Raw genomic sequence first — 144179 nt, 5'->3', positions numbered from 1 at the left:
TCTCCGAAATTTCCCTATTCTTATTTTTTCTGCCAACTCTTTTTGGTTAAAAGCAGTGAACGGCGGCCTTAAGAAAAAAAATAAATAAATAAAATTCTGTATAGAGATCATACAATTAGTTATAGTGGTCTCCTGAAGACCAACGAGGACATTATAGGCTTTATAGTTCCCCCACCCCAAACAGTGAAAGTGTCACCTTTGCTGATCGCAGTGATGACTTTCCTAGGCAGAGATGCCTTTCAGCCAATATATCAGAGTATTCTTTTTCCAGCTAAATGGTGACATTCTATGGACAGCCCCTTTAATGAAGTGCAGTACAAACCAGACTAAAAAAAAATAATAATTAAAAAAAATAAATATATGGATTCTCCACTTAAAGAGAAGGCGATACTTACGACAGGGCGCACAGTTCATACAGCAGACAGCCCAGGGACCAGATATCAGACTTCTCATTGTAGGACATTCTGTTCATCTGCTCCTAGATGACACAAGGTCAAGGAACCAAAGTCAATGCCGGCACCGAGAAATGGCTCCTACTGCTCATTTAGAATAAGGAGAGCGGGAAACTGATTTAAAGAACAGGAATTGGAGAGTGTTGTACTATGACCAGAGTTAGAGGGCCTTTCCAGCCTAACTGTACTGATCACTCATCCCAAGATTAGCTCAATATCAGATTATGGGGGGTCCGACAGCCACAACCTCTAGTACTGAACGGGACTGGACAGCTCTGTACAGTGTTGTGGCTTTTTCTGGATTCTGCAGCTCAGTGCTTGCTTACTTTAATAGCAAATAAGCTGCAGTAACGGCCATGACCCACTATGTGGCGCTGTCCATCAGCTGATCGTGCGGGTGCATAGTATGAACCCCCCCTAATCTGATATGGACAACTTTAGAAAAAAAAATTGCAAAATTCACCCCACGGATGTGACCTTTCATGGCAAATGATGGCAAAATCTGCACGGAAACGGATTTAAAAATCCATAAATTAAAGCTTCCGAATGGACATTCCCAGCACTGGAAGAGATCTGCAGGATATCAACCAGCCGTGTATTGGATTCTGCTGCTAAGATCATGGACGTGCGGCAATCTCACCAGACAATCGCTCGACTGTCAATGACGAGCACGCATCTGACGTAAGCGTTCCCGATACTCACAGGGGACATGTAATATGGAGTGCCAACAAACGTTTTGGCAAAACTGGTATCATGGTGCAATATCCTGGCCAAGCCAAAGTCGCCAAGTTTGACGTTCTTCTTGGCATCGAGGAATATGTTGGCAGGTTTCAGGTCCCTGTGGAGAACGGTATGGCCGCCGTCGCTCCGTTTGTGGCAGTCTTTTAGGGCCAAAGCAACCTGGGCGAATACCCGGAGTATGAAGTCTTCTTCCAAGTATTGCCTGAGGGGAGCAATGAAGGCAAGAAGGTGAGATGGAGAAAGGGAGGACAATGCCGGGTATCGCAGGGCAGAACAGGCCGAGCACATTCAGTGAAAGGTTTAGGGAAGAATCCCCTCCCGATCTATAACCTGCAGAGCAGACGTCTGCTCCCTTTACCGTGTAGGATCTACCTCCCGCCCATAGTGCGGAGACGGCACCTACCTCTCCTTGGTGCACTTGGCGATCAGGCTGGCCAGGTCTCCCCCCTCGCAGTACTCCATCACGATGTACAGCGTCGTACTGCTGCGCTCGATTATACGGTCGTAGTAGCGCACAATGTTGGGGTGTTTCAGTTCCCGTAACAAGTTCACTTCGGACACCAGCATCTGCTTCTCGGACTCGCTCATGGCGCCATAGTCCAGCTCCTTCCACACAAGCACCTGCAGGATGGATGACGATTACTATTGTTATACGGTGGGTATGGAAAGTATTCAGACCCCTTTACATTTTTCACTCTGTTTCATTGCAGCCATTTGGTAAATTCAAAAAAGTTCATATTTTTCTCATTACTGTACACTCTGCACCCCACCTAGACTGAAGAAAACAGAAATGTAGATATTTTTGCAAATTAAAAAAGAAAAACTGAAATATCACATGGTCATAAGTATTCAGACCCTTTGCTCAGACACTCATATTTAGGTCACATGCTGTCCATTTCCTTGTGATCCTCCTTGAGATGGTTCTACTCCTTCATTGGAGGCCAGCTGTGTGTAATTAAACTGGTAGGACTTGATTTGGAAAGGTACACACCTGTCTATATAAGACCTCACAGCTCACAGTGCATGTCAGACCAAATGAGAATCATGAGGTCAAAGGAACTGGCCAAGGAGCTCAGAGACAGAATTGTGGCAAGGCACAGATCTGACCAAGGTTACAACAGAATTTCTGCAGTACTCAAGGTTCCTAAGAGCACAGTGGCCTCCATAATCCTTAAATGGGAGAAGTTTGGGACCACCAGAAGTCTTCCTAGACCTGGCCGTCCTGCCAAACTGAGCAATCATGGGAGTGGAGAAGAGCCTTGGTGAGAGGTAAAGAAGAACCCCAAGATCACTGTGGTTGAGCTCCAGAGATGCAGTAGGGAGATGGGAGAAAGTTCCACAAAGTCAACTATCACTGCAGCCTCCACCAGTCAGGCCTTTATGGCAGAGTGGCCCAACGGAAGCCTCTCCTCAGTGCAAGACATATGAAAGCCGCATAGAGTTTGCTAAAAAACACAAGAAGGACTCTCAGACTATGAGAAATGAGATTCTCTGGTCTGATGAGATGAAGATAGACCTTTTTGGTGATAATTCTAAGCGATGTGTGGAGAAAACCAGGCACTGCTCATCATCTGCCCAATACAATCCCAACAGTGAAACATGGTGGTGGCAGCATCATGCTATGTGGGTGTTTCAGCTGCAGGGACAGGACGACTGGTTGTCATTGAAGGAAACATGAATGCGGCCAAGTACAGAGATATCCTGGATGAAAACCTCTTCCAGAGTGCTCTGGACCTCAGACTTGGCCGAAGGTTCACCGTCCAACAAGACAATGACCCTAAGCACACAGCTAATATAACAAAGGAGCGGCTTCAGAACAACTCTGTGCCCGTTCTTGACTGGCCCAGCCAGAGCCCTGACCTAAACCCAATTGAGCATCTCCAGAGAGACCTGAAAATGGCTGTCCACCAACGTTCACCATCCAACCTGACGGAACTGGAGAGGATCTGCAATGAAGAATGGCAGAGGATCCCCAAATCCAGGGGTGAAAAACTTGTTGCATCATTCCCAAGACTCATGGCTGCACTAGCTCAAAAGGTGCCTCTACTAAATACTGAGCAAAGGGTCTGAATACTTTCCATACCCACTTTAGGCTACGTTCACATTTGTGTTGTGCGCCGCAGCGTCGGCGCCGCAGCGCACAACGCAAACAAAACCGCGGCAAAACGCACGCTAAAACGCTGCGTTTTGCGCCGCATGCGTCGTTTTTGGCCGCAAGTTGGACGCAAAAAAAATGCAACTTGATGCGTTTCTTGCGTCCAACGCTTGCGGCCATGCGGCGCAAAACGCAGCACAACGCATGTCCATGCGCCCCCATGTTAAATATAGGGGCGCATGACGCATGCGGTGCCGCTGCGGCGCTGACCGCAAATGTGAACGTAGCCTTATGTGGCACCAGGGCCGGTACTGGTCACATTATTACGCCACTAACCGCGATGGCAGCAATGAATGAAGCCGGCCCCGATCGCTGCCATTTAACAGTTTAGATACCACTATCAAACAGATGATTTTACTGATGGCACAAAAATGAAAAGCCTGTTAGTCTGAAAGGGGTTAAGTGAGAACAGCCACCAGGTGGGTTGCTATCGGTAACTAACCCCTGCCTGGTATCTCAGCCTCCAGCACTGACTGTACAGGAGCAGCTCAATGATAAAAAAGGAAGGCAGCCGACAGCACATCAATAGTGGGATGCACGCACCAGTCCAACGACCCAATTGGAAATAAATGCTTGATAAAGACCTTTTAAGGTCGAAACGTTGCATTATGGCAGAATAAAGATATTGGATTTTTTTTTTTTTTTATCACCTGGACTGGATGCTGTTCCTGTTCCTTTGTGTACAGGAGCAGCTGTCACTCAGGATGTGCAGGTGGTCAGACACTGCTCTAGCGCCCCCTGGTGTCTCGGCCTCCAGCACTGACTGTACAGGAACAGTCACTCAGGATGTGCAGGTGGTCAGACACTGCTCTAGCGCCCCCTGGTGTCTCGGCCTCCAGCACTGACTGTACAGGAACAGTCACTCAGGATGTGCAGGTGGTCAGACACTGCTCTAGCGCCCCCTGGTGTCTCGGCCTCCAGCACTGACTGTACAGGAGCTGTCACTCAGGATGTGCAGGTGGTCAGACACTGCTCTAGCGCCCCCTGGTGTCTCAGCCTCCAGCACTGACTGTACAGGAGCTGTCACTCAGGATGTGCAGGTGGTCAGACACTGCTCTAGCGCCCCCTGGTGTCTCAGCCTCCAGCACTGACTGTACAGGAGCTGTCACTCAGGATGTGCAGGTGGTCAGACACTGCTCTAGCGCCCCCTGGTGTCTCAGCCTCCAGCACTGACTGTACAGGAGCTGTCACTCAGGATGTGCAGGTGGTCAGACACTGCTCTAGCGCCCCCTGGTGTCAGCACCCTGCCTAGCACCGTGTCCGCAGCCCTCGCTCTACCTTGCCGTCGGCTTTCCTGCGGATCTTCTGACACTTCCCGTAGGAGCCGGAGCCTATGGTGTACAGCACCTCGTAGTCCTCCACCCTGGACGGCATGCTGGAGCCAGCCCCGCCGCACGGTCACCGCTCAGGAGCCGGTTCTGTCTGACGCAGCAAATCCCCACACACAACCCCAGAAACGGTTTAAACGTCGTGCCTGCCCAGTGTCCTGCGCGCTCATTGGTTATGGACTTAAGCTAATTGTCTGCTGATTGGCTAACGGCTCTTGACATCTCACTTGCTGATTGGTCGCTGAAATAAACACAGACTTGACACCGCCCAGGTTCAGTTACAAGAAGTGGGCGGGGCTTATAGAGCTGGTTGCCTAGAGACAGACGCGGCGCCAATCTAGAGCGGGCGCTTGTCGGGGGTAAAAAGATGGGCTTAGGTCACGTGACAACGGGAGCTCCGCTGCACCGTCACAGCGCCACCTGCAGCTCAGCACGAGTACAGCGGGCTGGAAAACTAAGTCCTCAGCAGAATTGGGCGATTTTTCGTTTTTTATTTTCTCCTCTTAGAGCCGAGCACTTGGTTTTTTTTTTCTGGGACAAGTTGCAGTTTTGAATTACATCATTCACTTTACCATATAAAAAAAAAAAAGAAAAGAAGGAAAAATTTGCAAATCAGTGAAAAAATAAGTGACATTTTTTCAATTTTGTTTTTAACTCGTGATTCTGGTCAGTGCGATTATGGTGATACCAAATATAGACAAATAGAAATAATGTGTGACCGCTCCTTCCCTGTACTAGGCCCCTCCTCTTACTGTTGGATCGCCCCATCTAGGGCAGTGGGGTACTTGGTACCGGGTCCTTCGGATCTCGGGGGGAAGTCACGGTGGCTGACCCGGTCCGTGGCCCTGGGACGTCCGTGTGAAAGGGGGGAAAGGTCTTTAAAGGGGTAATGTTCGTGACGCCACCTGTGGTATTCGGTCAGGGTGACCGACGCTGCTTTAAGGGGTCCGCTGGGGTGATGTTATGGCAGCTAGATGGTATACCTTCCCACATGTGAAGTGTGTCCCCAAGGCTTCCCAGTGTATAGATGGTGGATGGTGAGAGGCGCAGAGAAGAACGAGGACACAAGGTTGCAGTCTCTTTACCTTTTACTGAAGTCTTCAGCATCCACAGTCCAGAGCACCGGATCACAGGACAGGCAGAGTCCGGCCGGTTTGGAGGCAAATCCAGAGTCCCCTTATCCAGGTGGAAATCAGTAGCCTTCCTCTAGCGCCTGGGTGTTGTAGTACCTTATTGCTGAGCCTCTCATAAGGTCCTCACAACTGTTGTAGATGTTATGTCTCTCTGTCCCCCAGATGGATAGGACAAACCCGTATGACCGGTGGCCTGAGGCTTTTAACAGGGACTCTAGCATGCCCCGGCCTCTCGTGGTTGCCACCTTGCCTCCTGGGTATGGAGCGGATCAGTATGGTGAAATTAGCTGTCCTGTCGGTCTCTGGAGCAAGGCATAAAGGACTGTTTCTCCCTCGGTGTTCCGGCTACAGGATCCTGCGCCGCAGAAGGAGGAAGCCTGTGTAGGGCAGAACTCCTTCTGGTATCCACTCCTTTTGCTATGACTGTTCGTGTCCTTTCTTAGGAACTGCCGCATGTGGGGCAGGCACAGCTCCGTGGCCTTCTGTCTGGGCCTCTGACAGGATCCCACCCCTGTCAGGGACCAACTACCTGAGCCGAAGCTCAGCCACCAACTGCCTAACTTCCTCTCCAGGCCACCAGTTTTACCTAAGTGTGAAGAGTGCCCTAATAAATAGGAGCATAGCTCCTCCTGGTGGACTGGAGTATGAAATGTGTTGTATGCATGTGGTACCTGGTAAAGAGATCTCCTTTATTGCCTCCAAACGTAACATCACTCCCCCCTAAAGGAGAATGATATTACTGCAACGACCAGGATCCTGGGGCGCTGCACTGTCGGGGGGCTCAGTTCTAGGCCCCTCCTCTTACTGTAAGGGGGCTCAGTACTGGGCCTCTCCTCTTACTGTGGGGTCCTAAGGGCTCGGTACTAGGCCCCTCCTCTTACTGTGGGGTCCTTAGGGCTTGGTACTAGGCCCCTCCTCTTATAATGGGGTCCTTAGGGGTCGGTACTAGGCCCACTCCTCTTACTGTTGGGCGTCTTCAGGGCTTGGAACTAGGCCACCTCCTCTTACTGTCGGTGGTCCTCAGAGCTCAGTAGTAGGCCCACTCTTACTACTGTTGGGGGGCTCGGTACTAGGCCACCACCTCTTACTGCCGAGAGTCCTCTGGGCTCGGTACTAGGCTACCTTCTCTTACTGTTGGGGTCCTCAGGGCTCGGTACTAGGCCTCTCCTCTTACTGTCGTGGTCCTTAGGGCTCAGTACTAAGCCCTCTCTGTCAGGGGGCTCACTACTAGGCCCATTCCTCTTACTGTCAGGGTCGTTAGGGCTCGGTACTAGGCCACCTTCTCTTACTGTCTGGGGTCCTCGGGGCTCGGTACTAGGCCCTCTCCTCTTACTGTTGGGGGTCCTCAGGGCTTGGTACTAGGCCCCTCCTCTTACTGTCGGGGGTCTTCGGGGCTCAGTACTAAGTCCGCTCCTTTTACTGTCGGGGGGCTCGGTACTAGGCCACCTCCTTTTACTGCTGGGGGTCCTCTGGGCTCAGTACTAGCATACCTCCCAACTTTTGAAGATGGGAAAGAGGGGCAAATTTTAGGTCACGCCTCTGACCACACCCATTCATAATTAGTCACACCCATATCCACATCCCAACCACACCCATTTAGCACTGCTGATCACACTGTTTCATATACAATAATTAAACAAAAAAATATGGCCACACAGTTCCCCTTACCGTATAATGGCCTCACATGATACTCCATACTGTATAATGGCCACACATGATGCTCCATATTGTATAATGACCGCACATGATGCTCCATATTGTATAATGACCGCACATGATGCTCCATATTGTATAATGACCACACATGATGCTCCATACTGTATAATGGCCACACATGATGTTCCATACTGCATAATGACCGCACATGATGCTCCATACTGTATAACGACCGCACATGATGCTCCATACTGTATAACGGCCACACATGATGTTCCATACTGTATAACGACCGCACATGATGCTCCATACTGTATAACGACCGCACATGATGCTCCATACTGTATAATGGCCACACATGATGTTCCATACTGTATAACGACCGCACATGATGCTCCATACTGTATAATGACCGCACATGATGCTCCATATTGTATAATGACCACACATGATGCTCAATGTTATGACCTGGTGGTTAAGGAGCAACACTGATATGACCAGGTGGTTAAAACGAAACATGGGACAAGCTCTGAGGAGGTGGTAACTTTACTGACCGCAAACCCTACTCCTAACACCAACACTAAAAATAGACGTGGGACGTTCCTGACTCTCCCTAGACGCCTCATCACGGCCTAAGAACTAACTACCCCTAGAGATGATAAAAAAAGGGGAACAGCACAGGTATACTTATATTAGGGTGCAAGGCCCCCAGACAACCAGTCCACCGATCATCCAAGTTCAAATATAATCAAAGAAAGAGGCAGCACTCCATATTCCAAAGTGAAAAAATGTGCAGGATTTAATCACATCTCAAGGCGACGTTTCAGCTCGCAATGAGCTTTTCTCAAAACTAAAAATCCACGCAGAGTTTACAAAAATGATCTCCACACCGACTCACGGTGTGGAGAGGCAAATCTGCTTCCCCAGAGGTTCCAGCTAGCCTGAATATATCATAATGACAAGCTGGACAAAAAGAAACACAACATGAGCTGAGCAATAAAGTCCAAAGCAGATGGACTAACAAGAACTAGCAAGAACTTAACTTTTGCTGAAATGGACTGGCCATGAGAAATATCCCAGGAGAAAACTGAATCCACCCTGAAACATTGACAGCTGGCATGAACTGAAGGCCAGAGCCAAGTTAAATAGCAATGCTAAGAGAAACGATAAGTGAAGGCAGCTGCTACAGCAAAACTCAAGGAGCAGCAATACCACTTGAACCCACCAGAGGGAGCCCAAGAATGGAATTCACAACAGTACCCCCCCCTTAAGGAGGGGTCACCGAACCCTCACCAGAGCCCCCAGGCCGATCAGGACGAGCCAAATGAAAAGCACGAACCAAATCGGCAGCATGGACATCGGAGGCAACAACCCAAGAATTATCCTCCTGGCCATAACCCTTCCACTTGACCAGGTACTGAAGCTTCCGCCTCGAAAAACGAGAATCCAAAATCTTCTCCACCACATATTCCAACTCCCCCTCAACCAACACCAGAGCAGGAGGATCAACGGAGGGAACCATGGGCGCCACATATCTCCGCAACAAAGATCTATGGAACACATTATGAATGGAAAAAGAAGCTGGAAGGGCCAAACGAAAAGACACCGGATTGATAATTTCAGAAATCTTATAAGGACCAATGAAGCGAGGCTTGAACTTAGGGGAAGAAACCTTCATAGGAACATGACGAGAAAACAACCAGACCAAATCCCCAACACGAAGCTGGGAACCAACACACCGACAGCGGTTAGCAAAACGTTGAGCCTTTTCCTGAGACAACGTTAAATTGTCCACCACATGAGTCCAAATCTGCTGCAACCTGTCCACCACAGAATCCACACCAGGACAGTCAGAAGGCTCAACCTGCCCCGAAGAAAAACGAGGATGAAAACCAAAGTTACAAAAGAAAGGCGAAACCAAGGTAGCAGAACTAGCCCGACTATTAAGGGCAAACTTGGCCGACGGCAAGAAAGCCACCCAATCATCCTGATCAGCAGACACAAAGCATCTCAAGTAGGTTTCCAAGGTCTGATTGGTTCACTCCGTTTGACCGTTTGTCTGAGGATGAAATGCTGAAGAAAAAGACAAATCAATGCCCATTCTAGCACAAAAGGACCGCCAAAACCTAGAAACAAACTGGGAACCTCTGTCAGACACAATATTCTCCGGAATGCCATGCAAACGAACCACATGCTGAAAAAATAATGGAACCAAATCAGAGGAGGAAGGCAACTTAGGCAACGGTACCAAATGGACCATCTTAGAAAACCGGTCACAAACCACCCAGATGACAGATATCTTCTGAGAAACAGGAAGATCAGAAAAAAAATCCATGGAAATATGCGTCCAGGGCCTCTCAGGGATAGGCAAGGGCAAAAGCAACCCACTGGCACGGGAACAGCAAGGCTTGGCCCGAGCACAAGTCCCACAGGACTGCACAAAAGAACGCACATCCCGCGACAAGGAAGGCCACCAAAAGGACCTAGCAACCAAATCTCTGGTACCAAAAATCCCAGGATGACCAGCCAACACTGAGCAATGAACCTCAGAAATTACCTTGCTAGTCCATCTATCTGGAACAAACAGCTTCCCCACTGGACAGCGGTCAGGTTTATCCGCCTGAAACTCCCGAAGCACCCGCCGCAAATCAGGGGAGATGGCAGAAAGAATCACCCCTCCTTGAGAATACCAGCCGGCTCAAGGACTCCCGGAGAATCAGGCAAAAAACTCCTAGAAAGGGCATCAGCCTTCACATTCTTAGATCCCGGAAGATACGAGACCACAAAATCAAAACAGGAGAAAAACAGAGACCATCGAGCCTGTCTAGGATTCAACCGCTTGGCAGACTCGAGGTAAATCAAATTCTTATGATCGGTCAAGACCACCACGCGATGCTTGGCTCCCTCAAGCCAATGTCGCCACTCCTCAAATGCCCACTTCATAGCCAACAATTCCCGATTGCCGACATCATAATTACGCTCAGCAGGCGAAAACTTTCTAGACAAGAAAGCACATGGTTTCATCACAGAGCCATCAGAACCTCTCTGAGACAAAACATCCCCTGCCCCAATCTCAGAAGCGTCAACCTCAACCTGAAAAGGGAGAGAAACATCTTGCTGACGCAACACAGGGGCAGAAGTAAAACGACGTTTAAGCTCCTGAAAGGCCTCAACAGCCGCAGAGGACCAATTCACCACATCAGTGCCTTTCTTCGTCAAATCGGTCAGAGGCTTAACCACGCTGGAAAAATTAGCAATGAAGCGGCGATAAAAATTAGCAAAGCCCAAAAATTTCTGAAGGCTCTTCACAGACGTGGATTGAGTCCAATCACGAATGGCCTGGACCTTAACAGGGTCCATTTCAATAGCCGAGGGAGAAAAAATGAAACCCAAAAAAGAAACCTTCTGAACTCCAAAGAGGCACTTAGACCCCTTCACAAACAACGCATTAGCACGAAGGACCTGAAAAACCATCCTGACCTGCTTCACATGAGACTCCCAGTCATCAGAAAAAAACAAAATATCATCCAAATATACAATCATGAATTTATCCAGATAATTCTGGAAAATATCATGCATAAAGGACTGAAACACAGATGGGGCATTAGAGAGCCCGAATGGCATCACAAGGTATTCAAAATGGCCTTCGGGTGTATTAAATGCTGTTTTCCATTCATCACCCTGTTTAATGCGAACAAGATTATACGCCCCTCGAAGGTCAATCTTGGTAAACCAACTAGCCCCCTTAATCCGAGCAAACAAATCAGAGAGCAAAGGTAAAGGGTACTGGAATTTGACCGTAATCTTATTGAGAAGGCGATAATCTATACAGGGTCTCAAGGAGCCATCCTTCTTGGCAACAAAAAAGAATCCCGCTCCCAACGGTGACGAAGACGGGCGAATGTGCCCCTTCTCCAAAGACTCCTTTACATAACTCCGCATGGCGGCATGCTCTGGCACAGACAGATTGAAAAGTCGGCCCTTAGGGAACTTACAGCCAGGAATCAAATTAATAGCACAATCACAGTCCCTATGAGGAGGTAGGGAACTGGACTTGGGCTCATCAAATATATCCTGGAAATCCGACAAAAACTCAGGAATTTCAGAAGAAGGGGAGGAGGAAATCGACATTAAAGGAACATCACTATGTACCCCTTGACAACCCCAACTAGTCACAGACATAGATTTTCAATCCAGCACTGGATTATGCACCTGTAACCATGGAAAACCCAGCACAACAACATCATGCAAATTATGCAACACCAAAAAGCGAATATTTTCCTGATGTGCTGGAGCCATGTACATGGTTAACTGTGTCCAGTACTGAGGTTTATTCTTGGCCAATGGCGTAGCATCAATCCCCCTTAAGGGAATAGGGCTCTTCAAAGGCTCCAAGGAAAAACCACAACGTTTGGAAAATTCTAAGTCCATTAAGTTCAGGGCAGCTCCTGTATCCACAAATGCCATAACAGAAAAGGACGACAAAGAGCAAATCAGAGTAATAGACAAGAGAAATTTAGGCTGTACAGTACTAATGGTAACAGACCTAGCGACCCTCTCAGTACGCTTCGGACAGTCAGAAATAGCATGAGTAGAGTTACCACAGTAAAAACACAGCCCATTCTGATGTCTGAATTTCTGCCGTTCTGCTCTAGTCAAAATCCTATTACATTGCATAGGCTCAGGACTCTGCTCAGAGGACACTGCCATATGGTGCACCACCTTGCGCTCGCGCAAGCGTCGATCAATCTGAATGGCCAAAGACATTGATTCGTTCAAACCTGCAGGCGTGGGGAACCCCACCATAACATCTTTAAGGACTTCAGAAAGACCCTTTCTGAAAATCGCTGCCAGGGCATACTCATTCCATTTTGTGAGCACAGACCACTTTCTAAATTTCTGGCAATACACTTCTGCTGCTTCCTGACCCTGACACAGAGCCAGCAAGGTCTTTTCTGCCTGATCCACAGAATTAGGTTCGTCATACAGCAATCCAAGCGCCTGAAAAAATGCGTCTACATTGAGTAATGCAGGATTTCCTGGCTCAAGGGAGAATGCCCAGTCCTGCGGGTCTCCACGCAGCAGAGAAATGACAATCTTCACCTGCTGAATGGGGTCACCAGAGGAACGGGGTCTCAGAGCTAAAAACAATCTGCAGTTATTCTTAAAGTTCAAAAATTTAGATCTATCCCCGGCAAACAAATCAGGAATAGGGATTCTAGGCTCTAAAACCGGAGTCTGGACAACATAATCTTGGATACTCTGTACCCTTGCAGCGAGTTGATCCACCCGCAAGGACAGACCCTGAACCTCCATGTCAGCACCAGAATCCTGAACCACCCAAAGATTAAGGGGAAAAAAAAGACAAAACAAACTGCAAAGAAAAAAAAAAAATGACTCAGAACTTTCTTTTCCCTCTTTTGAGATGCATTCAACACATTGCGGGCCAGCTGTACTGTTATGACCTGGTGGTTAAGGAGCAACACTGATATGACCTGGTGGTTAAAACGAAACATGGGACAAGCTCTGAGAAGGTGGTAACTTTACTGACCGCAAACCCTACTCCTAACACCAACACTAGAAATAGCCGTGGGACGTTCCTGACTCTCCCTAGACGCCTCGTCACGGCCTAAGAACTAACTACCCCAGAGATGGAAACAGAAAACTATCTTGCCTCAGAGAAATTCCCAAAAGGAAAGATAGCCCCCCACATATATTGACTGTGAGAGGAGAGGGAAATAACATACGCAGACTGAAATCAGAATTTAGCAAAGGAGGCCACTTCTAGCTAAATAGAAAGGATAGGACAGAGCACCATGCGGTCAGTATTAAAACACTAGAAAATATCCACCACAGAAAATACAAAATCTCCACATCTAACTAAAGACGTGGAGGGTATATCTGCATCTCCAGATATACCAGCTTGGCTGAACAAATCCTTATACAGACCAAGCTGGACAAAACAAAACATGGAAAATAACTTGAATGATCAGGCCCACAGCATGTGGACTGCAAAAAACAAAGCCAGAACTTATCTTTGTTGAAATGAACAGCAAGCAAGAGAGACCAGGCAGGGAAGTGAATCCTCCAGGAAACAATGGACAACTGGCACTAACTAAAGGGTCAAGCAAGACTAAATAGCCCAGTCAGAATTGCAATAAGTGGACACACCTGATGAATGCTGCAATCCAAAGACAGCAGCGCTACCACTTATAACCACCGGAGGGAGCCCAAGAGCAGAATTCACAACAGTACCCCCCCCTTGAGGAGGGGTCACCGAACCCTCACCAGAGCCCCCAGGCCATTCAGGACGAGCCAAATGAAAGGCCCGAACCAAATCGTCAGCATGAACATCGGACGCAACAACCCAAGAATTATCCTCCTGGCCATAACCCTTCCATTTGACAAGTTACTGAAGCCTCCGCCTCGAAAAACGAGAATCCAAAATCTTCTCAACCACATACTCCAACTCCCAATCAACCAACACTGGGGCAGGAGGATCAACAGAGGGAACAACAGGCACCACATATTTCCGCAACAAAGATCTATGAAAAACATTATGGATGGAAAAAGAGGCCGGAAGGGCCAAACGAAAAGACACCGGATTGACAATCTCAGAAATCCTATAAGGACCAATAAACCGAGGCTTGAACTTAGGGGAAGAAACCTTCATAGGAACATGACGGGAAGACAACCAGACCAAATCCCCAACCCGAAGCCGGGAACCAACACACCGACGACGGTTAGCAAAACGCTGAGCCTCCTCCTGAGACAACACCAAACTGTCCACAACATGAGCCCAAATCTGCTGCAACCTGTCAACCACAGAGTCCACCCCAGGACAATCAGAAGGCTCAACCTGCCCTGAAGAAAAACGAGGATGAAAACCAAAATTACAAAAGAAGGGTGAAACCAAGGTAGCAGAACTAGCCCGATTATTAAGGGCAAACTCGGCCAATGGCAAGAAAGCCACCCAATCGTCCTGATCAGCAGACACAAAGCATCTCAAATAAGTTTCCAAAGTCTGATTAGTTCGCTCGGTTTGGCCATTTGTCTGAGGATGAAACGCGGAAGAAAAAGACAAATCAATGCCCAGTCTAGCACAAAAGGCTCGCCAAAACCTAGAAACAAACTGAGAACCTCTGTCGGACACAATATTCTCCGGAATGCCATGCAAACGAACCACATGCTGAAAAAACAACGGAACCAAATCAGAAGAGGAAGGCAATTTAGGCAAAGGTACCAAATGAACCATCTTAGGCTACGTTCACATTTGCGGTCGGCGCCGCAGCGTCGGGCGCCGCAGCGTCGCCGCATGCATCATGCGCCCCTATATTTAACATGGGGGCGCATGGACATGCGTCGCTCTTGCGTTTAGCGCCGCAGGCGTCCCTGCGGCGCCCGCGTCCGGGCGCAGAGGACGCAGCAAGTTGCATTTTTGCTGCGTCCAAAATCAATTAAAAAAAGGACGCATGCGGCGCAAAACGCAGCGTTGTGCATGCGTTTTGCTGCGTTTTTGTTTGCGTTGTGCGTTGCGGCGCCGACGCTGCGGCGCACAACGCAAATGTGAACGTAGCCATAGAAAACCGGTTACAAACAACCCAGATAACCGACATCCTCTGGGAAACCGGAAGATCTGAAATAAAATCCATAGAAATATGCGTCCAAGGCAAAGCAAAAGCAACCCATTGGCACGGGAAGAGCAAGGCTTAGCCCGAGCACAGGTCCCACAGGACTGCACAAAAGAACGCACATCCCGTGACAAAGAAGGCCACCAAAAGGACCTACCAACCAAATCTCTGGTACCAAAAATCCCAGGATGGCCAGCCAACACAGAACAATGAACCTCAGAAATCACTCTACTAGTCCATTTATCAGGAACAAACAGTTTCCCCACTGGACAGCCATCAGGTTTATCAGCCTGAAATTCCTGAAGAGCCCGTCGTAATTCCTTCAGAATGCCGCCCGGCTCAAGGACCCCAGGAGAATCAGGCAAAAAGCTCCTAGAGAGGGCATCCACCTTAACATTCTTAGAACCCGGAAGGTACGAGACCACAAAATCAAAACGGGAGAAAAACAGGGACCATCGGGCCTGTCTAGGATTTAGCCGTTTGGCAGACTCAAGGTAAATCAGATTCTTATGATCAGTCAAGACCACAATACGGTGCTTGGCCCCCTCAAGCCAATGACGCCACTCCTCAAATGCCCACTTCATAGCCAACAACTCACGATTGCCGACATCATAATTGCGTTCCGCAGGCGAAAACTTTCGAGAAAAGAAGGCACACGGTTTCAACAAGGAACCATCAGAATTCCTCTGAGACAAAACGGCCCCTGCCCCAATCTCAGAAGCGTCAACCTCAACCTGAAAAGGAAGAGAAACTTCCGGCTGACGCAACACAGGGGCAGAAGTAAATCGGCGTTTAAGCTCCTGAAAGGCAGAAACAGCCGCAGAGGACCAATTCGCCACATCAGCGCCCTTCTTCGTCAAATCGGTCAGGGGTTTAACCACACTGGAGAAGTTGGCAATGAAACGGCGATAAAAATTAGCAAAGCCCAAAAATTTCTGAAGGCTCTTCACAGAAGTGGGCTGGATCCAATCATGAATGGCCTGAACCTTAACCGGATCCATTTCTATAGATGAGGGAGAAAAAATGAAGCCCAAAAAAGAAACCTTCTGTACTCCAAAGAGGCACTTAGACCCCTTCACGAACAAAGCATTATCACGGAGGATCTGAAATACCATCCTGACTTGTTTCACATGAGACTCCCAATCATCTGAAAAAATCAAAATATCATCCAAATATACAATCATGAATTTATCAAGATAATTCCGAAATACATCATACATGAAGGACTGAAACACAGATGGGGCATTAGAGAGCCCGAATGGCATCACAAGGTATTCAAAATGGCCTTCGGGCGTATTAACCGCAGTTTTCCATTCGTCACCCTGCTTAATACGAACAAGATTATATGCCCCTCGAAGGTCAATCTTAGTAAACCAACTAGCCCCCTTAAGCCTAGCAAACAAATCAGAAAGCAAAGGCAAAGGGTATTGGAATTTGACCGTGATTTTATTCAAGAGGCGATAATCAATACAGGGTCTCAAGGAGCCATCCTTCTTGGCAACAAAAAAAAAACCTGCTCCCAATGGTGAAGAAGATGGCCGAATATGCCCCTTCTCCAAAGATTCCTTTACATAACTCCGCATAGCGGTATGTTTGGAACAGACAGGTTAAAAAGTCGGCCCTTAGGGAACTTACAACCTGGAATCAAGTCGATAGCTGTTGTGAATTCTGTTTTTGGCTCCCTCTGGTGGCTACTGGTGGTACTGGTTGACTTTGGTCTTGTGTTTCCAGTGCACCTGTTTTCATCAGGAAATTGGGAGTTTCCTATTTAGTCTGGCTTCTCAGTCACTCTAGTGCCGGCAATCAATGTTACCAGAGCATCTCTGTTGCTTGCTACCTGCTCCAAGTCTGCAATTCAGCTAAGTTGAAATCTTTGGCTTTTTGTGTTTGTTTTGTCCAGCATGCATTTATATTTCTCGTGCTGCTGGAAGCTCTAGTGATCTGAAATTACTACTCCGGTGTCATGAGTTGATAACGGAGTTAAGGTGGTTTCAGGATGGCTGCTTAGGGTTTTGAGGTAACCGCGAAGTCCTCTTTTGTATTTTCATCTATCTAGTCAGAGGGCCTCACTTTGCTGAATCTATATTCATACTGCGTTTGTGTTTTCCTCTTACCTAACCGTTATTACATGTGGGGGGCTACTATAACTTTTGGGGTTTCCCTGGAGGCAAGCCAGGTCTGTGTATTCCTCTTATAGGGGTAGTTAGCTCTCCGGCTGGCGCGAGGTGTCTAGGGATACAACGTAGGCACACCCCCTGGCTACTATTAGTTGCGTGTTAGGTTCAGCATCGCGGTTACCTGAGATACCATCTTCCTAGAGCTAGTCCGTTTTTGCCCATGTCCCTGCCATTGGGAATCATGACAGTATTGCCGGCCCTAATGTATTAAAGGTATTGGCTAAAGAAGGAGAGAAAAAAAGAAGTTTCTGACCCTTTTCTTTTTTTTTTTTTTACTCAGAGGTTCTGTCTAGCCATAATTGCAATCTGCTGTTTTTTTGTTTTGTTTTTTTTTCTCTCCTCTTAACCCCTGAATGGCTCAGATCTCTGCTGTTGAGAAATGGATATCCAGAGTTTAGCTTCTAATCTTAATACTCTTGCCTCTAAGGTTCAAAATATCCAAGACTATGTGATACATGCTCCTATGTCTGAACCCAAGATCCCTATACCTGAGTTATTTTCTGGAGATAGATCTCGCTTTTTGAATTTTAAGCACAATTGTAAATTGTATCTTTCTCTGAGATCTCGTTCCGCTGGAGACCCCGCTCAGCAGGTTAAAATTGTTATTGCCTTGTTGCGGGGTGACCCCCAGAATTGGGCATTTGCATTGGCACCAGGGGATCCTGCGCTGCTCAATGTGGATGCGTTTTTTCTGGCACTGGGGTTGCTCTATGAGGAACCTAATTTGGAGATTCAGGCTGAAAAGGCCTTGCTAGCCCTCTCTCAAGGGCATGATGAAGCTGAAATATATTGTCAAAAATTTCGAAAATGGTCTGTGCTTACTCAGTGGAATGAGTGCGCCCTGGCGGCGAATTTCAGAGAAGGTCTCTCTGACGCCGTTAAAGATGTCATGCTGGGGTTTCCTACGCCCACAGGTCTGAATGAATCCATGACTATGGCTATTCACATTGATCGGCGTTTGCGGGAGCGCAAACCTGTGCACCATTTGGCGGTGTCTTCTGAGCAGGCACCGGAGATTATGCAATGTGATAGAATTCTGTCCAGAAGTGAACGGCAGAATTATAGGCGTAAAAATGGGTTGTGCTTCTACTGTGGTGATTCTGCTCATGTTATATCAGCATGCGCAAAACGCACAAAAAAGGTTGATGTCTTTTGCAATTGGCACTTTACAGTCTAAGTTTATTTTGTCTGTAACTTTGATTTGTTCATTATCAACTATTACTGTGGATGCCTATGTGGATTCTGGCGCTTCCTTGAGTCTTATGGATTGGTCCTTTGCCAGACGTTGTGGGTTTAGCCTAGAGCCTTTGGAAGTTCCTATCCCTCTGAAGGGTATCGACTCCACACCTTTGGCTAGGAATAAACCACAGTTCTGGACACAAGTGACTATGTGTATGACTCCTGACCATCGGGAGGTGATTCGCTTCCTTGTGTTGCATAACTTGCATGATGTCTTAGTGCTTGGATTGCCATGGTTGCAAACTCATAATCCAGTCCTTGACTGGAAAACAATGTCTGTGTTAAGCTGGGGATGTCAGGGGGCTCATGGGGAAGTACCTTTGGTTTCCATTGCTTCATCTACTCCCTCTGAAATTCCGGCATTTTTGTCTGATTATGGTGATGTTTTTGAGGAGCCTAAACTTAGTTCTCTCCCCCCTCACCGGGATTGCGATTGTGCTATAGACTTGATTCCGGGCAGCAAGTTTCCCAAGGGTCGTTTGTTCAATCTATCTGTGCCTGAGCATGCTGCTATGCGGGAGTATATTAAGGAGTCCTTGGAAAAGGGACATATCCGTCCATCCTCATCCCCTTTAGGAGCAGGTTTTTTTTTCGTGGGTAAAAAAGATGGCTCCCTGAGGCCCTGTATTGATTATCGCCTGTTGAGTAAGATTACAATCAAATACCAGTATCCTTTGCCACTATTGACTGATTTATTTGCTCGTATTAAAGGGGCAAAGTGGTTCTCTAAGGTTGATCTTCGGGGTGCGTATAATTTGGTGCGGATCAAGCAGGGAGATGAGTGGAAAACTGCATTTAATACGCCCGAGGGCCATTTTGAGTATTTGGTAATGCCTTTTGGTCTTTCTAATGCTCCTTCAGTCTTTCAGTCCTTTATGCACGATATTTTCCGTAAATATCTGGATAAATTTATGATTGTGTATTTGGATGATATTTTGATTTTTTCGGATGACTGGGAGTCGCATGTTCAACAGGTTAGGAAGGTTTTTCAGGTTTTGCGGTCCAATTCTCTGTTTGTAAAGGGTTCAAAGTGTATCTTTGGGGTTCAGAAGATCTCCTTTTTGGGGTATATTTTTTCCCCTTCTTCTGTTGAGATGGATCCTGTCAAGGTTCGGGCTATTTGTGATTGGACGCAGCCTACTTCCCTGAAGAGTCTTCAGAAGTTCTTGGGCTTTGCTAATTTCTATCGTCGATTTATAACTGGGTTTTCAAGTGTTGCTAAACCTCTGACTGATTTGACTAAGAAGGGTGCTGATGTTGCCAATTGGTCCTCTGCGGCTGTGGAGGCCTTTCGGGAGCTTAAGCGCCGCTTTTCTTCTGCCCCTGTGTTGCGCCAGCCTGATGTTTCGCTCCCTTTTCAGGTTGAGGTTGATGCTTCCGAGATTGGAGCGGGGGCGGTTTTGTCGCAGAAAAGTCCTGATTGCTCAGTGATGAGACCATGTGCATTTTTCTCTCGAAAGTTTTCGCCCGCCGAGCGAAATTATGATGTCGGTAATCGGGAGCTCTTGGCTATGAAGTGGGCATTTGAGGAGTGGCGTCATTGGCTTGAGGGTGCTAGACATGAGGTGGTGGTCTTGACTGATCACAAGAATCTGATTTACCTTGAGTCCGCCAGGCGTCTGAATCCTAGACAGGCGCGCTGGTCATTGTTTTTCTCTCGGTTTAATTTTGTGGTTTCATACTTGCCGGGCTCGAAAAATGTGAAGGCAGATGCTCTTTCTAGGAGTTTTGAGCCTGACTCCTCTGGTGATTCTGAGCCTACGGGTATCCTTAAGGATGGAGTGATTTTGTCTGCTGTCTCCCCAGACTTGCGACGTGCTTTGCAGGAGTTTCAGACTGATAGGCCTGATCGTTGTCCGTCTGGGAGATTGTTTGTTCCAGATGAGTGGACCAGTAGAGTCATCTCAGAGGTTCATTCTTCTGTGTTGGCGGGCCACCCTGGAATTTTTGGTACCAGAGATTTGGTGGCCAGGTCCTTCTGGTGGCCTTCCCGGTCTCGGGATGTGCGTACCTTTGTACAGTCTTGTGATGTTTGTGCTCGGGCCAAGCCTTGCTGTTCTCGGGCTAGTGGATTGTTGTTGTCCTTGCCTATTCCGAAGAGGCCGTGGACGCACATCTCTATGGACTTTATCTCGGATCTCCCGGTTTCTCAGAAAATGTCCGTCATTTGGGTGGTGTGTGACCGTTTTTCTAAGATGGTTCATTTGGTACCCTTGCCCAAATTGCCTTCTTCATCGGAGTTGGTTCCTTTATTTTTTCAGAATGTGGTTCGCTTACATGGTATCCCGGAAAACATCGTGTCTGACAGAGGATCTCAATTTGTGTCTAGGTTCTGGCGAGCGTTCTGTGCCAGGATGGGCATTGATTTGTCTTTTTCATCTGCGTTCCATCCTCAGACTAATGGCCAGACGGAGCGAACTAATCAGACCTTGGAGACGTATTTGAGGTGTTTTGTGTCTGCTGATCAGGATGATTGGGTCGCCTTTTTGCCGTTGGCAGAGTTTGCCCTCAATAATCGGGCCAGTTCTGCTACTCTGGTTTCTCCTTTCTTTTGCAATTCAGGGTTTCACCCTCGTTTTTAGTCTGGTCAGGTGGAGTCTTCGGATTGTCCTGGAGTGGATTCTGTGGTGGATAGACTGCACCGGATTTGGAGTCATGTGGTGGACAATTTGAAGTTGTCTCAGGAGAAGACTCAGCAGTTTGCTAATCGTCATCGTCGTGTGGGTCATCATCTCCGTGTTGGAGACTTGGTGTGGTTGTCTTCTCGTTTTGTCCCTATGAAGGTCTCTTCTCCTAAGTTCAAACCTCGGTTCATAGGTCCTTATAGGATTTTGGAGATTCTTAATCCTGTATCTTTTCGTTTGGACCTTCCAGCATCTTTCACCATTCATAATGTTTTCCATAGGTCGTTGTTGCGGAGGTACGAGGTACCGGTTGTTCCTTCTGTTGAGCCTCCTGCTCCTGTGCTGGTGGAGGGTGAATTGGAGTATGTTGTGGAGAAGATTTTGGACTCTCGTATTTCCAGACGGAGACTTCAATATCTGGTTAAATGGAAGGGATACGGTCAGGAGGATAATTCTTGGGTGACTGCCTCTGATGTTCATGCCTCTGATTTGGTTCGCGCCTTTCATAGGGCGCATCCATATCGCCCTGGTGGTTCTCATGAGGGTTCGGTGCCCCCTCCTTAAGGGGGGGGGTACTGTTGTGAATTCTGTTTTTGGCTCCCTCTGGTGGCTACTGGTGGTACTGGTTGACTTTGGTCTTGTGTTTCCAGTGCACCTGTTTTCATCAGGAAATTGGGAGTTTCCTATTTAGTCTGGCTTCTCAGTCACTCTAGTGCCGGCAATCAATGTTACCAGAGCATCTCTGTTGCTTGCTACCTGCTCCAAGTCTGCAATTCAGCTAAGTTGAAATCTTTGGCTTTTTGTGTTTGTTTTGTCCAGCATGCATTTATATTTCTCGTGCTGCTGGAAGCTCTAGTGATCTGAAATTACTACTCCGGTGTCATGAGTTGATAACGGAGTTAAGGTGGTTTCAGGATGGCTGCTTAGGGTTTTGAGGTAACCGCGAAGTCCTCTTTTGTATTTTCATCTATCTAGTCAGAGGGCCTCACTTTGCTGAATCTATATTCATACTGCGTTTGTGTTTTCCTCTTACCTAACCGTTATTACATGTGGGGGGCTACTATAACTTTTGGGGTTTCCCTGGAGGCAAGCCAGGTCTGTGTATTCCTCTTATAGGGGTAGTTAGCTCTCCGGCTGGCGCGAGGTGTCTAGGGATACAACGTAGGCACACCCCCTGGCTACTATTAGTTGCGTGTTAGGTTCAGCATCGCGGTTACCTGAGATACCATCTTCCTAGAGCTAGTCCGTTTTTGCCCATGTCCCTGCCATTGGGAATCATGACAGATAGCACAATCATAGTCTCTATGCGGTGGAAGGGAACTGGACTTGGGCTCATCAAATACATCCTGGAAATCTGACAAAAACTCAGGAATTTCAGAAGAGGGGGAGGAGGTAATTGACATCAAAGGAACGTCACCATGAACCCCCTGACAACCCCAACTAGTCACAGACATAGATTTCCAATCTAATACCGGATTATGCACCTGTAACCATGGGAAACCCAGCACAATAGCATCATGCAAATTATGCAACACCAGAAAACGACAATCTTCCTGATGAGCTGGCGCCATACACATGGTCAGCTGTGTCCAAAACTGAGGTTTATTTTTAGCCAGCGGTGTAGCATCAATGCCCCTCAAAGGAATAGGACTCTGCAAAGGCTGCAAAGGGAACCCACAACGTCTGGCAAATTCTAAGTCCATTAAGTTTAAAGCGGCGCCTGAATCCACAAATGCCATGACAGAAAATGACGATAATGAGCAGATCAGGGCACAGATAACAGAAATTTAGGTTGTACAGTACTGATGGTAACAGAACTAGCGATTCTCTTAGTACGCTTAGGGCAATCAGAAATAACATGAGCAGAATCACTGCAGTAAAAACACAACCTATTCTGACGTCTGAATCCTAGTCGTTCAGCTCTAGACACAATCCTATCACACTGCATATGCTCAGGACTCCGCTCGGAAGACAACGCCACAGCGCGCACAACTCTGCGCTCGCGCAAGCGCCGATCAATCTGAATGGCCAGAGACATAGAATCACTCAGACCAGCAGGCGTGGGAAACCCCACCATAACATCTTTAACAGATTCCGAAAGACCCTTTCTGAAAATTGCAGCCAAGGCATCCTCATTCCATTTAGTCAGCACAGACCATTTTCTAAATTTCTGGCAATATAATTCTGCTGCTTCTTGACCCTGAGACAGGGCCAACAAGGTCTTCTCAGCATGGTCCACTGAATTAGGTTCATCATACAATAACCCAACGCTTGAAAAAAGGTGTCTACATTAAGCAAAGCAGGATTTCCAGCTTCCAGGGAGAACACCCAATCCTGAGGGTCACTGCGCAGCAGAGAGATGACTATTTTAACCTGCTGGATGGGATCACCAGAGGAACGGGGTTTCAGAGCTAAAAACAGTTTACAGTTATTTTTAAAGCTCAAAAATTTGGACCTGTCCACAAAAAACAAATCAGGAGTTGGAATTCTAGGCTCTAAAACCGGAGCCTGAACAATATAATTGGAAATACCCTGTACTCTAGCAGCAAGCTGGTCCACACGAGAAGCCAATCCCTGAACATCCATACCAGCGCCAAACTCCTGAACCACCCAGAGGTAAAGAGGAAAGAAAAGGCACAACAGACTACAGAGAAAAAAAAAAATGGCTCAGCACTTTCCTTTCCTTCTTCTGAGATGCAATTAACTCATTGTTGGCCAGTTGTACTGTTATGATCTGGTGGCCTAGGCGCAGCATGAGACGTACTCTGGAGAAGGTGGTACCTGTACTGACCGCAGACCCTGAACTTAACACCGCAACTAGAAGTAGCCGTGGAATGTACCTAACACTCCCTGGACATCTCGACACAGCCGGAGGACTAATTACCCCTAGAGATAGAAAAGGGAAAACTATCTTGCCTCAGAGAAAATCCCCAAAGGATAGACAGCCCCCCACAAATATTGACTGTGAGAGGAGAGGGAAATAACATACGCAGACTGAAATCAGAATTTAGCAAAGGAGGCCACTTCTAGCTAAATAGAAAGGATAGGACAGAGCACCATGCGGTCAGTATTAAAACACTAGAAAATATCCACCACAGAAAATACAAAATCTCCACATCTAACTAAAGACGTGGAGGGTATATCTGCATCTCCAGAGATACCAGCTTGGCTGAACAAATCCTTATACAGACCAAGCTGGACAAAACAAAACATGTAAAATAACTTGAATGATCAGGCCCACAGCATGTGGACTGCACAAAACAAAGCCAGAACTTATCTTTGTTGAAATGAACAGCAAGCAAGAGAGACCAGGCAGGGAAGTGAATCCTCCAGGAAACAATGGACAACTGGCACTGACTAAAGGGTCAAGCAAGACTAAATAGCCCAGTCAGAATTGCAATAAGTGGACACACCTGATGAATGCTGCGATCCAAAGACAGCAGCGCTACCACTTATAACCACCGGAGGGAGCCCAAGAGCAGAATTCACAACATTAACCCCTGTATTACTATAAAATAACAGTAATTGTCTCTGTTTTCTTTAACATCATGTCCCCATTCTACCTAAAACTGAATCTGTCAAAAACTGAACTCCTTGTGTTTCCTGCCTCCACTAACCTACCTATGCCTGACATTGTCATTTCCATGTGTGGTTCTACCATAACTCCCGAGCAGCATGCCTGCTGTCGTGGGATTATATTTGACACAGAACTTTCTTTTATTCCCAGTATCCGATCACTTGCTTGTGTCACCTGCACCTTAAAAACCATCTCCAGATTTCTTACCTTTGAAACTGCAAAAACTTTTAGTGAGGTTCTTATTCTTTCTCCTCTCGAATACTGTAACTCACTTCTGATCAGTCTCCCTCTAAGAAAACTTTCTCCAGGTCCAATTGTTATACGATGCCTCTACCCTGTGCCAGTCATTGCACTGGTTACCCATCCGCTAGAGAATACAATACAGACTTCTCTCTCTCACCATAAAGCGCTCCTCGGTTCTGCTCCACACTAAATCTCCTCCCTCATCTCTGTCTACCAGCCTATCCGTGACATCCGTTTTGGTAATGACTAGAGATTAGCGAATTTGATCGGGTCAGGGCTTGTTCGGCAAGCTTGCCGAGTAAGCTGCAGAGGGAACCTGGCTTCCTGGATCGAACCGGCTGATCAGCTGTTTGGCTCCGCAGCTGCATGTATCGCGGCTGTGTGACAGTCACAACACATGCATGGGGAGCCCAACAAACAGGCTCTCCATGCATGTGTCATGCCCATCGCACAGCTGCGATACATGCAGCTGCGGAGCGGATCAGCTGGAACGATCCAGGAAGCCAGGTTCTCTCTGCAGCTTATTCGGTATAGCTTGCCGAACAAGCCCTGACTCGATCAAATTCGCTCATCTCTAGTAATGACCCAAAGCTAACATCCTCTATAATCCAATCCTCTCACTTCCGTATCCAATACTTCTCTTGCGCTGCGCCAGTTTTCTGGAATGCACTACCCCTGAATGATCCAATTTATACTTAGCCCTCACATTTTTTTAGCGTGCCTTAAAACACATCTTTCGACCGGCCTATCACCTCAACCAATCTAAATCTTCTCTGTTCCTCCTCCTACATTTTCCTCAGTATCTGGTCCCTCCAATTCATCTGTTTCCACATCCTTCACGCCCCAATAGCCCTTGGTGACTGTTCTTAGGGCTCAGTCAGACAGCCGTATAGCATGGACGAAGATCACATCACAGTGCACGGACTGGCTGGCTGCTCTCCTGACCCGAGCGTGACAGCTGTATAGAAACACATGGCGCGGTCATGCTTAGATCAGGATAGCCGCCGGCCAGTCCATGCACTGTGATGTGATCATCATCCGTGTTATTGTTAGTCTGCGAGCATGGACCTTACCCTTCCTTGTAACTATTGACCTATGTGTTACTTTCTGATGTCTTTATTGTCTGTACATGTCCCTGCTTAACTGTAAAGTGCTGCTGTTGGCACTATAGAAATAAATTATTACTACTATTGTATTTCAGTGTAAAAAAAATAATTCAGAAACTTATAAAAAAAAAAACACAAATTTGTGCAACCTTTTTTGATACCCTTTTTCATTTCTTGTGTGCCAAGCTGGCGTTTTTCTAGATAATATTTTGGGGTACATTTGACATTTTGATCACTATGGAATATTTTTTGCAAGAAACACTGTGGTTTTGGCTTTTCAATTTTTTATTTACACAGTTTGGTTAATTATTTCCATACATGGGATATCGTGTTTTATTTTTTAAATTTTCTTTATTTTTTTCTTTACTGTTTTTTATTATTATTATTTTTCAATTAATTTTCCCTGTAGTTTTTAGCACCTCCTAGGAGACTGGAACCGCAATCAGTATATAGTGTGACTGTTGGCGGGGCTTCATCGGAGGACTAAGATGGCAATGACAGGGGCATATAGGATGCTGCAGGCTGACATGGCAACCTGCAATCACAGGTTTTGTTCCATTTAACCAAAACTGCAATTCAAGATTTTTTGTCTTCCAGTGATCGCTGAGCAGCAAAACGAACACATTCACTTCATTCTTTCTGTGACCCGGTATGATTATCCTTACACCTAATTTATATAAATGTTGTTTTACAGATTTTACTTAAACTAACTTAAAAAATATATACTTTTCTTATTTTTTTTCGTGTTCGAAAAATATGTTCCGAATCCCCGCAGCTGTCTGTACCTGTCTGTTAGGCAATCTCTGCATTTGTTGCATCTGTCACAGCAGTGAGACATGCAGCTGCGAGGACTCAAACATTTTTGGAGCACGACGAAGACACTCGGCTAGCACCAGAGCATGCCGAGATAACACCTTTTCCCAGCACGTTCGCTCATCCACTAGTTGTCGTGCATTAATATGTTGGTTTTATCAACAATGATTATCAAATAACGAGCCAAAGGGGGAGCAAAGAATATCTGTTTCTAGGTTGGTCCTGCGCATCTGACCTCCTTCGTGAGGACTTGGTGCAGGTTGTTATATTGCAGATATTTGCATTCGCTTTCTTCATTCCCTTTGCCTTGCAAATACGGAGCAGCTCGGATTGTGTCCCAACTATTGTGACCGATGAAATAATAATGGTCTGTAACTGAATGATCCATTTTAGAGTCTGGGATCTGAATGATTTTAGGTTTCTGGACTGGGATACGAACGCCTTTGGTTTGGGGTCTTAGGACAAGGTGCCCATTCTGGGGTCTCAATCACTTTACAGGGTTCTTGTCTGAGATCTGTATGACTTTATGGGTTTGGGGTCTTAATGATTTTCGGTGCCTATTCTGAGATTTGCATAAATGTAAACATTTGACATCTGGATGACTTTAGGGGGCCAATATTCCACAAGGTTTCACAGGTTTAACCTGCCAAGATGTCCTGATGTTTGGATGCAGCCTACTAGTTTGGTAACCTTTATCAGTAAGCTAACCAGGTAGGAATACTAGCAACCTGACAAGCCGTATAATGGCCAAATAAAGTTAATAGAAGAATGCCAACGTTTGTACTGGGCAAATGTGGCAGATCTGGGGCATGAAGAGACACTGTGCCAGGCACTGATCACTACCACTCATTCTTGTTAATGACATTTAGGGGCTTTGTCTGCATTACTGACCAATTCTGCTTAAAATATTAGTGCAGCAGCTGAAAGATGAATTGTGTTCCTTCCCTTTGGAATGTGAAGATGTCCAGCAGTGCCATCAGCTCAGAACTGGCAGCCACCAGTGGGACGCACACCTGTCACCTACTGTTCGGAGAAGTCCAACCAGAAGAGGTTTTTGTGGAAGAATTGGAGCCATAATCCCAGACCTTCCACATGGAAACAAGCGACTCCACTGAGCAGGAAAACATAGGAACTGGGGTGTAGAAAAATGGCAGCAGGCGCTCCGGCCTGAGGAGCCCATGTGTGAAACCTTTGGCCATAACAGAAGGCAGTTTCTGGATCTAGGAGTAATGCTGTTTTGAAGACAAAGGGCGGTCACCAAATATTATGCCTAAAACGCTTACACAGTACTCCATAGGTCTACAAAAAACTATTGTAATTTGCAGCACCTCTACTGTGGACCGCTTTTTCATTCCTGGATTCCTCAATCCACTTGACAAATCCAGCTCTGCATTGCGGAGTACGCTGCTATACTCTGTACTGCACTTAGAATACCCAGGGATGTAGCAGAGCTGGGTTTGTTACACTATACTGGGGCCAGTTCTGCCGGACTTGTGACAAACCCAGCCGTTATCTGTCCATGATGCGAAACAACTGCTCTTCCAGATCAAAGGCTTGGAGGATTCCCCTCACCAGCCGAGACCTAAGGCTATGTGCACACATTGCGGATTTGGCTGCGGATTGGCAGCAGTTTTCCATGCGGTTTACAGTGCCATGTAAACCTATGGAAAACAAAATCCGCTGTGCACGTGCTGCGGAAAATACTGCGCGGAAAGACTGCGTTGTATTTTCTGCAGCATGTCAATTCTTTGTGCGGATTCCGCAGCGTTCTACACCTGTTCCTTAATAGGAATCCGCAGGTGAAATCCGCACAAAAACCACAGTAAATCCGCGGGTAATCCGCAGACCGTTTTACCTGCGGATTTTTCAGAATCTGCATGAAAAAAACCGCACACGAATCTGCAACGTGTGCACATACCCCAACAGTGCGGATGAAGACTTTACTCCACATGCACAGAGGACGAGTGAGACAGACAAGAGAGATGAGCGGTATGGAGGCGGTCAATCAGGGCAGGGTTACCGCATACAGGCCGGGTTGTTCTATGAAAGTGACAACCTGCCGCACTAGATCAAGATAAATTTGCATATTACAATCAAAGGCAATAAGTTATTTTTGAAGACCATCTTTAAAAAAAAAAATAAAATCTGTACAGTATGTTTGAATGGGGCCATGGGCTGTTATGGGACGTGTTCTGACATAACGTGCAGAATCCGGACAGGTTGTTATTTTACGGAACTCGATAACTTTCATCTGGCTCATTGCAGTTACTCCGAGTATCCTGTAGATGGCAGTAGTGACTGTCCCGTAAATGGTCACATAAGGGGCTGCACAGACCCCTGAGGAGACATATGTCCCACCTCGCCTTTAGGGTGAGCAAAGCTTAAACAGTCCACAAAAAATCCTTCCCCCCCTTTTTAACCTAAGAAGCCGTTGTCATATCCCCCAACCCTTCATTGTGAGATGACCGATGCAGAACACATCGGATGTGCAGGGGCGGAAATACCAATGGTGGAACCTGGGCCCAAAATGTATGGGGGCCACATCCACCCCAAACGGAACAGGTGGACTGCAAAGGGCCATATCCTTATGGAATGCCGTCTGTCCTACTGCCACCTGTCAGATCAGCGCCACGTTTTACTACCCAAAAATGTCCGTGGCAGAGGCACGGGGAGCGCTGTGCAAAATCCGATCTACGCCTCCCCATAGGTGGGAGATGGACCAGCGGGATGGAGTCCGCACCATATTTATACCACAAATCGGCATGAAATACGTGGATGCTACTTCCCATATTACAGCCAACGTAAATAAATCTGACGCCAGTGTGTAGGATGGAAGCAGCGGCCACAATCTGGGCAAGAGAAAATCCAACCCTGGTGGTCAGCGGTCTGTGCACCTGCCGTGGAGCCCTGAGCCTCCTACCTGCCAGAGTCCCCATCGCCTCCCCTGACTTGTAGGCCATTGTTGTGAGGGGACAGACATGACACCACTATAGACTGACCAATCCAAAAAGGAGCCGAGGGTCCCATCCGCGCCTTCCGCCAACCACAGACCACTGACTTGGCAGCTGTGCTGGGTCCTGCGAATAAACTCGCTCATCTCTGCAGTTTTATTTACATTTCGAGGGTGCTTCACGTTCCCATTCATACCGGTATACAATTCCCATGTTTAGTGGCTTGTGCTCCGTACCCCGGATGTAGCACCAAGACCCCCGCTGACTTTTCCGGCGCGATACATCAGGTTGATAATTGGATGCATCGCTCAGCATTTTGGTAAAGTTGGAAAACTGCAGAAAACAGCTCTAAAAGCAGGCGAGTATCATTGGGGACGAAAAAACTAAAATCATAAATGAGGACCCCCCCCACACACACACTCCAGGCCAAGGTTACAGGCAAGGAGCCGTCCGCTCGTGTCCACAGGGCCATGGTCATCTTCAGGTTAATAATTACAGTCGGGCATCCGGGAGAACTTTGGACAGTAACGTGGAAAGATGCGTTTTGTTTATTTTTTTTGGTTTCACCCCACTCCCCTTTTGGTATATAACATTAGGCCCTGGTCTCTCGCGCCCCCCCTTCTTGGTGTATAAATTTTGGCCCTGGCCTTACTCTCCCCCCCCCCTTTGGTGTATAACATTTTGACCCTGCCCTTGCACCACCCCCATTGGTGTATAATATTCAGGGCACCCCCTTCCTTCTTGGTGGATAACCTTCATCCATGTCCTCGCCCCACCCCCACCCCGATAGATCACTCCTGGCCCCCCACTATTCCATCTGCCTTTACTAACATGTGACAGTGACTGGTGGTTAAAAAAATGGTACATGGACATAATCGAAGAGAATATCGATCTAGTTGTAAAAAATAAATTAATAACAAAATTATTATATTATATATAATTTTTTTTTTTTAATTTTATTTATTTTGCAAAAAGGCATACTGGATCGCAACAGAGGGTTGGTGTGAAATATATTTCCTTTCATCTACGAGGCAAAAATAAAAATAAAAATACAAAAACAAATAATAACCATGACTTTGGAGTTTAGTTTTTGTTTTATAATAAACTACTTGTATTTTTTTTTTTTGTCACAACGTACAATGTGAAACCAGCTGTCGGCAGCCCTGTACAGCGTCGTTCTAGTCACGTCATTGTATAGATTTCAGCCACAAGATATGCAGGTACAAACGCAATAAAAATCAAATGTAAAACAGAAAAATAAAAAATAATAAAGTTAACGATGACCTCACCACTGTATGATGACATCACTAATAATATAATATATATATATATATATATATATATATATATACATATATATATATACATATACACATATATATATACATATACAGGTCCTTCTCAAAAAATTAGCATATAGTGTTAAATTTCATTATTTACCATAATGTAATGATTACAATTAAACTTTCATATATTATAGATTCATTATCCACCAACTGAAATTTGTCAGGTCTTTTATTGTTTTAATACTGATGATTTTGGCCTACAACTCCTGATAACCCAAAAAACCTGTCTCAATAAATTAGCATATTTCAACCGTCCAATCAAATAAAAGTGTTTTTTAATAACAAACAAAAAAACCATCAAATAATAATGTTCAGTTATGCACTCAATACTTGGTCGGGAATCCTTTGGCAGAAATGACTGCTTCAATGCGGCGTGGCATGGAGGCAATCAGCCTGTGACACTGCTGAGATGTTATGGAGGCCCAGGATGCTTCAATAGCGGCCTTAAGCTCATCCAGAGTGTTGGGTCTTGCGTCTCTCAACTTTCTCTTCACAATATCCCACAGATTCCCTATGGGGTTCAGGTCAGGAGAGTTGGCAGGCCAATTGAGCACAGTAATACCATGGTCAGTAAACCATTTACCAGTGGTTTTGGCACTGTGAGCAGGTGCCAGGTCGTGCTGAAAAATGAAATCTTCATCTCCATAAAGCATTTCAGCCGATGGAAGCATGAAGTGCTCCAAAATCTCCTGATAGCTAGCTGCATTGACCCTGCCCTTGATGAAACACAGTGGACCAACACCAGCAGCTGACATGGCACCCCACACCATCACTGACTGTGGGTACTTGACACTGGACTTCAGGCATTTTGGCATTTCCTTCTCCCCAGTCTTCCTCCAGACTCTGGCACCTTGATTTCCGAATGACATGCAAAATTTGCTTTCATCAGAAAAAAGTACTTGGGACCACTTAGCAACAGTCCAGTGCTGCTTCTCTGTAGCCCAGGTCAGGCGCTTCTGCCGCTGTTTATGGTTCAAAAGTGGCTTTACCTGGGGAATGCGGCACCTGTAGCCCATTTCCTGCACACGCCTGTGCACGGTGGCTCTGGATGTTTCCACACCAGACTCAGTCCACTGCTTCCTCAGGTTCCCCAAGGTCTGGAATCGGTCCTTCTCCACAATCTTCCTCAGGGTCCGGTCACCTCTTCTCGTTGTACAGCGTTTTCTGCCACATTGTTTCCTTCCAACAGACTTACCATTGAGGTGCCTTGATACAGCACTCTGGGAACAGCCTATTTGTTGAGAAATTTCTTTCTGGGTCTTACCCTCTTGCTTGAGGGTGTCAATGATGGCCTTCTTGACATCTGTCAGGTCGCTAGTCTTACCCATGATGGGGGTTTTGAGTAATGAACCAGGCAGGGAGTTTTTAAAAGCCTCAGGTATCTTTTGCATGTGTTTAGAGTTAATTAGTTGATTCAGAAGATTAGGGTAATAGGTCGTTTAGAGAACCTTTTCTTGATATGCTAATTTATTGAGACAGGTTTTTTGGGTTATCAGGAGTTGTATGCCAAAATCATCAGTATTAAAACAATAAAAGACCTGACAAATTTCAGTTGGTGGATAATGAATCTATAATATATGAAAGTTTAATTGTAATCATTACATTATGGTAAATAATGAAATTTAACACTATATGCTAATTTTTTGAGAAGGACCTGTATATTAGGAATTACATAACAATACTTCTGGAAAAAACTTAGTGATGGGATTTTATAAAAGTGGTACCTGGCATCTTTTCATCTTGTTACACACACACAATGCGTGTATCATCACCTAGGACAGAAAACAAAAGCCCACACACACAAATACCGCCAGGGTCGTTGTTTATAGACTCTTTTAATGATAGAAATAGTATTGGGGAGGTTTGGAGAAAATTACAAATATTTGGCAGGCTTTTCATTTGGCAGATCGCAACCTGAAAATGCAATTGCTGCTGAAAGTGAAGCTCCGCGCCGGCTGGAAAGTCAGTAACGTGGACATTTTTTTATTTTTTTTTTTCCCAATACTTTTTTTTTTTTGCTCGCTTTCACTACTTTGAACAGAGTGACAAATTCAGTCGCTGCCTGGAGACCGTCAACAAGCAGTCCGGTTACTGCTGACGGATCTCATACAAGGGAGTTCTTGTAATAAAAGTTGTGTGGGTCAAAGTGACCTACATGAAGGGTGGGGGATCACATCGACAGCGCTGCAGCCAATCGGTGAGCTCAGCAGCTGCGAGCAGCTTGTGCCGTCTATTTAGGCAGGGCTGCTGAGCTCAGCGATTGGCTGCAGCGCTGTCGATTTGATGTCAGAGCTACAGACAATAACACACCGGGAACAGTGGCAAAGACTCGGCTATTTAAAAAAAAAATAAACTACAGGAGAGGAAGTTTACCCAAAGTGGGAAAATCCCTTTAAACCTTAAGTTATCTGATGTAAAAGCGGATATTCTAAGGTGAAAAGTCAGACGGCTCTTTAGACTCTGGCGGATCATTTGGATCTGTAGATTACATGAGCATTGATTTTTTTTTTAAGTAAGCACCATGTAATGCTTCATTTCCCCTGTGGTGGCGCTGTAGGGAAACCTAACACTTGATCCTAAATTCCAGTGCCGATCACATCTGATCATCATTGGCTCCAGCAAAAAAACCAAACAAACCTGGGAGTTCAGTTACTTTGTCTTGAGAACAACCTTATTTTTGCTAAAAGGGTCCCCCCAAAAATAAGACAGCCCCTCTGTAGCCCATAAAATGTAAGAACATCCATGACAATTCAACCCATTGCCCCATTAATAACCAGTGTAGAAATGCTGGGTATCCATATTCACTAGTCAGCAGCAGCGAGCATAAAAATCTAAAAAAAAAAAAAAAATATATTGTAATTTAATTTTTTATTTTATTTTTCAACTGTTGACTATTCAGCCAGAAATCTTAAAACGGGGGAGCTTCACTTTAAACAGTGGCAGACATATTATTAGCTTTTTTTTTTTTTTTTTAAGAGTACAGATTTTATTTCCTATACACCAGAGAAATCATCGGCAGCATAGATGCAGACACCTTGTGAAACAAAACAACGTGGAAACTTCCACTCTGTTTTCCCTTCAAAAAGTACCTTATCGCTGTCAGAGCTCCAATGTACGTAGGTTTCACCCCCCTCCCTTCCAAAAAAATGGCCTCTTCTGTGTGTAGATGAAAGGTAAAGCGGAAAAAAAAAGAAAAAAAAAAAGAAAAAGAAAAAAAGAGGTGTGTTGACAATTTAAAGGGACACCGAGACTAAAAAGTAAGAAAACAAAAACATAGGAAAAAAAAAAAAAATTTCGTAAACCCCCTTTAAGTGTCCCTTTAAATTGGCTCAAACACATCATTTGGAACAGCGAGCGAGTTTTTCTTTTGCAATTTACAAACTGACTAATGCGGCTTTGGTCCCACGTGTTTCATGTTTTACACCGACAGTGCTTTATTTAGAGAAGCAAACTGCAACACAAAAATCATTAAAAAATAGCAATAAATAAGCTCGGTTTTTAAATCTGGAAGAAATTAGATATTCCTATATTATTCCTAATCAGTGCAAACAAAGCATGGCAAAGAAATTTTAAAGAAAAAAAAAATAATTTTTTTTTCTATTTTTGTTTTTTGTAAAATAATTATAAAAAAAATATATATATTAGACCAAAAACGACAACAAAAAAAAATTCATGATGGCCATGACATTAACTCATTCAGTGCACAATTCCATATATAAACAAACGTACGGTATTTACTTCTTTCTTCCATGAGCATAAATTCTTTTAGGACACGTACAGAAATTTTGATTAGTTTTTTTTTTTCTTCTCCAAAATTGAGCATTGTATTTTGAAATGTTCTATGGACCACTTGGAAAGAAGTGTAAACAGTTCTGTAATATTGACCCGTTGCTGAGCAAGCACAGACATCTCACACTCATGGAATCAGTGGAATCCCGGGATCCTCTAGGGCGGGGCTTACCCAGACAAAAAATAAAAATCCAAAATGTGATAAAATGTCAATCCTATAAAAGTATTCTAGCCACTTATAAAAGACTATAAAAGATAGCCAGTTTTATGATTAATATATTATGATTTAAAGGGAATGTCCACCTTTTAACAACATCCAGTCCAAATAAAAACTCTAGCTATAGGGTAGTAATAATCTGGTCTCAAAAATAAAGTAAAAAAAAAAATCTAAAAATTAAAAGTTGCTACTTAAGTGTAGAAACCATACTGTAGGAGTAACTATATTTAGAGGAAAGCCTTTGCAATGTGCAGGTCAGGAGCACATAAACAGATTTTAGGTATCTTCCCCTTTAAGGAATGATGAAAAGACTGATATTGTGTTGTGTGGAGAACCCGATGGCGAGGGCCGGGCAGCACATGTCAGCCGTCAGGGTCATTTAAAATGTAATGCTTCTTGATGGCTGTCAGTATCCAACATTTAGACATGAGCTGTGTGTGGAACTGTGTGGTTACCCGTTGGGGGCGTGGCCCAAGACTCTGACACCGTCCAATTAGAGCTGGCAGAGTGACTCTGGACGGCCCACGCAGAGCTGTAATACATTTTGCTCCAGAATGGTCACTTACTGGGGAATACAAATATTTATTAAAACAGAAAAGTCATGAAGGAGGCGACATATCTAATTTAAATCTATATCTATGAGAGATTTGGAGCTAGCCCATTGTGAATAATCACATATTCAGCATTTACAGACTTCTGGCCATATTTATACTGGTGATAGGTGAACCTCCACTATTAGATCTTACCGAATTCCAACTATTATATTGGAAAGACACTCGCCTGGAGTTGCCAGCAAGGACGATATAATAAGACTTTTGCCTCAATGCAACCCCGAGAGTAGATCGGCAGGATTCTCCATGCGACAATTAGACAGTGTCATGAGTCCCTATCCTTAGGGGCTGTATAGTGGCCAGGTACTGCACATCCACCACATGTTCAAATCAGTACGGGGCGGATGTGCGTTACCCAGCTGCTCTACAGTCGACACAGCTGTGCTGCTCTGTAACTGAGCAGTTTCTGTCCTTACTGAGTTTTCAGCAGGCTCCTTATCAGAAGAGGCAGGATTACAGTGAAAATAAAACACCTCTATTCACAGAGATCAGCTCTCTTCATAATGACCTTTGCACACGCTTATTAGATGCCTCAATATATAAGCGTCTGAGTCAGTTGCTGCTAATGTATATGTGAATTTCCTGAAAGAACAGGAAACTGGAAAACGTACAATGGGGCCACTGCAGAATCTAATTCTGTTTTTTTTTTGCTTGTTTTTTTTTTTTTAGGGGGATTGCGGGGGGAAGGTATTAATTTAAAAAAAAAAAAAAAAAAACCTGGAATCTTGAAGAAAGAACAAAACACTATTTACCTGCAGTTATATAGGGTTAATCTGCAGGAGATAACGTTACCGCATGTGTGGCTACCAGAGAAAAAAAATTAACATGTCTCCTGCCAGGAGCCGCCAGCTTTCAGTCATGGCAGCCTCCACGGACGACTCCAGTCACCGCTTCCTATATTATGAGTGGTGGCTGTAAGCATAACATGGTACTATGATTGAGAGCCAACTCTGCAGCACATCTGTGCAAAGCGTGCTGTCTATTAAAGTGCTGGTGTGTGTTTACAGCCGCCGCTCACAGTATAGGAAGCGATGACTGGAGCTGTCCATGGACGCTGCCATGACTGAAAGCCGGCGGCTCGTAGCAGAAGACAAGTTAATTTTCTCCCAGTAGCCGCACTTTCTGTAACGTGGCTGGGCAGCATTGCAATGTTCTTTACTTAAATATTAACCCCGTATATGAAGTTAAATTGCATTTTCTAAGGTGATATAGTTTAAAGGGAACCTATGTAATTTTTTGATGACACATTCCCTTTAAAAGGAGTTGTCCAAGACTTAGATACTGATGGCTGATCATTAGGAAACGTCATCAATATCAGTTGGTTGGGGGTCCAATACCCGACACCCCTAAAGATCAGTTATCAGCTCCTGCTGTGACCGGATGTGCGCAGCGAGAGCCAAACAGCACAGCTTCATACACGATTGTGCTCAGCTCCTTTTCACTTTAATAGCAGATGAGCTGCAGTACCCACTTATGGCCACTACACTGTGCGGCGCTGTGGTGTTAACAGGATAGGTCATCGTCATGCAAGGTCTGAACACGCCCTTTTTTAAAGGAACAGCACGACTTCTCACAGAGTTCTTATTCCTCATTTAAATTATCCCAGCTTACTCAGGTGGCTTTATTAGCAGTTTATTAAAAAACGTAAATCGTTTCCTCCCTTTCGGGATATTTTTTTTTTTTCTTGCTCGTTTATATGGCATTAGTGCTGGTTTTTACATCTATAAACCCGCAGTTATACAAAATATAAAAATCAGAGAAAAATTAATAAAAGCAAAATTATCCCCATTACCTTCTATCAGACGGCTTATCACATCGCATCGTCGCATTAAACCGTATGTTTGGGACACCGTTTACTCGGACTCTCGGTGAAAACATCCGGCTGATGTGTGAAAAGCCGCAGTCAACACAAATCAATGGATTTATGTAGAAAGCTTCTGAGATTACACCTGCAGCAACGTGACGGCACGAGGGAAGCCGACCTCAGCGCCAGGGACGGACGACTTTCCGATAAAATACGTAGATCAGGTCCAGAGGACGAATACTATGCAAACACTATTTATATAGGGATGTTATATTATTGCATCTCTTCCCTCTCTACACATGTACAGGAAGAGACGTCACACCTATTTCCATTGTTCCTGAAGTGCTTAAAGGGAAACTGTCGCCACCCAAAAAAAAAAAAACCCACTATATACTGATAAAGTGGGGATTTCCAAGTAAGTGGACTTTAAATCATGTATAGGCTGCCTTAATAGAGCAGCGGCTAAAGGGAGAAAATGAAGTTATATCCTCCCTGCAGCTGCTCGCTTCAAGTCAACGGAGCGGGGCAGGGGTGAATGTGCCGTGGAACGGGGGAGGAACAGCCATGTTCACAGAATAATGAGCGGTAACAGTTATCGCCCCCGATGACTGGAAGAGAGCGGCTACAGGGAGGATATTAATCTATTTTCTCCCTGTAGCTGCTGTTCCAGGTTGTCTGATAGACATGGTTTAAATGCTACTCAGCTGCAGATTAACCCTGTATCTGCATTGATACATTGCATCATTCAAACTGTGGATAAGACACCCCTTCTAATGATTATGGGGGTGGGGTGGTGTCCGGGCATTTACCAACTAAACATTTCTCAGCTATTCAGTAGGGAATTCAGGATTTGTAGATGGAAAATACCCATTAACAGGTACTAGCTAATCAGTGGGAATGTCTTACTCCACCCGACCTGATATTATCAATAGTGATGAGCGAGTGTACTTGTTGCTCGGGTGGTCTCCGAGTATTTGTTAGTGTTCGGAGATTTAGTTTTCATCACCTCAGCTGAATGATTTACAGCTACTAGACAGCTTGATTACATGTGGGGATTCCCTAGCAACCAGGCAACCCCCACATGTACTCAGGCTGGCTAGTAGCTGTAAATCATCCAGCTGAGGCGATGAAAACCATCTCCGAGCAGTCATAAATACTCGGAGACCACCCGAGCGTGCTCTGGAAAACCCGAGCAACGAGTACACTCGCTCATCACTAATTATCAACCCTCCTCAGTCCCACTTAAAGGGGATGGCACATCAGAAAATGGCTTCTGGTTTAAATAGGTTGCTATGTTTTATGTATTAAAAAAAAAAATAGATTTTTTTATTTTCTTTCATGAGCAGCAATAGACTAACTCGGACCTTATTTGTATTCATAGAACAGATATCGGAGCATAGACCATTGTACAGGAGGAGGAGGAGGTGAGCTGTGACATCACCTATTGTGAATGGTGGATCCTGTGTTATCTACTGTATATAGAGGTGTTATCAGTCATTGTACAGGAGGAGGAGGTGAGCTGTGACATCACCTATTGTGAATGGTGGATCCTGTGTTATCTACTGTATATAGAGGTGTTATCAGTCATTGTACAGGAGGAGGAGGAGGTGAGCTGTGACATTGTGAATGGTGGGTCCTGTATTATCTACTGTATATAGACGTGATATCAGTCATTGTACAGGAGGAGGAGGTGAGCTGTGACATCACCTATTGTGAATGGTGGATCCTGTGTTATCTACTGTATATAGACGTGATATCAGTCATTGTACAGGAGGAGGAGGTGAGCTGTGACATTGTGAATGGTGGGTCCTGTATTATCTACTGTATATAGACGTGATATCAGTCATTGTACAGGAGGAGGAGGTGAGCTGTGACATCACCTATTGTGAATAGTGCATACTGTGCTCCCAACATTACTGATCATCTATCCACAACATATGTGATATCTCTGATTGGTCATGCTTTGACCTCTGGGACCCTTAGTGGCTTCGTATTCATCAGTCTCCCATTTATTCTCTATGGGACTGCCAGAAAACACTGAGTGCCCTTTTAAAAGGGTGGTCTGGACACCCGCCGATCAGCCAGCCATCACCTACACTGTGGATAAGTGATAACTTGTTTTGGAGAGCCCCCGTTATACATCCTCTAGTTTTTGGCTGCAGAACACATTTCTCTTTCACTCTGTGGAGGATCTCACACATAATATTACAGTCTGGCCTTTTCCATGATCATGATGATGATGATCTTGAGCTATACAATAAATCAAGATAAGGGACTCGTCAAGAGCTTCTAGGGGGTCATGTCCTTGGAAGTGTCCTTTTACTTTTTTTTTTTTCCTTTAAAAAGAGGTTGGCCGATTTAGAAAGGCCACTTCAATTAGGATTCTGACAAATCAGCCACAGTCTCCCTTTCTCTGGAAAATTGCATAATATGGGCAGCCCACTGATTTCAATAGGTATCATGTAATGCTTTCTTCCCCCTGTGGGGGCGCTGCAGAAAAATGAACCGCTTGTTGTTGAATTTTACCAACCAGTACAGCAAAATCAAAACAACCTTCCTATTAATTAAATAAAAAAAAAAAAAAAAAAAAAAAAAAAAAAAAAACACAGAAAAGTGGACAAACCCTTTAAAAGTTCACAAAAAAAAAACGGAACTATATAAACCAGCCACGGTAATAAATCACATGTTTTATAAATCGAGAGACCGATCATTGCCTCATTTCCCTCCATTCGCACTAGATAATACTCGAGCCACGTAGAGGTGCACACCCGCCATCCTGCTACCCGCAAGTGCCAAAATATTGCTGAACCAGGCGCAATGTGTGGCGGCATCACAACTACTGCAGAGAACAGTCACATGAAATCACAGATTTGCAAAAAAAGAAGAAAAAAAAAAAAAAGTTTTTTTCTTATTCCGGCTATTCAGTGGATCAACATTTTTCAACTGGTAAAACGGGGCAAAAATGGGAATTCTATCAGGGCTCGGTCAGTTAACGTGTTCGTCGACCCCATGTCGCTCCATTTGACATGAAAGGTTTTCGTATTGATGTACAAAACGATTCCTGATGTGCGGGGTTAATTGGCAGCACAGAATAAAAAGTCTCATGTGGACAGATAACAGAGAGCAACGCCTGGCGTCATCACGTGTAGGAGTCAGATATGACTAGAGTTCGCGTCAGATGCATCTCGGCTGTAATTTGTTTTTTTTAACTGATGACATCACAATGATGACGTACAAAAAGGATGACCACATCGTAGAGGATGAGCTAAAGTGCATCTAGGACCCCAATACTTCCCGCTATGGCATACTGTATATCACCGTCCGGTTTGGAAGCTCCAGTTCCCGGCATGCCCTGAAGGCTGCAGGTTGCCAGGGCATGCTGAGGCATGGAGTTTCGCAACACTGGAGGACATTCTCGTAGCTTTAGACGGATTTTGCAAAAAATACCATAGTATGGCTTGAACTCTACCATTGAAGCCTTGACCTTGATGGCCAACATGAAAAACCTATCAGACCATTATCCTCCACTGAAGTCATACTGAAAAGCCCACGTGCCCATCGTCCTCACCGGTCGTTCATCATAGGCCAGCTACCCTAAGCAATCTGGAAGAACCATATTCTGCAAAGTCCGTAGGGTGCCGGCCTCCGGAGCGACCGTCGATAGTGACTGACTAATAAAAGTAAAAAAATGATTGACCTCTCCTATGGGTGTGCACTCCAAAGACGGGCTTGACCATATCACTTGGGCATTACCGTGCTTAGTCGTAAGAGCAGCCGTCGAAAACTCAGCTTCACGGGCTTCCGTGTGGCATCATTCAACCTTCGATAGAAAAAGTTGACTATGGTGTAGAATGGGAGACATCTGCGCCATGACACTGCCCTAAAACATGTAGGAGATCAACAGAAATTGAGCCGACGCGATTTGGGATTGAAGGAAAGAATATTGGTCTATGGTCAGAGTCACCCCTGGGTTGGCAAATACAACACACTTCTCCGGGCCGCCTTCCTCCCTGCATGTCAGATATATAGGCCGCACCATGGAAACACAACGAGGACGCTAATGAAATGAGACATTGCGTCTGACAGACTCGACAAATGATCAGATGTGTATCTTGAAAAAAAAAAAAAAAAGTTTCAGCACTTATTGGGAACAAAGAAAACAAAACAAAAAAAAAAAAACAAACAAAACAAACAGAAGTGTAACCGTGTTGTAAAAAGTGCAATCAAAGAAGGAAAAAAAATACTACATTGATAAAATCCACATATAAAAATGGTGCATACTTTAAAAAAAAAATAAAAAAATAAAAAAAATCAACTTTACAGGTGAACGGACAATTCTCCGAAGGGTCGCGTAATCTTGGTGAACTGGCGGCAAATGTAGAACGACCGCCCCGGTCTTGGGATACATGTAACATCATGGAGAACGGGACGGGAGCGAGGACAAGTTTCAGGAGACTGCCGTCACGACATGTTCCTTAGGTGATGGGGCCAAAAGCAAAAACGTGACAGTGAATTTCACAGTCTTTTTTGGGGGTTGGTGGGGATGGGGGAAAGATAAGGGGATGAGTTTCACCCTAAGACTTGGCGTTCGAAGACCAAGCCCTCGCCAGCTCACGTGTCCTTTTTTCTTTTGGATGCATCCGGTCACGATAAACCTTTCCTCACTGAAAGACCGACAACAAACTCTTGTCCGTTTGCATTAAGCAGGTCACCGACAATGGATCCAGTAAATCATGAGTTAAAAACGGCACCCAAGGAGCGTAAAAGAAAAAAAAAAGAAAAAAAAAAAAGAAAAGAAGTCGGCTATTTTCTTGACTGTGGTGTTCTTCACATTCACACAGATAACATGATGCTCTTACGCAAGAGCTTGAAATTTCCTACATTTAAAGTCTTCAGGTCCCAATGAGATTTTAAAATAGGCATTGATAAAAATAGTGGAGAACGCAGTACCACATGTACCCTGACAAAAACGCCAGCGACTGTACAAGGAAGAGCCAGATGTTGTTTAGGGTCATCTCTCTCGGCGCCGCTTTCTTCTGTCCCGGCAGGGGAGGAAAAGCACCTGGAAAAGAAAACAAAAGCATGGAAGACAATAGAAAATTTGGAGAAATTGTATTCATGGGGCTGTCGAGAGTCGAATGAACGTAATGGTCACGGTCATTATAGCAATCTGATGACCAATAAAAAACATACAGATGCCGAAGTGCTAGACCTATCCCAAACAAAAGGTGTCAGACAGAAAAAATCACTCCAAGCGCTACCAGGCAGCGGAGACATGACAGGAAGTGGGGTGGTGCCTGAGCTCGCTACAGGGAGTGGGGTGGTGCCTGAGCTCGCTACAGGGAGTGGGGTGGTGCCTGAGCTCGCTACAGGGAGTGGGGTGGTGCCTGAGCTCGCTACAGGAAGTGGGGTGGTGCCTGAGCTCGCTACAGGGAGTGGGGTGGTGCCTGAGCTCGCTACAGGGAGTGGGGTGGTGCCTGAGCTCGCTACAGGGAGTGGGGTGGTGCCTGAGCTCGCTACAGGAAGTGGGGTGGTGCCTGAGCTCGCTACAGGGAGTGGGGTGGTGCCTGAGCTCGCTACAGGAAGTGGGGTGGTGCCTGAGCTCCCTACAGGGAGTGGGGTGGTGCCTGAGCTCGCTACAGGGAGTGGGGTGGTGCCTGAGCTCGCTACAGGGAGTGGGGTGGTGCCTGAGCTCGCTACAGGGAGTGGGGTGGTGCCTGAGCTCGCTACAGGGAGTGGGTGGTGCCTGAGCTCGCTACAGGGAGTGGGGTGGTGCCTGAGCTCGCTACAGGGAGTGGGGTGGTGCCTGAGCTCGCTACAGGGAGTGGGGTGGTGCCTGAGCTCGCTACAGGGAGTGGGGTGGTGCCTGAGCTCGCTACAGGGAGTGGGGTGGTGCCTGAGCTCGCTACAGGGAGTGGGGTGGTGCCTGAGCTCGCTACAGGGAGTGGGGTGGTGCCTGAGCTCGCTACAGGGAGTGGGGTGGTGCCTGAGCTCGCTACAGGGAGTGGGGTGGTGCCTGAGCTCGCTACAGGGAGTGGGGTGGTGCCTGAGCTCGCTACAGGGAGTGGGGTGGTGTCTGAGCTCGCTACAGGGAGTGGGGTGGTGCCTGAGCTCGCTACAGGGAGTGGGGTGATGTCTAAGCTCGCTACAGGGAGTGGGGTGGTGTCTGAGCTCGCTACAGGGAGTGGGGTGGTGCCTGAGCTCGCTACAGGGAGTGGGGTGGTGCCTGAGCTCGCTACAGGGAGTGGATATTTCTGAGCCCCTCTATAGGAAGTGGGTTTTTCCTCTCTTTACAGGAAGTGGGTCTCTGTATATATCTGCTTGTACTCATCTGTCTGTCTGCATACAGAAATAAAAGCGGTGCGGACACGTAAACAGTTGGACAATGGCAGGAGCAATATAAGCTGATAAGAGAAAGTAAGAGTTCCAGTTCTTATAGTGCTGACAGAATACTGATGAAAAGGAACCGCCTACGCAAAATGAGTGTATGGCAAGTTGCAGAACATGAGAATTGGGACAGTTCCTTGGAATATTAGACCAGTGTATGGACCAAAATCAGTTTCATCATTCAGGGACTGCAGACAGCAAAACCCATGCCAAGTAAGAATACATGTAGGCTTTAGTTTTCAAATTTTTTTTGTAAAGGCACGGAGCGCTGTAAAAAAAAAATAAAAAATAAAATAAAATATTACATATACACACACACACATAAATATATATATATATATATATACACACACACAGACAGACAGACTGAAAAATTGGAACAGCACTATGCTCACCAATGGGTGCCAGGCCTCCTAGGCAAGACGGTCCACTCATCCACCCAAGTAGTATGCCAAAACAAGGAAAAAAAGGCAGCACTCCAGTTCTTTTAAAGATGAAAAAACTTGTGACGTTTATTCAGACCCACATCTCTATACTTCGGCTCAGTGTGAGCTGAAGAATAGAGATGTGGGTCTGAACAAACGTCACAAGTTTTTTCATCTTTAAAAGAACTGGAGTGCTACCTTTTTTTCCTTGTTTTGAGAGAGATATATATAGATATATATATATATATATATATATATATATATATATATATATATATATATATATATATATATATATATATATATATATATACACACACACACATACACTAGATGGCAGCCCGATTCTAAAGAATCGGGAGTCTAGAATCCATATATACTTTATTTATTCAAATGTAAGAATAATACAATTAATAAATAATAGTAAGAAAGAACAAAAAATGGCTGCACTCACCAGCTCTTGACAATTCTTGTTATTTAAGGTACAGTTACACAGGATCCATGAACATGCTTATGAGGGGAGTGATGAAAGACATCAGACAACAACTTTGCGTGTTGTGGCAAATGCCACAACAACGGTTCTTTGCTTAAGAACAATAATGTAAATAATAAATAATATGTATCAATAACTATGTATATTGGTATGTTCTATGACATTTTAAAATATTTAATTATTATGTGGAAAAGCTCTTAGTACCCATACTGGCGCATACTTCTGTGCCCATCAGGTATTTTCACAGTAAAATTCACAGGCGGGGCCCCTCGGCCTCCGATTTGGTGGGCGGGGCCCCTCGGCCTCCGATTTGGTGGGCGGGGCCCCTCGGCCTCCGATTTGGTGGGCGGGGCCCCTCGGCCTCCGATTTGGTGGGCGGGGCCCCTCGGCCTCCGATTTGGTGGGCGGGGCCCCTCGGCCTCCGATTTGGTGGGCGGGGCCCCTCGGCCTCCGATTTGGTGGGCGGGGCCCCTCGGCCTCCGATTTGGTGGGCGGGGCCCCTCGGCCTCCGATTTGGTGGGCGGGGCCCCTCGGCCTCCGATTTGGTGGGCGGGGCCCCTCGGCCTCCGATTTGGTGGGCGGGGCCCCTCGGCCTCCGATTTGGTGTGTGCTCTGCCTGGGGCCCCCATGTTCTGCCTGGGGCCCCTGTGCTCTGCCTGGGACCACTGTGCTCTGCCTGGGGCCCCATATGCTGCCTGGGGCCCCTGTGCTCTGCCTGGGTGTAGGACACTGGTGACGTCACTTATCTCCGGACATTAGCTCCGGACAAAGCCATGGAAGTTGGCACAAATTGCAGGAAGTAGTATTCTAGGCAATTATATATTAGAGATATATATATATATACACTCACCGGCCACTTTATTAGGTACACCTGTCCAACTTCTTGTTAACACTTAATTTCTAATCAGCCAATCACATGGCGGCAACTCCGTGCATTTAGGCATGTAGACATGGTCAAGACAATCTCCTGCAGTTCAAACCGAGCATCAGTATGGGGAAGAAAGGTGATTTGAGTGCCTTTGAACGTGGCATGGTTGTTGGTGCCAGAAGGGCTGGTCTGAGTATTTCAGAAACTGCTGATCTACTGGGATTTTCACGCACAACCATCTCTAGGGTTTACAGAGAATGGTCCGAAAAAGAAAAAAAATCCAGTGAGCGGCAGTTCTGTGGGCGGAAATGCCTTGTTGATGCCAGAGGTCAGAGGAGAATGGGCAGACTGGTTCGAGCTGATAGAAAGGCAACAGTGACTCAAATCGCCACCCGTTACAACCAAGGTAGGCCTAAGAGCATCTCTGAACGCACAGTGCATCGAACTTTGAGGCAGATGGGCTACAGCAGCAGAAGACCACACCGGGTACCACTCCTTTCAGCTAAGAACAGGAAACTGAGGCTACAATTTGTACAAGCTCATCGAAATTGGACAGTAGAAGATTGGAAAAACGTTGCTTGGTCTGATGAGTCTCGATTTCTGCTGCGACATTCGGATGGTAGGGTCAGAATTTGGCGTAAACAACATGAAAGCATGGATCCATCCTGCCTTGTATGGAGCATCTTTGGGATGTGCAGCCGACAAATCTGCGGCAACTGTGTGATGCCATCATGTCAATATGGACCAAATTCTCTGAGGAATGCTTCCAGCACCTTGTTGAATCTATGCCACGAAGAATTGAGGCAGTTCTGAAGGCAAAAGGGGGTCCAACCCGTTACTAGCATGGTGTACCTAATAAAGTGGCCGGTGAGTGTATATATGTATATATATATATATATATATATATATATATATATATATATATATATATATATATATACATATATATACACACATACATACATACATACATACATATATATACATATATACACACACACACTAGCTGTACTACCCGGCTTCGCCCGGGGAAATAACTGCTGTTAGCAAAATAGAATGTGTTAACAAAAATTTATTCTGCACAAAAAAAAACACAAAACAAATAGACAGAAATGTTATTATTAAAAGGCAAAAACTAAGCTAATAGAAGCATTTTACAACATATATTTCAACATCAGAGATATTCCACACAGATTTAACTAAATTGGCCAAGTAATGTGAAGTAATCTTCTACTACTTATTCGAGAGCCTTTTGATAAACGACATTCTTAGTTTTTCCTTCAGGTGCAAAGACAAACAGATTTTTGGCTGTTCTAACTCTTGAACAGGCCACATAAAGTTGACCATGAAAAAAGCATGGAGATTGTAAATCTAAGCTAGCTGAAGAGCCCGGCGTTGCCTGGGCATAGTAAATATCTGTGGTTAGTTATAGCACCTCACTTCTCTTATTTTCCCATCACGCCTCTCATTTTCCCCATCACATCTTTCATTTTCCCCCTCACTCCTCTCATTCCCCCCTAACACTTGTCATTTCGACCTCACATCTGTCATTTTCCGATCACTCCACTATTTTCCCTCACTCCTCTCATTTTGCACTCACACCTTTTCATTTTCACCTCACACCTCTCATTTTCACCTCAGTATATACATGTTTGTCATCTCCCTTATATATAGTATACACCTGTATGTCATCTCCTGTATATAGTATATACCTGTATGTCATCTCCCCTGTATATAGTATATACCTGCTGTGTCATCTCCCCTGTATATAGTATATACCTGTATGTCATCTCCTCCTATATATAGTATATACCTGTATGTAATCTCCTTCTGTATATAGTATATACCTGTGTGTCATCTCACCTATATATAATATATATCTGTGTGTCATCTCCTCCTGTATATAGTATATACCTGTATGTCATCTCCTCCTATACATAGCATATACCTGTATGTCATCTCCTCATCTATATACTATATACCTGTAGGTAATCTGCTCCTGTATATTGTATATACCTGTGTGTCATCTCCTTCTGTATATAGTATATACCTGTATGTCATCTCCTGCTGTATGTAGTATGTACCTGTATGTCATCTCCTCCTCTATATAGTATATACCTGTGTGTCATCTCTCCTGTATATAGTATATACCTGTGTGGCATCTCCTCCTGTATATAGTATATATCTGTATGTCATCTCCTCCTGTATTAGACCTCGTTCACACGTTATTTGGTCAGTATTTTTACCTCAGTATTTGTAAGCTAAATTGGCAGCCTGATAAATCCCCAGCCAACAGTAAGCCCACCCCCTGGCAGTATATATTAGCTCACACATACACATAATAGACTGGTCATGTGACTGACAGCTGCCGGATTCCTATATGGTACATTTGTTGCTCTTGTAGTTTGTCAGCTTATTAATCAGATTTTTATTTTTGAAGGATAATACCAGACTTGTGTGTGTTTTAGGGCGAGTTTCGTGTGTCAAGTTGTGTGTGTTGAGTTGCGTGTGGCGACATGCATGTAGCGACTTTTGTGAGAGGAGTTTTGTGTGGCGACATGCGTGTAGCAATTTTTTGTGTGTCGAGTTGCATGTGACAGGTTAGTGTGGCAAGTTGTGTGCAGCAAGTTTTGCGCGTGGCGAGTTTTATGTGTGGTGCCTTTTGAGTATGTGCAAGTTTTGTGTGAGGCAACTTTTGCATGTGTTGCAACTTTTGTGCATGTGGCAATTTTTCCGCGTGTGCAAGTTTTGCGTGTGGCGAGTTTTCCATGAGGTGAGTTTTGCACGTGTGGCGAGTTTTGCATGTGGAGAGTTTTGCGCGTGGCGATTTTTGAGTGGCGACTTTTGTGTTTCAACTTTTATGTGGCGAGGTTCGTGTATGTGTGGTGAAATGTGTGCTGAGGGTAATATGTGTTCAAGCACGTGGTAGTGTGGGGCGCATTTTGTGTGTGTGTTCATATCCCCGTGGTGGTGTGGTGATTATCCCATGTCGGGGCCCCACCTTAGCAACTGTACAGTATATACTCTTTGGCGCCATCGCTCTCATTCTTTAAGTCCCCCTTGTTCACATCTGGCAGCTGTTAATTTGCCTCCAACACTTTTCCTTTCATTTTTTCCCCATTATGTAGATAGGGGCAAAATTGTTTGGTGAATTGGAAAGCGCGGGGTTAAAATTTCACCTCACAACATAGCCTATGACGCTCTCGGGGTCCAGACGTGTGACTGTGCAAAATTTTGTGCCTGTAGCTGCGACGGTTCAGATGCCAATCCCGGACATACACACATATATAAAGCTGAATGTGTGTTTGTGTGTATGTATTAGATATATAAAGCTGAATGTGTGTATGTGTGTATGTATGTGTGTATGTCCGGGATTGGCATCTGAACCACCGCAGCTACAGCCACAAAATTTTGCACAGTCACACGTCTGGACCCCGAGAGCGTCATAGGCTATGTTGTGAGGTGAAATTTTAACCCCGCGCTTTCCAATTCACCAAACAATTTTGCCCCATCTACATAATGGGGAAAAAATGAAAGGAAAAGTGTTGGAGGCAAATTAACAGCTGCCAGATGTGAACAAGGGGGACTTAAAGAATGACAGCGATGGCGCCAAAGAGTATATACCGTACAGTTGCTAAGGTGGGGCCCCGACATGGGATAATCACCACACCACCACGGGGATATGAACACACACACAAAATGCGCCACACACTACCACGTGCTCGAACACATATACCACTGTCAGCGCACATTTCCCCACACATACACCAACCTCGCCACATCAAAGTCGAAACACAAAAGTCGCCGTTCAAAACTCGCCACGCGCAAAACTCTCCACATGCAAAACTCGCCACATGTGCAAAACTCACCTCATGGAAAACTCGCCACACGCAAAACTTGCACACGCGGAAAAATTGCCACATGCACAAAAGTTGCAACACATGCAAAAGTTGCCTCACACAAAACTTGCACATACTCAAAAGGCACCACACATAAAACTCGCCACGCGCAAAACTCGCCATGCGCAAAACTTGCTGCACACAACTTGCTACACTAACCTGTCACATGCAACTCGACACACAAAAAGTTGCTACACGCATGTCGCCACACGCAACTCAACACACACAACTTGACACACGAAACTCGCCCTAAAACACACACAAGTCTGGTATTATCCTTCAAAAATAAAAATCTGATTAATAAGCAGACAAACTACAAGAGCAACAAATGTACCATATAGGAATCCGGCAGCTGTCAGTCACATGACCAGTCTATTATGTGTATGTGTGAGCTAATATATACTGCCAGGGGGTGGGCTTCCTGTTGGCTGGGGATTTATCAGGCTGCCAATTTAGCTTACAAATACTGAGGTAAAAATACTGACCAAATAACGTGTGAACGAGGTCTAATACAGGAGGAGATGACATACAGATATATACTATATACAGGAGGAGATGACATACAGGTATATACTATATACAGGAGGAGATGACACAGGTATATACTATATACAGGAGGAGATGACACAGATATATACTATATACAGGGGAGATGACACAGGTATAAAGTATATACAGGAGGAGATGACATACAGGTATATACTATATACAGGAGGAGATGACACAGGTATATACTATTTACAGGGGAGATGACACAGGTATATACTATATACAGGAAAGATGACACACAGATATACTATATACAGGAGAGATGACAGGTATATACTATATAGAGAAGGAGATGACACAGGTATATACTATATACAGGAGGAGATGACACACAGGTATATACTATATACAGGAACAGATTACCTACAGGTATATAGTATATACAGGAGGAGATGACATACAGGTATATGCTATGTATAGGAGGAGATGACATACAGGTATATACTATATACAGGAGGAGATGACACACAGATATATACTATATATAGGTGAGATGACACACAGGTATATACTATATACAGGAGATTACATACAGGTATATCTAATATATAAAGCTAAATGTGTGTATGTATGTATGTGTGTATGTCCGGGATTGGCATCTGCACCGTCGCAGCTACAGCCACAAAATTTTGCACAGTCACACGTCTGGACCCCGAGAGCGTCATAGGCTATGTTGTGAGGTGAAATTTTAACCCCCCGCGTTTCAATTCACCAAACAATTTTGCCCCTATCTACATAATGGGGAAAAAGTGAAGGGAAAAGCGTTGGAGGAAAATCGACAGCTGCCAGATGTGAACAATGGGGACTTAAAGAATGAGAGCGATGGCGCCAAAGAGTATATACCGTACAGTTGCTAAGGTGGGGCCCCGACATGGGATACTCACCACACACAGGGATATGAACACACACACAAAATGCGCCACACACTACCACGTGCTTGAACACATATACGACCCTCAGCACACATTTCACCACACACACACCAACCTCGCCACATAAAAGTCGAAACACAAAAGTCACCACTCAAAACTCGCCACGCGCAAAACTAGGCTCACGCAAAACTCGCCATACGTGCAAAACTCACCTCATGGAAAACTCACCTCATGCAAAACTTGCACACAGAAAAATTGCCACATGTACAAAAGTTGCACCACATGCAAAAGTTGCCTCACACAAAACTTGCACATACTCAAAACGCACCACACATAAAACTCGCCACGCGCAAAACTCGCCATGCACAAATCTTGCTGCACACAACTTGCTACACTAACCTGTCACATGCAACTAGACACAAAAAGTTGCTACACACGTCACCACACAAAACTCATCTCACAAAAGTCGAAACATGCATGCCGCCACACGCAACTCAACACACACAACTTGACACATGAAATTCGCCCTAAAACACACACAAGTCTGGTATTATCCTTCAAAAATAAAAATCTGATTAATAAGCAGACAAACTACAAGAGCAACAAATGTACCATATAGGAATCCGGCAGCTGTCAGTCACATGACCAGTCTATTGTGTGTATGTGTGAGCTAATATATACTGCCGGGGGGAGGGCTTCCTGTTGGCTGGGGATTTATCAGGCTGCCAATAGCAACCAATCACAGCTCAGCTTCTATTTTGCTACAGTTAATTAATCTGAGCTCTGATTGGTTAATATAGGCAACAAAGACATTCTCAGTATAACAAAGCTAATATATGTTGTAAAATGCTTCTATTAGCATAGTTTTTGCCTTTTAATAATTACATTTCTATCTATTTGTTTTGTGGCTTTTGTGTGCAGAATAAATTTTTGTTAACACATTCTATTTTGCTAACAGCAGTCATTAACCCGGGCGAAGCCGGGTAGTACAGCTAGTTAGATATATAGATATGCATATACATATATATACATACATACATACACACACACACCGTATATACTCGAGTATAAGCCGACCCGAGTATAAGCCGACCCCCCTAATTTTGCCACAAAAAACTGGGAAACTTAATGACTCGAGTATAAGCCTAGGGTGGAAAATGCAGCAGCTACCGGTGAATTTCAAAAGTAAAAATAGATACCAATAAAAGTAAAATTAATTGAGACATCAGTAGGTTAAGTGTTTTTGATTATCCATATTGAATCAGGAGCCCCATATAAAGCTCTATAAAGTTTGATGGGCCCCATTAGATGCTCCATATTAAAATATGCCCCATATAATCCTGCATAAAGGGTAATTATGGCCCCATAGATGCTCCATAGAGATATTTGCCCTATATAATGCTGCACAAACGTTATGGCCCCATAAGATGCTCCATACAGACACTTGCCCCATATAGTGCTGCACAAGCGTTATGGCCCCATACAGATGATCCGTACAGTCACTGCCCCATATGCTTTTGCTGCGATAAAAAAAAAAAAAAAAAAAAAAAATCATACTCCCCTCTCTTCGCTCAGGACCCCTGACACTTTCAATATTTACCTGCTCCTCGTGCGGCTTTGTCTTCAGCACTGATGTTCAGCAGAGGGCGCGCACTGACTACGTCACCGCGCCCTCTGACCTGAGCGTCACAGCCAGAGGACGCTGATGACGGAGCCGCACCGGAACGAGGAGCGGTAAATATCGCGCAGCGCGGTATACTCACCTACTGCTGGCGCTGTGCAGTCCCTGCTTCTTCCGGCGCTGCACCTTCTTCCTGTATTGAGCAGTCACAGTTACCGCTCATTACCGAAATGAATATGCGGCTCCACCTCTATGGGAGGTGGAGCCGCATATTCATTACTGTAATGAGCGGTAACTGACTGCTCAATACAGGAAGAATATACAGCGCTGGAAGAAGCAGGGACGCGCAGGGACACGGCCAGCAGTAGGTGAGCATAATTAGATAGCCCCGCCCCCCCCTGCCGACCCCCGGGTATGACTCGAGTATAAGCTGAGAGGGGGACTTTCAGCCCAAAAAAATGGGCTGAAAATCTCGGCTTACACTCGAGTATATACGGTGTATATATATATATATATATATATATATATATATATATATATATATATATATATATATATATATATATATATATATATATATATATATATATATATACACACACACACTAATATATATATATACACACACACTAATATATATATATACACACACACTAATATATATATACACACACACTAACACACACACACACACACACACACACACACACACACACACACACACACACACACACACACACACACACACACACACACACACACACATACATACATACATACATACATATATACACACTTGCACACACACCTTACTCAAGCATTTAATCCTAAACTACCCCAGCATAGCCACTGTACTAATCCTGCTGGTCTCTGTTTATTTTCCTGCAGCCACCCCCCTTGTGACTGCTGCAGCCAATCATTGCCCCCTGTTGTCAGTCGTGATGCCAGTATATACAGCAAAAGACTGCAGCGATCAGCACGGGGGCCAGAACTTAATCAGCGGCAAGAAAATAAGCATATACTGAGAACACTGGAGCATTGATGCTGGGGCAGTGTGGGATTAAACTGGAGATTTAATAGAGAATCTCGGCCACCCAGCTGTGCAGGAATTGCACCATATTCATTACTAGTTATAGGAAGTCCAAAGTGCGGAGTAACCAGCAGATTTAGGAATTCAGCTCTGGAAGTAACCGGATTATATGATGACACAAATAAGTACACAGTCAAGTTAATGGACAATAATATCCATAAAAAAAATTGCCAGGCATTATATACATCCATATTTACCTAAGGTGTCACATATCCGGCACTATATGTATCGGGAGTCTCCTAAACTCCATGTGACTTATACCGTACCTGTTTTATAAAAGTGGGACAAAAGCTCTTCTTTTTCAACAAATCGCTGATATAACCAATCTGTGAGCGCTTCTGTTTCCATGGGAACATCTTTGATCGGATAAATTCTGTTCAGAAGGAGAAATGGGATGTTATCAGAGAGATGGAACGTAATTTTTTTTTGTTAGGGAGTCATAAGGGTTAAAAGTTGAGCAGCGATTCCTAATTTTTCCCAAAAAAACTTTACAAAACTTTTATTTTTTTATTTTTTGGGGAACACATTACATATGAAGTGGCTAGTGGGAAAGTTTTATAGGTCAGGGTGTTCCGGACATGGTGATACGAAATATGTGTGCTTGCAGAGCATTAGAGCAGCGTCTGATAGCATGAGCTGACAGGCCACCATCTCTGGGTGACTCCGCAGCCACCTATAGGCATAAGATCACCATCGGCATAACGAGATCGCATAAGGTTGTGACGATGGAAGCACAGAGGGAACTCCCTCCCTCTGCGATGTCACGGTCACTATTGACGGTAGCATAGTGGCATGACAAGGGTTCAACGTCCGCGATCTGTGCTAGCGAACTGACACCTGCATTTGATTGCAGCATATGTAGTAGGTGTACTAATAATAAGATTAGCAAATACTTTCAATTAGAAATGAAATGTAGTATAGTTCTTCTGGTTCACTATGTCTCTTACCCCAGGTGCAAGGCATTGACGTAGCTTGGGTATCCATGGCTACGACCACTCAGACAGTGACAGTTAGTTGTTCTATCCATGGTTACAACAACCAACAGCTAACAGCTGTCACTATATGAGTGGTCGTAGCCATGGATACCCAATGCCCTGCACATGGGGTAAGAAACATAGCGAACCAGAAGATCAATACTATATATTCCAAGAAAACCATCCCAAACGTGAAGCATGGTGGGGGAAGCATCATACTTTGGGGGTGCTTCTCTGCGAAGGGGACAGGACGACTGCACTGTATTGAAGGGAGGATTGTTGGGGTCATGTATCACAAGATTTTGTCCAACAGCCTTCCTCCCTCACTAAGAGCATTGAAGATGGGTTGTGGCAGGGTCTTCCAGCCTGAGAATGACTCTTAACACACAGCATCCAGGGCCACTAAGAAGTGGCTTCATAAGATGCATTTCAAGGTCCCGGAGTGGCCTAGCCAGTCTCTAGTCCTGAACCCAAAAGAAAATCTTTGAAGGGAAACTCCATGTTGCCCAACGACAGCCCTGAAACCTGAAAGATCTGGAGAAGATCTGTATGGAGGAGGGGGCCAAAATCCCTGATGCAGCGTACGCAAACTTGGTTAAGAAGTACAGGAAACGTCTGACCTCTAATTGCAAACAAAGGTTTCTGGACCAAATATTAAGTTCTGTTTCTCTATTGTATCAAATACTTAATTTCTTTAAGCTTCTGTTGTCCGACAATGCTGTAACAATGCCTGTGAATGAGCGGGAGCAGCCCTACCTGTAGTACACGTGTGTGATCATAGGTGGCCGGTAGCCCAGAATCCAGGTTTGAATGTCCATAGGATTTGCATCGGGATATCCAATCGTGGTGTCTATTACCCACTGCAGGCCTTTAGGTTTCCGGTCTAAAGAAAATGAAAAATAAACCAAAAGTTAATATATTAAAAATAGACTGAAATATAGGTTAACTGATTATTTTAAGAAAATTAACAAATTGAATAAAAGGTATGTTGCCCTTTACATACTACTGCAGCAGTCATCCTCGCCCCGTTACCCTCCTGTGTCCCACACTACATTTCTATGGATTGACGGGACACGTTGTTGGTCCCATGGGGTGTACATACTAGTTAATCCTCATCTAGGGGCGTAGAAGGTGCAACAGATCGGACCAAGGGGTAAAGGGGCCCGCTGGATGTGTGTCAGAGCTGAAATGCACTGCGGCGCTCAGTATACGCACGGTTCCCTGCGCTGCAATAGACGCTGCGGGCCAATCAGAGGCTGGCAGCTGACATCACCTCGCCCATCACGGGCAGTGCATGAAAGTGACATCAGGAGCTGCCCATGCCAACATGATGACCTTAACTACCAGCTTCTGCGCTAGCTACAGAAAAGGATGTCACACGTCGTGGAAGCGGGAGAAGGCAGGAATAATCCATTGGTTTTTCCTTAAATGTGTAGGAGAAGAACGAGGCAAATAGTTATAAGATGGGACCCAGGATCGAAGGGACATTACTGGAAGGGGCCCAGGATACAGGAGGCATTATTACTGGAAGGGGCCCAGGATGGAGGACATTACTGGAAGGAGCCCAGGTTGGAAAGGGCATTATTACTGGAAGGGCCCAGGTTGGAAGGGACATTATTACTGGAAGGGGCCCAGGTTGGAAGGGGCATTATTACTGGAAGGGGCCGAAGATACAGGAGGCATTATTAATGGAAGGGGCCCAGGATGGAGGACATTATTACTGGAAGGGGCCCAGGATGGAGGAAATTACACCAGGAAGAGGCCCAGGATGGAAGGGGCATTATTACTGGAAGGGGGCCCAGGATTGAAGGGGCAATATTACTGGAAGGGGCCCAGGTTGGAAGGGGCATTATTACTGGAAGGGGCCCAGGATTGAAGGGGCATTATTACTGGAAGGGGCCCAGGTTGGAAGGGGCATTATTACTGGAAGGGGCCCAGGTTGGAAGGGGCATTATTACTGGAAGGGGCCCAGGATACAGGATGCATTATTACTGGAAGGGGCCCAGGATGGAGGACATTACACCAGGAAGAGGCCCAGGATGGAAGGGGCATTATTACTGGATGGAGCCCATGATAGAGGAGGCATTATTACTGGAAGGGGCTCAGGATAAAGGAGGCATTATTACAGGAAGGGGCCCAGGATGGAGGAAGTTATACCTGGAATGGGGTCAGGATGGAGGACATTATTTCTGGAAAGGGCCCAGGATGGGGGGACATTATGCCAGGCAGGGGCTCAGGACGGATGATATTGTTACTGGAAGAGGCCCAGGATGGCTGGTAATTGTTAAGTTATAGGATGGGAAGGGAATATTATTACCAGAAGGGGTCCAGGACAAGGGACATTAATTCAGGTAAGGGGATATTATTACTGAAAGGAGCGAGGACAGAGGACACCATTACAGGAAGGAGCAAGGATGGCAGACATTACATAGGGGGCGAATATACATAATTTTGTAAAAGTTCTAGGATGCTACAAGGGCTTATATCTGATAAACATTCAAGAGGAACCCAGGTCCAATTTTTGCACCAGGGCCCATCAGGAGTTTCTTTCCTTGAAGAGTGATTTCCGCGTGTTTTTTATTTCCTGAGCATTCCCCAGACAGTACTGGCAGCTAAAGGTTTTTTCCTTAAAAGTTTTGACGAAGTCTATTTTACTGACTTTTTACAGACATTTTTTTTTTCCAATCACTGAATAATGAAGGAACCGCTAGCTTTTTTTTTTTTTAAAGCAAAAATGGCAAAAGGCTTAACAAAACATCTGGGCGTCTTTTGAGCTTTAACATGGCCTTTTATTATGAAGTATAGAGCATCTTCCTAGCAAAAACCACCAGAAGAAAGGACAAAAGATGGTCAGAAAACTGAACACGTGCACAAAGTCGTTTCTACATCGAATTGGATACGTTCTTTTTTTCTGAGCGGTTTTGGAAAGGCGGAATCAGCCTGAAAAAACGTCATGTGCACAAGCCTGAAGATATTGAAAAAGCGCTCTGCTGATCATGGGAATGCTTGGATTCCCATCCGGTGGTGTCCCTCCCCTATTGGACAATGATTGCCGCACTGGCCGCCCTTATGTTATAAATTGGAATAATCATAAAAAAACAAAAGAAGCATCTACAATACGATGGACGTGCGACGCTCACAACATTTCTGGAGGTCAGATATAGACAAAGAAGATGTTTCGAGGAACTGGTAATGCTCCTTGCACATAGGTGACCATCATCTACTAAACTATTCTATGCCATGATTTATTCACTATGTGTTGGGTAAAGCTGGCGAGTCGGCCAGAAGCTTCCCCCCAGCAGCGGTGCTCAGAGGCACTTCCAGGCTTTTTTTTTTTTTTTTTTTTTAACCTCCTTCAATATTGAACAAGTAACTTAAATCTAAAAAGATTCCTCCCGGATCATTAATATTTCACAGAGGAGGAACAGCTGGATGGGGGTTGTAGTTCTGGCTCTAATTTCTTTAGTAAATTAACGATGAAACGGGAACATTCACAGCATCCAATTCCTTTCAGGTCTCCCCACGGGTCCGTTACCTCTTTTTCTTATCCCTCTGTTATGTCTTCAAGAATTTTATGGCTCCATCGACAACAGGGTGTGACCAGTTGGAGTGGGGCGTGTCCCTGCATGATCTAATTATCCAATCGGTGCTGACTATCAAAACTGTAGGGACACGCCCCTTAGATAAGTGGAATGGTCACACCTGGTTGTCAATTTTTCTTCTGTAAATTTCCAGGAAAGGCTCAAAGAAAAGATTCTCCAGAATGGTTCTAATATACGGAATGCAAGTATTTACTATCACTGACATGTCAGAGACGACAAGCCCCATCAAGCGGGATGAGCAAGCGGAGGAAAATACATAGCTTCAGGTCACAGCAAGAAAAATACATAAGTGGGAAGATTAAAAGTTGCTTTTTTTGCAGTCTGAGGAATATACAGGGGGTGATTTATTACTACTTTCCTAATTGTAGAATAAAAGTAGAAGCAAAGATAGAAACTGGAAAAGTGATCAGATGCGTCCGCTGAAGGAGAGATTTGGCGCATCTTCATAGAAGTCATCAGTGATGAGCCTGACAAACACTGGCAATCCCAGCATGCTTTGTGGCTATCTAACAGCAGCGGGGACCTTAACATGTCAATCGACCACCCGCAACACTCTGACCACCCGAGCACCCGCAACACTCTGACCACCCGCAACACTGACCACCCGAGCACCCGCAACACTCTGACCACCCGAGCACCCGCAACACTCTGACCACCCGAGCACCCTCGGCAAACTCGTCTTGCGCTCATCACTAGATGGCACCTCTTAGCCAACTTATTTTACGCCACAATTTTGGTGCATTTTGCCCTTTTGTAGCATTTAATAAGAGTTTTCTCAACTTATGACATTAATAAAGTTGCCTGTGTGTAACTCCGTGGGCAATAGGTGAGGGCGATTCGGAGGGTCGGTCTCTCACCTGATCAGGATGTGTGCGGCATTACTCTGTAAAATATGATGTATAATCCAATCATGGCTTCTGAAGCCACACCCAATGGAGAGAGGAGTGCGGTGGATCCCGGGCGATGCCGCGGACAAAGGTTAATAATTCAGGCAGCAACTGTAAGAAAATTCCAATTTATTGCAAAATGTTTCTGAGAAGAACCTACTCCTTCCTCAGGTCTAGTCGAAGTTTATGCCTGAGGACGCAGTAGGTCCTACTCCGAAGCGCGTTGCAGTAAATTGCACGTACCGCCTGGATTAACCTGGTGAACGACAGCGCCCGGGATCCACCGCACTCTTCTCTCCATTACAAACAGAAAAACAATCTCGGCAATTTACCCAATGATTAAAGACCATTTGTTCTCACGAACACAGAGCTTTTTATCTTATAGTATACAGCGCGTCGCCTAGCTAACCGGCCACCTCTGCAGGCTATCAGCAGTGGCCGGTCTCATAGGCAAGAAGTGCAGCGCTTCCTTGCAGTCGAGCTTGTAACAGCTGTTCTGTTGGAAAGATAACTGGATCGCTGGATCTCTGGATCTGGTCAGCTTCAGTGTCCCAGCAATGCCGTATCAGAGAGCACATTGTGGACCATGCCACTGGTCTGAATGGTCCATGATGAGGAGCGCACCTCCCCCTGGAAGACAGGAAGTGGTGCGCCCCTGGACATGGAAGACGATAAACCTTTAAGGGGCAATTCCCTTCTGGTACAATTATGATCTCCACCATGAAAATGGGGCACCACCTCGCGCCAGTGGCAGTGGATAGGCGGCCACGCATGGGCAGCTTTCTCCATTCTCTAACCACCAGGCGAGCATGCTCGGCAAATTTGGTAACTAAGAAATGAAATGAGAGAGCCGTGCATCTGCGGGAACTCGTCCACGGCTGGTTTTCCATACAGCAGATGCCAGTCAGTTGGCCGGGCCTCATAGACCTGTGATGGACCTGAGTGATCTGCGAGAGGTGGCGTATGCCAATTGGCAATAGGTGGAAAAAAAGCAACATTGGGACACAACGCAGGGGTTTGTCCTACTGCCCGGCAGCCATTATAAGTCTGCCGTACGGTTTTATTGCATTTTTCAACGGCGTGCCGCAAAACACGGAGTTCAGCGGTTATTACACCGTCCTGTGGCGCTCCGCACGCATCACATCAGCTACAGGTTTTTATAAACTGGGTCAAGTCGCTTTGTTCTGGTGCGGAGCGAACAAAAACGTCTATTACCCTGAGAATTCTCTGCAGTTTAATTTGTCTATTTAATTTAGAATTTACGACCATAAATTTCTAATGCGCTCAGGTTTATTTAATATGTCGGTGGCCGGATTTCCTGGGAGTCGGACGATTCCCAGCATCCTAAATATTTAATGCTGGATCCGAATTTCTGAGGCTTCTTGGAGAGTGAAGCGGGCGGCACGGTTCCTCTGGCATGTAGTAGAATTGCACCACTCAGACCAGGCAGCAGACAAGACATTTTTTTATTTATTTTGTATTTCTAACATTTTTATTTTACACAATAAAGCAAAGTCTCATGTCTTTACTATTAGGGTCAGAATATAGGATGTATCCAAACGAGAGATTAATGGAGAGTGGAATTTGGAACTTCTGAAATAATGGATCACTACGACCGTGGGAGTCCAACACCTGGGTCCTCCATATATACTGTGGAGTAAGGGGATGCAACAATGTTCTCCACCCTTCACACAGAAAAAAAAAAATAAAAATGTGGATATGTAGAACTACGTTACGATACGTCATCCCTAGCGTCATCGAGTGATATGTCATCAATATTCAAGATAACATTGCCTCTGGAAAGTACGGTAAATATAGCACGAGGGCTCTGAATGAGTAAGATCCACAAGCCGAGGAGTTCACAGGACATATACAATGGAAATCAATCCCCAAGAGTCATACATAGGAACAGTATTATAGTAGTAATATCCTTGTACATAGGAACAGTATTATAGTAGTTATATTCTTTTACATAGGAGGCAGTATTATAGTAGTAATATCCTTGTACATACGGGCAGTATTATAGTAGTAATATCCTTGCACATAAGAGCAGTATTATAGTAGTTATATTCTTGTACATAGGAACAGTATTATAGTAGTTCTATTCTTGTACATAGGGGGCAGTATTATAGTAGTTACATTCTTGTACATAGGAGCAGTATTATAGTAGTTCTATTCTTCTACATAGGGGCAGTATTATAGTAGTTATATTCTTGTATATAGGGGGCAGTATTATAGCAGTTCTATTCTTCTACATAGGGGCAGTATTATAGTAGTTATATTCTTGTATATAGGGGCAGTATTATAGTAGTTCTATTCTTGTACATAGGGGGCAGTATTATAGTAGTTATATTCTTGTACATAGGAGCAGTATTATAGCAGTTATATTCTTGTGCATAGGGGGCAGTATTATAGTAGTTATATTCTTGTATATAGGGGCAGTATTATAGTAGTTATATTCCTCTGCATAGGAGCAGTATTATAGTAGTTCTATTCTTGAACATAGGGGGAAGTATTATAGTAGTTCTATTCTTGAACATAGGGGGCAGTATTATAGTAGTTATATTCTTGTACATAGGAGGTAGTATTATAGTAGCTATATTCCTCTACATAGGAGGCAGTATTATAGTAGTAGTTATATTCCTCTACATAGGGGGCAGTATTATAGTAGTTATATTCCTCTACATAGGAGCAGTATTATAGTAGTTCTATTCTTGCATATAGGATCAGGATTATAGTAGTTATATTCTTGTACATAGGGGGCAGTATTATAGTAGTTATATTCTTGTACATAGGTGGAATTATTATATTAGTTACATTCTGTATATTTAGGCCAATATTATCACCATATTACAGTTCCACAAAACTTATTTCGGAATATTTTCTGTAACAGTTTTATAAGGCAACAAAAAGCCACAATGTCTTATCTTTGGCAAATAGTATTATAAAAAGAGGTTCTCCAGAAATGTGCCGACATACGTAATGAATAGCCATATACTGATTATATTACAATACTTGCAGGCCACCAGGGGTGCTCACAAATATACGTAAATGCATGTATGAGAGTTCCTTCTATATTTAGGCATAACCTTTATACGCTCATTAGTGTGTGTGTAAGCAGGGGTGGAAAACATACAAGAAATCGAGCCCATTACGCCCATATATTCATGGTGAAAGTGAGCAAGGCCATGACTATAAATCTGTGTGATTCGCAGGATACAGTTCACTAACTTTAAGCTTTCATTAATTCAATTTATCGATTTCTTAATTGTTTACAATAAGGAGGATATCAGTTACTCCCGAGTCTTGTAGCTCATCAATATTCACATGGTATCAGCAGTGTAAGGTCATTAGAGACGCTGTAACCTCAACAGTGCTTAGTGCCGGAGATCGGAGCCAAAAGTATACCACACGGTAGAGAATAGCATACCGTTATACAAAGTGCAAGTACAGTCACATACAAGCATTATAGTAGTTATATTCTTGTACATAGGAGCAGTATTATAGTAGTTATATTCTTGTACATAGGGAGCAGTATTATAGTAGCTATATTCTTGTACATAGGGGCAGTATTATAGTAGTTATATTCTTGTACACAGAGGCAGTATTATAGTAGTTATATTCCTGTACATAGGGGCAGTATTATAGTAGTTATATTCTTGTACATAGGAGCAGTATTATAGTAGTTATATTCTTGTACATAGGAGCAGCATTATAGTAGTTATAGTCTTGTACATAGGAGCAGTATTATAGTAGTTATATTCATGTACATAGGAGCAGTATTATAGTAGTTATATTCTTGTACATAGGGGCAGTATTATAGTAGTTATATTCTTGTACATAGGGGCAGTATTATAGTAGTTATATTCTTGTACATAGGGGCAGTATTATAGTAGTTATATAATTATATTCTTGTACATAGGAGGCAGTATTATAGTAGTACAGGAAGTCCTCGACTTACGACGGTGATCCGTTCTTACGCGTCGTCGTAAACAGAATTTCGACGTAAGTCGGACCATACGTTCATACAGTACTGTACCATAATAACAGTACAGTACTGCAAACACTTAGCCTATCCAAACACCTATCCTAACACAGTACCCTACATAATCAATAAACAGAGGTACAGTAAAATATTGTGCAGTACAGTACGTTTAATAATGAAGTACAGTACTACTGTACTGTAAGTGCTGTAACAGTAATAAACAGTGTACTGTACATTACTGTAATAAACAAAGATAACAATTCCAAAGAGAGAACAGGCTCATTGGGAGGAAGCTGCAGAAGGTGCTGGAGATACTGCGGCAGGTGAGTCAAGAGGGGCAGGTGAGGTAGAGGGTACCGGATCTGTTGCAGGTTCTGTTGCAGGCCTCTCTACCTTCTTGAAGTACTGCTGCAGGTTAGTTTGGAAGGAGACCATCTTCTTCTCCTCCAAGATCTCCTTGTAACACCTAAGGGAATCCATGACTCCTCTGGCAACCCTAGTGTACCTTTCCATGTTGGGATCCTCAGCCTCAAACCTTGACAATCCTTCCTGTATCAGGGCAAAACCTCCTGCCAAGCCCTGCCTTGTAAATCTCTTACGTTCTGGGGTTGGTATGTCTTCCTCTTCCTCTATCATCTGCTTCTCCAGTTGAATAAGGTCCTCAGCAGATAACTCCTCTCCATGAGATGCCAGTAGCTCTGTGACATCATCCTCCTCCACCTCCAGATTCATTGTCTTACTCATATCAACAACGTTCTTTATGACACTAGTCACTGACCCTTGGACCTCTGTGACATCATTCACAAACTGGGGACACAGTTTTTTCCACACACCATTCATACTGGTCTGCTTAACCTCATCCCAGGAATCAGCAATGTTATTCACAGCATCAAGGATGTTGTATGTTTTCCAAAAGGCCTTTAGAGTCAAGTCCTTATTCTTTTCAGTTGCTGCTAAAGCATTACCAATGACCCTTCGGAGGTAGTAGGCCTTGAATGTAGCAATGACTCCTTGGTCCATAGGCTGTATTAGGGCAGTGGTATTAGGTGGAAGGTAAACCACCTTGACATTACGGTTAAAGTCATCCAGACGGGCAGGGTGTCCAGGGGCATTGTCCAGAATTAGCAACACCTTAAAGGGGATATCCTTGGAGGTACAATACCGCTTCCACGCCTGGCACAAAATGGTGGGTGAACCAGTCATCAAACACTGCAAGTGTCACCCATGCCTTCCTATTAGACTTCCAGATGACTGGTAGTTGACTCTTTGAAATGCCCTTGTATTGAGTCCCCTTGGATTCTCAGCCTGATACACCAGCATGGGCTTCAGTTTGTAGTCGCCAGCAGCATTGCCCCCAAGAAGCAAAGTCAGTCTCTCCTTGCCGACTTTATGACCTGGTGCTGACTTCTCCTCCTTGGCGATGTACGTACGGTTAGGCAAACGTTTCCAAAACAAGCCTGTCTCATCCACGTTGAACACTTGTTGAGCACAGTAACCACCCTCCTCAATTATCTCAGCCAATGCTTTAGGAAACTCAGTTGCTGTTTGCTCATCAGCACTAGCAGCTTCACCTTGCACTTTAACCCCTTAGTGACAGAGCCAATTTGGTACTTAATGACCGGGCCAATTTTTACAATTCTGACCACTGTCACTTTATGAGGTTATAACTCTGGAACGCTTTAACGGATCCTGCTGATTCTGACATTGTTTTTTCGTGACATGTTGTACTTCATGCTAGTGGTAACATTTCTTCGATATTACTTGCGATTATTTATGAAAAAAATGGAAATATGGTGAAAATTTTTACAATTTTGCAATTTTCAAATTTTGTATTTTTATGCCCTTAAATCAGAGATATGTCACACAAAATAGTTAATAAATAACATTTCCGACATGTCTACTTTACATCAGCACAATTTTGGAAACAAAATTTTTTTTTGTTAGGGAGTTATAAGGGTTAAAATTTGACCAGCAATTTCTCATTTTTACAACACCATTTATTTTTAGGGACCACATCACATTTGAAGTCATTTTGAGGGGTCTATATGATAGAAAATAACCAAGTGTGACACCATTCTAAAAACTGCACCCCTCAAGGTGCTCAAAACCACATTCAAGAAGTTTATTAACCCTTTATGTGCTTCACAGGAACTCAAACAATGTGGAAGGAAAAAATGAACATTTAACTTTTTTTTGCAAACACTTTAATTCAGAACAATATTTTTTAACAAGTGTAAAAACAGAAATTTAACCATACATTTTGTTGTGCAATTTCTCCTGAATACGCCGATACCCCATATGTGGGGGTAAACCACAGTTTGGGCGCACCGCAGAGCTTGGAAGAGAAGGAGCGCCGTTTGACTTTTTCAATGCAGAATTGGCTGGAATTGAGATCGGATGCCATGTCACGTTTGGAGAGCCTCTGATGTGCCTAAACAGTGGAAACGCTCCACAAGTGACACCATTTTGGAAACTAGACCCCTTAAGGAACTTAACTAGATGTGTGGTGAGCACTTTGATCCCCCAGGTGCTTCACGGAAGTTTATAACGTAGAGCCGTGAAAATAAAAAAATCACATTTTTTCTACAAAAATGATCTTTTTGCCTCAAAATTTTTATTTTCCCAAGGGTAACAGGAGAAATTAGACCACAAAAGTTGTTGTGCAATTTCTCCTGAGTACGTTGATACCCCATATGTGGAGGTAAACCAATGTTTGGGCGCACCGCAGAGCTTGGAAGAGAATGTGTGGTGAGCACTTTAAACCTCCAGGTGCTTCACGGAAGTTTATAACGTAGAGCCGTGAAAATAAAAAATTCTTTTTTTTCACTCAAAAATGATTTTTTAGCCTGCAATTTTTTATTTTATCAAGGGTAACAGGAGACATTGGACCACAAAATCTGTTGACCAGTTTGTCCTGAGTACGCTGATACCCCATATGTGGGGGGAGGGCACTGTTTGGGCACCCATCAGGGCTCGGAAGGGAAGGAGGGCCGCTTGGAATGCAGACTTTGATGGGATGGTCTGCAGGTGTCATGTTGCAATTGCAGAGATCCTGATGTACCTAAACAGTAGAAACCCCCAAGGAACTTATCTAGATGTGTTGTGAGAACTTTGAATGCCCAAGTGCTTCACAGAAGTTTATAATGCAGAGTCGTGAAAACAAAAAAAAATATTTTTTTCACAAAAAAGATTTTTTTAGCCCCCCAATTTTTATTTTCACAAAGGTAACAAGAGAAATTGGACCCCAAAAGTTGTTGTACAATTTGTCCTGAGTACACTGATACCCCATGTGTGGGGGGGACCACTGTTTAGGTGCATGGCTGAGCTCGGAAGGGAAGGAGTGCCGTTTTGGAATGCAGACTTTGATAGAATGGTCTGCGGGCATCATGTTGCATTTGCAGAGATCCTGATGTACCTAAACAGTAGAAACCCCCAAGGAACTTATCTAGATGTGTGGTGAGAACTTTGAATGCCCAAGTGCTTCACAGAAGTTTATAATGCAGAGTCGTGAAAATAAAAATGTTTTTCCACAAAAAAAGATTTTTTAGCCCCCAAGTTTTTATTTTCACAAGGGTATCAGGAGAAATTGGACCCCAAAAGTTGTTGTCCAATTTATCCCGAGTACGCTGATGCCCCATATGTGGGGGTAAACCACTGTTTGGGTGCACGGCAGAGCTCAGAAGGTAGGGAGCACCATTTTACTTTTTGAGCACAAAATTGGCTGTGGCGTTTAGAGACCCCCTGATGTACCTAAACAGTGGAAACCCCCCAATTCTAACTCCAACCCTAACCCCAACACACCCCTAACCCTAATCCCAACCCGATCCATAATCCTAATCACAACCTAACCCCCAAAACACCCCTAACCCTAATCCCAAAGCTAACCATAACCCTAATCAAAACTCTAAACCCAACATCCCCCTAATCCCAATCTCAACCCTAACCTCAAAACCTAACCCTAATCCCAATACACCCCTATCCTTAATCCCAACCCTAGCCTTAACCCCAATCCCAAACCTAACCCTAATCCCAAATGTAACCCTAATGCCAACCCTAATCCAAATCCTAATCCCAACTCTAACCCTAACTTTAGCCCCAACCCTAGCCCTAACCCTAGCTCTAACCCTAACCCTAGCTCTAACTCTAACCCTAACCCAAGCCCTAACCCTAAGGCTATGTGCACATGTTGCGGATTTTGCTGCGGATCCGCAGCGTTTCCGCAGCTGTGGGTCTGCAGCAGTTTCCCATGAGTTTACAGTACAATGTAAACCTATGGGAAACATAAAACGCTGTGCCCATGCTGCGGAAAAAACCACATGGAAACGCAGCGGTTTACATTCCGCAGCATGTCAATTCTTTCTGCTGATTCTGCAGCGGTTTTACACTCCATAATAGAAAACCGCAGGTGTAAAACCGCAGTGGAATCCGCACAAAAACCGCGGTACATCCGCGATAAATCCGCAGGAAAAACGCAGCGTTTTGGTCCTGCGGATTCATCAAATCCGCTGCGGAAAAATCCGCAGAGAACCATTCTATGTGTGCACATATCCTACCCCTAACCCTACCCTTAACCCTAACCCTATTTGGAAAATAGAAATTCATACATTTTTTTTATTTTATTATTTTTTTCTTACTAAGGGGGTGATAAAGGGGGGGGTTATTTACTATTTTTTTTATTTTGATCACTGTGATAGAATCTCACAGTGACCAAAATAAAAAAAGAGGAAGAATTTTCTTTTGCCGGCCGGCAGATCATGGCGGGCGCACTGCGCATGCGCCCGCCATTTTCTTACAGGAGCAAGAAGCCGGCGGCCAGCAGAAGAAGCAGGAGGACCCTGGGACACCGGTAAGTATAACAGGGTCCCCGAATCCCCCTATTTTTTTTTTGCGGTCGCCGGTAAACAGTTAATTACCGGCGATCGCAAAACAGGGGTCGGTAAAAACCGACCCCGATCATGTTCTTTGGGGTCTCGGCTACCCCCGGCAGCCGAGACCCCAAAGAACATCCGGGTGCCGGGCGGAGGGCGCACTGCGCATGCGCCCGCCATTATTTCCCCGGAAAAAGATGGCGGCGCCCATCGGGAGCCACGAGGAGCACCGGGGGAGGTAGGTGAGTATTGGGGGGCTATCGGGGGCTATCGGGGACCACATTTCTCTGTCCTCCGATGTGCGATCACATCGGAGGACAGAGAAATTAAATGGCAAATCGAGTTTTGTTTTTTTTGTTGCGACCGCCGGTAAATGGTTAATTACCGGCGATCGCAACTCGGGGGTCGGTAAAAAACCCCCGAATCATGTTCTCTGGGGTCTCGGCTACCCTCGGCAACCGAGACCCCAGAGAAAATCCGACTCTGGGGGGCGCTATTCACTTTTTAAGTACCCTTAGCAGCCGCCGTTAAAAGGCGTATCGGCGGTCGTTAAGGGGTTAATGTTATGGAAATTGGCACGATCCTTACACCTCATTAACCATCCCCTACTCGCCACAAATTCTTCACTTTCACTTTCTTCCCCCTTTTCTCTTTTCAACGCCTCAAACAGTCGCCTAGCCTTCTCCTGAATAACCATAAGGCTCACAGGGATACGGCGTTGATTTTGGTCTTCCAACCAAAGCACCAGTAATCTTTCCATCTCAATAATAAGCCCACTCCGCTGCTTTGTTATCACTGTCGCTTTCATAGGAGCAGATCCTTTCACATGTTCAAGGATACGATCTTTATCTTTGATAATCGTAGCTACAGTCGAACGACTAAGTCCTAATGACCTGCCAATTTGTGTTGGTGTTTCCCCCTGATCAGATCGCCTTATGATATCCACTTTCAACTCCATGGTGATGGCCTTCCTTTTCTTGGATGCACTGGTATCAGATGAGTCTACCTTACGTTTGGGAGCCATAATGAAGGGTGTTATGGCATGCAGGAGACTCAGTTTCCTCTGTAACCGGGTACAGTGTACAGTACTGGACTCTATAGTTCCGCCCCTGCACGTAGTTCGACTTACAACGCAAAACGTCGTAAGTCGGAATGAGGCGTCGTATAAAGCGTCGTAAACACGAAACGACGTAACCCGAGACCGTCGTAAACCGAGGACTAACTGTAGTTATATTCCACTACATAGGAGCAGTATTATAGTAGTTACAGTGCCTACAAGTAGTATTCAACCCCCTGCAGATTTAGCAGGTTTACACATTTGGAATTAACTTGGCATTGTGACATTTGGACTGTAGATCAGCCTGGAAGTGTGAAATGCACTGCAGCAAAAAAGAATGTTATTTCTTTGTTTATTTTTTTTTTAAATTGTGAAAAGTTTTATCAGAGGGTCATTTATTATTCAACCCCTCAACCCACCAGAATGCTGTTTGGTTCCCCTAAAGTATTAAGAAGTAGTTCAGGCACAAAGAACAATGAGCTTCACATGTTTGGATTAATTATCTCTTTTTCCAGCCTTTTCTGACTATTTAAGACCCTCCCCAAACTTGTGAACAGCACTCAAACATGGTCAACATGGGAAAGACAAAGGAGCATTCCAAGGCCATCAGAGACAAGATCGTGGAGGGTCACAAGGCTGGCAAGGGGTACAAAACCCTTTCCAAGGAGTTGGGCCTACCTGTCTCCACTGTTGGGAGCATCATCCGGAAGTGGAAGGCTTATGGTACTACTGTTAGCCTTCCACGGCCTGGACAGCCTTTGAAAGTTTCCTCCCGTGCCGAGGCCAGGCTTGTCCGAAGAGTCAAGGCTAACCCAAGGACAACAAGGAAGGAGCTCCGGGAAGATCTCATGGCAGTGGGGACATTGGTTTCAGTCAATACCATAAGTAACGTACTCCACCGCAATGGTCTCCGTTCCAGACGAGCCCGTAAGGTACCTTTACTTTCAAAGCGTCATGTCAAGGCTCGTCTACAGTTTGCTCATGATCACTTGGAGGACTCTGAGACTGACTGGTTCAAGGTTCTCTGGTCTGATGAGACCAAGATCGAGATCTTTGGTGCCAACCACACACGTGACGTTTGGAGACTGGATGGCACTGCATACGACCCCAAGAATACCATCCCTACAGTCAAGCATGGTGGTGGCAGCATCATGCTGTGGGGCTGTTTCTCTGCCAAGGGGCCTGGCCATCTGGTCCGCATCCATGGGAAGATGGATAGCACGGCCTACCTGGAGATTTTGGCCAAGAACCTCCGCTCCTCCATCAAGGATCTTAAGATGGGTCGTCATTTCATCTTCCAACAAGACAATGACCCAAAGCACACAGCCAAGAAAACCAAGGCCTGGTTCAAGAGGCAAAAAATCAAGGTGTTGCAGTGGCCTAGTCAGTCTCCTGACCTTAACCCAATTGAAAACTTGTGGAAGGAGCTCAAGATTAAAGTCCACATGAGACACCCAAAGAACCTAGATAACTTGGAGAAGATCTGCATGGAGGAGTGGGCCAAGATAACTCCAGAGACCTGTGCCGGCCTGATCAGGTCTTATAAAAGACGATTATTAGCTGTAATTGCAAACAAAGGTTATTCCACAAAATATTAAACCTAGGTGTTGAATAATAATTGACCCACACTTTTATGTTTAAAATTTATAAAAATTTAACTGAGCAACAAAACTTTTTGGTTTGTAAGATTTATGCATCTGTTAATAAATCCTGCTCTTGTTTGAAGTTTGAAGGCTCTAACTTATTTGCATCTTATTAAACCTGCTAAATCTGCAGGGGGTTGAATACTACTTTTAGGCACTGTATATTCTTGTACATAGGGGCAGTATTATAGTAGTTATATTCTTGAACACAGGGGGCAGTATTATAATAGTGATATTCTTGTACATAGGAGCAGTATTATAGTAGTTATATTCTTGTACATAGGAGCAGTATTATAGTAGTTATATTCTTGTACATAGGAGCAGTAATATAGTAGTTATATTCTTGTACATAAGGGCAGTATTATAGTAGTTATATTCTTGTACATAGGAGCAGTAATATAGTAGTTATATTCCTCTACATAGGAACAGTATTATAGTAGTTATATTCTTGTACATAGGGGCAGTATTATAGTAGTTATATTCCTCTACATAGGAACAGTATTATAGTAGTTATATTCTTGTACATAAGGGCAGTATTATAGTAGTTATATTCTTGTACATAGGGGCAGTATTATAGTAGTTATATTCCTCTACATAGGAACAGTATTATAGTAGTTATATTCTTGTACATAGGGAGCAGTATTATAGTAGTTATATTCTTGTACATAGGAGCAGTATTATAGTAGTTATATTCTTGTACATAGTGGGCAGTATTATAGTAGTTATATTCTTGTACATAAGGGCAGTATTATAGTAGTTATATTCTTGTACATAGGAGCAGTAATATAGTAGTTCTATTCTTGTACATAGGAGCAGTATTATAGTAGTTATATTCTTGTACATAGGAGCAGTATTATAGTAGTTATATTCTTGTACATAGGGGGAATTATTATAATAGTTACATTCTATATATTTAGGCCAATATTATCACCATATTACAGTTCCACAAAACTTATTTCGGAATATTTTCTGTAACAGTTTTATAAGGCAAAAAAAAGCCACAATGTCTTATCTTTGGCAAATAGTATTATAAAAAGAGGTTCTCCAGAAATGCACCGACATATGTAATGAATAGCCATATACTGATTATATTACAATACTTGCAGGCCACCAGGGGTGCTCACAAATATAGAAGGAACTCTCATACATGCATTTACATATATTTAGGCATAACCTTTATACGCTCATTAGTGTGTGTGTAAGCAGGGGTGGAAAACATACAAGAAATCGAGCCCTTTACGCCCATATATTCATGGTGAAAGTGAGCAAGGCCATGACTATAAATCTGTGTGATTCGCAGGATACAGTTCACTAACTTTGAGCTTTCATTAATTCAATTTATCGATTTCTTAATTGTTTACAATAAGGAGGATATCAGTTACTCCCGAGTCTTGTAGCTCATCAATATTCACATGGTATCAGCAGTGTGCGGTCATTAGAGACGCTGTAACCTCAACCGTGCTTAGTGCCGGAGATCGGAGCCAAAAGTATACCACACGGTAGAGAATAGCATACCGTTATACAAAGTGCAAGTAGTCACATGCAAGCATTATAGTAGTTATATTCTTGTACATAGGGGCAGTATTATAGTAGTTATATTCTTGTACATAGGGGCAGTATTATAGTAGTTATATTCTTGTACATAGGGGCAGTATTATAATAGTTATATTCTTGTACATAGGAGCAGTATTATAATAGTTATATTCTTGTACATAGGAGCAGTATTATAGTAGTTATATTCTTGCACATAGGGGCAGTATTATAATAGTGATATTCTTGTACATAGGAGCAGTATTATAGTAGTTATATTCTTGTACATAGGGACAGTATTATAGTAGTTATATTCTTGTACATAGGGACAGTATTATAGTAGTTATATTCTTGTACATAGGGGCAGTATTATAGTAGTTATATTCTTGTACATAGGAGCAGTATTATAGTAGTTATATTCTTGCACATAGGGGCAGTATTATAATAGTGATATTCTTGTACATAGGAGCAGTATTATAGTAGTTATATTCTTGTACATAGGAGCAGTATTCTAGTAGTTATATTCTTGTACATAGGGGCAGTATTATAGTAGTTATATTCTTGTACATAAGGAGCAGTATTATAGTAGTTATATTCTTGTACATAGGAGCAGTATTATAGTAGTTATATTCTTGTACATAGAGGCAGTATTATAGTAGTTATATTCTTGCACATAGGGGGCAGTATTATAATAGTGATATTCTTGTACATAGGAGCAGTATTATAGTAGTTATATTCTTGTAAATGGGGCAGTATTATAGTAGTTATATTCTTGTACATAGGAGCAGTATTACAGTAGTTATTTTCTTGTACATAAGGAGCAGTATTCTAGTAGTTATATTCTTGTACATAGGGGCAGTATTATAATCGTTATATTCTTGTACATAGGAGCAGTATTATAGTAGTTATATTCCTGTACATAGGGGCAGTATTATAGTAGTTATATTCTTATACATAGGGGGCTGTCTTATAGTAGTTATATTCTTGTACATAAGAACAGTATTATAGTAGTTATATTCTTGTACATAGGAGCAGTATTAAATATAGTTCTATTCCTGTACATAGGGGCAGTATTATAGTAGTTATATCCTTGTACATAGGAGCAGTATTATAGTAGTTATATTCTTGTACATAGGAGCAGTATTATAGTAGTAATATTCTTGTACATAAGAACAGTATTATAGTAGTATTATTCTTGTACATAGGAGCAGTATTATACTAGTTATATTCTTGTACATAGGGGCAGTATTATAGTAGTTATATTCTTGTACATAGGAGCAGTATTATAGTAGTTATATTCTTGTACATAGGAGCAGTATTATAGTAGTTATATTCTTGTACATAAGGGCAGTATTATAGTAGTTATATTCTTGTACATAGGGGCAGTATTATAGTAGTTATATTCTTGTACATAGGGAGCAGTATTATAGTAGTTATATTCTTGTACATAGGGATCAGTATTATAGTAGTTATATTCTTGTACATAGGGATCAGTATTATAGTAGTTATATTCTTGTACATAGGAGCAGTATTATAGTAGTTATATTCTTGTACATAGGAGCAGTATTATAGTAGTAATATTCTTGTACATAAGAACAGTATTATAGTAGTATTATTCTTGTACATAGGAGCAGTATTATAGTAGTTATATTCTTGTACATAGGAGCAGTATTATAGTAGTAATATCCTTGAACAGAGTGCAGTATTAAAGTAGTTATATTCTTGCATATAGGAGCAGTGGACCTGGTCACAGGTGCACATAGTGCTGCATCCCAAAATATAAAAAAAAAAAAACCCCAAACAACTTCAGTATTAAAATCATGTATAACTTTGGGATGGCGACGCTCTGTTCCTCAGATAGATTAAGGAAACCTTGTGCTAATGCAACACAACCCGTTACCGAGCCAATAGCATTAAGATCTAAATTCCTGGCCAAGCCTAAGCAGCTGTTTGCGATCACGTGGTAATCTAATAGACGGGCCGTGTGTACCCTTCAGGTATTGTGGAGCGCGCACCGTGTGTGATCTGTGCGTCCTTCACAGATGAGGCTCCGAGGAAATTCCGAAAGTTGAACAGACCGCAGGGTCCCAGGTTATAGGGCTCAATGGCGATCAGTAATTAGATAGAATGTAAGAACACATTTTACATATGAGGCCGTTAGTGCAGATTTTGATCACATTTCCCCCCGGTCCCAGTCTGTTATATTCAGCCGATTCTACCTATCCAAGCTCATTTTGTAGGCCCAGACCCAAAGACCAGAGGAATACAAATACGCTGTGTAGTATAGGGGGCTGGCGAGTGAACTCTCCTACTGCGGGTGGGCTCACACAATTGGATTACATTCTCGTAATGAAGACTCAGGATCTTGCGGTGCCATCCTTACCCACTTGAAGCTTGTGCCCCCCGGCCGGAGTCCCGTTCTCCTGTTGTGCCAGCAGTGTGTTCAGGATCACTTGTGTAGCCCCCAATCTTGGCAGGGTGACGTGCGTAAGAAATGGCAGGTTGTTTTTTTTGGCATATAACTGGCTTGTTTCCCTTCTTTTCCTGAGAAAGCCGCCCTCTGGGAATAAGATAATCCACTTTCGATCGCGACTTCTGTAGTATTTTTCTAGGTGGACCTTCAGGAGGACCAGCTGCTGGTCACGATAAGCTTTGCCCTGTGAACGCACAAAATATTGGATCAACAATCAGTTAAAAATAAAAATTCAAATTATTATTAATCAAAACAACTCAATAGGAAAATAATGCCCCTTGTCCTAGAGTTAATAATCAAGGTTCAGCTCTGTTTTATAGTTTGAGGGAAACTTTCAGGATCGACAATAATTTGGACAAAAGCATTAAATAGCAAAAAAAAAAAAAAAAAAACACATTGTGTAATGTTTAATACCCCCCTTCCCCACTTTGGGGAGTGTAACAAAGTAATGTAAGGGCATGTTCACATTTTTGCTATGGATTTTTATGCATTGTTGGCAGGAAAACTGCTGCAAACAGAAAGCACAATTTTACTTGCATCTCCCCCCCCCCACCCCATTTATTTGAGATGGGTGGAAAAAAAAATCCAAAAAAAATGCTCAAAGATTGGACATGTGGATTTAACACAAAAAAAAAAACCCAGCAGCTTTTTTTAAAAAAAAAAAAAAAATATATATATATATATATATATATATATATATATATATATATATATATATATATATATATATATATATATATATATATATATATATATATATATATATATATATATATATATATATATACACACTAGCTGTACTACCCGGCTTCGCCCGGGTTAATGACTGCTGTTAGCAAAATAGAATGTGTTAACAAAAATTTATTCTGCACACAAAAACCACAAAACAAATAGATAGAAATGTAATTATTAAAAGGCAAAAACTAAGCAAATAGAAGCATTTCACAACATATATTAGCTTTGTTATACTGAGAATGTCTTTGTTGCCTATATTAACCAATCAGAGCTCAGGTTAATTAACTGTAGCAAAATAGAAGCTGAGCTGTGATTGGTTGCTATTGGCAGCCTGATAAATCCCCAGCCAACAGGAAGCCCACCCCCTGGCAGTATATATTAGCTCACACATACACATAATAGACAGGTCATGTGACTGACAGCTGCCGTATTTCCTATATGGTACATTTGTTGCTCTTGTAGTTTGCTTATTAATCAGATTTTTATTTTTGAAGGACAATACCAGACTTGTGTGTGTTTTAGGGCGAGTTTTATGTGTCAAGTTGTGTGTGTTGAGTTGCGTGTGGCGACATGCATGTAGCGACTTTTGTGAGATGAGTTTTGTGTGGCGACATGCGTGTAGCAACATTTTGTGTGTTGAGTTGCATGTGACAGGTTAGTGTAGCAAGTTGTGTGCAGCAAGATTTGTGCATGGCGAGTTTTGCGCGTGGCGAGTTTTATGTGTGGTGCATTTTGAGTATGTGCAAGTTTTGTGTGAGGCAACTTTTGCATGTGGTGCAACTTTTGTACATGTGGCAATTTTTCTGTGTGTGCAAGTTTTGCATGAGGTGAGTTTTCCATGAGGTGAGTTTTGCACGTGTGGCGAGTTTTGCGTGAGCCTAGTTTTGCATATGGCGAGTTTTGCATGTAGCGAGTTTTGAGTGGTGACTTTTGTGTTTCGACTTTTATGTGGCGAGGTTGGTGTGTGTGTGTGGTGAAATGTGTGCTGAGGGTGGTATATGTGTTCAAGCACGTGGTAGTGTGTGGCGCATTTTGTGTTTGTGTTCATATCCCCGTGTGTGGTGAGTATCCCATGTCGGGGCCCCACCTTAGCAACTGTACGGTATATACTCTTTGTCGCCATCGCTCTCATTCTTTAAGTCCTCATTGTTCACATCTGGCAGCTGTCAATTTTCCTCCAACACTTTTCCCTTCACTTTTTCCCCATTATGTAGATAGGAGCAAAATTGTTTGGTGAATTGGAACGTGCGGGGTTAAAATTTCACCTCACAACATAGCCTATGACGCTCTCGGGGTCCAGACGTGTGACTGTGCAAAATTTTGTGGCTGTAGCTGCGACGGTACAGATGCCAATCCCGGACATACACACATACATACATACACACATTCAGCTTTATATATTAGATATACCTGTATGTAATCTCCTGTATATAGTATATACCTGTGTGTCATCTCACCTATATATAGTATATATCTGTGTGTCATCTCCTGTATATAGTATATACCTGTGTGTCATCTCCTCCTGTATATAGTATATACCTGTATGTCATCTCCTCCTGTATGTAGTATGTACCTGTATGTCATCTCCTCCTCTATATAGTATATACCTGTGTGTCATCTCTCCTGTATATAGTATATATCTGTGTGTCATCTCCTCCTGTATATAGTATATACCTGTGTGTCATCTCCCCTGTAAATAGTATATACCTGTGTGTCATCTCCTGTATATAGTATATAGCTGTATGTCATCTCCTCCTGTATTAGCCCTCGTTCACACGTTATTTGGTCAGTATTTTTACCTCAGTATTTGTAAGCTAAAATGGCAGCCTGATAAATCCCCAGCCAACAGTAAGCCCACCCCCTGGCAGTATATATTAGCTCACACATACACATAATAGACTGGTCATGTGACTGACAGCTGCCGGATTCCTATATGGTACATTTGTTGCTCTTGTAGTTTGTCTGCTTATTAATCAGATTTTTATTTTTGAAGGATACCAGACTTGTGTGTGTTTTAGGGCGAGTTTCGTGTGTCAAGTTGTGTGTGTTGAGTTGCGTGTGGCGACATGCATGTAGGGACTTTTGTGAGATGAGTTTTGTGTGGCGACATGCGTGTAGCAACTTTTTGTGTGTCGAGTTGCATGTGACAGGTTAGTGTAGCAAGTTGTGTGCAGCAAGTTTTGCGCATGGCGAGTTTTGCGCGTGGCGAGTTTTATGTGTGGTGCCTTTTGAGTATGTGCAAGTTTTGTGTGAGGCAACTTTTGCATGTGTTGCAACTTTTGTGCATGTGGCAATTTTTCTGCGTGTGGCAATTTTTCTGCGTGTGCAAGTTTTGCGTGTGGCGAGTTTTGCACGTGTGGCGAGTTTTGCATGTGGAGAGTTTTGCGCGTGGCGAGTTTTGAGCGGCGACTTTTGTGTTTCTACTTTTATGTGGCGAGGTTGGTGTATGTGTGGTGAAATGTGCACTGAGGGTGGTATATGTGTTCGAGCACGTGGTAGTGTGTGGCGCATTTTGTGTGTGTGTTCATATCCCCGTGGTGGTGTGATTATCCCATGTTGGGGCCCCACCTTAGCAACTGTACAGTATATACTCTTTGGTGCCATCGCTGTCATTCTTTAAGTCCCCCTTGTTCACATCTGGCAGCTGTTAATTTGCCTCCAACACTTTTCCTTTCATTTTTTCCCCATTATGTAGATAGGGGCAAAATTGTTTGGTGAATTGGAAAGCGCGGGGTTAAAATTTCACCTCACAATATAGCTTTGACGCTCTCAGGGTCCAGACGTGTGACTGTGCAAAATTTTGTGCCTGTAGCTGCGACGCCTCCAACACTTTTCCTTTCACTTTTTCCCCATTATGTAGATAGGGGCAAAATTGTTTGGTGAATTGGAAAGCGCGGGGTTAAAATTTCACCTCACAACATAGCCTATGACGCTCTCGGGGTCCAGACGTGTGACTGTGCAAAATTTTGTGGCTGTAGCTGCTACGGTTCAGATGCCAATCCCGGACATACATACATACATACATACATACATACACACACACACACATTCAGCTTTATATATTAGATATATATATATATATATATATATATATATATATATATATATATATATATATATATATATATATATATATATATATATATATATATATATATATATATATAAAACCACGGGAAAAAACGCAGCCTGTGTACACGCGTGAATGAGATTTCTGAAAGCGCATTTTACTTTGCAATCTAAGAAATGCTGAATCCTAGCATCACATTGCGAGTGAGGCTCTATGGAAGAGAATTGCAAACTTTCATAACTTTCTGGACACAATAATGAAGTGTAACAGAAAAAAAAAAAAAAAAAAAAAAGAATTGTTGCCCTTTAAATGTAATGAGTGGCACGCGGAGGTGATACTTTTCCTTTAATAAAGTCTGGTGGAGTCCAGAACGTGCAGCGTGTTCCCTGCTTCATCTCGGATATCCAGAGCTGTCCTCATTTGGTAACAGCAGAACATGGACTAAACAGAACCTACGCGACCCGAACCTACGCGACCTCAGAGAGAATATTCCCAGCAGACGTTACATCTCCGCTGCCCCCACATCCCCAGTCTGGAGAGCGGCTACCGAAACATCAAGCCCACGAGATGCTCTCCATCTGCATGGGTAATAAAGGGCTACAACTTTTACCTAAAGGTTTCATGACAATTTTCAGACTTACAAAAAGGCACATTTTCCTCCCTGAAGGCCTCTCTACTAACAAAAAAAAAAAAAAAAAAAATGGGGTGGTCGGTCTTAACCCCTTTACCCCCAAAGCGTGGTTTGCACATTAATGACCGGGCCAATTTTTACAACTCTGACCACTGTCCCTTTATGAGGTTATAACTCTGGAACGCTTCAACGGATCCCGGAGATTCTGACATTGTTTTCTCGTGACATATTGTACTTCAGGTTAGTGGTAAAATGTTCTTGACATTACTAGAGTTTATTTGTCAAACGAAAATTTTGAAAATTTCGCAATTCTCCAACTTTGAATTTTTATGCCCTTAAATCACAGAGATATGTCACACAAAATACTTAATAAGTAACATTTCCCACATGTCTACTTCACATCAGCACAATTTTGGAACCAACATTTTTTTTTTGTTAGGGAGTTATAAGGGTTAAAAGTTGACCAGCAATTTCTCATTTTTAAAACACCATTTTTTTTTTTTTTTTTTTTTAGGGACCACATCACATTTGAAGTCATTTTGAGGGGTCTATATGATGGAGAATACCCAAGTGTGACACCATTCTAAAAACTGCACCCCTCAAGGTGCTCAAAACCACATTCAAGAAGTTTATTAACCCTTCAGGTGTTTCACAGGAATTTTTGGAATGTTTAAATAAAAATGAACATTTAACTTTTTTTCACACAAAATTTACTTCTGATCAAATTTGTTTTTTACCAAGGGCAACAGGAGAAATTGGACCCCAAAAGTTGTTGTACAATTTGTCCTGAGTACGACGATACCCCATATGTGGGGGTAAACCACTGTTTGGGCGCATGGCAGAGCTCGGAAATGAAGGAGCGCCATTTTACTTTTCAATGCAAAATTAGCTGGAATTGAGATAGGACACCATGTCGTGTTTGGAGAGCCCCTGATGTGCCTATACATTGAAATCCCCCACAAGTGACACCATTTTGGAAACTAGACCCCCTAAGGAACTTATCTAGATGTGTGGTGAGCACTTTGAACCCCCAAGTGCTTCACAGAATTTTATAATGTAGAGCCGTGAAAATAAAAAAAATTTTCCTTAAAAATGATCTTTTAGCCCCCAACTTTGTATTTTTCCAAGAGTAACAGGAGAAATTAGACCCCAATAGTTGTTGTGCAATTAGCCCTGAGTACGCCGATACCCGATATGTGGGAGAAAACTACTGTTTTGGCACATGGCAGAGCTTGGAAGGGAAGAAGTGGCATTTTGGAATGCAGACTTTGATGGAATGGTCTGTGGGCGTCATGTTGCCTTTGCAGAGCCCCTAATGTACCTAAACAGTAGATCCCCCCACAAGTGACCCCATATTGGAAACTAGACCCCCCGAGGAACTTATCTAGATTGTGGTGATCACTTTGAACCTCCAAGTGTTTCACTAAAGTTTATAACGCAGAGCCGTGAAAATAAAAAATCTTTTTTTTTTTCCCTAAAAATGATTTTTTAGCCCTGTTTTGCATTTTCCCATGGGTAGCAGGAGAAATTGGACCCCAAAAGTTATTGTCCAATTTGTCCTCAGTACGCTGATACCCCATATGTGGGGGTAAACCACTGTTTTGGGCATGGCAGAGCTCGGAAGGGAAGGAGCGCCGTTTTTTTTCAATGTAGAATTGTATGGATTGAGATCGGACGTCATGTTGTGTTTGCAGAGCCCCTGGTGTGCCTAAACAGTGGAAACCTCCCAATTCTAATCCCAACCCTAACCCCAACACACCCCTAACCCTAATCCCAACCCACCTCTATCCCCAACCCACCCATAACCCTGACACACCCCTAACCCAACCGTAGACTTAATCCAAACCATAACCCCAAATTTAGCCCCAACCCTAACTTTAGCACAACCCTAACGGGAAAATGGAAATAAATACATTTTTTAATTTTATTATTTTTCCCTAACTAAGGCAGTCATAAATGGGGGTTTGATTTATTATTTATAGCGGGTTTTTATGTTTGGCAGCTGTCACACACTAAAAGATGCTTTTTATTGCAAAAAATATTTTGGTATCATTTTCGGGCACATGACATTTTTTGGTCGCCTTTTATTCCGATTTTTGTTAGGCAGAATGAACAAAAACCAGCAATTTGTGAATTTATTTTTTTTTTTTTGGGGGGGAGGCGTTTATACCGTTCCGCGATTGGTAATATTGATAAAGCAGTTTTATTCTTCGGGTCAGTACGATTGCAGCGATACCTCATTTATATCATTTTTTTTTTAATTTTGGAGCTATTATACAATAAAAACTTTTATAGAAAAAATAATTATTTTTGCATCGCTTTATTCTAAGGGCTATAACCTTTTTATTTTTTCGCTGATGACGATGTATGGCGGCTCGTGTTTTGCGGGACAAGACGTTTTCGGCGGTACAATGTCTATTTATATCCATCTTTTTGATCGCATGTTATTCCACTTTTTGTTCGGCGGTTTGATAAAGCATTGTTTTTAGCCTTTTTTTTTTTTTTTTTTAACAGCGTTCATTGAAGGGGTTAACTAGTGGGACAGTTTTATAGGTCGGGTCGTTACGGGCGCGGCGATACTAAATATGTTTACTTTTTATTGTTTTTTTATTTACATAAAGAAATGTATTTATTGGAACAATTTTTTTTTTTTTTTTTTTTTACACATGTAAATATATATATATATTTTTTTTTTACTTTGTCCCAGTGTGGGACATCACAGTATAGTAACAGATAGCTAATTTGACACTTTACAATGCACTGTGTCAGATCAGCGATCTGACAGGCACTGCAGGAGGCTTGCTGGCGCCTGCTCCGAGCAGGCGCTTGCAAGCCACCTCCCTGCAGGACCAGGAAGGAGCTCCGCAGCCATCTTGGATCCGGGCCCTGCAGGGAGGAGGACGGAGACGCTCGGAGCAACGCGATCACATCGAGTTGTTCCGAGGGTCTCCGGGAAGCAGGGAGCCCCCTCCATGCGCGATGCTTCCCTATGGCGCCGGAACGCTGCGATCATGTTTGATCGCAGTGTTCCGGGGGTTAATGTGCCAGGAGCGGTCCGTGACCACACGTGGCACATAGTCAGCTGACACTCAGCCGCGGCTGATCGCGTTAAACGTACTATCCGGACGGTGGTCATACGGGCCCATACCACCTTGACGGGATAGTACGTCTAATGTCAGAAAGGGGTTAAAGTATGGGGCGAAGTCAACTGTGGTCCAACTGTACTCCAGGAAATTTAGTACATACAGACATCACCTATTGTGAATGGTGGATCTGTGTTATCTACTGTATATAGAGGTGTAATCAGTCATTGTACAGGAGGAGGAGGTGAGCTCTGACATCACCTATTGTGAATGGTGGATCCTGTGTTATCTGCTGTATATAGAGGTGTAATCAGTCATTGTACAGGAGGAGGAGGTGAGCTGTGACATCACCTATTGTGAATGGTGGATCCTGTGTTATCTGCTGTATATAGAGGTGTTATCAGTCATTGTACAGGAGGAGGAGGTGAGCTGTGACATCACCTATTGTGAATGGTGGATCTGTGTTATCTACTGTATATAGAGGTGTAATCAGTCATTGTACAGGAGGAAAACACACCCACAGAATAGACATGGATCACATAAGTAATGTGTACTTGGAGATAAAATTTTATCTCTACCCATGTATATATAAGGACGGTAATGTATACTCCGGATACTCAAGATGACACAATAATTGGAGTTCTATACAAAATTGTTATAAAATCAATATTTTTTATTGTTACAAAAATAGGTTAAAAACCAGTAATATAAAATATGATAGAAGCAAGGAGACCCTAGTACAAAAACATCCTGATCACAGGCACAGAATAATATGTATATGATGTCACCATGGGTTAAATACATATATATATAACACACTGCTAATAATGCACAATGGTATGATGTAAGAAATAGTACTAGTTTCCATATGGACAAGTGTCCCCCATGTTAGGAAGGAAACAAAAAATAACAAGCAGTTGTGCATATCAGATGTAAAATCTCTTACCCATGGTGAAGTAGATAGGGGGTATCCAGGGTCCCAGGCACTATCTACTTCACCATGGGTAAGAGATTTTACATCTGATATGCACAACTGCTTGTTATTTTTTGTTTCCTTCCTAACATGGGGGACACTTGTCCATATGGAAACTAGTACTATTTCTTACATCATACCATTGTGCATTATTAGCAGTGTGTTATATATATGTATTTAACCCATCGTGACATCATATACATATTATTCTGTGCCTGTGATCAGGATGTTTTTGTACTAGGGTCTCCTTGCTTCTATCATATTTTATATTACTGGTTTTTAACCTATTTTTGTAACAATAAAAAATATAGATTTTATAACAATTTTGTATAGAACTCCAATTATTGTGTTATATTGTACAGGAGGAGGAGGAGGTGAGCTGTTACATCACCTATTGTGAATGGTGGATCCTGTGTCATCTACTGTACATAGAGGTGTTATTAGTCATTGTACAGGAGGAGGAGGTGAGCTGTGACATCACCTATTGTGAATGGTGGATCTTGTGTCATCTACTGTATATAGAAGTGTTATCAGTGACTGTACAGGAGGAGGTGAGCTGTGAAATCACCTTTTATGAATGATGGATCTTATGTTAACTACTGTATATAGAGGTGTTAACAGTCATTGTACAGGAGAAGGTGGTTAGCTGTGACATCACCTATTGTGAATGGTGGATCCTGTGTTATCTACTGTATATAGAGGTGTTATCAGTCATTGTACAGGAGGAGGTGAGCTGTGACATCAGCTATTGTGAATGGTGGATCCTGTGTTATCTACTGTATATAGAGGTGTTATCAGTCATTGTACAGGAGGAGGCGGTGAGCTGTGATATCACCTATTGTGAATGGTGGATCCTGTTATCTACTGTATATAGAGGTGTATAGAGTCACTGTAATGTTGTCTGATGATTACACGACTACTGAAAAGTCATCTGTCTAAAAACAGGAATTGTGATTCTAGCATTGAGCCTGGTTGTAAGTTTAAAAAAAAATATTTAGACATTTAAGTCCTCAGTGGTTGATACCTTTTAATGGCTAACTGGAAAGATGGTAATTGCAAGCTTTCGAGACTACACAGGTCTCTTCATCAGGCATAGACTAAAAGAAATTCTGAAGAATCACATATTTATACACAACACAGCACAGAGCTGTCATTACGGGAGAGTGATGATCAGTTATGTCCATAAATATTGAAACAGTTCCTAGATAAGGAGTGAATGTTTTGTTGTCCTCTGATTGGGGTCTGGTACGGTTATGATGCCCCATAAGGTCTGAGTGCAAATTCCTTAATTGATGTAGAAAGACATAAATCCATGCGACACATTCATTCCTGCACTAAGTGTCAAAGGTTACCATAAGTTTATACTCCGAGATTCTCCTGTCTCTCTGAGATGTGAAGCTACCTTTCAATACAAGTAATTTCAGGTCCATGGTGCCATGATCAGGTATACAGAAATGTTGGCCACAGGTAGATCCATTCTTTTTTCTTTTATTGTGTGGCGGTGAGAATTTATCCTTGTTCTCAGTTTCTGCCATGTCTCCCCAACATACAGACTGGTTTTGTAAGTGTAAAAATGCAAAGATTTTTCACTTTTTAGTGTATCGGATAGGGATAATAAAACTTGATAAAGACCTGATCAAACATGATCTAAAATAAACCCAAAACATTTATCATAAAAATCTAAATGAAACAATAGGCCATTTTCTGATGACACATTCCCTTTAAGTTGCTGGAAATAAACAAGAACGTTTCCATTCACATACAGCAAGCAGATATCACATGACTATTGGTAGACGATCTACATTACAGACATGTCTTACCTGTCGGATGAAAAAATCTCCGTGCACAAGAGACACCACCCCGAAATTGGTGTACTTGAAAATATGGTCCATTAGCCACATCATTTGCCGGACAACCTACAAAAAAAAGAAATAAAACATAAAAATCATCTAACTCCGTAGGACGAGGGTCACACTATCCGATGCTCTACACCGAGAACTACGTCGCGGTTTCCGTCAGAATCCTGATGGAGCCGTTTACTTTCGTCGCTGTCTGTTCGCCTTTCAGACGCGGCTGCTGGGCAGAGAGCGCGGTGCGTGTGTGAACCCGGCCCAACACGAACACAGGAAATGTCACTGTAGCCACTACAGCACAGGAATAATGGGTCTCCTTCAGAGCCGTCCTGTAGTGACCCCGCAGTGCCCAGCGGCAGCTCGGAGCCTCTGAAGACCGCTGAGCTAAGCAGTCTCCTATACACGGATATTAATTACAGCCGTCAGATCATCATGCAGGTCAGGAATATAATCAGGAGCATTTATGAAAAGGAGAATACCGAGAAAAAGGAGCAGCGCTCCCCGAAACGGCCAGCTCTCACCTTACCCCGTACAGCAAGGAGGGGAAACATCAGGATACCGGGTGATTGGTGGAAAATAACTACATTAACCAACTGCAGCTCAGCTACGGCTGTTAGGGGTCTGTCTGTTCTCAAAAACATCCAGAAGAATAGTGAGCGCAGCTCTGGAATGTAATGCAGGATGTAACTCAGGATCAGTAATGTAATGTATGTACACAGTGACTGCACCAGCAGAATAGTGAGTGCAGCTCTGGGGTATAATACAGGATGTAACTCAGGATCAGTAATGTATGTACACAGTGACTGCACCAGCAGAATAGTGAGTGCAGCTCTGGGGTATAATACAGGATGTAACTCAGGATCAGTAATGTAATGTATGTACACAGTGACTGCACCAGCAGAATAGTGAGTGCAGCTCTGGGGTATAATACAGGATGTAACTCAGGATCAGTAATGTAATGTATGTACACAGTGACTGCACCAGCAGAATAGTGAGTGTAGCTCTGGGGTATAATACAGGATGTAACCCAGGATCAGTAATGTATGTACACAGTGACTGCACCAGCAGAATAGTGAGTGCAGCTCTGGGGTATAATACAGGATGTAACTCAGGATCAGTAATGTATATACACAGTGACTGCACCAGCTAAATAGTGAGTGCAGCTCTGGGGTATAATACACAATGTAACTCAGGATCAGTATGTACCAAATTTTTCCCATATATATTTATATAAGGATTATTGGGAGATACCACTGTTTTCAATGGCCAGAGGGAGAGGGGGAAAAAAAAAACAAAAAAGGAGAGAGCTCTCTAGGCTAGCATGTCAAGAGACGTATGAAGGTGGATAGCTGCTCATTTCAGTGGCCACGCTAGCCTCCTCCTCTGTCCCCAGTCTGAGCATCGAAAAACAGACAAGGGAATTTGCTAATTACTGAAATGAGACTTACAACCGGAAGACAGAGGAAGGTGATTGACTGCAGCATTGATGTTCTATCAATGACCAATGATTAGTGGCAGGGGTCACAATAAGTCTCCACCGTAAATTAAAGTTAAGAGAAAGTGGGCGTCATGAGCAGCAAGGAACATCAGGGGTCCGGTGTGGATGTATATATGTACTTATTTAATTTTTTTGTATTATTTTAATGCCACTTAAGGACTTGTGTATAAGGAAAAAAACAAAAAAACAAAAATAGTGGACAACCTCTTTAAGAGGTGGCCATACAACGTGGAGAGCTGTCCTTGTGATGCTTGGCTAACTAATTCTAAACATATACCCCAGTACACAAGAACGCTCGACTCATCCAAGTGTGCATGTTCACTATTGGGGTCTGGCGGTTGCTCATCTGCCATCGTGTAGAAATGCAGCATGCCGAATCCTTCTTTGGCCCCGACAGCCGGATGACTTCCAATGTGTAAGGGCACCTTATGGCCGACAAAATGCCCCATATACAGTAACACATCAATGGATGGTGCAGATAGCAGCTTTCAGCTTTCTGCCACCCCTGAGCCCAGTGTATTGTCCATTAGGACGATACAAGAGTCACGTGTCGGAGCCTGTACTCAGACGGCAGCCAGACTGCCCGGCACAGATGTCCTGGCCTTGTACACTAAATATCAGCTGGTCCCACGCATTAGATATTGCTCAATAATTCACAGAGTGGCTGCTGATTGGCAGCGGGACGCCTCGTCATCAGAGATCCATTACTCATTTATAAGGATGGCTAAAATAGACGCGAGGGCCTCCGAGCCCGAACCTCGCCCTCCATGATGAGCAGGTTCTCATGCTCGTATTATAGGATTATGGACAGGTCAGAATTTACGTGTCACAGAGATATTTCACGTGCACGATCTGGACCATTCCTCGGTGTACATCGGATTAAGGTATTAAAAGGATTTTTCTCAGCCTAGTGCTTCAGGAGTGCACCGCTCCCCTGCCTCCTGCTTGTCCGGAGGGTGGTGGGCTCCTGATCACCGCCTAGTAGTTGCGGTGGGAGTGCGGGTGAGCGTTCCAGAGGTGCTTGGCCACCAGAGCCGACAACAACACCATTATGCCACAGGATTCCAGGGTGCCATATTACGTCTGGCCCATCAGGGTCAGGAAGGGCTCTACGTTATAATAATCCCACGGTTAAGCTCTATGGATCCTACAGATCAGTCTCAAGGTCTACAACCTCCAGAAACCAAGGTGACCGAGAAGCCACAGGCAATATAGGCTGAGGGCGGCAAAATGGAGAGTCAGTCATACTAGAAGACTGAGCGCCGGCTGCATCCGGGGCCACCCACGGGATTCCTGAGCCTCCTGGCATGACAATTTATGTTCTCAAGTCTGGGGTTAATTCGAGAGATTTGATTTGGCAAGTAGGGCCATAGGTTACACGGAAGAGATGGGAGGGTTGACGGTTGCAATAGGTTTTATTTTCTGGAGTGGGGGGGGGGGGTGTCTTTTTTTCAATTTTCTGCAAACGAGGGCGGCCATCATTCCGGTACTGCAATCAATCACATTGAGAAAAGATCATAGGTAACAAATTAGAAATCTTGATAGAATTTTATAGAAGAGTGTTGCGGGCATGCTCTCTGACCTGTGCGTAGGTGATAGTGCAGGGAGGGGGGCAGGAGGTAGTCCTGCCTGTGATACAATGAGACGATAGCCGAAAAGTGATCTCTACAGAACAAGAACTGAGTCTAATATGTGGGTGAGGTCATAAAGATTTAAGGACTGTGTTTTTGTGGGGGGGGGTTGTGTTTTTTTTTTGTTTTTTTTTTAATACAAAATACTAGGAAGCAAGATTCTAAACAAAATAAAAAAGTACCCCTTCCCCCCCCAATAAAAAAAACCTTAAATGATCTAAGCAATAGATGACTTTCTGACACATTCTGTCGTCAAACAGCTGCATAGTTACCTAATGATCAGACGGAACCTTCCATGACCATTCTCTGCCCAATCACAATGAATTTGGCTGTATGTGAGGCCTTTGACTGGGGTCTAAGGGGTAACGTTTCTCCTTATGAATAGTGACACGTTAGTGTACGGAGACTTTTCGGCCTAAGTCTCTTTCCTTGGAGCATGACATGCCAGTGTAAAGAGACTTTTAGGCCTATAAGTCTCTTTCCTTGTGGAGCATGACATGCCAGTGTAAAGAGACTTTTAGGCATATAAGTCTCTTTCCTTGTGGAGCATGACATGCCAGTGTAAAGAGACTTTTAGGCCTATAAGTCTCTTTCCTTGAGAAGGATGACATGCCAGCATAGAGATGTTATCCTTTAGCCAGTAATTAAAATAATGTCTCCTAGATCTGAGTGTGCAGAGCACTTTGTGCTGGAGAACAGGAGCTTTGTATTACACCCAAATACAGAGACATCATACCAAGCCTTTGTCCTGCAAGCACATCATTAATGTGCAGACGTCCCCCGTCGCTTGATGATTCACCAGCATTACAGCTTCGTCTTCTGTGATCGTGTGAACGTCGTCACCCCATTCAATAACTGCAATGACAAAAATCCCAGCATTAGTCTTCACATAGAGCTCCTGTATGGGACATAACTGTAATACAAAAGCTCTGATGATTACACGTTCATTAAACTGTCTCCATGGTGACAGACTACAAAAACCTCATGTAGTCAGATCTTGTAGTAATAAGTTCCCTCTGTCTTTCCCCCATTCCTTAAGAATTTACATTTCGTTAATAACAGAAAAATACCGAAAGGCAGCTGGATGGAAGCAAATGACTGGAGGATACGACTACACAGGGCTTGTTTGTAGTCTGTTACCATGGAGACTTACCTCTACATACACTTGTAAGTAGGCAATTTTGTATTTTGTGGGGAAAACCTCCTTTATAAATGGCAAAAACATCACCCACCCCCAGCTTGTAGGAGGGGCCTCAAACTAAGACAATAAAAAAGGAGTATCGAGAGTCACATCCAAATTCGCAAAGCCCAGATCCTGCAGACATGGCGTCCCTAGAGGACTATATTATGGGCAGCTGTGCCACCACATGACGGCGTGCACAACTCCAAAAAAAGCATTGCGTTGTGCATACCCAAAGGAGAGGAAAAAAAAAAAAAAAAAAACACCTCTGGATGCCTCAGATTTTATACACAGCTGGCTTTATTTTAGATTTTGGATGCATTGCAGAAAATAAATGGCTGAGAGAGTGGGCAGGGGCTTTATAGATTCTGACTTATATTTTTTATTTTATTTTTTTTTACTGGAACAAGTTGTAGTTTAGAATGACAACAGTCACTTTACCATATAATGTACTGGAAAGCGGGGGGGGGAACCTTCCCAAATTCAGTGGGGGAAAAAAAATAAAAAATGCGATTACACCGCTTTTTAAAGGCGTGCAATCAAGTGGTAATATAATTACCCAACGTCGGTACAATGATGCTGATAGTGACAGAATTTTGATGCACAATATTTCAATTGTTTATTTTTAGGGGGTGGGAAGGATACACATACTGTATGGGGGGACACTACACATACTGAATTGGGGGGACACTACACGTACTGTATGGAGGGGACGCTACACATACTGAATTAGGGACGCTACACACTGTATGGGGGGACGCTACACATACTGTATGGGGGGACACTACACATACTGTATGGGGGGACGCTACACATACTGTATGGGGGGACGCTACACATACTGTATGGGGGACGCTACACATACTGTATGGGGGGACGCTACACATACTGTATGGGGGGACGCTACACATACTGTATGGGGGGACGCTACACATACTGTATGGGGGGACGCTACACATACTGTATAGGGGGACAGCTACACATACTGAATTGGGGACGCTACACACTGTATGGGGGGACGCTACACATACTGTATGGGGGGACGCTACACATACTGTATGGGGGGACACTACACATACTGTATGGGGGGACACTACACATACTGTATGGGGGGACACTACACATACTGTATGGGGGGACGCTACACATACTGTATGAGGCACGCTACACATACTGTATGGGGGGACGCTACACATACTGTATGGGGGACGCTACACATACTGTATGGAGGGGACGCTACACATACTGTATGGAGGGGACGCTACACATACTGTATGGAGGGGACGCTACACATACTGTATGGAGGGGACGCTACACATACTGTATGGGGGGACGCTACACATACTGTATGGGGGACGCTACACATACTGTATGGGGGACGCTACACATACTGTATAGGGGGACGCTACACATACTGTATGGAGGGGACGCTACACATACTGTATGGGGGACGCTACACATACTGTATGGGGGACGCTACACATACTGTATGGGGGACGCTACACATACTGTATAGGGGGACAGCTACACATACTGAATTGGGGACGCTACACACTGTATGGGGGGACGCTACACATACTGTATGGGGGGACGCTACACATACTGTATGGGGGGACACTACACATACTGTATGGGGGGACACTACACATACTGTATGGGGGGACGCTACACATACTGTATGGGGGGACGCTACACATACTGTATGGGGGGACACTACACATACTGTATGGGGGGACACTACACATACTGTATGGGGGGACACTACACATACTGTATGGGGGGACGCTACACATACTGTATGAGGCACGCTACACATACTGTATGGGGGGACGCTACACATACTGTATGGGGGACGCTACACATACTGTATGGAGGGGACGCTACACATACTGTATGGAGGGGACGCTACACATACTGTATGGAGGGGACGCTACACATACTGTATGGAGGGGACGCTACACATACTGTATGGGGGGACGCTACACATACTGTATGGGGGACGCTACACATACTGTATGGGGGACGCTACACATACTGTATAGGGGGACGCTACACATACTGTATGGAGGGGACGCTACACATACTGTATGGGGGACGCTACACATACTGTATGGGGGACGCTACACATACTGTATGGGGGACGCTACACATACTGTATGGGGGACGCTACACATACTGTATGGGGGACGCTACACATACTGTATAGGGGGACAGCTACACATACTGAATTGGGGACGCTACACACTGTATGGGGGGACGCTACACATACTGTATGGGGGGACGCTACACATACTGTATGGGGGGACACTACACATACTGTATGGGGGGACACTACACATACTGTATGGGGGGACGCTACACATACTGTATGGGGGGACGCTACACATACTGTATGGGGGACGCTACACATACTGTATGGGGGGACACTACACATACTGTATGGAGGGGACGCTACACATACTGTATGGGGGACACTACACATACTGTATAGGGGACAGCTACACATACTGAATTGGGGACGCTACACACTGTATGGGGGGACGCTACACATACTGTATGGGGGGACGCTACACATACTGTATGGGGGGACGCTACACATACTGTATGGGGGGACACTACACATACTGTATGGGGGGACACTACACATACTGTATGGGGGGACACTACACATACTGTATGGGGGGACACTACACATACTGTATGGGGGGACACTACACATACTGTATGGGGGACACTACACATACTGTATGGGGGACACTACACATACTGTATGGGGGGACACTACACATACTGTATGGGGGGACACTACACATACTGTATGGGGGGACACTACACATACTGTATGGGGGGACACTACACATACTGTATGGGGGACACTACACGTACTGTATGGAGGGGACGCTACACATACTGTATAGGGGGACAGCTACACATACTGAATTGGGGGACGCTACACACTGTATGGGGGACGCTACACACTGTATGGAGGGGACGCTACACATACTGTATGGGGGGACAGCTACACATACTGTATGGAGCGACAGCTACACATACTGAATTGGGGGACACTACACATACTGTATGGAGGGGACGCTACACATACTGTATAGGGGACAGCTACACATACTGAATTGGGGGACGCTACACACTGTATGGGGGACGCTACACATACTGTATGGAGGGGACGCTACACATACTGTATGGAGGGGACGCTACACATACTGTATGGAGGGGACGCTACACATACTGTATGGGGGATGCTACACGTACTGTATGGAGGGGACGCTACACATACTGTATGGAGGGGACGCTACACATACTGCATGGAGGGGACGCTACACATACTGCATGGAGGGGACGCTACACATACTGTATGGGGGGACGCTACACATACTGTATGGGGGGACAGCTACACATACTGTATGGAGGGGACGCTACACATACTGTATGGAGGGGACGCTACACATACTGTATGGGGGACGCTACACATACTGTATGGGGGACGCTACACATACTGTATGGGGGACGCTACACATACTGTATGGGGGGACGCTACACATACTGTATGGAGGGGACGCTACACATACTGTATGGGGGGACGCTACACATACTGTATGGGGGACACTACACATACTGTATAGGGGACAGCTACACATACTGAATTGGGGACGCTACACACTGTATGGGGGGACGCTACACATACTGTATGGGGGGACGCTACACATACTGTATGGGGGGACACTACACATACTGTATGGGGGGACACTACACATACTGTATGGGGGGACACTACACATACTGTATGGGGGGACACTACACATACTGTATGGGGGGACACTACACATACTGTATGGGGGGACACTACACATACTGTATGGGGGACACTACACATACTGTATGGGGGACACTACACATACTGTATGGGGGGACACTACACATACTGTATGGGGGGACACTACACATACTGTATGGGGGGACACTACACATACTGTATGGGGGGACACTACACATACTGTATGGGGGACACTACACGTACTGTATGGAGGGGACGCTACACATACTGTATAGGGGGACAGCTACACATACTGAATTGGGGGACGCTACACACTGTATGGGGGACGCTACACACTGTATGGAGGGGACGCTACACATACTGTATGGGGGGACAGCTACACATACTGTATGGAGGGACAGCTACACATACTGAATTGGGGGACACTACACATACTGTATGGAGGGGACGCTACACATACTGTATAGGGGACAGCTACACATACTGAATTGGGGGACGCTACACACTGTATGGGGGACGCTACACATACTGTATGGAGGGGACGCTACACATACTGTATGGAGGGGACGCTACACATACTGTATGGAGGGGACGCTACACATACTGTATGGGGGATGCTACACGTACTGTATGGAGGGGACGCTACACATACTGTATGGAGGGGACGCTACACATACTGCATGGAGGGGACGCTACACATACTGCATGGAGGGGACGCTACACATACTGTATGGGGGGACGCTACACATACTGTATGGGGGGACAGCTACACATACTGTATGGAGGGGACGCTACACATACTGTATGGAGGGGACGCTACACATACTGTATGGGGGACGCTACACATACTGTATGGGGGACGCTACACATACTGTATGGGGGACGCTACACATACTGTATGGGGGGACGCTACACATACTGTATGGAGGGGACGCTACACATACTGTATGGGGGGACGCTACACATACTGTATGGGGGGACGCTACACATACTGTATGGGGGATGCTACACATACTGTATGGAGGGGACGCTACACATACTGTATGGGGGACGCTACACATACTGTATGGGGGGACACTACACATACTGTATGGGGGGACACTACACATACTGTATGGGGGGACACTACACATACTGTATGGGGGGACGCTACACATACTGTATGGGGGACGCTACACATACTGTATGGGGGATGCTACACATACTGTATGGAGGGGACGCTACACATACTGTATGGGGGGACGCTACACATACTGTATGGGGGGGGGGGGAACGACACTGTATAGGTGGGGACCATACACAAACTGTATGGGGACAGAGATCATATCAAGGACTGTTTGTCCCCCATATATTTCACATTGGCCTATGTAAGACATATCGGGTATCGGCGCTCCAACATGATCAGGAATCTGCCCAAATGAACAACGATGGACGATATCGGGAACAATTTTAGGGATTTTGACTAAAACCATGACATCCGTTCTATCTGGGTAGAGTCCGGATTCAGATTTTCTGTCTGATGAAGCAGCAGCTGTTCCGGTCATCAGCCGCCCTGTGACGACATGTACAGTTAGGTAAGATGATACCCGCACCCAACCGCAGCCCCGATCCCGCTCCTAGGACAGCTGTCATGTGCTCTACAGTAAATGACACACGCTGCAAAGAGGCCGATGCACAGGAGACCTTACACTGACCGGAGACGCTGCCCGCAGAGTTATAGTGATCTTTCTATATAGTGAAAATATATATCACAGCACTGTACACCGCAGGTAATGACAGTACGTCACCATCAGACACCTTCTGTGAGTAGTAAAGGATCGGGCATGTTGAAAGCAAACATGCCTGACCCTTCATTCTCCCCAACATCTGTAAACAGGACACAATTAGATGAACTCCGCAGCCACAGTTGTCTGTAAAGGGGAGATGGACTATAAGGGCGGCATCTTACGGGCAGACCGGACCCGACTGTCCTACAGCTCCAAATCGTGAAATTGCTATATATGCAACAGATCAGTGCAGACGTGTAAGGGAATAAAAATCCTTTCCCCTCCGCCGGCACAGACACAGCGAGCCATAGTTTATGCGCACAGACGGCTGTGTACACCAATTCCTACGCCTGGACGCCTGCAGGAATCGTGCGCCCTGCCGATGGAAGCACCACAATCCTGGATCACCTACAGGGCAGTTTACAAGGATTAGCAGATGAGGGTACTAGTCCTCCTCCTGGAGTCCGGCATATTGCCAATTTACGTTTCAGCAGATCATAAATTCATGAAAAGTCGCCGGATTGTTTTAAAAGCGAGTTCCAGTCGTCCTGCTCCACTTGATCTGCAGCAATGACGAATCGTACGTCTATGAGACCGCTGCAGACGATCACAGGCCACAACAGCACTAGACAGTACAAACTAGGGATTGGCTGCAATGACAAAGACTGGGGGCCTTTGTGAGGTCTCTGCAGCCATGGCAAGCCATCGATCAAGTAAGAAAAGCTCGGGGAGCGTGCGGTTCTTAATCAGTTACCGTTTCGGCGCTGCAGTCACTAATAACCATTGCAACTCAGGGGTTATACAGCAGCAAGCAACAGAGGATAGCGACAGCGCGGGGGATAGCGACTGCTGACAGCGCGGGCACAAATCCTGATCCTATTACAGCCTGCTCTGGGAAGGCTACTTTCATTGGTCCAATGTGGAGCACATTATTATTTTTGCTGCTATGATATAGGTAAAAATTGGGGGGAAAATGCATTTTTCACTGTTGTGCTGTAATTTGTATAACAAATTATTAATATTCAATGCTTCTCATCTTTGCCGCCGTGCACAAAACAAACAGAGAATTAGCATCTATTGCTCCTCCACGTCCCCGCAGACATGTGGACTTTGTCCTTGGCCACATCCGCCGGGGGAATGACATGAAGGGCACCACATACCATGGCGGAGCTCATACAATGAAGGCTACAGTGATGACCGGGCAGAAATAAATAATAAGCTACAAAAAAAACAAAAAAAGTCAAGTTAATTGGTTTTATTGATTAGGGGTCCGATCACCAATAATGAGGTCTTCACGGTCATTTTTCATCTATATGGTTGAGCTACTTCAGACTATGCGAGCGCGGATGTAATAGAAGAGGGTGGTCCGAGGTAACCCCTGCCCCCACACAACTCTATTATCCATACTCCATAGTGACCAATGTAAGCAGCTCCCTGCACTCACTATATACTGGTCTCCGTGTAGTGTACGGAGGGGGCTGGGAAATCGGGAAGCGACATGTGACAACATGGAGCAACATGCAATTCAGAGGTCACAGAAAGCTCTGGCTGCGGGAAAATAGAGCGGCGATGACAGCACAAAATCCTGCAGCTCCAGACCAAAGAGGAGCAGAAACCAGAGGACGGAGAACGGCCACCTCCAAAACACCAGCGTGCACTTAAAGGGACCAAATCTATATAAAACAGCGAGTGTGTGTACATACATTACATTACTGATCCTGAGTTACATCCTGTATTATCCTCCAGAGCTGCACTCACTATTCTGCTGGTGCAGTCACTGTGTACATACATTACATTACTGATCCTGAGTTACATCCTGTATTATACTCCAGAGCTGCACTCACTATTCTGCTGGTGCAGTCACTGTGTACATACATTACATTACTGATCCTGAGTTACATCATGTATTATACTCCAGAGCTGCACTCACTATTCTGCTGGTGAAGTCACTGTGTACATACATTACATTACTGATCCTGAGTTACATCCTGTATTATACTCCAGAGCTGCACTCACTATTCTGCTGGTGAAGTCACTGTGTACATACATTACATTACTGATCCTGAGTTACATCCTGTATTATACTCCAGAGCTGCACTCACTATTCTGCTGGTGCAGTCACTGTGTACATACATTACTGATCCTGAGTTACATCCTGTATTATACCCCAGAGCTGCACTCACTATTCTGCTGGTGCAGTCACTGTGTACATGATTACAGATAGGTGTAGGTAAAGTTACATGAGACATTGAGTCACCACCACATTATCTGAACTTCCAGGCAACTCTGATTTCTGTCTTATGGGATAGAAGCTTATAAGCGGCATGTTGTTATCAGACATTGCATCTCCCGGGTTCCTTTTGGGGGAAGCTTAGAAGTTGCTAATAAGCCAATGTGAAGGTCATAAACCTGCAGAGCATTTCCTTCTCTCTCCGTTGTGCGGTTCCTCTGCTATTACTCCTGGAAATATGTGAATACACAGATCTCTGTATAAGAGGCAGCACCTGGAGGCAGAGCGCCTGCAACATGGAGGCCAGGAAACTGTCAGCAATGCTCTGCTCCTGCAGGGGCTGTGAACTATGCTGGCACCTTGCCCCTCACAGTACACTGATGCCAACATGACTAGGGGGTATTTTATTCCCGGGCACAACATGGCTCGTCCCCCAATAGCTGCTCCGGGAGCACATCCTCTGTGCCACCTGACGAACCACGCACACCCCTACACCTACGGTCAGGCTCACACACTGCGTTATTGTGCTGCATTTTGTCCATGATTTTGGCAATAAACGCCGCACCTTCCCGCGGTAAGTCCACCTGTCAGCTTTCAGGACTTGTTTAGTAATTGCTTATATTCACCATAAAATACCGGTTCCGGAGCAGCTTTTCCTGGAACTTTGTGCTGTTCCTCCATTATTCCTCCAGTGGATCCATTGACTACAGGCGTTACCACCCAGTGTGTCTCCGCAGAGACAAGCCTCCACCACTCGTCCCCAGCCATCACTACATTCATACATTTCCAGGAGGAATAACAGAGGGACGGCACAGCACTTCTAAGAAAAAGGGTATTTACTAGTATTAGCAGCCCCATTAGGAGGACATAGAAGCTAATACACAATGCATGAATCCGCCTTGTACGGACGGAGATCCTACTAATTGATATAATTACCAAACATGAAGCTAAATCTAATGCGTTTAGATTGTTATCCCCCGGAGCTGCGCTCGCCCCCCTCATCGTAACCATTTCTGTCCATTCAATTCTATCAAATATTCCAATTACTGCATAAAAGACGGAAGGAGAAATCACATTTTCTGCAACTTCCATCCCTCCCGGGACGATTTTCGTCTCATCTCTCGCCGGCTCGTATTCCTGTTCCATCCAACCTGCCCGTGTCTGCTGTGGCAGAGCGCTGCATGCAGGTGTATCCCTTTAAGATCAGCAGGGACTGGACGCTGCGCGATTGTCTGACATTCCTAGACATCACACAATAAAGGGTCTCCTGGGAGGGCGGGATGTCAGTCCATTGGACACAATTAGGCCTTCGTCCCTGACAGCACTGCCATGTCAGCTCTTCCCTGGATTCTCCCCAGGAGATGTGCAAACTAGACAAGACGTCTGAATGCGGGGACCGGAGAGTCCTCAGTGTACGCCGAAGACACAGAGGGTCCAGAAACCCACCAACCACACGGAGGACAGGAAAGAAATGTATGACCGGTGGGATCCTCCCAATAACAACAATGTCCGCTACGTGCATAAAATAGTAATGCGCATGCTTGACCATGACTCCATTCACTTCTATGGGAGCGGTAGTGCTAATGCTTGACCATGACTCCATTCACTTCTATGGGAGCAGTAGTGCTAATGCTTGACCATGACTCCATTCACTTTATGGGAGTGGTAGTACTAATGCTTAAATGTGACTATTCACTTCTATGGGAACTGTAGTGCAAATGCTGGCGCATGACTCCATTCACTTTTATGGGAGCAGCAGTGCACTTGCTTGAGCGTCACTCCATTCAGTTTTATGGTAGCAGTAGTGTGCATGCGTGAGTGCCCCTCCATTCACTTCAACGGGAGGAGTAGTGGACATATCTGAGCACCATTCCATTCACTTCCATGGAAGCGGAGGTGCGCATGCTTGTGAGCCATTCCATTTGTATCTATATGAGTGACATTGCATACACCTGAGCACCATTCCATTCACTTCTATGTGAGCAGAATAGCGCATGCGTGAGCGTCAATCCATTCAGTGGTATAGGAGCAGTAGCGTGCATGATTAGGCGCCACTGCACAAGCGTCAGCACCACTGTATTCGCCTCTGTAGGAGCGGTACTGCGCATGCGCGAGGGGTCACTCCATTTACTTTTATGGAAACAGAAGGTGCACGTGTGACCCACTACTCCCATAGAAGTAAATGGAGTGGTGTCCAAATACACACTGCAGCCTCTCCCTTCAAAAATGCAGTTGTTACCCAGGTACCTTAGAACAAATTATTTCTCTTAATCAATGATTGTCGCCTCTTAGACGTTATACAACCAGCAACATGTCACTTATGCACGGGGTAGGAGAAAAAAAAAAAAAAGTATGACAGCCGGGGATCGACTTATGGGACGGAGCGCGGGAAGGGCATAGGGACAGACATCGGGACGGGCCTCGGGACGGACATCGGGACAGACCCTTCTCAGATGTGGAAAAAACTGCTGCGTGATGGAAGAGGCCTGACAGGCGAGCTACCTATAGGTGGCACTAGAGAGACCGCTTGCTCTGCGGGAGGAGCGCGGCGGCCCTGGGAAGTGTTAATTTACGAGGAGCACATACTTATTCAGTCCATTTTCATCAAATCTGATACAGGAGCTCATCACTTATGCAGGAACAGCACCGATCTTATGTGTGTACGAGCACGGGCGCAGATAAAAGGAGAAGTGGCCAATTAAATTGTAATGAAAAGAGACCGTGATGATATTGAATTTGTATGAAAGACACAAGGATCAAATAGGAGGAAGCGAATCAAAGACCCAAGAGCAAAAGGCACCAAATGTAAAACTACAGGACAGAGGACGTCCGAAAAATAAAAAACTCAATTTGTACCTACTACAAGCCGTAAAGTGTCCACAAAGCTTACATTGCTGTACATAGGGACTAAAAAAGGAGAAAAAGTAAAAAAAAAAAAAAAGAAGTAAAAGTAACAAAAGGTTAGAAATTATATAGAATATATATTCATACATGCATACACACATTTGGATTCATAAAATTAAACGAAACCAGTAAACGATATACAAAAATGAAAGTTATTGAAGGCCGCAATACAGAGAAAAAGAATGCAATAAGTGATGAAAACATTGTATCTACCCCAAAAATGTATCAATAAAACATGGGCTCAGAAAACAACAAACAGGCCCCCATAAAGCCCCAGTGACTGGAAAGTGATAAAGTTATGTGCGTCACTGCTATACCGAGAGAATTTGGTTTCCACGTTTGTCTTTATTGCACTGACGCCATAAAAATAAAGCCCAAAAAACTATGGGGGAATTGCACCGTCCAGCAGAAGTCAAGTCCTTATAGTCTGACGGGAAAATACAGTAAAGCCTTGCACATAGCAGAGCAGGTCTTCCTCCACTTTGTGACCAGAGCGGTGTGATGATGGAGATCGCTGACTATTTCAAAAACCAAGTCGTCGTCCTCCTCTGTCTCCACACCGGAGAGGGGGGCTGACTTCAGATGAGCAGTCAGCCAGCCCCCTTCACACACAGCTCTGGTCACCTGCCGAGACATGAGCGCTGTCCAGTGTTGACTACAGGACAGGAAACACAGTGGCCGATAGACCGGGAAAGAGCGGCCGATAGACCGGGAAGGAGCGGCTGCCGCAGAAGGGGATCTGGGCATCTGAACAACTAGATGAAATCATTTATTTACCTTATATTCACAACTAATTTATAAACATTTTATTTCCAGGAAGAACCATTAAAGTATGCATAAATTAGTAAATCGTCCACAGTACCAATATACTTCCATTATTACAGGTCTCGCTGTGGTCCCAAGTTCAGCAGTTACACAACCGGCCATTAGTGATGATCGAGCACTGGAATGATGGAGCAGGTTGGGCGCCCCAATGAGCTCGGCTCTGGTACTGAGCGGAATGGAAGTGAATGGCTAACTCGAGCATGTTTCCGGAGGCGCTCACTCTCACTCTCTTTCTCTCGCCCCCCGGGTAAGATAATTCCTATAAGCCTCGTATGGTGACCCGAGCACTCATGCACCACATGATACTCTACACTGCTGGCCATGTGTTTGACTTTGGGTATGAACAGTGATGGAGAACCTCTCAAATAGAAAAGGGGTGTGGCTAACCTTTTAAAATGAGTTATCAGCCAGCCCCCTTCACACGCACCTCTGATGAACTATCACAGGAATCTCCCTCCTGTGCTGAGTAGAGGGCTCATACTAAACCAAAGGGGAAAGCTAAGGAAGGTTTCTATGGAACTGACGGAAAAAGTCAAGCGCTATATTCAGCTATCAGAGAATCGGCTGACACACAGCGCGCATGCTCAGCCGACACACAGCGCGCATGCTCAGCCGACACACAGCGCGCATGCTCAGCCGACACACAGCGCGCATGCTCAGCCGACACACAGCGCGCATGCTCAGCCGACACACAGCGCGCATGCTCAGCCGACACACAGCGCGCATGCTCAGCCGACACACAGCGCGCATGCTCAGCCGACACACAGCGCGCATGCTCAGCCGACACACAGCGCGCATGCTCAGCCGACACACAGCGCGCGCATGCTCAGCCGACACACAGCGCGCGCATGCTCAGCCGACACACAGCGCGCGCATGCTCAGCCGACACACAGCGCGCGCATGCTCAGCCGACACACAGCGCGCGCATGCTCAGCCGACACACAGCGCGCGCATGCTCAGCCGACACACAGCGCGCGCATGCTCAGCCGACACACAGCGCGCGCATGCTCAGCCGACACACAGCGCGCGCATGCTCAGCCGACACACAGCGCGCGCATGCTCAGCCGACACACAGCGCGCGCATGCTCAGCCGACACACAGCGCGCGCATGCTCAGCCGACACACAGCGCGCGCATGCTCAGCCGACACACAGCGCGCGCATGCTCAGCCGACACACAGCGCGCGCATGCTCAGCCGACACACAGCGCGCGCATGCTCAGCCGACACACAGCGCGCGCATGCTCAGCCGACACACAGCGCGCGCATGCTCAGCCGACACACAGCGCGCGCATGCTCAGCCGACACACAGCGCGCGCATGCTCAGCCGACACACAGCGCGCGCATGCTCAGCCGACACACAGCGCGCGCATGCTCAGCCGACACACAGCGCGCGCATGCTCAGCCGACACACAGCGCGCGCATGCTCAGCCGACACACAGCGCGCGCATGCTCAGCCGACACACAGCGCGCGCATGCTCAGCCGACACACAGCGCGCGCATGCTCAGCCGACACACAGCGCGCGCATGCTCAGCCGACACACAGCGCGCGCATGCTCAGCCGACACACAGCGCGCGCATGCTCAGCCGACACACAGCGCGCGCATGCTCAGCCGACACACAGCGCGCGCATGCTCAGCCGACACACAGCGCGCGCATGCTCAGCCGACACACAGCGCGCGCATGCTCAGCCGACACACAGCGCGCGCATGCTCAGCCGACACACAGCGCGCGCATGCTCAGCCGACACACAGCGCGCGCATGCTCAGCCGACACACAGCGCGCGCATGCTCAGCCGACACACAGCGCGCGCATGCTCAGCCGACACACAGCGCGCGCATGCTCAGCCGACACACAGCGCGCGCATGCTCAGCCGACACACAGCGCGCGCATGCTCAGCCGACACACAGCGCGCGCATGCTCAGCCGACACACAGCGCGCGCATGCTCAGCCGACACACAGCGCGCGCATGCTCAGCCGACACACAGCGCGCGCATGCTCAGCCGACACACAGCGCGCGCATGCTCAGCCGACACACAGCGCGCGCATGCTCAGCCGACACACAGCGCGCGCATGCTCAGCCGACACACAGCGCGCGCATGCTCAGCCGACACACAGCGCGCGCATGCTCAGCCGACACACAGCGCGCGCATGCTCAGCCGACACACAGCGCGCGCATGCTCAGCCGACACACAGCGCGCGCATGCTCAGCCGACACACAGCGCGCGCATGCTCAGCCGACACACAGCGCGCGCATGCTCAGCCGACACACAGCGCGCGCATGCTCAGCCGACACACAGCGCGCGCATGCTCAGCCGACACACAGCGCGCGCATGCTCAGCCGACACACAGCGCGCGCATGCTCAGCCGACACACAGCGCGCGCATGCTCAGCCGACACACAGCGCGCGCATGCTCAGCCGACACACAGCGCGCGCATGCTCAGCCGACACACAGCGCGCGCATGCTCAGCCGACACACAGCGCGCGCATGCTCAGCCGACACACAGCGCGCGCATGCTCAGCCGACACACAGCGCGCGCATGCTCAGCCGACACACAGCGCGCGCATGCTCAGCCGACACACAGCGCGCGCATGCTCAGCCGACACACAGCGCGCGCATGCTCAGCCGACACACAGCGCGCGCATGCTCAGCCGACACACAGCGCGCGCATGCTCAGCCGACACACAGCGCGCGCATGCTCAGCCGACACACAGCGCGCGCATGCTCAGCCGACACACAGCGCGCGCATGCTCAGCCGACACACAGCGCGCGCATGCTCAGCCGACACACAGCGCGCGCATGCTCAGCCGACACACAGCGCGCGCATGCTCAGCCGACACACAGCGCGCGCATGCTCAGCCGACACACAGCGCGCGCATGCTCAGCCGACACACAGCGCGCGCATGCTCAGCCGACACACAGCGCGCGCATGCTCAGCCGACACACAGCGCGCGCATGCTCAGCCGACACACAGCGCGCGCATGCTCAGCCGACACACAGCGCGCGCATGCTCAGCCGACACACAGCGCGCGCATGCTCAGCCGACACACAGCGCGCGCATGCTCAGCCGACACACAGCGCGCGCATGCTCAGCCGACACACAGCGCGCATGCTCAGCCGACACACAGCGCGCATGCTCAGCCGACACACAGCGCGCATGCTCAGCCGACACACAGCGCGCATGCTCAGCCGACACAGCGCGCATGCTCAGCCGACACAGCGCGCATGCTCAGCCGACACACAGCGCGCATGCTCAGCCGACACACAGCGCGCATGCTCAGCCGACACAGCGCGCATGCTCAGCCGACACAGCGCGCATGCTCAGCCGACACACAGCGCGCATGCTCAGCCGACACACAGCGCGCATGCTCAGCCGACACACAGCGCGCATGCTCAGCCGACACACAGCGCGCATGCTCAGCCGACACACAGCGCGCATGCTCAGCCGACACACAGCGCGCATGCTCAGCCGACACACAGCGCGCATGCTCAGCCGACACACAGCGCGCATGCTCAGCCGACACACAGCGCGCATGCTCAGCCGACACACAGCGCGCATGCTCAGCCGACACACAGCGCGCATGCTCAGCCGACACACAGCGCGCATGCTCAGCCGACACACAGCGCGCATGCTCAGCCGACACACAGCGCGCATGCTCAGCCGACACACAGCGCGCATGCTCAGCCGACACACAGCGCGCATGCTCAGCCAGTACTGCATTTCAAAGGGCATTTCTAGAGCTCAAAATCCTCTGCAAAGACAAACACTTCAAACCGTAAACTTATGCCTTCCTGCAGCCACCACAAGAGGGAGCCCACTGCATAAGCCGTCATTGTTGAGATCAAAGTATGCAATAAAGGATGGACATTACTTAGACAGGACTTGTTTGGCCACTTCGACAAGGCCAAATGCCAACTACTAGGTATCTATTGGACAAGCCACGACCTCCAGATTAGCGGCCAGCTCGGTTTTGCAACCGTATAAATAGTGTAAGTGTATGTTCCAACTTCCAGTAGTCGAGAAACATTCTGCTCCGCACCTGGTAGGGTTAATAGGACCCCAATAGTAATCTGACATTCGGATGCTTTCCGTGATCTCTTTATATGAGGATCATCTTGTTACAATGTGTTATAATTAGGAATGTGGCAGATGAATTCCGCCCTCCATGAAAATGACGGAGCCTGGAAACAAGAGCGCGGCAGGGCCTATGCTTGGAGCTGAACGCGACGCCCGTCTGTGAACAAGCCTGTATACACCACGTCATGAACAGCACTTGAAGAACAAAAAGTGTCATTTTAAGGAGCGGGAGACAATCAGCTCCAGGTGTGATCTCCGGTGGAGGAACAAAAACATTAAGTAGTCCTGATAAGTGATGCCAGCTCTCCGAAACAATGGTGGTAATGGGAGAGAGGGATTATGAAAAGGCGCTCCACGGCTGAAGCATGGAGATCGCAACAGTGGGCGACCACAACCCGTGACCCCTCCAACTGCTGTACTAAAGTCACGCCTTGTCCTAAGTCTTCACTTTTACGTCTCCAAAGATCCCTTCACCAAAGTTGAAGTGTCCGGACTGTAAGTTTCTAGACACCTCAATGTGAACCACCAGACCCCATAAGACCCATTATATGGGCACTGGAGGGGAGCAAGAAGATCAGGACTACCTTGGTCTGGCGCCCAGGACCAGGGCAGTGTCCACTTCTGCACCTATAATCCTCCATCTGACGTCCTGGGCATCTTTGCCACTTACCAGGCTCCTGTGTTGACTTTGTCAGGGGTCCAGTAAGCAGCTTGAATCATTTCAACCATTACAATACTTACCCTTACATCCTTCACGCATACCTGTCCTCTAAAAAGGAACCATCTTGTTGCCCTCATCTCTCAAAATAAATTAAAACAGCATAGCAGTCGAATATGTGCAGAAGCTGTGCCGATTCCCCTGTTCTAAAACATACCACCCACCCTTGAGGAGGCAGTCTTCATCGGCATTCTGCCAGCAGAATAGGTTTGGGAACTTCCTTTTGCTCACCACTCAGATTCCTTTCCTCCTGCCATTATTTAATGAATTGTCCACCTTGAACTAAAAGTCCACCTCACTTACAGCTGTGTGCAGCTTGACAGACAGGAGGTTCAAAAGAGAGAAAGACCCGTCGCACCTCCTGTAATGTGGCAAAGATCAGACCCACCTCCTGTAACGCGGCAAAGACCCGCCCCACCTACAGAAGAGCGGCAAAGACCCGTCCCACCTCCTGAAGAGCGGCAAAGATCAGACCCATCTCCTGTAATGTGGCAAAGATTTGTCCTACTTCCTGTAGCGCTGCAAAGACGCGTTCCCCACTTCCTGTAGCATGGCAAAGACGCGTTCCCCACTTCCTGTAGCGCGGCAAAGACCTGTCCCCTCTTCCTGTAGCGTGGCAAAGACCTGTCCCCACTTCCTGTAGCGTGGCAAAGACCTGTCCCCACTTGCTGTAGCGTGGCAAAGACCTGTCCCCACTTGCTGTAGCGTGGCAAAGACCTGTCCCCACTTGCTGTAGCGTGGCAAAGACCTGTCCCCACTTGCTGTAGCGTGGCAAAGACCTGTCCCCACTTCCTGTAGCGCGGCAAAGACCTGTCCCCTCTTCCTGTAGCGTGGCAAAGACCTGTCCCCACTTCCTGTAGCGTGGCAAAGACCTGTCCCCACTTGCTGTAGCGTGGCAAAGACCTGTCCCCACTTGCTGTAGCGTGGCAAAGACCTGTCCCCACTTGCTGTAGCGTGGCAAAGACCTGTCCTCACTTGCTGTAGCGTGGCAAAGATCTGTCCCCACTTGCTGTAGCGTGGCAAAGACCTGTCCCCTCTTCATGTAGTGCGACAAATACCCTTCGAACCTCCAGTAACACGGCAAAGACTCGTCCCACCTCCCCTAGCATGAAAAAGAACTGTCCCACTTCCTGTGGCTCAACAAAGACCCACCCCCACATCTTGTAATCTGTCCCGTCATCTCTGCAGCTAGATAAAGATTGATACAATTAATACACAGATTATCACAGAGGACTAGCAGAGCAGCAGGAAATATCTAGTATATGTCATCAGAACTACAAGCCCAATAAGTGACAGCGCTGGCCCAGAGTCCCTGCCTCTATTATATGTTGTCCTCACAACATAAGGAAGCAAAAACCTGGTAACACAATCCCTTTAAATTAGAGGAAAGTTTATAAACTGACCCTCCCATCTAAACTATTAAATGAAGATTATACAGATCATTAGCTAATGTAATTATGTTTGTACAAGGCTTTTGATACGGCAGAGACGGCTGACTGCCCTTGGAACAACTCCTAGCCAGAGTTATATTTCATCGGAACAAAGAAGTTATTTTAAGGCTGAAACGCGCCGTAGCTCTGTAACAGAATGCAGATAATATATACACATGCACCCGACGCTAAAGGGGGGTGTGCAGAATATTGGGCCCGTGATGCAATACATGCAGCTGTAGAAGAAAAATGATCATCCAACACTTTCATGCTCACAATCAGCAGATGGCATCTTCAAGGAAGTGGCATCTGATAGAGAAGACGACACCTGATACAGTCCTACTGGCCACCATGAGGCTTCATTAATTATCAGGAGGCTCAAGCCCAGTCTACCATCACGACCACTAAGGCTATGTGCACACATATTTTTGAGGGCTGCAGATTTTTCCGCAGCGGATTTCATAAAACCGCAGGTAATCTCTGCGGATTGCATTTTCCATAGGTTTATATTGTACTGTAAACGCATGGAAAGCTGCGGCGGATTCGCTGTGGATCCGCAGCAAAATCCGCAACGTGTGCACATAGCCTTAGAGAGGTTCTATATATATCACAGAGCGATGCGTTCCCGATTGACAATTCGGACCTGCAGCACTGGTCAGCTGCTGATACGAAACGGGCACCGTCCGATGCTGCAAGCAGAGTCAGCATTAGAAGAAGAAGAAGTGCCCCTGTGATCCGGTCAGCTTTAGAGAAGCACTTCAAAGAGCTTGTAAGTGCTGCGCTGCTTACCAAGGAAACTGGTCACCACTGATAGATCAGCAGTGATGGCTGGTAACTAAGGCAACAATACATATTACTATTATAAAAAAAAAGCCATCCATTCTTGAGAACAGAGAGGACGTGGATTAAGAGGCAAATTGTAAAACTGTCCATTTTTAAAAGGCACTTTATAAACGATCACCACTTTTTGTTTTGAGAAAATCCCCCCAAAAAACTATTTTCCGGAGACGTGCATCTTAATCTCTTCTTGTTGGACAATGGACACAAACATGAACTTCGTAGCAAAACTGCCTGAAAATGCTAAGAAGTGTAAACTGCAGAGTGGCATCTTCACCATGTGCCAAATGGTCTGAGGATATCACAATTTTTAGAAGATACACCAAACCCCCCCCCCAAAAAAAAGGAAGTGCCACAAACCTCAACAATGCAAGAAACATCTGACATCTGTCATTGTGCAACGTCAGTCTCACACCCAAAAAATAGTTCAAATAAACAAACATTGACATAATGAGGAAGAGTGTGAGGAGTTATTAACAACATAAACCCGGAGCCGCGCCCTAGAAATGAGCGAGAATATAGTAATACACGGTGCCGATGACCGCGTGGCCCTCTGCCCGGCCCTGGGCCCAAGATTAAAGAGTAACAGTTCATTCACTTCTCCAACTTTTCCTTCATGTTCAGAGCAGGGTGGGAACTACTGGACACAGGGGGCTACAAGCCGCACACAGCCCCTGTTATTCCAAGGGTCACTTGCAGTGTTCTTCCTCCCACACAAAAAGGGAGGATGTCCTCAGAGGGAGGGCTGTGAACAGCCGGCATATTGGGGAGATTTTTTACTTCTTTTCTCTCTTAGTAGTGGAATGCTATTTAATCAAAAAACAATAGAGTCATATAATGGTGGCAGAGGCCTCACGGCGGACCACTAACGTGGCTACCAATAACTGGATGGATGCGACCAACAAGGACCACTGTTGTGAATTTGGATTCTGGGCTCCCCCGGTGGCCGCTTGTGGAATTGGACTTGTCATCCTCTTTCCTGTTTCACCTGGTTCCATCAGTAGTGGGTGTCGCTATTTAAGCTCATTTCTCTGGTGGTTTCTTGCCGGTCAACAATGTTATCTGATGCCTCTCAGTGCTTGTTCCTGCTTCTAGACTACTACTAGATAAGTTGGACTTTTGTCCTTGTTTTGTTTTGCCTATTTGTTCCAGTTCACAGCTGAAGTTTTGTTACTGTGTCTGGAAAGCTCTCGTTGATCAGGGATTGCTACTCTGGCGTTATGAGTTAATGCCAGAGTTTAAGGTAATCTCTGGATGGTGTTTTGTTAGTGTTTTTCTGCTGACCATGAAAGTATACTATCTGTCTTCTGCTATCTAGTAAGCGGACCTCAAATTTGCTAAGACTATTTTCCTGCTGCGTTTGTTGTTTCATCTGAACTCACCGTCATTATATGTGGGGGGCTACTGTCTTCTTTGGAAATATTTCTCTAGAGGTGAGCCAGGTCTTATATTTCCCTCTGCTAGCTATTTAGGTCTTAGGCCAGAGCTGGGCATCTAGCGATAAATAGGAAAATGCTACCTGGCTATTTCTAGTTGCGCGGCAGGCTTAGTTCATGGTCAGTATAGTTCCATCTTCCGAGAGCTTGTCCCTCTATAGGCTTGCTATGATCTCTGCCTGCAGAGATCATGATAGTTTGACCGGCCACTAAAGTGTTAAAGACCCAGGTTTAGAAAGGAGAGTTATAAGAAGTCTGCTGGAATTTTTTTTTTTTTTTTTTTCCTCCAGTCTGCCTTGCTGCAGTCTTTTTTCTCTCTCTCCTCCTAATCTCTGTATGCTCTGTGTGCACCTGACAATAATGGATCTCCAGAGTGTAACTGCGGGTTTGAATAATCTCATCACGAAAGTACAAAATTTACAAGATTTTGTGGTACATGCTCCGGTATCTGAGCCGAGAATTCCTTTGCCGGAGTTCTTCACAGGGAATAGAGCTAGCTTCCAGAATTTCCGAAATAATTGTAAGCTTTATTTGTCCCTGAAGTCTCGTTCAGCTGGAGACCCTGCTCAGCAGGTTAGGATTGTGATTTCCTTGCTCAGGGGTGACCCTCAAGATTGGGCCTTCTCATTGCCAGCAGGGGATCCTGCGTTACGCGATGTGGATGCGTTTTTTCTGGCCTTGGGCTTGCTTTATGAGGAACCTCATTTGGAACTTCAGGCAGAAAAAACTTTGATGGCACTATCTCAGGGGCAAGACGAAGCTGAAGTTTTCTGCCAAAAATTCCGTAAATGGTCTGTGCTTACTCAGTGGAATGAGTGCGCCTTGGCGGCAACTTTCAGAGAAGGTCTCTCTGATGCCATTAAGGATGTTATGGTGGGGTTCCCTTTGCCTGCAGGTCTGAATGAGTCCATGACAATGGCTATTCAGATTGATAGGCGTCTGCGGGAGCGCAAACCGGTGCACCATCTGGCGGTGTCTATGGAAAAGACGCCAGAAAGTATGCAGTGTGATAGAATTCTGTCCAGGAGCGAGCGACAGAATTTTAGACGGAAGAATGGATTGTGTTTCTATTGTGGGGATTCTACTCATGTTATATCGGCATGCTCTAGGCGTACAAAGAAGCTTGATAAGTCTGTTTCCATTGGCACCATTCAGTCTAAGTTTATTTTGTCTGTAACCCTGATTTGCTCTTTGTCATCCATTGCCACGGACGCCTATGTTGACTCTGGCGCCGCTCTGAGTCTTATGGATTGGTCCTTTGCCAATCGTTGTGGTTTTGATTTAGAGCCTTTGGAGACTCTTATTCCTCTGAAGGGGATTGACTCCACCCCATTGGCTAATAATAAACCACAATACTGGACACAAGTAACCATGCGTATCAATCCGGATCACCAGGAGATTATTCGTTTCCTGGTGCTGTATAATTTACATGACGATTTGGTACTGGGATTGCCATGGTTGCAGTCTCACAACCCAGTCTTGGACTGGAGAGCAATGTCTGTGTTGAGCTGGGGATGTAAGGGTATTCATGGGGACGTACCTTTGGTTTCTATTTCGTCGTCCATTCCCTCTGAAGTCCCTGAGTTCCTCTCTGATTATCAAGACGTCTTTGACGAACCCAAGCTTGGGTCGTTACCTCCGCACCGTGAGTGCGATTGTGCCATAGATTTGATACCGGGTTGTAAATATCCAAAGGGTCGTTTGTTTAATTTGTCTGTGCCGGAACATGCTGCTATGCGGGAATATATAAAGGAGTCTTTGGAAAAGGGACATATTCGTCCATCTTCTTCTCCCTTGGGAGCTGGGTTTTTCTTTGTCTCAAAAAAAGACGGCTCTTTGAGACCATGTATTGATTATCGGCTTCTGAATAAGATCACTGTTAAGTATCAATACCCATTGCCATTGCTTACTGATTTGTTTGCTCGTATAGAGGGTGCTAAGTGGTTCTCTAAAATTGATCTTCGTGGGGCGTATAATTTGGTGCGGATCAGGCAGGGGGATGAGTGGAAGACCGCATTTAATACGCCCGAGGGCCACTTTGAGTATTTGGTCATGCCTTTTGGTCTTTCTAATGCCCCTTCAGTTTTCCAGTCTTTTATGCATGATATCTTCCGCGATTTTCTGGATAAATTTATGATAATATATCTGGATGATATTCTGATTTTTTCTGATGACTGGGACTCTCATGTCCAGCAGGTCAGGAGAGTTTTTCAGGTTCTGCGGTCTAATTCTTTATGTGTGAAGGGGTCTAAGTGCGTTTTTGGGGTCCAGAAAATTTCCTTTTTGGGGTATATTTTTTCTCCCTCTTCCATTGAGATGGATCCCGTCAAGGTGCAAGCTATTTGTGACTGGACTCAGCCCTCCTCTCTTAAGGGTCTTCAGAGATTTTTGGGCTTTGCCAACTTTTACCGCCGATTTATTGCTGGTTTTTCGGATGTCGTTAAACCACTGACTGATTTGACCAGACAAGGCGCTGATGTTGCTAATTGGTCCCCTCATGCTGTAGAGGCCTTTCAGGAGCTTAAGCGCCGTTTTGCCTCTGCCCCTGTGTTGCGTCAGCCTGATGTGAATCTGCCTTTTCAGGTTGAGGTTGACGCTTCGGAGATCGGAGCTGGGGCAGTGTTGTCGCAGAAAGGTTCCGACTGCTCCGTCATTAGGCCTTGTGCCTTCTTTTCTCGCAAATTTTCGCCCGCAGAGCGGAATTATGATGTTGGGAATCGGGAGCTTTTGGCCATGAAGTGGGCGTTTGAGGAGTGGCGCCATTGGCTCGAGGGGGCTAGGCATCAGGTGGTGGTATTGACTGACCACAAAAATTTGATTTATCTTGAGACTGCCAGACGCCTGAATCCTAGACAGGCGCGCTGGTCTTTATTTTTTTCTCGCTTTAATTTTGTGGTGTCATACCTACCGGGTTCTAAGAATGTTAAGGCAGATGCCCTTTCTAGGAGTTTTGACCCGGACTCTCCTGGTAATTCTGAACCCACAGGTATCCTTAGGGAGGGAGTAATTTTGTCGGCCGTTTCTCCTGATCTGCGGCGGTCCTTGCAAGAGTTTCAGGCGGATAGACCGGATCGTTGTCCGCCTGATAGACTGTTTGTTCCGGATGATTGGACCAGCAGAGTCATCTCTGAGGTACATTCTTCTGCATTGGCAGGTCATCCCGGAATTTTTGGTACCAGGGATTTGGTGGCAAGATCCTTCTGGTGGCCTTCCCTGTCACGAGATGTGCGAGTCTTTGTGCAGTCATGTGACGTTTGTGCTCGGGCCAAGTCTTGTAGTTCTCGGGCTAGCGGACTGCTGTTGCCCTTGCCTATTCCTAAGAGGCCTTGGACACACATCTCGATGGATTTTATTTCAGATCTGCCTGTTTCCCAGAAGATGTCTGTCATCTGGGTGGTCTGTGACCGTTTCTCTAAAATGGTCCATTTGGTTCCTCTGCCCAAGTTGCCTTCTTCTTCTGAGTTGGTTCCTCTGTTTTTTCAGAATGTTGTCCGATTGCACGGTATTCCTGAGAATATTGTTTCTGACAGAGGTACCCAATTTGTGTCTAGATTTTGGCGGGCATTCTGTGCTAGGATGGGCATAGATTTGTCTTTTTCATCTGCTTTTCACCCTCAGACTAATGGCCAGACCGAGCGGACTAATCAGACCCTTGAGACATATCTGAGGTGTTTTGTCTCTGCTGACCAGGATGATTGGGTTGCTTTTTTGCCATTGGCAGAGTTCGCCCTCAATAATCGGGCCAGTTCTTCCACCTTGGTGTCCCCGTTTTTCTGTAATTCGGGGTTTCACCCTCGATTTTCCTCCGGTCAGGTGGAATCCTCGGATTGTCCTGGAGTGGATGCGGTGGTGGAGAGATTGCATCACATCTGGGGGCAGGTTATGGACAATTTGAAGTTGTCCCAGGAGAAGACTCAGCGTTTTGCCAACCGTCATCTTCGTGTTGGTTCTCGGCTTTGTGTTGGAGATTTAGTGTGGTTGTCTTCTCGTTTTGTCCCTATGAGGGTCTCTTCTCCTAAGTTTAAACCTCGGTTCATCGGCCCTTATAGAATATTGGAGATTCTTAATCCTGTTTCTTTCCGTTTGGACCTCCCTGCGTCCTTTTCCATTCATAACGTTTTTCATCGGTCGTTATTGCGCAGGTATGAGGTACCTGTTGTACCTTCAGTTGAGCCTCCTGCTCCGGTGTTGGTTGAGGGTGAGTTGGAGTACGTTGTGGAGAAAATTTTGGACTCTCGTGTTTCCAGACGGAAACTCCAGTATCTGGTTAACTGGAAGGGTTACGGCCAGGAGGATAATTCTTGGGTCAATGCATCTGATGTTCATGCTTCTGATCTTGTTCGTGCCTTCCATAGGGCTCATCCTGGTCGCCCTGGTGGATCTGGTGAGGGTTCGGTGCCCCCTCCTTGAGGGGGGGGTACTGTTGTGAATTTGGATTCTGGGCTCCCCCGGTGGCCGCTTGTGGAATTGGACTTGTCATCCTCTTTCCTGTTTCACCTGGTTCCATCAGTAGTGGGTGTCGCTATTTAAGCTCATTTCTCTGGTGGTTTCTTGCCGGTCAACAATGTTATCTGATGCCTCTCAGTGCTTGTTCCTGCTTCTAGACTACTACTAGATAAGTTGGACTTTTGTCCTTGTTTTGTTTTGCCTATTTGTTCCAGTTCACAGCTGAAGTTTTGTTACTGTGTCTGGAAAGCTCTCGTTGATCAGGGATTGCTACTCTGGCGTTATGAGTTAATGCCAGAGTTTAAGGTAATCTCTGGATGGTGTTTTGTTAGTGTTTTTCTGCTGACCATGAAAGTATACTATCTGTCTTCTGCTATCTAGTAAGCGGACCTCAAATTTGCTAAGACTATTTTCCTGCTGCGTTTGTTGTTTCATCTGAACTCACCGTCATTATATGTGGGGGGCTACTGTCTTCTTTGGAAATATTTCTCTAGAGGTGAGCCAGGTCTTATATTTCCCTCTGCTAGCTATTTAGGTCTTAGGCCAGAGCTGGGCATCTAGCGATAAATAGGAAAATGCTACCTGGCTATTTCTAGTTGCGCGGCAGGCTTAGTTCATGGTCAGTATAGTTCCATCTTCCGAGAGCTTGTCCCTCTATAGGCTTGCTATGATCTCTGCCTGCAGAGATCATGATAGTCCACGTGCTAAAAAAGAGTGAACGTATCTGTGCATGATATATCTAACAACAACCGAAAAACAATGGAGGCAGTTTCTCATCATTAGTGATTAAATGTCCCTGCACTTATAGATAATGTAATCTCATGTCAGGTAAAGTGATAAATCTCATCACGGGAAGCATGGGGCAGGCCTGAGCCCCTCACCACTGTGCGAAGCTGGACCCCCACACCACGGGAAGCAGGGGCAGGCCTGGACACCCACACCACGGGAAGCATGGGCAGGCCTGAGCCCCCCACCACTGTGCGAAGCTGGACCCCCACGACAGGAAGCAGGGGCAGGCCTGGACCCCCACACCACGAGAAGCAGGGGCAGGCCTGGACCCCCACACCACGGGAAGCAGGGGCAGGCCTGGACACCCACCACTATGCGAACCTGGACCCCCACGACAGGAAGCAGGGGCAGGCCTGGACCCCCACACCACAGGAAGCAGGGGCAGGCCTGGACCCCCACCACCACAGGAAGCAGGGGCAGGCCTGGACCCCCACACCACAGGAAGCAGGGGCAGGCCTGGACCCCCACCACCACGGGAAGCAGGGGCAGGCCTGGACCCCCACACCACAGGAAGCAGGGGCAGGCCTGGACACCAGGGGCAGGGGCTTCTTTCTGGAGGACCTATCCTGTATTAGACTGACAACCCAATGATGTGAATGGGCAGAACATAATTTCTCATTTCTCCTAAGGTGGCGCTACAGAGAAATTCAACTTTTTACTACCAGGTTTCACCGCAGACTACAACTGATCGCTGAGGGGTGTACCGGCAGGGTGACACACTGACACTGTCATCAGCTTGTTGTCAAGGGACCCTTGCAACAAGTAGGAACTGTCCAAACTGGACAAAAGCGAGACATGACACACCACAACAGCAGCACGAGAGCGGAGGCAGGGCATCATACATAGAGCATCATGCAGAGCTGCAGGGTCTCCGCTGAGCTACTCAACACACAGGCACAGAGCGCATACGTTACAGGATGGAAATTATCATTATTTTTTTATTTATTTTTTTTTAATCCAAGCCTAGAGGAAGGAGCTCCCTTTATACCCCACACAGCCCCCTCTGTGGGAGGTATAGGTCAACAGTGCACAACATGAAACACTCCTGGCCATACAACATCCTCGCACAAGAGCCACCATTCATAATCATCAGCCCAGATCACAGCTCTCCTCCTCCACCTCTCTGCACAACGACATGTGCACAGGGCACAGAGCACGCCCACAACACTCTCCCATTGACATCAATGAGTTGTCTCAAGACTACAAGTCCCTAGGATCCGTGGAGATGCTGTGAAGCACATCTCTAAACACTGTTAAAGGAAGTGCGTCATCAGAAAAGGACGTATCGTTTAAATAAAGTTTGTATTATCTTAAAGGTTTTAAAATATTGTGATGTGAGGGAAAAAAAAAAAACCCTTACAGTTTTCACCCCAGCCATTGAAAAGCCACATTGAACAGACTCTCGCCCTATCTTTAATACTGAAGCATCTAATGACCGTGTGCAAAGGTCATTATGAAGGAAGAGGGAGCAGGAGTGCTGTGACAGTGATTGGTGGATCCTTTACCATTAGAGTTTTATAGAGGCAATCGTGCCTTTCCTGACAAGGAGCCTACTGAAAACCCCTCCTATAAAGGACAGAAAGTGTGAATCTAGAAAAAAAAAAAAAAAAAAAAAAAATTATATATATATATATATACACCGGTATATATATATATATATATATATATATATATATATATATATATATATATATATATATATATATATATATATATATAAACAAAATTACAGTCAAAGTAAAATTAGATAAAAATATATTCAGCTGGTTTGCATGCTTAAGTGCATTCAGTTTGGGCCCGCAAATCATCAAGATCCACTGCTGGCAGCTCCTGTGTAATCATTGACCAATGACGTCTCAGTTGTGCTGGATGGGAGACAAGTCTGGAGACCCTGCAGCCATGACAGCACATATAGGCCACGCAGGCTGCTCACAGTAGCACCAGCTATGTGTGGTCTGGTGTTGTTGTGTGGAAAACCGGCGCCTGGGACACTTTGGAGTAATGGACGGACCATTGGTTCCACTACCAAATCCATATAACACTGAGCTGGTGTAAAGACTAGAGGGGTCCGACTACTGTACATTGTGCCACCATAATCCTGGGAGTAGGAGCGGTGTGACATTCCCTCCTCAAGGCCTCTTAATGGTGTTGCCCACGTGGTCTTCAGACAAATCTCCAGCTATCACCGGGTCAAAGCAAAAGCGGAAGAGGACGGACCTCCACTCCAGCCTCCATTACCATCTAGCTCTACACCATGATCGCCTTTGACGGGAGGTCAATGGAGAGGCCTTCACGAGGGAACGTCACACCAGTCCTATGGTCTCGGATGGCATAATGTATGGTAGCCGGACCCTTCAAATTCATTTCTATCTGGTTTTATTTATTAAAAATACTATAGGAGATATTTATTTATTTTATATATGGGAAGGACACGACAGGGAAACGACTCTGAAACCCTGCGGCGGACGTACAAGATAACGTCACCCGGAGATTACATGGATGTCACCTTCTCAATCAATACCCCACACACAGCGGAGAACGGAGCGCACGCTGTCACCTTATTAATATGGAGCTCAGGTCTGACCTCTCAAATAAAAGGATCCGATGAGATCAGGGAGAACAATGACCGCAGAGACACGAAGGAGACACAACGGACATCGCCACATCTCCGGGAATAAGAAAAACATGGCCGGCTCCTTCCAAAACAAGCCCCACGTCCATCCATCCTTTCCATCTACAGACCCATAGTTAATGCTGAACCCTGTGCTACCGATACAGAGGTGTAATCCTGTCTGTGATGATAATGAGAATGCTGAAAAGTGATGGATACAAAACACCCACAAACCCCTAGAAGAATTATTGCCTTTTCCAGGTTCTGTGGTTTGTATCAGGCACATGATCCATTCTTCCAACATGTCGTTTGTGACTTGGAAGTCCTCATCTCCGAGACCCGAGCGTGAGGAGATCGTCTGTGTGATGCCCCCGCTGCCGCTTGTTATTATCTCACCGCTCATCACATTCCTTTATGCTGATTCATATTTTGCCATTTTGGGAAAAAATAAAAATAAAAAAAACTTGGAGTTTGACATTTTCTATTTCGTCTCAGCAGCCCTGTAGTTCTACAAAGCGCCGGCTCTTCTGCACCTTGTGGGCGAGGAGAAGGTTTCATCTAATGCAATGTGAAATATGAGATTATCCCTCAGCTAACAGAAACCTCTCTCCACCGAGGATAAAGGGATGTTACATACAGTTTACATACACACGATGTCATGCTGTGCACAGGCCATCGGGGGCGCTGCACGACACAGGGCTCTGCATGATGTGTCACATGACGTTCTGTGGAGTCGCCCGTCAGGCACCTACCCACCATGTCCTGCACTGGGCAGAGCAGGGTGTAAACATTACCGCGTGGAGAAAATATACTGCTGTGCTTATCCGGAGTAACATCCTGCAATATACTCCAGAGCTGCACTCACTATTCTGCACTGCAGGAAAAGTAATGTAATGTATATACACAGTGACTGCACCAGCAGAATAGTGAGTGCAGCTCTGGAGTATAATACAGGATGTAACTCAGGATCAGTAATGTAATGTATGTACACAGTGACTGCACCAGCAGAATAGTGAGTGCAGCTCTGGGGTATAATACAGGATGTAACTCAGGATCAGTAATGTAATGTATGTACACAGTGACTGCACCAGCAGAATAGTGAGTGCAACTCTGGAGTATAATACAGGATATAACTCAGGATCAGTAATGTAATGTATGTACACAGTGACTGCACCAGCAGAATAGTGAGTGCAGCTCTGGAGTATAATACAGGATGTAACTCAGGATCAGTGATGTATGTACACAGTGACTGCACCAGCAGAATAGTGAGTGCAGCTCTGGAGTATAATACAGGATGTAACTCAGGATCAGTAATGTATGTACACAGTGACTGCACCAGCAGAATAGTGAGTGCAGCTCTGGGGTAGAATACAGGATGTAACTCAGGATCAGTAATGTAATGTATGTACACAGTGACTTCACCAGCAGAATAGTGAGTGCAGCTCTGGAGTATAATACAGGATATAACTCAGGATCAGTAATGTAATGTATGTACACAGTGACTGCACCAGCAGAATAGTGAGTGCAACTCTGGAGTATAATACAGGATGTAACTCAGGATCAGTGATGTATGTACACAGTGACTGCACCAGCAGAATAGTGAGTGCAGCTCTGGAGTATAATACAGGATATAACTCAGGATCAGTAATGTAATGTATGTACACAGTGACTGCACCAGCAGAATAGTGAGTGCAGCTCTGGAGTATAATACAGGATGTAACTCAGGATCAGTGATGTATGTACACAGTGACTGCACCAGCAGAATAGTGAGTGCAGCTCTGGGGTAGAATACAGGATGTAACTCAGGATCAGTAATGTAATGTATGTACACAGTGACTTCACCAGCAGAATAGTGAGTGCAGCTCTGGAGTATAATACAGGATATAACTCAGGATCAGTAATGTAATGTATGTACACAGTGACTGCACCAGCAGAATAGTGAGTGCAACTCTGGAGTATAATACAGGATATAACTCAGGATCAGTAATGTAATGTATGTACACAGTGACTGCACCAGCAGAATAGTGAAAGCAGCTCTGGAGTATAATACAGGATGTAACTCAGGATCAGTGATGTATGTACACAGTGACTGCACCAGCAGAATAGTGAGTGCAGCTCTGGAGTATAATACAGGATGTAACTCAGGATCAGTAATGTATGTACACAGTGACTGCACCAGCAGAATAGTGAGTGCAGCTCTGGGGTAGAATACAGGATGTAACTCAGGATCAGTAATGTAATGTATGTACACAGTGACTGCACCAGCAGAATAGTGAGTGCAGCTCTGGAGTATAATACAGGAGGTAACTCAGGATCAGTAATGTATGTACACAGTGACTGCACCAGCAGAATAGTGAGTGCAGCTCTGGGGTATAATACAGGATGTAACTCAGGATCAGTAATGTAATGTATGTACACAGTGACTGCACCAGCAGAATAGTGAGTGCAGCTCTGGGGTAGAATACAGGATGTAACTCAGGATCAGTAATGTAATGTATGTACACAGTGACTGCACCAGCAGAATAGTGAGTGCAGCTCTGGGGTAGAATACAGGGTGACATGCTGTCAGGCTCCTTACTGTAGGGAAAGGAGATCTTAATTGTCCCATCATATCATCTAGAAGAGACCGATTTCATCACATTGTCATATAATGGAGCGAAAAAAGGGCGTCCAAGTAAGAGGCTTTTATAGCGATTGCTTTAGCAGAAAACGCTGATGTGTAGTGCGGTTTTAATGGTCATTTCATAATTTATAAGAGGCAGGCTTGTGCGCCTAATGTGACAGGATACAGGCTAGAGCCCCCGAGAGTCTGGAAGACATGACGAGATAACAGCTGCCGCCATGAGACCTTACACGCGGCCTTACCAGATACTCACTGCTATTTCTGGGCCTTTCTACTCAACAAAGTCATCCTCCAACCAGAGGGGTGAGAGACAGTCTCCGGGGAAGATACATGGGAATCACTGAAGACCCCCATACAAATTGTAGGAAACTTCTATGACCCTCTGCTGTGGATGGGCGACCCCCTGAACCTTCCAAGAGATGAGTGAACCATTCAGCCCTCCTTACACTCCAACAAACAGTGCAGGCGGGCTGGAGTCAACTGCTGATCACAGCCATGTACACCGGCACCATACCCATCACTAGTGGCATCAGACTGGCTCCGATCCCGGGTGCTGCCCAGGTTCTGGTCATCCAGGACTTACTGGTGATCAGAGAACACAGACTGCCGATGTGCCGCACGGCGAGGCCAGATACGGCGCCGTGATCATACAGGGTAATACACAGGAGAGTGGCAGCCATCTGACAGCAGCGCTGCACTAATTAATTCGGCCTCGGAGGAAGCTCCTTATCTGGGGAACTAATGCACATATGTTTATGCACAAGGGGCCTCAGTACGAAGGAAAAAAATCAGACTGGATGAAAAAACAGAGACAGACGCGGCACAAAGACAATGCACAGAATAATGCAGATTGCAGGATGGTTACACACAAGGTTAGAACTTTTCTATAAAATCTGGGCCTATGACAACAGTTCCTGCCATCCCTATCGGATCGCTCAGTCCCTCGCAGGAGCCATGCACTGGGACCACCGAGGTGCAAATCTTACACCCACAATAAATCTGTCAACAATGAACAGATCATGATCATTCGGGAGGAGAGGCGCGTACACAAGCCCCGTTCTCAGGATCGGTTGGACCCAGCCCATTACTTTGGCTATGGTTGGAACCCCTAATCCTGCCATACTTGGCACAAAGCCTAAAAAAGGATGATCGGTGATAAAAATAAAAAATCCCAAAAAAACAGCACCCACACTTGTGGGTAGGCTGTGACTGGTATTGCAACTTCCCTTACCCCCCCCACAAAAAATAACAAACCACAAATACTTCAAAGAGGAGCTTGTGAGTTTTCTTCCCCGTCAGTCTTAATACTTGTGCTCCTTCACAAATATTAATTATAGAACTCTGCTCTCATGTTCTTCCTTTATTCTTCCTAGAAATTTAGGAATAAAATGTCAATCGGATGCAATTGGTTGGCTCAGGGGGCGTGTCGCTGCACTCTATGACGTTGTCCAATCAGTGCCATTCTAAATGGACACACCTCTTAACAGGGGAAAAAGTTAAAAAGTAACGTTCAGTTGTGACTTACTACATTTCCAGGAGGAATAACAGAGGGATTGCATAATGCAGATTATAAAGAAAAAAAAAAAAAAAAAAAAGATATTGTCCGTTATAGGGCAATCTTAGAGGGCTTTAAGACATATGCCGTCACCCATGTTCCCACGGAGCTCGGTAAATGAACGCTACCTTGGCAGGGAATAAATTGGCTTAAGTACTGAAAACTATGAAGAATTTGTTGTATTATTAAAAAGCCGCTCAGGCTCCCCGCCATGATTAAATACAGGATCGGATAACGAGTGGAACGTACGGGCCTGTGATCTTCTCAAGGTGACAGATGCAGCGACACGGAGAGTGCCACAGACGTGACCTTTGTGTAGACGAGGCTGAAAACACGAAAAATATAAAATACAACCAGGCCTCACATACCCCGCAGTCAGGATAACAACCTTAGCTTTGTTTACAAAAAGGCGGAAAAAAATTAAACTTTATTATAAAAACTTTTATATGATGTTATATTTCTAGGAGAAGATTAAATCCCATTATAACTATTTTCTAAGTATTTACATTCTCTTTTCAAAGACTTAGGGGGAAAAAAAAATACAATAATTAAAAAGGTTTAATTTGAAAATGTATAAAAAAAAAATCATGTAAATAAAAATATTTAACTATTAGTTTTTTATACACATTTAATATTTTTATACTATTTTCTGTGATATTTTATTGACATTTTACTTTGATATAGAAGTATATAAAATAGCATTAAAAAGTATAATAAAGTATATAGCAAAATGTAATACAACAAAGATAGAATAGTGTCTAAAGCATAAAACTAACTAAAAGTCAAAAAAATACATCTTAAATTCAGTATAGAAAACAATTAAAAAAATTGTATCCAAAATAAGTATAGAAAAATATATAACAGTAAAAAATAAAGTATATAAAATACATTTACAGTATATTATACTTTTTAAAATAGTAAGTCAAATGTGTGAATAAATATGGATTATTGGATTGCAGGGTTACGTTTTGTCCAGTAAGACTAGTAGTGAAAAAAGAAAAGTTAAACGCAAAGTTTGTTTCAGGTCTCAAAAGCTTTGGCTGTTGAGTAAAGGGACCCCCGCTGTGAGTGGAGGGACCCCCTGCTGTAAATGGCATTTCCATCCTCTTATTAAGTGGAGACAAAGGAGCCATGACTTGGGGCCTTTCACTGAAGCCAACAATTATTCGTAGATTTAATTTTTATTATTTTATATATTTATTTATTTATTTATTTATTTATTTAATGTCATGACTCAGACATGCAGTGGCTCCATTATAACAGGGCATTTCAGTGCCCAATCTTTGGGGTCAGTGGCGGCTGCACTAGTTGGGCCCCCACAAAATCAGTATGTTATCACCTGTTTCAGCAATACTTTGGCCTTTGGCTTTGAGCGGCTACAAGTCCAGTTTTCTAGGCTACATAAGACCCCCATATATCATATTCCTCCGATACCACATGGTGCAGCGCTACTACACAGGGTGGAATTGTAAAGGTCTCGTTGACGAAAAAGAACACAACGAAACTGAACCGCAAGAATTTATAGATCTGGTTTGAAGGCATTCGTTTCATGCTGCTTTTCCTAAGCCCCGGGTGGTACCGCGCCTCTAGGGACAGGTCTGGGGTTCGTGGGGTTACTATAATCTATAATTACTACTTGTCTTGAATTACAGACTTCAACGGGAACCATGTAAGAAAGGATCAGACGTACAATGTGGAGGATGTGTGTGGCCATGGCGTGTGCTGGAAGTTTTGCAAGTTTGTATGACAACCATTTCATTTTTATTTTATTTTTTTTAAAGGTATGATTTTAATTTTGGGGGGAATCCCTGGTAAAATTATAGGTGTTATCTAGTTAAGACGATGCCCCTTCTAAAAATTTGCAAAAGTGCTATACTGGCTGCGGTGAGCCTGACTACTAGAACCCAAGCGATCTTCTCCCCAGATGAAGCTTATTCTGGCCATACACTTTCTGTGCAGAGGCCACTAGTGGAGAAATACGGTATTACACTTTGGATGATTGGCTGACCTAAAAAAAAAAAAAAAATCACAAGAATGATCGAATTACACTCGGGCCATAAGTTAGCGCCTCAGCATCTGTCAAAAGCCATGAAAAAAAAAAACACCACAAGATTCAGATGGCACCTCCCGACAAAGCCACCGATAAGTACGGTACCCGCGCTTTTGTGTCTGCCTAAGAAGTACAAATGGACTACACCTGCCTTATGATCATGGAAGCCCCGATGGAGCCACTAATGTGCGGCCCCAACATGATGTGTACTCGGCCTTAATTTGCATCTCTCCACTCTTTACTCTGATCCAACTTTTCCCATTTTCTCCTAGTAGTACATATGTAAAAGAGTTAAACAGGGCAGCGGGGTCTTCTGACTGATTTGCTTTAAAGGGCAACACCGCATGATGACAGGTCCGCTTTTCTAAAAAGTCCAAATGGCACAATTTCCCTTAAAAAAATCTGTGTCAGCTAAAAGGAGCAGATTCATTGTTGATCGACAGGCTGCAAATGTACATTCAGACAGACGCGATCCCATCCATCAAACTAAACACTACCTCTAACTTATAAAGGGAACACCTCAACAGGGCCAGCACAGAAGCGTCTTCCTGCACAGCGGCCATGCTCAGAATCGATGAGAGTCCTAGGAGGTCAGACCTCCAGCAATCACATATCCTAGTTAGAAGACATTTTCTAAAATGGGAATACCCCTTTAAAAGGAAATCAGAAATTTAAAGGCTATGGACACTCGACTTTTACATAGGTTGTTGGTTGCCTCTTGTTAAGAATGTTCCAGTCTTAGATCATCTGCTGTTTCAGATTTTCGTGTGGGAGTGTCTCTCCCAGGAATAAAGGCTGGATATCAGCTCTGCAAGTATCCAGGGCACTGCTGTCCTCACTGTTCACATAGCACAGCTTCTATCCTGCACTTATTTCCTCTTCATGTGCTTTCCACCTTTCTCTGCCCTCTCAGAGATACTTTCTCCCCTCTCCAGGATGTGGAGATCTATAAAAAACCACCTCTCTCCACTGCTATCTCTAAGGCTGGGGTCACACATGCGTGTTTTACGTACGTAAGAGCGCAAAAACTACGTACGTAAAACTCGCATTACATACGGCACAATGCTTCTCAATGGGGCTGCTCCTATTAGCCGTATATTACGGTTCAGTATTATACGGCGTTCTACGGCCGTACAAAATCGCAGCATGCTGCGTTTGTCAGCGTATTGCGCAAATAATACGCCAATGAAAGTCTATGGGGGCGAGAAAAATACGGATTCCACACGGACCAGCAGTGTGACTTGCGAGAAATACGCAGCGCTGATAGTGAAAAGTCGGTAATTCAATTGCCGGCTTTTCATTTCTCCTGCACAAACCCGACATGATATGAGACATGATTACATACAGTAAACCATCTCATATCCCCTTTTTTTTTGCATATTCCACACTACTAATGTTAGTAGTGTGTATGTGCAAAATTTCAGCGCTGTAGCTGCTGAAATAAAGGGTTAAATGGCGGAAAAAATTGGCGTGGGCTCCCGCGCAATTTTCTCCGCCAGAGCGGTAAAGCCAGTGACTGAGGGCAGATATTAATAGCCAGGAGAGGGTCCATGGTTATTGGCCCCCCCGTGGCTACAAACATCTGCCCCCAGCCACCCCAGAAAAGGCACATCTGGAAGATGCGCCTATTCTGGCACTTGGCCACTCTCTTCCCACTCCCTGTAGCGGTGGGATATGGGGTATTGAAGGGTTAATGCCACCTTGCTATTGGAAGGTGACATTAAGCCAGATTAATGATGGAGAGGCGTCAATTATGACACCTATCCATTATTAATCCAATTGTAGGAAAGGGTTAAAAAAACACACACACACACACACATGATTGAAAAGTATTTTAATGAAATAAACACAGCGGTTGTTGTAATAATTTATTGTTCTCTCAAATCCATTTGCAGTCCCTCGCTTGGCAACATAATAAACGCACAAGATACATACCTTCTGATGTACTGTCAGGTCCAACGATGTAATCCATCTGAAGGGGTTAACTAATATTACAGGCAGGAGCCCTGCTATAATGCAGCTGTGCTCCGTGCCTGTAATCCCCGGCGAATGAATGAAATGTAGGTCATTGACCTACATTTCATTCATTCGCGGTGATGCGCCCCCTGGTGGATGTCCTCATATGACCTGGAGCGTGGGAAAAAGTTCCCAGGCTGCAGTTCATGAGAACATCCACCAGAGGGCGCCTCACCGCGAATGAATGAAATGTAGGTCAATGACCTACATTTCATTCATTCGCCGGGGATTACAGGCACGGAGCACAGCTGCATTATAGCAGGGCTCCTGCCTGTAATATTAGTTAACCCCTTCAGATGGATTACATCGTTGGACCTGACAGTACATCAGAAGGTATGTATCTTGTGCGTTTATTATGTTGCCAAGCGAGGGACTGCAAATGGATTTGAGAGAACAATAAATTATTACAACAACCGCTGTGTTTATTTCATTAAAATACTTTTCAATCATGTGTGTGTGTTTTTTAACCCTTTCCTACAATTGGATTAATAATGGAGAGGTGTCATAATTGACGCCTCTCCATTATTAATCTGGCTTAATGTCACCTTACAATAGCAAGGTGGCATTAACCCTTCATTACCCCATATCCCACCGCTACAGGGAGTGGGAAGAGAGTGGCCAAGTGCCAGAATAGGCGCATCTTCCAGATGTGCCTTTTCTGGGGTGGCTGGGGGCAGATGTTTTTAGCCACGGGGGGGCCAATAACCATGGACCCTCTCCTGGCTATTAATATCTGCCCTCAGTCACTGGCTTTACCGCTCTGGCGGAGAAAATTGCGCGGGAGCCCACGCCAATTTTTTCCGCCATTTAACCCTTTATTTTAGCAGCTACAGCGCAGAAATTTTGCACATACACACTACTAACATTAGTAGTGTGGAATATGCAAAAAAAAGGGGGATATGAGATGGTTTACTGTATGTAAACCATGTCTCATATCCTGTCGGGTTTGTGCAGGAGAAATGAAAAGCCGGCAATTGAATTACCGGCTGTTCACAGATATCGCGCTGATTGAAATCTAAATACAGAATATATATATATGTGTCACAATGACATATATATATATATATACTGTATATATGTTTTCCCGAACATTTGAGCACATAAATCCATTAGATGTCGGTTTTGCAAGCCTGCGCGAAAATCTCGCAGTACGGATGCCATACGGATTACATACGGAGGATGCCATGCGCAAAATACGCTGACACACCCTGACTACGGATCACTATTTTGGGAACATTTCTCCGTATTACGGCCGTAGTACGGACGTATAATACGTGGCGTATTGTCTTACGCCATGTGTGACCCCAGCCTAATGCTGAGAGAAGGGAGGGAGAGCAGAGTTATCAGAACCAGGATGGCTTTGTATCAGCTTTGAAGATCACTCAGGAGGATAAAAGAACCGATAGAAACACTGCCGCAGAAAAATGGAAGAAAATTAAAGACTAATTTAAAAGAAGTTTTCCCAATCCATTGAAGTCTATGAGATACAGCACACAGTGATCTCACGTCTGCAAAATGCTATTCCCAAGGGTGAAGCTCTTCTTTAAGAGAACGGCTGGTGGAAAGTCACAGTCACAGCAAACTCAGCTGACCGTCTTGGAAACAATGCAGAAACCTGATCCTCCATTGCCTCAAGATCCTCGGCGCTTAAAATACAAAATAGGGGAACCAGAAACAGCTGAACCTGTATAGCCGGGTGTGAGTATATACAGCCGCGCTTCCAGGAAATCCAGATATTTACAGTACACTCTGCGAGCAGTTTTCTCCTGCTGCTTTGGAGGTGATCGGAGGAAGTAGACATCATGCCATCACCCGGGCAGTGCCAACGGCTCAGTAATTGGCACCATTTTACATCCACAGTGTCACTACAGTCTCAGTTCTGACCGCAGGGCTACACAGTCGCACCAGATTCCAGGAAAAATCAATGAATGAGAAAACAAATGGCTGGAGAGAGTGAAAGAATATGGATTAGAGAACATGGAGCACATGGGAACATGGCGGAGAAATCCTGCACCCTCCAGGAGCATAACACGGCGTTCATCGTAAGAAACCATACCAAATAACCAGAACATGTCACAAGCGTTATATAAACTCTATAAAGCGGACCCCATCACTGACCCTAAAATATGAGCTTTCTTTTTATCTGGAGTAAGTAACGCTGTTCTCCTGAATCCGGAGATGTTTTTCTTTTCTTCCTGCGCCTTTCCGTTCCTGAGATAAGACCCCACTCTTCAATGTATATAAATCTGTTTATTTATTTGGTTTTTTTAAGTAAAGTGGGCGTGGTCCTCACATCTAAAGGAACACGCCCACTTGGGACATTTACATAGCGGAAAGAGGGGGCCATATCTCAGGAACTGTGAGGCCCAGGAAGAAAAGAAAAACATCGCCGGATTCAGGAGAACAGCAGCTTTTACAGCAGGTTACAAAAATACAAATTTATAGTAAGTGACAGGTCTCCTTTAAAAGAGGATCACTACCCCCAAATTCCTGTATAATCAAAATTATTAGTGATCTCATGGCTTGTGAAAACAGTCAGCATGGCTACAAAGTGTACGGACATGATACATGGTTGTGCGAAGCCTTTCTGCTGCCCCTCTGTGACATCTTCATACCTCTCGCCAGCTGCAGACTAGTGTAAAATAGCCGCCATTCTGTGCCCATATTGCAGATACAAGCTCCGGTTTTATGATGACCAAAACTAAGTCCGGGGGAACTTGTGCTGTGATAAGGGCGTAGATTTGCACCAGTTTTATGCCCGTCTGGAACGCTTTGCAATATCACAGTAACTGAAGCATAAAACCACGTGCACAGGAATGGAAACCCCCTACCCTCTTGTAGAGGGTCTGCAATGTTTGGCTGTCACACATGTGAGTGACACATTCGGTTTCACAGTGTTGCAATGTACCATCCCCGAAGCTCTCTCCCAAAAAAATGTCATAATAAAAACAACAGTAGAGTTGCCATTCCTGGCAATGCTCATCCAGAGCCCCAGATGCATGAACAGAATTCCAGAACTTCAGTAAATACACAGCCATAGCGGAGGAGGTGGTGGGAATGCTCTATAGATACTGGTGTCGAACCCGAACTGACGCCATCTTCAGTAGTCAGATTCGCCGATTCACATGATATGTAGCAGAGGACGTCTGATGATACATGAATAAATAAGTGCCCCCCTACGGAGCAGCACGGCTTGTACATATCCAAAACTGTCATCAGCGAGCGATCACCGGTGACCTTACCTGTGTACCCCGCTGTCCAGCCCCAGGACGCCACCATAGCCAAGAGCCATTTAAACATGACCCCCTCTATATACCAGAAGAGTTTACTGTCTATAAGTCTGAGCGGCTGCAGCGCTAGTAAATATAATACATAGGACGGGATGGCAACCATGTTGTTGACCACCATGAAGGCGAACCGGACAACCACGATGAACATAACGGATCCCATCTTCTTCATCGTCTCCAGGTTGACGGCCATCTTGCCCACGCAGAGCTGAACTAGTGCCTGGAAGGGGGTGAAAAAGAATGATTAAAAGGGAGAATATAAAGAAGACCCCTACAGAAAGCCATACATTTCATTCATCTGGGGGGACGACTGTGGAGTAAGATTTTTTTCCTGTAGGGGGCGCCTCTGCTATAGATCCCAGCACAGTGTTGACACGTGAATCTAGATCAGAGTTACCGCGTGTTGACAATTAAACTTCCTCTTTGCCAATAGTGACGAGCTCGTACTATCGCTAAAGTGGTGACACCCATCTTCTCGCACCCCTCGCTGTCCCCAGCTGGCGAAAAACTCACTGCGCAGTGGTCCGCTGCTGACATGGTGACAAGGTCACATTGAAGGCACGACGAAGGGATCAGGGACGCATCAATGGAGAGAGAAAAACCCTACATGTGGCTGGTAGCCCTGACCATGAGAACGGACCCTGTGCCGCCCGCCAGAACCATGCAGAAAAAAAATGTAGGAAAGGGTCAATGCATGCTTAGCAGGACGGGTCAGTACAATCCAAGTCAATAGGGTTCACAAGGGGCGAACATTTTACCCAAATTGTGATGTGGCATTTGCCTTTGATTTTAAGATGGGGGACAGCTTTCTCATAGCTGAAGCCGAGAGGACCGGCCTCTTCCATTGTCATATTTCGTCCTGGTTTGAGGCTCCGATAGAAGGAGATGCCAAAAGCAAGCTTTCCAAGGGGAAACACGAATGGACCTTTAAAGGGGCGGTATCCTCAGGACCAACTCCATTGCTCTGCAAGGATTACATAGAACCTTAAGGAACATGGGTTTTGCCACTGCGCACAAGGTCCACGTCATATGACATCACGTGTTGTAACTCGCAGCTTAAAGGGGTTGTCCAGGGTTAGAAAGACAAGGCCTCCTTCTAAAACCACAGTGCTCCACGGTAAAGGCACGGGAACTAACGTTATCCGGAACTTAGAACACGTCCACTTTTTCACTTTTTGCAAATGCATCTGCTCTGTAGTAGCCATCTAGGCTTAGACTGGCCACGGCCCATACATTCCTGGGTCACTTCCCGGACCCCACCAATGTCTTACCCTGAAACATACCGAGCAGGGACCCCTCAAAATCATGGGGGGCTGAAATACCATTACGCTCCATCAGCATTATAAGTGAAGCATTCAGACACATTTACTTTATGGCTCAGAAGATCTAAAGAGCCCCCATCACACATCAGGCATACGATGAAATAACAATTGGGAGGAATTTCTCGTGTTGTGCAGTTCCTCCTCCTAGAAAAGAACGAATAAATAGAATACTTACACCTTCAGGAGCAGATTTTTTACTGAAATGCATAGATTTTTGGTTTGGTTTCAGTATAAGTTTTGCATTCCACAGTCTCTGTGTTGCAAGACCTATTTGTTGACTGTAGATGGAGTTAACTGAGAATCCGTCAGTGAGCTCGGCCTGACAGGACAGGTGATAACTCCTATCTTCCTTCTTCTGAGCTCCTCTCAGCCGATTTTCAACAAAATGAAAGTTGAGCTGAACTTTTGCTGTCATAAATCAGTGAACAGGAGCAAGATAATACCGTAGTTATAAACTTCCCGAACTCACTGATGGATTATCAGTGAACTCAGTCTGTGCAGTCAGCAAATAGAGGGTGTTATGCAGGGGCTAGAAAATAGTAACATAGAGGGCAGCATAGCCGGGCCATTGTCACAGTGCTCAGGGATGCGTCCCATTCATTGCCAGGAGGAACAACAGAGGAACGGGACAATTAAACTAGAATATAATAAAAATTATCTGACATTTTCAACCTGAGGATCAAGAATAACCACATCCTGAGAGCAATGGACGTCTCCATGACCTCAAGATTCCGGAATGGCAATATGGGGAGATAAAGGCATCTTAAAGGGGATGTCTGGTTACAAGTTATCACCTACCAGATTGCTGATTGTGGGGGTCCAACCACTAGGTCCTAAACCGATGAGGGCATTTTTTAACACAGAAGGGGAACATTCATCCCCATCCGCACTACATTCTCTATGAGACTGGCGTAAAAAGGCAAGTACAGCGATCAGAAGCCCTATAGGGAATGAATGGAGCGGCGATCCATTTTCACAGGGATAAGACCTCCCGGTCCTACAGATCGGTGCCGATCTCAGCAGTCAGAGCCCACCAATCACCAAGATATCACCTGGATAGGAAATATCTTGTTTTCACCAAACAACCCATTTAAAGGAGTTGGTGCAAAAACGGAACTTACCAATCCACAGGATAGGGTGTGATCGGTGGGGGTCCAGCCACTGGGACCCCCCATTTGAATTACCTATCCATGGAATAGGGAACAAGGGTCTGATCGGTGGGTGTCTGGCCACTGGACCCCCCATTTGAATTCTAGGATAGGCGGCAAGGGTCTGATTGGTGGAGGTCTGGCACTGGACGCCCCCATTTAAATTACCTATCCATGAGATAGGTGACAAAGGTCTGATCTGTGGGGTCCGGCCACTAGGACCCCCATTTGAATGGAGTGGTGGTCCAGTATAAGCACTGCCACCTCGCACAAACACTGGGCGCCTGGCCCCTACAATCTTGTAATGGGGGGTGCAGAATAGAGTGTCCGTGTGTATACGGGGAGGGGGCGCTGATCAGCTGTAGACCCCTTTATTCTGCGCTGCAGCCTATAATTAGGCCCCAGCAGAGTTCAGCAACCTGCGGCATTCCAGCTGTTGTAAAACTACTACTCCCAACGTGCCCCAACAGCTGCCTAAACCGCCCTGTGGCTGTCAGACATGCTGGGAGTTGTAGTTTTCAGCTGTCATTCTGACCTTTCACAGATGACGTCACTTACCACCATTTTCTTAGACGAATAGCTGGGCGCAGGAGGGAAGGGGGTCCAGAAGGTCAATTTACAGGGGGACTTGAGTGAATAAGTCTCCGCCATATTAAGAAGACCCCCACTTACTAGTATACTGCTCTCTGTGGCGTTTTATTAGTCCATTGGTATCAACGCACCCCTTATATCGGATATCGCAATGCTCTACGACCTGTGGCACAACTACAACTCCCAGCATGCCCAAACACACTCTCCGCGAGCGTCTGGCTGTCCGTGCATGCTGGGAGTTATAGTTTCGCCACACAATACATGGTTATTGATAAATCCTGCGAATTATCGCTCGCCATTTTTCACCAGGTCGCCACGGACGTAACGATCAGCGATGGGGTAGAGCGAGGCGTGATGGGCAGCCGTGAGACACAGCCGTGTAGATTATATGGGATTACACGGAGATTACAGGGACGACACAAGGACACATGATACACACCATGGTGACAGGACACACAGACACACGGATGGATGGACACAGGCTGCTGACACTACTGCGCCTGCGCACAGCGCTCTCCATGTAACGGCTCCTACAAGACTACATCCCGGCTCTGCCCTCACCGCCAATCACAAGCATTCTCTGCCCGACTCACCTGCGGGGCCCCGGATTCCGGTGTATGACCGTGTCGGCCGGAGGAGCTGGTGGTGGGAGAAGCCTTCCCCCTCCTCCTCCTCCACCGCCTCCTCCTCCTTCCAGCAGCGCTGACTGACTGACTGACCGAGATCCCCCTCCAGCGCTATTCGCACTAGCACAGGCCTTGTCGCTGATTGGAGGAAAGCAGCTGGGAATCGACCAATCGCTTTACGCGCCGGAAACCACGCCTCTGACGTCAGGAGCAGGAAGGGCGGGGCAATGGCGGCTTACGAGAAGAGCGGGCGGCAGGGGCTGTAGGAGGCGGAGGTGGCGGGGGCGCAGGGGTTAAGTTAACGGGCCCGGTGCTGAGCGTTATCCCCGGGGTATAAGGCAGGCCCGGTTTTCATGGGACCCCACTTCTCCTTCCATTTGTAAACAGCAATAAGTTTTTAATTTGGGGCTTTTTTTATGGGACGAGGTGAAGTTTTTATCCTCCACACTTTGGGGTCCAGGCGACTTTCTGATCTTTTTATCCATAAAACAACGATTCTGACATTCTGAGGATTTGTCGCCTTTTGGGGATAAATGTTCTGATATTTTATGAGTGCCGGTATTTTGTGTTTTTATGTTTCTTTAAATATATAAAAAGGAACTTTAAAAAAATATATATTTACATCTTTTATTCAGCCTGCGATCACTTGTACAAGGCGCTGTAACATCGCAGTGTCAGAGAGTATGACCCGTCTCCTATGAAGCCGCAGACGTACAAACATGGCCGACATGGGGGCTCTCAGTAGCCACCCAGCTGCCGTGACTATGCCGTGTCACCCCGCAATCATTTCCAGCTTCTGGCACAACTGACGGCAGCATCTAAGAGGTTAAACTGCTGCAGGCGGCGCTCGCTACGATCACTGCTGCTATGTCTCCGCTGCCGGCTGTATAAAGCTACAGTCACACTAGAGGTTTTTGGCTTTTTAGCGGAGCGTCACCGCTCCCATAGTAAGGGTGAGGTTACCGGAGTTCAAAGCCATGAACCCCGGTCACCTTACTGACGTCATCACTCCTATTGTAAGGGTAAGGTCACCGGAGCTCATAGCCATGAACCCTGGTCACCTTACGTCACTGCTCCCATTGTAAGGGTAAGGTCACCGGAGTTCATAGCCATCAACCCTGGTCACCTTACTGACGTCACCGCTCCCATTGTAAGGGTGAGGTTACCGGAGTTCAAAGCCATGAACCCCGGTCACCTTACTGACGTCATCACTCCTATTGTAAGGGTAAGGTCATCGGAGTTCAAAGCCATGAACCCCGGTCACCTTACTGACGTCACCACTCCTATTGTAAGGGTAAGGTCATCGGAGTTCATAGCCAATGACCCCGGTCACCTTACTGATGTCACCACTCCTATTGTAAGGGTAAGGTCACCGGAGCTCATAGCCCTGAACCCTGGTCATCTTACTGACGTCACCACTCCTATTGTAAGGGTAAGGTCATCGGAGTTCATAGCCAATGACCCCGGTCACCTTACTGACGTCACCACTCCTATTGTAAGGGTAAGGTCATCGGAGTTCATAGCCAATGACCCCGGTCACCTTACTGACGTCACCACTCCTATTGTAAGGGTAAGGTCATCGGAGTTCATAGCTGATGAACCCCGGTCATCTTACGATGTCACCACTCCCAGGGGCGTAACGACCGCGGTCGCCATTGCGACCGGGCCCCGCAGGTCAGGGGCCCCGGGCCGGCAGGTCAGGGCAGGGCCGGGCTGGACATCGGGCACTTCTGGCAAATGCCAGAAGAGCCGATGCCAGTAGTGGGCCGCTGCACTGTTCCTCCCCGCCGCCGCCGCATTTAACTATACCGGCGTCTATGACACCGGTATAGTTCAATGCAAATTGCAATGATGGAGGAGAGCGTCACCTGACGCTCCCTCTCCCATCATTCCCCGCTCTGCCTCTGACAGTACACTGCGGGTGCGCGATGACGTCATATCATCGCGCACCTGCAGTGTCCTGGGCAGACTGCAGCCACCAGGAGCAGCGCGGGCAAAAGGAAAGGTGAGGAGAGTTTTTTTTTTTCTTTTTCACCGGACTGTGGGGCCATTATCGGGGGGGGGGGGGATGAGATGCGGGCTGTGCTCTATATACCCCTGTGCTGGCTGTGCTCTATATACCCCTGTGCTGGCTGTGCTCTATATACCCCTGTGCTGGCTGTGCTCTATATACCCCTGTGCTGGCTGTGCTGCATATACCCCTGTGCGGGCTCTGCTGTATATACCCCTGTGCGGGCTCTGCTGTATATACCCCTGTGTGGGCTCTGCTGTATATACCCCTGTGCGGGCTCTGCTCTATATACCCCTGTGCGGGCTGTGCTCTATATACCCCTGTGCTGGCTGTGCTGCATATACCCCTGTGCGGGCTCTGCTGTATATACCCCTGTGCGGGCTCTGCTGTATATACCCCTGTGTGGGCTCTGCTGTATATACCCCTGTGCGGGCTCTGCTCTATATACCCCTGTGCGGGCTGTGCTCTATATACCCCTGTGCGGGCTGTGCTGTATATATCCCTGTGCGGGCTGTGCTGTATATACCCCTGTGCGGGCTGTGCTGTATATACCCCTGTGCGGGCTCTGCTGTATATACCCCTGTGCGGGCTCTGCTGTATATACCCCTGTGCGGGCTCTGCTGTATATACCCCTGTGCGGGCTGTGCTGTATATACCCCTGTGCGGGCTGTGCTGTATATACCCCTGTGTGGGCTGTGCTGGATATACCCCTGTGTGGGCTGTGCTGGATATACCCCTGTGCGGGCTGTGCTGTATATACCCCTGTGCGGGCTGTGCTGTATATACCCCTGTGCGGGCTGTGCTGTATATACCCCTGTGCGGGCTGTGCTGTATATACCCCTGTGCGGGCTGTGCTGTATATACCCCTGTGCGGGCTGTGCTGTATTTACCCCTGTGCGGGCTGTGCTGTATATACCACTGTGCGGGCTGTGCTGTATATACCACTGTGCGGGCTGTGCTGTACATACCACTGTGCGGGCTGTGCTGTATATACCACTGTGCGGGCTGTGCTGGATATACCACTGTGCGGGCTGTGCTGGATATACCACTGTGCGGGCTGTGCTGGATATACCACTGTGCGGGCTGTGCTGGATATACCACTGTGCGGGCTGTGCTGGATATACCACTGTGCGGGCTGTGCTGGCACCCAACACCATGTTGCAGTGCAGGAGATTCCTGCAACAGTCCGAGGCGTATCTAGGGGAAGGGGGTGGGGGGGCGTCACGGAGGTAGGGGGGGGGGCCCCATTTGGAAGTTCGCACCGGGGCCCATAACTTTGTAGTTACGCCACTGACCACTCCTATTGTAAGGGTAAGGTCACCGGAGCTCATAGCCCTGAACCCCGGTCACCTTACTGACGTCATCACTCCTATTGTAAGGGTAAGGTCATCGGAGTTCATAGCTGATGAACCCCGGTCATCTTACGATGTCACCACTCCTATTGTAAGGGTAAGGTCACCAGAGCTCATAGCCAATGAGCCCGGTCACCTTACGATGTCACCGCTCCCATTGTAAGCGTAAGGTCACAGGAGGTCATAGCTGATGAACCCCGGTCACCTTACTGACGTCACCACTCCTATTGTAAGGGTAAGGTCATCGGAGTTCATAGCCAATGACCCCGGTCACCTTACGATGTCACCGCTCCCATTGTAAGCGTAAGGTCACAGGAGGTCATAGCTGATGAACCCCGGTCACCTTACTGACGTCACCGCTCCTATCAGGAGAACTCCGGTGACCTTACGTTACACTGCACGAGTGTAATCGTGCTCCTGTCTCTCTGTGTTTCGGCTGATGCGGAGATTGGTCGCATTATGCCATTACTTAAGAAACCATCTCGATGTAGCAGAGCTGAAGATCTTCGCAGGACAGCATCACGTAGGAACTATCTGCAGACAGGTGAGGAATATGTTTTTTTATTTTTACTTTAATACATGGGTAAAGGGGGTCAGGGAGTTTTTATTTCAAATAAAGGACTTTGTGTGTTTCATTAATTAAAGATAGTGAATAAACGTGTGCACAGCCTCAGAATGTGGTGCCCAGCTAGGTTCCAACACCTCAGTAATATATAACAAAACCTGGCACTCAACTTATATGCAAGTGGTTTTATTTTACATCAACAAAAACGTTTCGGTCACAAACTTTGACCTTCATCAGTTACGTTTTGTGGATGGTAATTATGAAAAGCCTATAGTGTTAGGCAGATAGTGTAACGTTTCCTTAATCCATGCAGGGAATGCATATGGAATAGCGGCCCTTTCTGTGAAGCCGTTTGACGCGGTGCATTTGATATTTGCACCAAGTGTTGTGGACTTGAGTTTCTCTCTGCACCTGTTTGAATCACCGTGTGATAATATAGACTTTACCACTTATAAAACTGTGTCCTGTAGTTGTCTTGTTTCACGCAAAGAGTCTCCTGAGTTATCCCCTATAATTATTACAGGATACTCTAGCCATAAAAAAAAAAAAGGAGACTGCTGGAACAATGACTGCATAAAGCAAATTAGAGCAGGTGTTTTCCATAATTAGATCACTGCAGAAAGATGTGGAAGGTCTGCAAAAGAAGTTTGGAAGCTTTGAACACAATCAACAAGTGTTTGGACAGACTTTGCAGGACTTAAGCACCCGCATGACAGCCCAGGAAAACAAACTTGCTGGCATAGAGTCCCAGTGTGGACGGGCTTTTCCGGACATAAGCACGTAAATAGCTGCACAAGTGACTTTACCCTCTGGGCAACCGCCACCAGCTAGCCCACCTAAGTTGCCCCCATTCAGATTTAATGGTGATCGCGACAAATTTCGTGGCTTTGTGAATCAATGTATGCTATATTTTGATGTGCATGCTGACCGTTTTCCTAATGATAGATGCAAAGTATTGTGTGTAATAATGCTACTGACCTCACGAGCGCTCGCCTGGGCGAATCCGATGATTGAGTCTCATGACCCACGGTTAAATAACTTGGATGATTTCTTGGCCGCTATGGCATTAATGTTTGATGATCCTAATCGCCGTGCAACCGCTGAATCTGCTTTATTGTCTTTACGCCAGGCAAAACGTTCTGTTATTGAGTATGCCACTGAATTCAGGAGATTAGCGGTAGATACCAATTGGGACAGTTATGCACAATTGCCTATTTTTAAAAGGGGTCTGTCTAGTATTGTAAAAGATGAACTTACATAGTTATTAAGGTTGAAGGAAAACTTTAAGTCCATCTAGTTCAACCCATAGCCTAACCTAACATGCCCTAACATGCTCGCTCTGAGTCAACACAAGAGCTAGAGACATTTATACAGCATTGTGTGCGCATAGACATTTGCCTTACTGAGCGTAGGCAGGAGAAGTTTGCTGCATATAACTGTATTTTTAACTTTTCCCTTCCTTCCAAAGAGCCTGCAGGTAAAACCTCTCGGGAGGTGGAGGAGGTGCCCATGCAAATTGATTCCGTTCAGAGGCGCGAGATCAATGAGCGCCCGGAGCATCGCCTTCATGAAAGTCTATGTTTCTACTGCAGCTAGTCTGACCACTTTTAAATCAACTGTCCCAAGTGTCCCAAGTGGCCTAACAAGGTGCTAGCAGCGGTAGGAGTATATGACAACTGTGATGATGAATCTGACATCTCTGAATGTAGCCTGCCTTTAAACGCTGTATTCCATTCACTTTCTATGACTTCACCCCCCAAGGAGCTGAAGGAGTAGAAGTCTCACTGTTCTCTCCCTATTAAGATCCTGTATTCAGGACAGTGGATTTCCAGTGCAACTCAGCGTTAACAGAAGCTGTCCCTGAGTCCACGGCTACGGAACCACATGTACAGGTATTTACTTTACCTTCAGCATATAAAGAGTTCTATGACATCTGTGACAAGAAGAATGCAGATCAGCTTCCTCCACACAGGCATTATGACTGTCCCATTGAGCTGCTTCCTGGGGCAGCTATTCCTTTTGGTAACGTATACCTTTTGGTGGCACCTGAGCTTCAAGCCTTAAAGGAGTATATTGATGAAAATCTGGCCAAAGGCTTCATACGTCCTTCTTCCTCACCAGCAGGGGCACCTATATTTTTTGTAAACAAGAAGGATGGGACCCTGAGACCCTGTGTTGACTATCGGGAACTTAATAAGGTAACTATACGAAACCATTACCCTTTGCCTCTGATTCCCGAATTACTGGAAAGAGTCCGCCATGCTAAGGTGTTCTCTAAACTGGATCTTCGTGGGGTTTATAATTTGGTGCATATTCGTCCAGGGGATGAGTGGAAGACAGCATTCAGATGCCGGTATGGACACTTTGAATCTCTTGTGATGCCCTTCGGGCTTTGTAACGCCCCTGCAACTTTTCAACACCTTGCTAATGACATTTTCAGAGATTTGTTGGACCAGTTTGTAGTGATCTATTTGGACGATGTACTAATCTTTTCTGACTCTGTACAGGAACATGAAGAACATGTCAAAACTGTTTTAAGGCGTCTGAAAGAGAACCATCTGTATATTAAGCCAGAGAAATGCGAGTTCCATCGTTCTGAGATACAGTTCTTAGGTTATATCATCTCTCCCCAGGGGCTGAACATGGAATCTGGTAAGATTCAGGCTATCCTTGACTGGCCGGTACCCAAGAACGTTAAGGAGGTCTAACGTTTCATTGGTTTTGCAAGTTTCTACAGACACTTCATTCGAAATTTTTCTGATAATGTCTGTCCCATTACTTCCTTGACAAAGAAGGAAAAGCCCTTTAAGTGGTCATCACAGGCTCAAGAAGCTTTTGATCGGCTTAAGATCTGTTTCACATCAGCACCGCTGTTGATACACCCCGATCCAACACTTCCTTTCATTGTGGAGGTGGACGCTTCTGATAATGCTTTGTGGGCTATTCTCTCCCAAAGAACTGGAGAGAAGGGTCTGCTACATCCTTGTGCTTTCTTTTCCCTCCAGCCGTTATAAACTAAAAGAGCCACCTTTTGCAGCAGTAATGCTGCATTCTAACAAGGTGTCTCTTTTAGTTTTTGGTTCAAGTATTCCCAAAATAAAGCGTTTTGAAACTCATCCAAAATACCTGTCTTTAGACAGGGAGGCGGGTCCTCACTCCCCAGCTTGAACCGCTACTCTGCCGTCACTCAAATCTTCAGGGGCTTTCGGCGCCGCCCCCTCCGTGCTTTTTTCGCTTCAAAACCGGCGCCTGCGCTGTGTGTAAGCTCTGGCCGTGTGACGTCCCAGCCAGGCTTGCAGACTGCGCCTGTGCGGGCAGTGCGGCCACCCACCTTGGGAATCCCAGCCCCGCAGTGTGTTATGCATTATGCACAGTGCGGGGCTAGGATTCCTGGGCATGCGCACTGCGTGTGTCAGCCTGTCACCCAGGTCCTCCGCCTTACAGCGTCTGTATACTGTACTGTATACTGTATGAGGAGGCACGATCAGCTGAATACAGTATACAGACGCTGTAAGGGAGTGAGGACCCGCCTCCCTGTCTAAAGACAGGTATTTTGGATGAGTTTCAAAACGCTTTATTTTGGGAATACTTGAACCAAAAACTAAAAGAGCCACCTTCTTAGAATGCAGCATTACTGCTGCACAAGGTGGCTCTTTTAGTTTATAACGGCTGGAGGGGGTGACAGTGGCCCTTTAAGGGTGGCATGTGGTTCAGAGATCGATGTATCTACGTCCCTGAGGTCGTCCGTCTGTAGATTCTCAAGTTGGTACATGACTCCAAGTTGGCTGGTCACGGGGGCACAGAAGACACGAGTTCCTGAGCCGATCCTTCTGGTGGCCAACTTGCCTGAAGGATACCAAGGACTATGTTCTCTCTTGCGAGGTATGTGCTCGTTACAAGACTCCTCATGTGGCACCTACGGGTCTTCTACAACCATTACCTGTTCCGTCCCGCCCTTGGGGGTCTATATCAATGGACTTTATTGTGGAGCTGCCTACATCGGGGGGGCATGAATACAATCATGGTGGTAATTGATCGCCTGACTAAAGCTGCTCATTTTGTTCCGTGCGCCGGCCTCCCTTCAGCTAAAGATAGAGTGAACTTGGTTATACAGAATGTTTTGTTTGCATGGGGTCCCGGATGAGATCATCTCTGACCGTGGAGTACAGTTCACTTCAAGATTCTGGAAGGAGTTTTGCTCTGCACTCAATATTAATGTCTGTCTCTCTTCCGCTTACCATCCCCAGACAATTGGTCAGACTGAGTGGACCAACCAGACGCTGGAACAATGTCTAAGAAGCTATGTCAGCCATCTCCAGGATGATTGGTTGGAGTTGCTGCCGTTAGCCAAATTTTCATATAATAATTCTCAGAGCGCCTCCACTAAATTTACACCTTTCTTTGCCAATCCGGGTTATCATCCGTGTATCTTACCTAGGTCTCCAATTAATTCTCCGGTTCTGGCAGTGGAGGAAAGGCAGAATGCGATGAGGCAAAATCTGGAGGTTCTGAAGGAATCCCTGACCACGGCTCAAGAACGTTATAAGAGATCGGCTGATAGATTCCGTAAACCTGCACCCATGTCCAAGGTAGGAGATTCCGTGTGGTTGGCAACTAAGAATCTGAAGTTAAACGTTCCTTCACAAAAACTTGGACAGAAATTCATTGGCCCTTTCAAGATCAACGGTATTGTGAGCTCTGTGGCCTGCCGGCTGAAGCTGCCTAGGACAATGAAGGTACACCCAGTTTTTCATGTATCTTTACTAAAGCCTGTATCTCCTAATACCTTCCAGGGACGTGTTGTGCCACCTTCGCAGCCTGTGGTGATTGATGGGCAAGAACAATTTGTGGTGGAGGAAATTGTTGATTCCAGGATTCGCAGGAATCGGCTCCAATATCTGATAAGATGGCAGGGATATCCCCCTGAGGAAGACTCTTGGGAACCTGTGGAGAACATCAATGCCCAACAGAAGATTTCTCGTTTTCATCAGAGATTCCCTGAGAAGCCAGGTCCAGGATCATCCTGAGGCTGCTTCTAAGGAGGGAGTAATGTCAGGACTCTGAACATTTTTATTACCTTTTGTGCATTACTGCCCTTTTCCAACATGGCGTCTTTGGTCTCATGTGCACTGTGTCTTCCTGCTATAAAACTCCACCCCAGCCTTCAGTCTGTGATAGAGTATTCTGCCTTGCATCCAGCTCCTGACCTCTGATTACTCCCTGGCTATATACCTGCTCCTGTGAACCTGTGTGGTGATCCTGCTACTCTGCTCTGAGTTTTTGCTGCATACACCAGTTTCCAGTAATCCTCCTTCATCTGCTGCTCGTGTTTACTCCGATCTGCATTTGCTGGACATGTAAGCTGTTGCTGCTCTGCTTAAACCTGAGATTATCACCCAGGCCTTCTTGGTTGAGATAAGACATTGCTTGAACTGCCTTATAAGCATATCTATCTGTGTTTGGATTAAAACAAGGACTTATTCGTGTCAAGTATCCTCAATAATAACTGTGCTTCATAGACTTTCTGCGTGATTGCATTTTTCTCTGAGGTTTCCTATAGACTGCTGAGCAGCATTTAATATTTACACCAAGTGTTGTGGACTTGAGTTTCTCTCTGCACCTGTTTGAATCACCGTGTGATAATATAGACTTTACCACTTATAAAACTGTGTCCTGTAGTTGTCTTGTTTCACGCAAAGAGTCTCCTGAGTTATCCCCTATAATTATTACACTAATGTTTTTCATTTGTGCCTTTTTAAAGTCTGTTTTATTTGTTTACCTGGTTTTTAATCTTTGTCATAGTGGACAAGGTTGAGGTTTCCAGATGTTTATGGCCAATTCATCAATTGCAAAGTTGCAAAAAATTTGTGGAAATGGACTCAAATCTTCCACTCCTACCCCCTGGAATGATTTTATGCACACCTGCAAATTTTGCTATATTTTATCGGAACGTGATTTTCCGTATCAAAAATTTGAAAAAAAGGGGTTGAAGGAAAAAGACAAAAAGTACAAAACTTCCTGAACCACAAGCAGCATTTTGAAGAATTTGGCGTAAAGTGCATCAGTGAATACCACTACGAACTTGCCATTTTCCATGTTTGTGTTTTAATTTTTCGCTTCCCTTCTTCTCAGAGGCTGTGATGGCTTTTTTTTAAGGGATGAGTTGTAGTTATGACAACCCTTGATTTTACTATATAGTGCACTGGAAAACAGGGAAAAAAATCCAAGTGCTGTGAAATTGCAAAAAAAAAGTGCAATTCCACATTTTATTTGTTTTGTACGTATTGGTCTTCCCACTTGTACCTTGGGGGAGTGTCTTTAGGCTACTCTGTCTAATTACTGTGTCAGCCACGCCCCCAAAGTATCTGTGAGCCACTCCCCAGAGGATCCTGTGAGCCCACAGCCCCTTGTAAAGACCATAAATCTCTGGAATTGTGTGGTGGAATTTAAACAAAAAATGTCACACTCAGGTGAGCAGCGGGAATTGAATAAAGAGCAAAAAATGATCATTTTTGATCTGGTGACAGATCCTCTATTCCAAGTTTATTAGAAACCTTAAAATGAAGCTTTTTTTTTGGTGAGGGGGACATATACATAAGTTGCTCCCGTTCCTTGGCAGGTAGCCATGATTAATGAACATATGTCTCTTGATTTTCCAGGACAATTAGCTGTGTGTAATCTATTACAGCTTCAAATTGGTCATGGAGCTGTGGATCTTCAGCTGCAAAAGTGAATCAGGCAACTACAATGTTGTTTAAAACATGCACTCCTGTGTTTTATCCTCTAGGGTAGGGCTGAGGAACCTTTATGTCTGCCAAGGGCCATTTGGATAATTATAACATTTGTGGACAATACAAAATTATCGACTTAGGAATGATCCTTCTATATTTGGTCAAACTTTTCATTATCTCCACCTAATGTGATGGCTGTAGCTGCTTCTCTTTGGTGCGGTAGCCAGCGTCAGACATAATCCTGCACTTGTATGCTCGAGCATGCTTCTGAATAGTGATAGGATGGGTATCCAAAACATGGCCCGGGGGCCACAACAAAAGATATTTGACATCCCCCACCCTTGCTTTCAAGCCACAGGTATAGATAAAATCCAGGAGTTAGAAAGAGACCTTAACTGGTTAACCTGTGATATACAAGACTCACACATTCATGTTCATAAAGTTTGTTGCTTCAGTTTTTATAGTGGCAATTTTCCTTAACTAGAGGTTGTTATAAAGAGTGATCAGAAGAATTGCAAAATCATTCCTTGCCATAAAATTAACCTAAACACAAATATTACATCTCCACTGAATTTAAGCACTGATACAAAATAACCTGCTTACATCATTTCATGATCTTCTTGTAAGCTCTGGAGAAAGTTTTAACCAGGACAAGGCAGCTGACATCACTCTGTCATGGTGATTGAATTATAAGAGCAGACTGTTTGCTTTAAAAGTGGTCTGTGGCTGGAAATCTTTGTCTTCATCTGTTAACGACGGCTACCTCCAAGAACAGTTATCCTTATTTTGGATCAAAAGGGTTTTACAGGCAAGGACCTTGCTGCTTGTAGGATTGCTCCTAAATCAGTAATTTATTGTTTCATCAACAACTTCAAAGAGAGAGGTACTATTGCTGTGAAGAAGTCTTATAGACACCCAAGAAAGTCCTGCAACTGCCAGGACTGTTTCCTAAATATGATTCAGCTACAGG

General features: G+C 45.4%; 2 protein-coding genes across 3 annotated transcripts in view; both read right to left on the bottom strand.

The window, feature by feature from the left end:
* NEK2 (NIMA related kinase 2) overlaps window positions 1-4837 on the bottom strand; it is an 8630-nt gene extending 3793 nt beyond the window's left edge. Inside the window, exons 1-5 of one of the 2 annotated variants that reach the window (XM_077282311.1) lie at window positions 4627-4837; window positions 1597-1814; window positions 1155-1395; window positions 396-478; window positions 1-67 (exon numbers count right to left, since the gene is read on the bottom strand). The exon at window positions 1-67 is cut by the window's left edge and continues 60 nt beyond it. In XM_077282311.1, the coding sequence (XP_077138426.1) occupies window positions 1-67; window positions 396-478; window positions 1155-1395; window positions 1597-1814; window positions 4627-4722 (705 nt within the window). In that variant the 5' untranslated portion in view covers window positions 4723-4837. The remainder of the gene's footprint in view (window positions 68-395; window positions 479-1154; window positions 1396-1596; window positions 1815-4626) is intronic. The other variant, XM_077282310.1, reaches the window with a different exon arrangement.
* A 36680-nt stretch (window positions 4838-41517) lies between these two features.
* LPGAT1 (lysophosphatidylglycerol acyltransferase 1) lies at window positions 41518-132700 on the bottom strand. Its single transcript, XM_077282309.1, has 8 exons — window positions 132518-132700; window positions 128819-129083; window positions 89027-89145; window positions 85129-85224; window positions 74727-75000; window positions 55528-55654; window positions 54064-54170; window positions 41518-42655 (listed from the first exon to the last, which is right to left on the bottom strand). The coding sequence occupies exons 2-8, from the start codon at window positions 129054-129056 to the stop codon at window positions 42504-42506; spliced, it is 1113 nt and encodes a 370-aa protein (XP_077138424.1). The 5' UTR covers window positions 129057-129083; window positions 132518-132700; the 3' UTR covers window positions 41518-42503.
* Between the last annotated feature and the right edge of the window lie 11479 nt (window positions 132701-144179).

Source organism: Ranitomeya variabilis, chromosome 2 (assembly GCF_051348905.1).
Source record: "Ranitomeya variabilis isolate aRanVar5 chromosome 2, aRanVar5.hap1, whole genome shotgun sequence".
In the NCBI taxonomy this organism is placed as follows: Eukaryota; Metazoa; Chordata; class Amphibia; order Anura; family Dendrobatidae; genus Ranitomeya; species Ranitomeya variabilis.
This window is presented reverse-complemented; position numbering and strand designations above follow the sequence as displayed.

Excerpts from the sequence above, each read along its gene's own strand:
- LPGAT1 (XM_077282309.1), bottom strand. The coding sequence starts at position 129,056 with ATGGCCGTCAACCTGGAGACGATGAAGAAGATGGGATCCGTTATGTTC. Across the intron at positions 85,225-89,026 it reads GCTTGCAGGACAAAGGCTTG|GTTGTCCGGCAAATGATGTG; the intron begins GTATGATGTCTC and ends TTTTTTTTGTAG. Across the intron at positions 55,655-74,726 it reads GGGGCACAAGCTTCAAGTGG|ACCGGAAACCTAAAGGCCTG; the intron begins GTAAGGATGGCA and ends CATTTTCTTTAG.